Source organism: Corvus cornix, chromosome 13 (genome assembly GCF_000738735.6).
Source record: "Corvus cornix cornix isolate S_Up_H32 chromosome 13, ASM73873v5, whole genome shotgun sequence".
In the NCBI taxonomy this organism is placed as follows: Eukaryota; Metazoa; Chordata; class Aves; order Passeriformes; family Corvidae; genus Corvus; species Corvus cornix.
This window is the reverse complement of record NC_046343.1, coordinates 426,819-548,714: the sequence shown is the minus strand read 5'-3', so window position 1 is coordinate 548,714 and position 121,896 is coordinate 426,819. Positions and strand designations below refer to the sequence as shown.

The window sequence follows — 121,896 nt, the reverse complement described above, 5'->3', positions numbered from 1 at the left end:
GCCAGTACCTTTACCTTTGCCTGAGAAGCTACACCAGCACCCTGACACCTGTAGCAGTGACTACTGCATGGTATTGCCCCGATGGCCTGTTGCTATAGCCCTCTCCAGCCCCAACACCACCCAAACCCCTCTGTCATCTCAGCCCAGTTCCCTGCGGGTGCAGCTGTGCACTACCCCTGCCAAGCAGCAGCAGTCTGAGGAAGAGAAGAGCCAGCCAACAACATGAGTTTTTTGAAGGAACAACTTTTTTTTTTAATAAAGTGTACAAAGTAGTAAAACTCCTTATACAAGGTGCCGTGACAGCCATTACAGAGATGATTTGAGCTCCCCCATAGGCCTCACGATGAAACGCCAGAGCATTCAGTGGAGATGAAGGAGATGAATGTGACAGACCCACCTGTCCCTACGAGCTCAGTGCACCTGCCCTCCCCATCCAACATCCTGCCTCCAGCCAGACCCTGCCCCCTCATCTGCCTGGCCGGGTCGCCCTGAGGGCTATTCCCACTGTCCCACACCACGGCATCCCACACACATTCAACACCAATAACACTGAACTGAGCAACCTGTCCGAGCGGCATGCATACAGAGAGGAAGAGCAAAACACAACCCAACCAAACCCACAACAGTAACAACAACAGAACTTTAAGGCTATGCAAAACCAAAATGAAGCAACATCTTTAAAGCTAGGTAGCAAGTAGCATTTGTGAAACATAAGGCTTGAGGCTTATTGATTCTTCAGAACAGGTTTATTTCTTTTCATTCTTAAACACCAATGTACCATTTTCTTCCTTTGCTTGAACAGGGATTTTGTTTCCTCCTCAGCCAGGACATTTAGCTCAGGGAGGTGATGTTGGAGCGACCTCCTGGGGGTGCGACGATGCGCTTGCTTGCTGAGCGCATGCCTTCATCAACCTGGGTACCTGGGATAGGACAAGAAAGTATGAAGGGAATGGAGAAAAGCAAAGTTAAGAGCATCTTCTTCACAGGACTGAGCAGTCAGGAAGCCTGGAGCCTTGCCAAGGCCCTCCAGAAACTATCTACTGCAACCTGCTCCCTCTCCAACTCCAGTAGTAACCCCAAGAGCAGCAGTGGCTTGAACATCTCTGCAGATGCATTGTGAACAGACCCATGCAGCAAGAACAGCATCAGATGGTGTGCTGGCCTCTATAGTCTGCCTTGCTTTTACTGCAAGGTGCAGCTCCAGCCATGTTCTTTAAGGGACACACAGGATCTTGCCCTGCCATGATCCACTCTTGTGCTTACCTTACCCCAGGACACCTCCAACTGCCCCCTGCCCCAGGCCAGGGACAGGGATGCACGGCCAGTGGCTCTGTCCCCTCCCAGTCCAGCCACATGTGTTCACCTGACAGGCTGAATCCAGACTGATGGAGATTCCTGACAGGCGGTGTCTGACGCGTGGGGGACTCCCTGGTTGATCCCGCAGGGGTGCCCCCCTTGGGGGTGGTGGTCAGGTCAAACACGGGTCCGTCATACAAGCCCCGGGGCACAGCATGCATCTCTGCCATCTGCCACCAGAGAGAAGAGGACAGTGACACTTCTCTAGCCCAGGGAGCATCATGCTCCAGCCATCCCCCGGCTCCTCAGTCCCCCTGCAGAAGGAACTCACACTGCCATGCACCCTAAGTCCTGCAGCACTGAGGCCTGGCACAGCCCCACTGCCCATCCTTCATCCCTGCCCTGCAAGGGGTTGCGGAGCCAGTGCAACAGGCTATCACCCAGATGGGGTTTTTGCTGCACAAATGGGGGAGGAGAAGGCGATTTTGGCCAACCTTTTAACTCAGCATTTCCCTCCAGACTCCTGCTGCAGCAGGAAAGGATGAGGAGAGACATTACCACTGCTAACCTTGAGGAGCATCTGCCTCCAACATGGCCCACCACTAACACGAAGGGCTCCCTATCCAAGCCTCAGCTATTTTGTACATTCAAAAACATCATCAGTTTGCAGCACTGCTTACAGGGTCCGCCCAGAACAGCAAAGGAAACCCAACCAGTTATCAAGGGCAATTTGGGCTAACAGTATCCAAACTCTGTCTCCTGGCATCCCCATCTCCTCACCTTCCTCCTGGCTTTGATGCGCTTGTAGACATAGTCAGGGAAAGGGCTGCTGGGCAGGAATCGTCCAGTCCCCTGGGTCACATGCAGGTTGCCATCCTCCAGCATGATCTTCCCCTGGCATATGACAACCAGCGGGGCCCCACGGAGCTCCATCCCCTCAAAGATGTTGTATTCAGCCACCTGCAGCAACCCCAGGATGATGGTCAGGAGGGACAGGAGCACTGCCTGCCCATTCAGGGTGGGTCAGTCCCCACACCTCGCTGCTGGAGTCACCAATGCAGGCAGAAGACACCTCTAACAGCCTTGCCTGTTCAGAGGCCTCCTGTAGCTCACTAGCCCATCACAGTAAAAACCCACCAGAGCTCCCAACATGAACCAGGACCTGCTGGTATGAAGCTCAGTGTGAGGAAGTACTCCAAGAACAGACGAAGGCAGGACCTAGGCTTGAGGTAAGGCATGAACAAAGCACTGTGGCAAGGCCAGGAAAAATATTTGTGCCTGGAAGAGGAACCAAGGTAAGGAGAAATGTGTGTCTTAACACCTGCACAGGGTCAGGAGAAGAACACCCAAGCAGGGTGAAAAAAGCCCCATGTCCTGAGCCTAGGGCTCACAGACATTCTACCCACAGTCACAACTGGCACCACCTGGAGCCTGGGCTCAGTCAATCCTCCTCAGAGTCAAGCAGGACAGTACCAAGCTCCCAGCAGCCAGGCCACCTTTCTACAAAGCTACTTGCATGCCACTCTTCAGCATTCACACAGATGAGTAGAGGACTTACAGATTGATGGGTTTTTGCTGTGATGATCTTTACTGCATCAGGATCCCATATAACCAGATCGCTGTCCGAGCCCACTGCTATTCTCCCTTTTCGTGGATACAGGTTGAAGATTTTGGCAGCATTAGTGCTCGTCACAGCCACAAACTGGTTTTCATCCATCTTTCCTGTGGCCTGCTCACACACAAAGAGAACTAAGTCCTTCTATGGGAAAAGGGTGAGTAAGAGCCCTGGGAAGCACCATCCTCACTCCCACACAAGGTGCTGGCTGGCTGGGCCCAAGCTTCTGAGGCTGATCTTACTAACTGGTGCCAGACAGACCAAGACTGGGGGCACAGCTTCTGGATGTTCATCCCAAGCCTGCAACAGCCACCCCTCCTGCTCCAGCTTGATTTGACTCTCAAAGCCAGAGAGGGAACAAGCTGGGTGCCCAGCTCTGTGGGACAGTAGCATGGGTGTGTGAGATGGCAACCACCTCTGCTCACTCTGCCCGTTCCCTGGTGGGGCTCTCACCACTGCCTTGTCCCAGATGACAGACATTCGTTCCTCGATGCCGTTGGTTCCTTCTGGGATCGCTGTGAAGTTGTCTTTTCCAATGGCTTTCTGCGCGGTGCTGAAGGTACAGTGAGCACTTCCCGACACCTGCAGATCACCACTGAAGAGTGGTGGAACAAACCCATTGTCAGTCATTTTGCAGTCAGACAGCAACAGAGACATGAGGGATATGGATTTCCTCTGGCTACGGGCAGCCCCCGGCTCAGTGTTTTTTACTCTGTACCCTCATTTCCACAGCCCCTCAGCCTGAAGACTTTCACCTGACCCAGCCCCTGGGGCAGCTGTATCACGTGGGGGCAAGAGACCTCTGCCACACTGTGCTACCTGCCTGAGCATGGACAGCATCCTGTACAAAAGAGAAATCAACAGCTCAGCTCCTAGGGAACAGAGTGGTCTTTGTGTCAATCCAGAAGATGTCCTTTCATACCAGACTCCATCATTTGCACAAGTATGAAGAAAAAAACATGCCAGTGCAAGTCACAAAACCCATTTCTGGCAGTTTGTCAGGTCTGCTTGAGAGAGCCCTTCTGCCACACACGGAGGAAGGGGCATCTCTGCTCCAGGACCATTCCCCACTCCCACAGGCTGGCCCTTGTGTTGTGCACTGCCAGCTCCTGCATGCTGAGGGCTAGCCCAGTCCTCCCCTGCCCCACGAAAGCCTGCTGCAGTGGGATGGAGGGAGTTGGGACTGCCCAGAAGCAGCTCTCTGCAGGAAGCCCAGAAGTGCTTCACTGAGGCCTCTTCACCCTCTGCCCGAAGTGCTACCTGGACAGATGAGATGCCCTGACCCATCCCGCTCCTAGGAAACAGGAAGAGCCAGCGAGCTGCCCACAGACAAGGCAGGGAGAGGAACTGTCCATGGCTCCCTGGAAGTCACCCAGGTGCTGCTGGGTCCTCAGGGAACATTGGACAGGCAGCAGCTGGAAAGTCCTTGCTGCCAGGCAAAAGGAAGAAGACCAAAGCAAGCCAGTTCCCAGCACTGCCTACATGAGGCAAGGGGCCTCAAGCACCTGGGCAGTGCAGACACAGTGACTCTCCTCAAGGCTGCAAATCTGCCCTAATCCACTGATCATCTCCACCTTCCTCTGATAATTTCTGCCGTATGTCTGACGGACTGTACAGACAGAAGTCCAGAATGATCACACAACATGCTTTCTGCTGGAGAAAAGCCATCCAGCCCAGTTGGAACCTCACAGTGTCCCTCCCGCTGCAGCCTCACAGAAAACAGTACGGCAAAGGTGTCAAGACAGTCACCTATGAGCTGCAGGGACCAAGAATTGCTTGTGTCTTCTTCGAGGTCTGGCATAAATTGGAAGGTAAGGATTAGAAAACCAGTTCAGGAGCTGGGCTCACTTTTCCTTGCTAGTCGTTAAGACCTGCATCTCTATCGTACATCCAGTACGAGCTGAGGTATCTCTTGTTCATTGACCACAGCAAAATGCAGGGTGAGCTGCATATTCAGACCCTCAAATGCACTGGCACCTCTCTTACACCCAGACACAGCATCTCCACTCTGGCACAACCCGGGTTTATCCTAAGGTGCCCCGCCGAAGAGACACCTCTTAGTGACTGCTCATCCCTTGCTCATCTTGGCAGAGATGTTTCCAGCATTACCTCAAAGGACATTTCCACTTACAACCCCCTCAGTGTCAGCCATCTGCTGGCTAACAGACCAGACAGTGTGCACACAATCGGATGTACAAACACAGGCTGAGTGGTGTGCGATGGACACACAGCACAAAGACAGGGCCAGGAACGCGCAGTATCTTCAGCTGCGTGCTGGCTTTGCCAGTGAGAGGATGGAGTGTAACTGTGAAAGGTCATGGCAAACTGCTGAAGTGCTTTTCTTGTTTGTCTTTGTTTTCAACAAATCCCTTCTCTACCCCCTTGCCTTCAGGATGAAAAACCAACCTGCCATCCCAGCCAGATGTGCAGGAGCTGCTCCTAAAGGTCTCTTGCACTCTGCAGGCTCTGCTATTGCTCACCTCTATAGGTGTGTGAATGTATCTGCTTTGTATTTGACTGGGGTCCCCACCAGCCTGTGAAACATGTAATGCCCTCCGCATTGGTGCAGCATCTTGCATCATCTTGCAGCATCCCAACTCAGGCAGCCATTCCCCATTTCTCCAGCTCAGTGAATGGTTCAGTTGACAAGTCTGTTTCAGCTTGTCCTCATTTCTTTGCCTTCTTCAGGGCATTTAAAATGGTTCGTGACTACTGGTATTTTTCTCATTAGTGATGTTAAGCTTACGGTGTCCTCCCTCAATTCTCGAGGATAAACCAACACGGCTTGGAGTCAGAGCCATTTCACTGGTCAGTTCATTACATCCCTACGGTGAAGTGGTTCAGGTTGGACTAACCTCTTTCTTCCCTAGCCAGAGTCCACTTTCCCCTAGCAGTATCCCCAGCAGAGCTGTCACTCACCTGGCCAGGAGGGAGTTGATGTAATCAGGAGTGGTTGGGTCTGGGCTCAGTGGTGGAGAGACCACAAATGCCGCAGCCTTGGCCCAGTTCTTGCTCCAGTAGTGTGTTCCATCAGTCCCCAGACTAGCTGTGATGGGCTCACCAAACACCACAATGCCTGGAGAAGGGCACAGAAAGAACAGTGTTTCGGTGGAGCCCAGTGGCATTCTCTGCTCCACAGCACTACCAAAAGCCTGCCATGTACCGAGAATACCCAGACCCATGCCATCACCACAGGGTCCTCCTGCTCAAGGGCACAGATTCTAGTGCACCAGAATCCCCCTTCATACCTCCTGGGGCAGGGGCAGCGAGCCCACTGAACAGAGCTGTGGACATGCCCACACTTGTGGGGCAGCCCTGTGCTCCACCACCACTGACAAATGGAGCTCCCAGCCACCTGAAAAGGCACCCAGGCACCTCCAAGGGGCCAGCACGTCAAAGGAAGGCCAGAGCTATACGCAGCAGCTCAACCCATTACCACGTGCAATGAACAAAGCGTCCTCATCAAGCCCTTCACAGCTGCAGACAAACTGTGGTGTTTAAAGCATTGCTCCTACCTGTGCCCCACATATTGATGTTACCTCACTGACAACAGGAGGTGATTCTATGTGGCCTGCTGCAGTGTCACCCTGCCCTTCACAAGTCAGGCAAACTCCTAAGCTAACTACTCCCCAGCAGAAGGGGAAGCAATGCACAGCACTCAAAGCAGAGTGCTGATCTTGGCAAAACAACCACGAGGACACAGGGACCACATAATCCAGGATCCTGGTGGCAGCAGCAGGGCTGAGTGCAGCACCAGCTGCCACTCACCTTTTTTTCTGGCTTGTGAGATGAGGTCAGCAGCACTTTTGCTCATCACTTTAGTCACGTAGAGAGGACAGTTGGTCTGGCTGGCAATAGTGATGGCCCGGAAGACAGCTTCTGCTTCCAGCTGGAACAGAGGATGGCACAAAGCTGCAGAAGAGCACTGGCTGGGCAGGGAGGAGCCCCTGTTACTCTCAGCACACCACTGATTACTGCGGACACCCTGTGCCCTCACTTTTACCCTTGACTCCCCCAGGGCAGTTTAATCAGGGAGACCTGAGGGGGGGGGAGCTTCCATCTCCTCAGAGCCTGGCCCAAATGGCAGGCTACAGTAACACAATGCCTGGCACAGGAGCACTGCCTGAACCCTGCTCCATGCCCAGCACAGGAGCACTGCCTGAACCCTGCTCAGGGACAAGCAGAGCCGCATCTGCTGTTTTTTCCACTGCCTGGTTCCAGCTCTCCCGACAGCCCAAGGAGCCCAGGGACTGCTGCCCAGCCTGAGAGCACAGCTTACAGGCTGATGCCAGGCAGCAGGAGGGTCCACCCTTTTGTAGCACTCCCTGCTCCACGCTGTCCCACGGCTGCAGCAGGGTTAACCAGATGTCCCCTGCCACCCCCATGGCAGGGTGCAGAGGGCTGAACACTGGCAGGCTGCTTGTCATTGAGGCCTGGCCGTCCTGCAGTACAGCTGCTGCTTGCCCCAGCCTGCCCCATCTCACTGTCCTGCTGTTAGTGGAGGGTAGATTTCCACCACGAGGGATATCTTTGGACTATTACATCAGCCTGTGCTCCGCCCAAGCTCAACCCCAGAGATCTCCAAGTGTTTGCTCTACAATTTGGCTTCAAGTGCTGGCTTGAGAAAGTTCAAAACAGAAGCCTTAAAAAGACACAATGATCCTGCCCCCAGGGGAATGCCTGGGACCATGCCAGTCGAAATGTCCCAGGGCAGAGAAGCAGAGCACTGCATCCAGACACACATGCACTCCTACGCCTCTCATACTTCTGCAGATCTATTTGCTGTACAGTGAAAAGAGGTTTTTCTCTTCTTAAAGACTCTTTAAATAGAAATTTAAATGAGAAGCCATTTTTTATCACCACACTTATGGGCTGTAGTAGTTGATGGGGTTTAACATGTGGACAGGAGCAAACAGCCATCACTGAATACCCCTCACAGCAGGTTACAATCTGGAGCAGCATCATCCTGCCCTACCAAGTCACCATCATCGCTGGAGAGAAAAACATGTCTTTAACCCCCATTGAGGTCCCTCCAGGACAGAGAAGACTCACAGAGCCACAGACCACTCTCCTAATGCTTTGCCATCTGCCTGCAGGCTTTATAGGGTAGCTGGGTCATTTGTGGTAGAGTGTGTTCTGGAAGAAGGACACTGTTTATTTTCAAAGGCAATGAGATCTGGATTTGGCTGAACAGATATCTAGAGCCTTGCACTGTTCTCAGTTGCCTTATACTTTAATGGCATTTCAAGATCAAACACTGAACAATGTTTATTGGCTCTGGATGAGATGTGCACTGCTTATGGTAACAGGACAGTTCTCAAATCTGGGCACAACCACAGCATCCTGTAATTGCACCTTAGCTTGCCAACTAGTGGCAACAGGTTAGAGTCATAAAAGTAAATGGCAGCTTACACACAGAGGGACTCTGAGCCACTTATTTGACACTGAGACTCTTCCCTGTATAGGAAAATGCTTTACACTCTTGTATTTCAGAGAGAGTAAGTACTGTTATTACACTAGGCCATATATGTTGTTACTAGCCCTAATACAGCCAACTTCTTACACTTTTAATTTAAGCCAACTGATTTTATTTCAGCAGGCCCTGAAGTACAAATCTGTCCCTGTGCTCCCCTGCTCAGGGGAAAGCTTTGCTATTGTACCAAATTCCTATTGTTTTCTTCTTTCACATGCTGTGGGAAGTCAAAGTACCTCTCAGCAGGGAGTTACATGAAGGAAACCTATCTAAAATTAGATTCAACTCATATTAATGGACCAAACAGAAAAATCCCTGCAAGCTAAAATTAGAAGTAATCTCATTAGGGTTCTGACAATGACTTGTAACCAGGGAATTCCCCCTCTCTTTCCCTCCCACTCCTTCTGCCAATGGCTTTGTCCATCTGACTCTGAAACACTTTAGAGACTAAGCAGATATAAAGCAGGAAGAGGTTGGAATCTGTCGGCACTTAAATGTGAATTCTCAGAGAAACTAAAACTCGTCATTAGATTCTTCTTAGGCTTCTCACACCCATGGAGTCACCTACACAAGACAAATGCCCCCACAATCCAGACTCAAAGGCTGCTAGAGCCATACAAACACTTTGGTTGATTGATTCCTCTCTGTGAGACTCAGAACAAGGGCTTCTATCTCTGCTGGGCAACTCAAGCAAGACTGAGAAATGTTGTCACAAACATGCACCTTGCTCTTTCCTGGGCTGATGATGAAAAAGACAGCAGTGCCTGTATGAATGGATACCCCTGGATGTACACACATTCTCCTGTGCCCTGATGCTTGCCTGCCCCCACTAAACACACTGAGCCCTACTGTGACTGGAAAACGCTTCAGTGAAGCAAGGCTGAACTGTCCTCTGCATCTTACCTCCTCAGGTCTGCTCAGCACATGGCCTTCGGGGCCTGTTATTCCCATCTCCAACATCCTGGCTTGTTCCTAGGACATCAAAAGAACAGAGGGATATTACAGGACTGAAGCTATCAACCAAAAAAAGCAGATCCCTTCTGTGTCAAGCTCTTCCCTCAGGACCATCACCACCCTATGTCCTGTGGGACCATCAGGCACAGTGAGAGGCTGCTGTATGCTCAAGGGGTTTGAAAGAGGGAACATGGGGAAATGGGAGGTCAGGCACTGACTTAAACCTCTTCAATAAAACAAGCACAATGTGCAGACAAAAAGGGCTACAAAACTCCTCATCCTCTCCAATTCCTAGGACTGTGAAGTGCTATCAAATAGTAATTTTGGGGCATTTTATGATAAGGCAGGTACTAAAATAGAGATAAGCTCTGGCCAATACAATTCCTCTGACCACTCTCAGTTTTCATGTGAAGGAGCCATCCAACTGTGCACTGCAGCTCTAAAAAGTCCAAACAAAACTGATTCTTGTAGTCTGAAAAGATGCTCAAAGAATGACCTCTTGGTTCATGCTCCTTCAACTCCCAAGAACAAGAGAAATAGTTGCAGAGCTTAACTGAGCGGTGTCTTCTGTGCCTTAAAGAAAATCAAACATTTGGACCTTCTGTCATCCAGCACCAATTACAACACAGCGGGCCAAGACACACTACTCACTTGATCACTAAACCACATCCCTCAGAACACTTTCCTTGCAAATCCAGCTTCATTAGCCACCTGTTTGCTTACAGGGACAAAATCTCTCTTGTCAAGGCAGTTCTCAATGAACTTTACCTCTCCTGGCTTGTTATGTGCAAGGCAAAGGTCTCTGCCTCTCCACACTGAGGACAGCTGCAGCTGGAACAAACATACCATACTTGATGGATACTCACTTCCATTTAGGTAATTGCTAATTCACTATTGCAGATTTGCTTGTGCACAACATATTCACAACAAAAAATCTTGCTAAATTGGATATTGCTGCTGAACAGCGAAGGTATCACCTGGCACAAGATGTCCAACTTTAGAGTCATTTTGCTAATGCCCCACACCAAATCTGCCTGAAAAAGATTTTCAGTTCTTGCCTGCCAGAAGTAGTTAGTTACCTGTGCAATTATATCCCCATTTTCTGCATGAACTTGAGCTATGGCACCCAGCTCTGCCAGGCAGCTGAATATCTCGTACAGCTAAAAGAGAGACAAGAAGAAATGATTACTGAGCAGGCTGCCCATGGCCCTGACACCGCTCATGGCAGTTCCACCCATGCCCCTGGCAGCAGCAGGACGCAGTGTAGCCATGCCAGGCAGAGCTCTGGCTGTGCTGGGACCAGCTCTCTGAAGGATGCAGTCACCAGCAGATGCTCCTGGTGATCTCCACACTAGACCTGTGCCTCTGCCTGCAATGCAGGAGCCCAGCCAGCCCACAGCACAGCCTGGGGCAGCCCTGCACAAGCAGCCAGGGTGGAGGAGAGGAGCAGCAAGGCCTGGCCAGGGACAGCAGCCACCAGCCTTATGAGCTGCCCCATGCCCACCATGGCTGTCACCCCCCACTGCTCCTTGAATCAACACAACCATGGCAGTGTAGGAGGTCTCACCTCGGTGTTGGACATCTGGTACAAATCCTTGTAGGCCATGTACACCATGAAGGAGTTAATGCCTGGGGCAGGGCAGAGAGGAGACAGAGGTGAGCTTTGTAGGTTAGGCTGCCTGCTCTGGCCACCCTCCCCACCAAATGCCCTGCAGGGCACAGCTCCTGCTGGCAGCTGTGCGAGACCCCATGGGAACCCAACAGCGCAGCCACCTCATGCCTTCCCTGGCCAGGGGACAGGGCTGGCCAAGGCCAGGCAGGGAGCAGCAGGCAACAAACCTTTCTCCTGGACCATGGTGTGCAGCTCCTGCCTGACGTGGTCGCTCCAGCGTGGGATGTCCACATGCAATGCATAGTCACAGCAGGCCTTGCCATCAGCCCACTCCCGCCACCGCTCCAGCGCCTCGGCCAGGCTGGACTCCGGCTCTGGCACCACGTGATCCACTGCAGGGCCACAGCAGAGGAAGGGCTGAGCAAGGACTCCCCAACCAGGCCATGCCACTGTGGCCTGGCAGCTCCACCACCCCAGGCTGGTCTCCTCAACAGCTTCAGGGCAGCTCCCAAGAGGATCCTGTCCCCTTCACAACATGCCTTGGCTCCTCAAGTGCATTTATTGGCAGGGAAGTACACAGAGCCTTTACTTAATGGCCTCTGGCACAGGACCAGAGGTTTTTACACGCTTCTGCTGAGAAACTGGCTGGAAGCTAAAGAGCCTTGTCTTTCCCCATCGCCACTCCCACCCCATTAGCACAGAGCCTCTTCCTACACTGCAACACTAATGCACCTTTTATTGCCCACCATGGAATCTCCACACCTTACCACAGACCATTTCACAAAACATATATTTTTGGCACAGAGGAAGGAAAAACAGTGGGGGGAGGACAAGGAACCCAGCCCTTTACTGGAAGGATCAACACTTGCTCCTGCATCCCAAGAAACCCTGCAGTGCACCCAGCTGTAACCACTGCACAGGACAACACCTGGACCTCAAACCAGTGCACAGTCATAGCATTCTCCAGGGAAGGACCTCAGAATTCCCTTTCCTTTTTCATCAGCACTGTTTATTTTCAAGCAGTGTGGGATGCCAGCATACTGCTCTGTTCCTCTGCTCAGAGCCATCTGAGCAACATGCTGTCCTACTTTTATTTAAAAGAGAAGTTATGCCATTGTTCCTTTTTGAGGGTCCCAGGGGCAACAGTGGCTGCAGACAAGCACTGCAGAACACAGGATCTGCAAGGGCACATATCCTGTCCTATCACATCATCATTACTAAGGATACAAAGTTCATCCCAATCCTTACTCGCTAGACTGCATTGACAGAGATCACAGAAAATATGAACACACTTTCATGGACTTTGAAGACAAAGAAGATTGAGAAAAGCACAGAAAAAAGAAAGAACTGGGTGATCTTGCAGGAGTGCTGGGTGGTGTCATGCACAGGCCATGCCTGCTGCACTTACTGATCATGGTGGTTCCACCAGCCAGAGCTGCTTTTGTTCCTTGGAAGAAATCATCCACAGCAGTCATTCCCCTGTATGGCATCTGCAGGCGAGTGTGGACATCAATTCCTCCAGGGATCACCATCTTCCCATTGGCTTCTATGGTTTTGACCCCTCCAGGAACAATCAGGTTGTCTCCAATCTGCCTGATAAGATCATACCAAGATACTCACACAAAGGAAAACCAGCCACAACATAACCTCTGAATAGCTCAGCCAGGGATTGCCAGGGCAGCTCCCTGCCAGCAGGAACACCCTACTCTGTCTTGCTCCCAGACCCAGGCTTGCCAGAGCCAGCAAGCTCTCTGGCAAGAGACTTGCACTATGCAGCAACGTGCAGGATTGTCTGGCTTGCTTATACCTATGCTGTGCTTAGTCTAGGCGTGGCTGCCATCTGTCCAGTTGTCTCTGCAGTGCATGGTGAGAACCTGCCTAGGACAGTTCATACCCTACAGGCTCACAAAACAGGCTCCAGCATGCATTTCCAGCGTAGCAGTCCTAACTACCCACCCAGGGTGCATGCTCACAAAACCTGACACCAGCCCTGCTTCCAAGCGAGCTACACCCCTAATCTCTCCTGTCCCTCTGCCCACCTTAAGTAAGGCTCAAGTCTGAGCTTACTTACAGAGAAAGATGATTTCCACTGTAATGCCACAGCTGGTAGGCCAGCTCAGGGCTCATCAGGGACTTGCAATGCTGCTCACAGCACAAAGTCCCAAGAGTGAAGGGACTCCTGGGAGCTGGGAAATAGCTCAGCAAGTGCCCAGCCTGACTGGCTGCAGCCTGCTGGGCTCATGGCACAGCCTGCAAGCTCTGGGCTCACCGTCTTCCCAAGAAGTCCACAGTTCTCCCCTCTCACCTTGTCTCTTCTGTGGCCCTGAAGGACAGCTTTGCTATCAGCAGGGCCACACTGTAGTGAAGGCAGCTAAAAATCAAATACTTAAAAGTGTCCTCTGAAAACAGGAAACCTAGAGAGTTCCAGTATAAATCCACCAGTAACCTAATACACAACTATAGTGCTCTGGAGCCTGTCCTGTTCGAGCACAACTTGATGCACCCAGCCCTCCTGCAGGCCAAGTCACCTGAACCTCAGCATTGCCTTTCTAAGCCCCTGTCCCCTCAACCCTTTATGTGTCCATATGTACAACTCAGCCTTCAAATCTCTTATTTCAGAAATCCTACTTTCATCAAGCCTTTCTCAGTTTTCCTTGATAAATTAATATTAAAGATAAGTTGGTTTTAGTGGAAAACTTCTGATTTCCTTGTCACACTGGGGAGGTAAAAATGAGAAGCAAATTCAATTTTTGCATTTCATTCAAGCTGAGTCACTTTGCAGGGTTTTTTTTTCCCTAGTATAACAAAAATTCTGTGGACAGAACTGCTCACTTTACTGTCCTCACAGCAATAAACCAGCAGCTCTTCCCACTGCTTTTATGGAGATGAATCCATCACTAAAGGTTTTTAATTACTCATTGTATTCTTACAAGAACTCACTTGTAAAAGCATTTAGCTCCCAAGGCAGTGAAATTCTGTGGCCTCCAGGCTGTAGATGAGGCTCAGTCATTTGCCCAAGCATACTCACAAAGCCTGTGCCATAGCAACACCTGAAGCTGGCTCTGATCCCTGCCTGTGTACAAGTCCTTGTCAATCACAAATGGTCTTGTCCACCAGATAAAAATACAGTCACACTTCTTGAAGTATTTATCTGCGGCTGGATTTTTAACATATACCACCCTGGGAAGGCTGGATATTTAACTCTTACCATAGAGCAAGCAATGCCTTTTCAAGTCTCTCTGCTATGAACTATCACGGTTCTTTCACTTCACCCAGTGTGGCGCAGGCCCCAACACAATACCTTTGCCAAATTTGAATGGCAGCCTTTAAACAATGGAGCTATTCCTGCAGCTCTGAGACATACACGAAGAAGCTGGGGGAACCCAGAGGTTTTCCTGCAATTCCTGGAAATCTCAAGGATGCAGATGACTTGTAGCACAGCACTGTCCTTGTTAGTGCTAACAAAAAGGATCTTGTCTGGGGTCATTCATGCTAATACAGTTAACACAGGAAAAAACAGAAGTCAAAGATAAACCTGTTCTTGGTGTAATTAGACACAACTTTGCTTTACAATGGACACAGTACCACAATCCCACAAGCTGACAGCAATTCAGTCACTGGAGTTCCTCTGAAAACACATCAGCCAATCACGTCTGTGCTCACACACACTGCAGAAAGCTGAGCCTCTGATCAGAGAAGGTTATCAAGCTTTACTGCCTGACAAGTTGGGTACAAACCACATCCACAAAAAGCCGATAACCACCTAACCTGAAGCTGGTTTAAGAGGAGATGGAGAAAACAGAAATCCCATACTTACTTTATGAGGCCATCCTCCATGTAAATGTCAGCATAGAATGACTGGTCATCATTGACTATTCGCCCTCCTTTAATAAGGAGACGATCACTCTGAAAAGGGAAGAGCACAGCAGTTGTCAGTAGCAGGTAACACACATGCTTCATTCACTTCTGACTGTGAGGGTGGTTAGACACTGGAAGAGGTTGCCCAGGGAGGTTATGGATGCCCCAAGCCTGGCAGTATTCAAAGCCAGGTTGGTTAAGTCCTTGAGCAACCTGGTATAGTGGGAGGTGTCCCACTAGAGGGGGTTGGGACTACATGATCTTTAACATCCATTCCAACCCCTTAACATATTACAATTTTATGATTCTCAGCACTCTGTACAGGCACTCTCCCACTGCTCACCTCAACCACCAGTGCTGCAGAAAGGTCACTGGACCTGTGCTAACACTCCAAACAACAGTACAAGATCAAGGATTGAAAATGTCATATTACAAAAGCTGTTTCCAAATGGGAGAGGGGGCTGCCAGAAACACCACCAAGGCAGACTGAGCACAAGGGAGAGTCACTGGGGAACACAGCAAATATGCTTCCATAAAATATAGAGAGAAGTCAAAAGCTTCCTATGCCAGGACATTATGCACAAAACTCTGCAGGCAGCATGAGCCACACATCAGTATTTAGAGCAAGTTCGTACTAAGGGCATGTCCTTAAACCTTATCTAGATACCATGTAAAGTAAGTTGCATTAAAGAAGACAAGTTACTCTCTCCTCTGTTACCACCTCGCAAAGACCACCAACAGGACAGGCAACTGGCTGGTAATCTGTCCCTCTCCTGCTGTGCTTGGGGTAACATTTCTGAGGCATTTTACAGGTCTGTACAAAACCCAGGAGGCACTGGACTGCACTCCAGTCTCATGATTTACCACCTCCTCTGTTCTCCTTTCCATTGACCGAAGTGGCCAGCAGCCCTCTCTGAAGGAGCACAGCCAGACAGCAGAGGAACACCCCAAGCAGGACTGTGCTTATGCTCTTCCTGCATTTACACTTTGGGACCATGCAACTCAGCATACACAGATGGGAGAGGATGGACACTGTGGACACTGTCCTGTGGGGAACAGACCCTATCCAGAGGAGCTGCGATGGCTCAGCTCCTGCTCTTCTACCTACCTCCACCTGCACAAGTCCACACAAGCAGCTGCAGGCAATACGGGGGAAAACCACCTGATCTCACATATGCCTGTCACAGATTCAGGTGACACAGGCTGACTGCTGTGCCAGAGAACATGTTGTCTACCTGACTGCTTAAAACACATCCAGTAACTCTTCAGCTCTTGATCGCGCCGTACATTCCTCTCTTTTACCCCTGGTGCCCACAGCCCAAGTTTTGGCATGTAAATACACTCCCCTTCCACAGCCTGAGCCTGACCGACCAGAGACTTCAGCAGGGCTCACATGCCAGCCTCATCCTGTGACGCTCTTGCATGGTTAAATTGCTCTGCAGGGAAACGGGTTTGCTCTCCATCTGCCGCCCTTGGGGCAATTTCTGAAGTATTGCCACCGAGGTGGGAACTTGTAGCTTCCCTTCTGTCAACAGAAGGATGCAAAGAATACTCCTGTGTCCCGGCAGCAGCCAAAGCCCAGAGCCCCGCGTGCATTTTTACAGCAATCTCATCCACACGCAGCAGAGACAAAGGAACTGGGTGGGGAAAGGAAGGGAATGCCGGCGCGCTCAGCCCTGCTGCAGCTCAGCCCGTCGCGGGGGCACAGCCACCGGCTCCCGACACTGCCCAGGCAAGGGCCACCCCACGGCTCTACAAATGGCCAGCAACCCCAGCCCTGGCAAGGGGGATTTACCTTCCCCGCCCAGCACAGCCCATAAGGAGCCTCGCCTTCCACCAAGAAAAGAGCTCAGCTGAGTTGTTCCCGGTTCTCCTGCCACTCACCATCCTCTCCAACAAGCAGACCCAGGGTTCTTCTCCAACAAGCAGCCCCCCTTCTTCCCTGACCCAAGGTAACACATCGGGCAGAGGTCTGCCCAAACTGTGCTGTCTAAGGGGGCTCTGTAAGCAAGGGCATGTTGCTGGTCACAGCCCACCATGCACAGCTCCTTCAAACATCCTGCACTGACGCACCTCCATGAGCACACAGAGATACTGGTCTTAACCAGCGACCTGGGGGACCACAGCCACCTCTCATGAGCAGCCAAGGCACAAGGACAGCTGGTGTGCGCTGGCCAAGCAGTCCCAGGTTCTTGGGCCAGAGCACGGCAGTGCTACACCTCTCCCCATGGGGCACATGCTGGGCAATGCTCAGCTTTGAGGCTGAGGACCCTGAGCACAAACAAGGTAAGAAAAAAAGTCTCCCTGCCCAGATCCACTAACAGCCCTCCATTTCATTTTTGTCTTGCCCTCCTGAATTCCTGGAGCTGGTTCTCACTAGAGTGTGGGAGCACCAGCAAATACTGATTCTGGCCTGCCCTTCCCTGTGCATCAGACAAGAGGAAGCCAAGGGAGTCAGGCACAGGCAGCACAGGGGCAGGAGACAGTCGCATTGACAATTACTGAATAAACTGTTAATATGAGCTCAGGAAATATGCCTGCTCCACACTCACAAGTGGTTATTCTGCGGCAGATGTGAAGGGCTGCTCAGTGCTAACTCTCTTAGTACACAAAATTGAGAGATCCACAGTGGCTGAAGCACAAACAAGGCATCCACTCAGGAGATCAGGCACTTCTAGAACCCATCGTGCCCACCCCACAGTGAAGGAACTGCACCAGCCCCCACCCACTGACTGCAAGGAAAAAATGCAACAAAGTTGAATAAGGAAAATCCAAGTGACACGCCTACAGGCTCTGGCATCCTTCCGGAGTGCACCCAGGTGTCAAGAGGCAGGAGAAGAAGAAAGGAAGAGAATGAAACAGTTATGAGGAAACAAGTCTAATTTAATAGCCAGGCTTCTGCAACGCACGCTCCCAGAGCAGCCCCAGACCACAATAAATGCACTGTTCCCCTATCAGGGCTCACTGTGCCTCTGCACACCCACCTCAGCTCCTGCCAGACAGGGTCAGGCTGTGTCATCAGCCACTGTCAGCAGAGGGAAAAGCCCTCCTGCATCGGGAGCCACGAGGGCATGGCCAGGGAGGGAGCAGCCAGTGCCTGAGCCCCGGCCACTGCCCAGCACAGCCTCTGAGCAAAGGGCACCGAAGCAGCAGTGAGTGTGAGATGCTGTGCAGACCGTGGCTGCACGTGGCTCTGCCTGACCGCTGGCACTGACCTGTCATTGGCCTGACCTCCACTGCTGACAGTGCCTCCAAAGTACTCAGGCAGCCAGTGACAGCTCATCTGTCACCGGTGTGGTGCTTTCTGTGAGGATCCATTTCTGCAGCCACAAGGGATGCCTATGAGGACAAGACAGGAGCTTCCCTCCAGCTCAGCTCTGCCAAAACCTTCTGGATTCACCACCAGCCCTCAATACCTCTCCATGCTGGTAAGCCTTTATGCAGAACTCTCCCTGTCCCTCTGCCTGTTTGCATTTGGGATCAAGCCTTCAAACCCACTACCCATTCCCTCATGCCCACACTCTGCTCCTGATGCCCTTAAGCATTATCTGGTCATTTTGAGACCCCAAACTATGAGGTAGTCTCTTAACATTTTTCAGAGTGATGCTGCAGAAAGAAAGGCAGGCAGCACTTCCAGAAGGCTGCTGAACCCAGCCAAGAACAGTGTTCACCTCGTTAACAAAGCACAAGGGCATAATTAGGGGAGCACAGAAGCAGGTGTATGGTTTTACTGCTTTTTCCCTTGTAAAAGAAGAGACACTAATTGCAGTGGTGTTTCATCAGAAGCTCATGTTTCCTCCTTACTAATGTACCACACAACAGCATGGAAGAACCCCTGGCTAGAGTCACAGGGAGAGATAGTTAGCTGCCAGCTACATTCCCCGCGGTCTGTGGCTAAGAACTGACATAACAACAGCTACCAGTTTACCAAAATCTGTCTAGTCAGCAACTGAGGCTTTCCTCCCCACTTGTACCTGATACAACATACTGGCCATCCCCATACAGACCTCCTTGTTTTTAGAGGTGGCAGAGACACCACAGAGATGGTGTATGTGGGCTCCTGCAGGGGGATTGGGGAGGCCATGGCTCACAACAAGAAAAAAATATGGGATCTCCAGTCTACCTGGCCTAGGAAAGGATTTTATGACAAAAGGACAAAGACTGAGTAATTTTGACTCAGCCAACAGTTCTGTTAACAGGTATTTTGTGAAATCAGGACAAGATTTTAGTCTTCCACCTCTCTTTCTGCAGAAAACCATACTGTGGACAGCAAGAGGGGAAATACTTCGATTACTTTTCCAAACAGCTAAAAAAAGGAACCAATAAAAAGTCTCTCAACAGACACACAAGATCTGAAATTACTATTCCCCTGAGCTGGGCACCCCAGCATCAGCACACATGTGGAAAGTAATACCACATTTAGTGGTCTCTGATGCATGGTGCACAACACGAGGCAGTGAAGAGCAACACATCCATACCAAGCTGATGGAGCCATCACTGAGAAAGCCAAAGCTTTGGCTAACCTCCCCTCCCGGTGTTTTCTCCTCTGCGCAACTGACAGACACGCCTGTACTTCCCAGTCTTCCATCAGTGACTACAGTCATGCTGCCACACACAGCTTTTGACCAGGCTTTTTACAACTCATGTTGGGAATAATTTGCACAGAAATTTATCTCACACTAACATATGCACCAGTCACTCGTGATGCTGGCCTCTCCACTAAAATGGCTGTCCTAGAAAACATAAGAAACTGCTGCAGACACAATAGGCAAGCTGTGGTTTTTCAGATGTTACTGGCAGAAACCAACTACAAATACTGACTGCAGCACTGCTGAGTACAAGAGGAACCAGGAGGGAGTGTTTCTGCATCTCCAGAAACACATTAGGCAGTTGAAACAATAGCTGTTGGAAGTACAGATACCCAGTTTTCTAATATAGCCTTCATGAAAGCCCAACCTGCCCATTGCTGGGGTGAAAGAAGCAAGGAAGGCACTGCTCCTCTTGTTTGTGAGCTCTGTCCCTGCTTCAGTGCTATCAGCCCTGAGATCTAAAGGTGAGTTACCTGCCTGGGGAAGTGGCTTCTATTATTGTCTGTATGCTCTCATGCTCCAGTACTCCCCCACCTCAAATACAATGCTTTAGATGCTTTAAAGGTAATGGGACAACACACTCTCAGACCTCTCTCTACTAACAAACATAGCTTAGGTGACAATCTACCATCCCCATCAGCTGCTACCTGTACTGACATGCAAGAAGATTCTGGGGCAGAAATCTAGAAAGGAGGAATAAACAATGTCAACAGTGTCCAGGGAGGGGGGCACAATCGGTGAAAAAGGAGACACTGGAGCTGAGCTTTTATTTCTGCCACTCCATACTAAAACAGAGGAGACCACCCGTCACCTGACTTCACTTCATTGCTGCCTCTGAGTCCCCTGATCATTTGACCAGAATTCCATGGCCATGTCTTCCAGTCCAGCCGGAATATGATAATGCTGCAGAATAGGGCCAGTGAGTCATGGAGGGTCATCCTCAAGCTGTAGAAGTCAGAGGAGAGAGCTACCTGTAACATCAGTGACACAGACACCATATGCCTGCAGCATTTTCAGCTTCAGCAGAAAAGGAAAGGATTTAATAGGGATAAATCGAGCAGCTTGGGAGATTTTGTTACCATTGAGGTGAGAGAGCTCCCATTGGATACCAGAGGAGCAGGCACAAGCCCTGCATATTGATAAAGCATATCATAAAGAAAAAGCCCCAGAGAATGGGAGAAATCCCACCTGCAGCAGCAGTTGGGGTGTCTTCATGGCAGTCTAAGGACACAGGAAAGGCAAGATGTGTAAAGCCATAATATTGCTTGTGAAAGCAACTGAATCTAGGCTCACAAAGGAATTTCTCTTTATAGTGGTCGAGATCTTACTGCTTCTTTGGGAGCATTTGTTCACATTTGTACATGCAAAAGAATAATGGAAGTCAAGTGCTTTGCTTTTCCTTTTTCTTCAGAGGACCAGAGCTGTCCTCAATAGAAAAATCAGGAGCTACGAAGCCAGTGGAAAACCAACAAGATGAAAGACCAGATTGCCTTCCCAGGAACAAACCTTCTGCGGCCTCCGCAGGGCGAGCCCTGGAGCAGAGGGCTGCCACGGCAGAGATCAGAGCAGGAAAGCCTCAGAGGGAGCGGAACGGCAGGACACCGGTGGGACCGGGGCTCCCGCAGCTTCAGGGCCAACCCACTAGCCGCCCCCTCTCCCGGGCGGGCCGGGGCAGACGGGTCCCTGAGCGCTGCAGCGGCACCGCCGCACCTGATGCGGCGAGATCGAGGAGCTGCTCGGCGGGGACACCGAGAGGGGGGAACGCCCTGCGGGAAGCCGGGGCAGCCGCCCGCCCCCTCCGGCCCCGCCCGGGGAGAACTCCCCACCGGCATCGGGTACCGCCGGGCACCGGCCACCGTTGACTCTCCAGCCCGGGCTACGCCCGCGGGGCCGCGGGCTCTGCCCAGCTCAGCTCACCGGCGGAGCCGGGGCACCTGCGCAGGCGGCGGCTCTTTGTCTGCGCGCCGCCGCCGCCCCGCTCCGACCCGCAACGCCGGACGCCGGCACCGAGCTTCCCCCCGCCCCACGGGGCGCCCTGTCCCGGCCGCCCGCCGCACCCACCGTGATGCGCGGGATGTTCTTCTTGCCCTGGTACGACATGACGCCGCCCGGTTCGGCCCGACCCGCCGCCGCCCGTTCTGCCTCCGCGCCGCTCCTCACAAAGGCGAGACGGAGCCCGCGCCCGCCGCACCGGGACGGCCCTGCCCGCCCCGCCCACCGCGCCGCCCGCCGCCGCCAGGGGGCGCCCGGGCCCCGAGCAGGGCGCGCCCCGCCCCGCCCCGCCCCGCCCGGCAGGTGCCGGCACCGACCCCGGGCACCGACGCTGCCCGGTCTGCGTCTGCATGCAGCCTGCGGGGACAGCCCATGGGAGCAGCCACAACCAGGGCTCTGTGCTGGCCAAGACTTTCCATGTAACACTGGCAAGCACAATGAACGAGGTCTGTAACAGACCAGGCTGTCTCGGGCTGCTGGCACGCACCTGTATCACCTCAAACTTTCTTTCACATGCACAAGAATTGGAAACATTAAAAAATAATAAAATACACCACACAACTGGCTTCGGGAATCCTACATGCCATGCAAACACTACGAGTGCTGGCAAGGACTCTTCCAAGGACTTCTTCCCTTTCCTCTCCTGTGACTTTGGTAGGAAGGTTTAAATGGTGGAATTGTTTACAAGTACCCAGTGTGTGCTGAAACAGATGATGCTGAGCCTGGCCCACAGCTGGCCAGGACCACACCAGCAAGAACTGTACCACAATGGGATGAACTCGTCTACCCATTCCTGCTTGCCACAATCCACTGTGCTTCCAGCAGGTCCTAAGAAACATGGCCAGCCTGAACCTTGCTTTCTCTTCCAGGCCTCTTTACAGAGCTGTGACTCCACTCACGTGCAGAGCTTTGAACGCCATCAGCAAGATGTTCCTACAGACCCTACTGCCAGGCAGCTCCACTAGGAAAATCCTCCAGCCACACTTGGCACAGACATTGCTGTAAATCCAATTTCTACTTCCTGTCAGAAAAACAAGACATCTGACCTGGGTGACCAACACCCAAACCCTCTCTCCAGTTTGCTTTCTGAACTAGAACCTAACAATAGCATCAGGGGCCTGACAAGCACCCTGCTCACCAGTGCATGCACACGCAGAGCCATCTCACAGCACAACCCCTGACACTACAGCCAACTGTGACTGCTACAAAGCCCTGGGAGAAGTGGGTGACAGCAGTGTGGACTGTCAGTACCACGTGCTCTGCAGGAACCCAACCTAAAGCTTTTATTACCCACTGAGTCTCTTATTCTGTGTGCTTCTGCTGAAGTTCTTGGATAGTTTTACTGGATTCTAAACCCAAAAACCTTTCACCAGTTTGAAGTCAAAGTCAGCAGATGCTCAACAACTTACTTACTACTACCAGGACTGTGAGAATATTGACTAATTGCAAGGGCTGCTTGGCCTTTCTGTTTGCCTGTCCCAGCCCCTATGCCACTGCTGGTGAGCTGCTGTACCCCTGCAGTCAGCAAGAGACAGTTGGAAACCTTCCCCTCCATGGCAGATCCATGGGCAGGGGATGTCTGCAAGCACCAGGCAGCGAATGGGGGAGCAGTGCTGTGCCAGAGCCTCTGCAACTAAGAAGCCTGTGGGGAGAAGATCAGGTACCAGATCGCACTGCTCTTGTCACACGACTGCAATGCTTCAAGAACAGGTCCTGGTCTCTACTGAAATTACACTGGCAGGGGCTGGGAGGTGAGAAAGAGCCTCAACTTCTATCACCTAACCTCTCAAAACTTCACTCATGCATTTTCTGGAAAGTTTATGAGTATCCCCATGCCTGGTGGTGCCACATTAACTTTGTCTAGATTCAGTAACAGAAAGAGCAGCAGTTAATTAGTTAATAATAGATAAATGACTATGCAGATGCTGCTGACTTCAACACTTGGACAGTTTCAAGAGCCAAGCTTGCATCAGCCCCCTGGATGCTGGCCAGCCACAGTGACTTCAGACCCCTCGTTTGAAGAGATGTGCTTTCCTCACGGTTGCTATGTGACACTCATGCAAATACAATCAAACACCCTGCCCTGGGCCCAAACATTCAAAACAGAAAAAAACTTTTTCCATAGGATCTCTTCCAGGTGCAGTGTGTGAGTACTCATATGCTTCAAAATACCCTCTATGAGAAGCATGGTCAATTTGAAAGTTACTTAAAATGGCAATCCTCAGAGCTCAAAACCTCCTCATGGCAGCAGATATTTGTGGACAGCCACAAGTGACAGAAGCAGGGTGAGGAGCACCAGTGATGTGAACACAGAATAGAAGGCCCATGCTGCTGCAAGGACTTTGGCACCAAAACAGATCCATCTCTGACTGTGGCCCACCAGCACTCAGCGGCCTGGCTCAAACCCCCTCTGTGGCGACCAGGAGGCTCCTGGACCCAGCTCTAATGCAAAGGACAAAAGCAGATCCCACCAGCCCTATGTGTCTGTGGCCAATGACTCTTATACAGGCACAACCAATGTTCAGTGAATATCACCAGTCATGAAACAATCTGGGCTCAAACATAATGTTCAGCAGATTTGCCAGGCCAACCTGTCCCCATGCATATAATCTCCTCCTCCCCATATATACTCTTTGCATGGAACCATCCTTCTGCTCTCCTAGCAGAGGAGTTTTCAGGGGTTAAGTTACCTCAGAGGCAGTGAATCCAAGGGACAGAAACACCATCCCTGCACCAAAGTGGGAAGTCCCATGCACCCAGAACAGTTCCTGCATCCCGCAGGCACAAAGAGAAGGTGTCCTGGCAAGGGAGAGGCTGTTTCTTCTCTTTGCCAGAAATAAATGATGTTGAAACCAAACATGTCAAATGGAATACACTAATATGTGTACACAAGTGACTGCTGCTTCAAGGCCAATTAATTCAATTTTAGCCTGATCCTGCAGAGCAATGAAGTGCCCTTGAGCTGGGAGGCTCCACAAGTGTTTTTCCTCTCCTGGGGCTGGGCTGGCTCAGTGACCCATATGAGGCCAGGACTGGGAGGGAGCTGCAAGCCGTGGGGGCTGGCCCAGCACACTATGGGACTGGTCACTGCTGGGGCCCCTGTCCCTCTGTTCAGCACCGCTGCCAGCAGCAGCAGTGACCAGCTGACAGGTTTCACCCCTGACAGCTCTGCTGGAGAAATCACCTCTTTCCAGTTCCTCCCTCAAAAGGCACAATGAAAATGTTCATGCTGCAGGCCGTGGCATCCCTCCCTCTTCCTGCTGCACCTGGGCTGGAAGAGCCTGCTCACCCAGAAGGCCATCCCTGGCAATACGCCAATGCCAAGTCTGCAGGGACATGGCTCCCGCTTCACTCGTGGCTCCTTTTGTGGCATGAGCTTTGGCTGCACAAGAGCTTCTGTATTTCTACTGGAACAACTCAGTTCCATCCCAGCAGAGATGGGTCAGCCTGAGTCCCTAAAACACAGGCATCCATCTAGTTCCCTTTAACATGCAGAGCAAGAACTAGGAAGGTCTGAACCCCCTGCTTAGTATGACTTCCCCCCCCACCCCACCCCCCACCCCGAGCTGTACAGAAACATCTGATACTGGATTCAAATCTATGTGCTGTAAAATGGAGCTCAGCTGTTTCCAGGAGGGCAATGGAAAAGATGCTGCTGGATCGAACCCACAGCCGAGAGCCAGCCCAGCTGAACAAGCCAAGGTCCAGCTGTAATTTCCAGCTTCTCAACCCTGTCTCCAGGAAGTCTGCTGACATGTTTGGGTTTTGTTTCTTTCTCCCACTTACTCCAGCCACCTGCAACAACTGCTCCCCAGCAGAAAAATCAACCTTCTCTGCTTTCCACCTCTTAGCAGAGGTGACGATGTCCATGTAGGGAAATCTTTTGCCTGAAATAAATCAACAGAGCACATGTAGCTCCGGATGGTCTCCGCCATGGTTTTCCTCATGATTAGGGCTGTCAGTGACCAGGTTTGTTCTCACCTGGACCATCTCTGAAGAGCAGACCACACATAGGAAATTACTTTTCTGGGTCTCATCACAAAACCTCCCTGGTTTTGTTGCCACTTGCAATGGCACCAACACTTTACAGTCTTTCCCTAGGTCTGTTTGCTTGTACTTTTGAGCTGAATCTCTTTTTGTCCCTCCTGGCTCATGTCTCTGAGCCTTCCACACCACATCAGGATAGTCCCTTCCCAACTGATATTCACAACATCACTGTCACCTGCACACATGCTGTACCTCTTCTTTCAGGTCACTAAAGATACGGGAGAAGAGTCACTTCCAGCACAGATGCAGACAGCTCCCCGCTAAACAAGTCATGCGCCCTCCCTTTAAGCCCCACGCAATTTTCCTGTGGAACCATATCTGCCAAACCAATTCCAAGCTCCCACTCCGGCGCAGGCATCCCAGCTAACAGGGTGCACACAGGGCCAAGATCATTTCAGGGTCCCCTCCCTTCAAACACAAGTGCTCTGCTTCTTCTGGCTGCCTCAACCTATGTGTCTGGTGTGGAGGGTGCCGCCAGTTGGCCACTGCCCAGCCACTGTGGGACTTCAGCTGCTTGGACAGGATGGCAAGAAAAACCTTCCTGCAAAAGGAAAGCAGCATGAGCACCACAAAGCACCCCCTGCCCTCCCTGAGCAGGGCAGCACAACTCTGAGTGACCACCTCAGGACTGCACTGAATCCTCCTGAAAGAGCCATGTCTCAGCATCTGGCAAGGCACCACCCATCGGGAAACAAAAGCCTCCAAAAGCTGGTCCACCTTGTGGCTGCACATATCGGAGACAAACACTTCTCCAGTCTGGGCAGGCAGAGCCGGGCAGTCCTGGCCTGCTGGAGGTACTAACATCTTAGATAAAAAGAAAAGGAAAAGATTATTTTAGACAGAACCAACTATTTTGCTGCAGCCAAACCACAATGTTTAATTTCAATTTAAACCTACTGAAGTTTGCATTTGACACTTTAAACTATGTTAATAAAAAATGTTTAGAGGAGTTTCCAACAACAAAGCCTCTTCCAAATGAGAAAGCAGTGAGCCTTGTCTTGCAAATCTCAAATATCACACAAATTTGTGAGAACAAGAACCACGTCCACATGGCCCATGCAGTTAGTTTGGCTCCCAAAATATGTTTGTGGATTGACTACTACCTGCCAAGAGGTGACACCTCTTCAAAACCCATGTCAGGACCACAGATGCCACTTCATCCCTCTGCCTCCTCCTACTGTGGTGTGACAGGGACAGAGGCTCCTCGTACCCTGCTGGGCCTCACCAGCCATGTCAGAAGAGAGATGCTGCTGCATCACTGCTGCCATGTCCTGCTGCAGGTGTTTTCCTTGTGGCACTCCCCACCAGAGCACTGAGTGAGCCCACAGCTCGCCTGTGGACCACAGGAGAAGCTAACCACAGCTACGCTGGAAGCTGCTCCTGGAAACAGCTCTTTCCTGATGAAGAACCAGGTGAGGCCTTTCTGTGTTTTCTGACAACCTCAGAAAACATATACAGTATAAAAAAAAGCATCACCTCTCCTACCTGCTACAATGGGCTATCACTAGAGAATCTTGCATGTGGTACTTCATGGCATGCTTGGTTAGGCCCACTGCTCCCCTAAAATGTACCATGGCCACTTTCTACTATTAATTGTTCAATGTGGAGAAAAAATATCACTGGGTTTTCATTTTAAACAAGTCTCCTGGGGCATTATTTTACAAAGGTAAAGAGCATTATAAACCCTATCATGGATGTAGAAAAGAACTCCTTGCCCTGCTTATGAGCCCCTTTTAAACCACCAGACCAGAATCCCTCTCAACATCGGGGTCATGGCACTAAAGAAAGATACCAACAGAAACCCTCCTCTGGCAGGTCGTGCCAGCAATCTGTCCTGAGCCCCTGCCATGTTTCTGGGGATATCTGCTTCAAGCAGGCTGAGAACAGGCTGCGTCAATTCGGGGCTGGCTCTCTCTTTTACACCTGGCTGCAAAACCCAGTTTCTTTCCTGCTTAATAATTCCATAAAGACCAACATGTCCTGGGAAGAGCATAAGGTTTTCAAGATCATATCAGCCCAAAATAACACTCACAGCATCATAGCAAAGCTCTGGCACTGCAAGATTGGCCTCCCACCTCAGTGCCCCAGATGAAGTGGCCAGGTACCCCAGAGGCCAGTCCTGCCAGCCAGCTCCCTGTTCCCACTGGACTGCCCACATACTGGGGCCAGCCATTTCCAAAGCCTTGACCACGCTGAGCTGAGAACGAGGACAGAAGGAAACCAACGACTACTGCCACAAGGCAGTGTGAAAAATCAAACTACTTCCATGCTAGGGTAAGTTTTGTGATAAAACACAAGCTCTTTGCAGCAAGCAGGAACTCTTCAACTGAATCCCTAATTTCTCTGGAAATCTAGGCCTACTGCATAACTCCCATGGAATCCAATATCTGTCTTCTTACACAGGGGGGTGGGATAACAAACTCAGCAGTTTTGTGTAAGTGCTGGCAATAACCTCTGTCCTAGCATGAGCAGCCAAAGAACTGACTCTTATTGCTGTGCTTCAGGCATCAGATTTCTTAAAAAACACAAACACATACATGTGGGAGTTTTTTCAATAAAGACCTGAATATTTAGCATTCAACTCCATGAACTGTAACGCAAGTTTAACTGTTGTGTTTGTTTTGTGGGAACTAGTTCAGTGGTTGGATTTGTTCCTATTGTTTGTAAAAGTAACAGAAATAATGTAACTCAAAATTATTCTTTCATAAAAAGAACAAGTAAAACCAAAACACAGATGCTCAATGGGGTGATACTGAGGTGATGAATTAATGCTATCAAAGTGCTTTAGGATCCCATCCTCAAATTCAGGATTTTAAACTGTGCTAAAGGCAGTGCACAACTGCAACTTCAGATTGCGCCAAGTTGCCTTGTGAGGCACAGACTGCCGTTGGCTTGGTGTTCCTGCTATAAATTACTGGCATTGGAAACCAAAAAGCTGAATGCTGAAGTCAGAGCACATTTTACAAGTGTCAGGAAAACGAAGAGAGAATCAAGTTAGTCCAAGCTTTGTTCTCCATTTGAGGCAGCCCTGTCTGTATTTCCAGGGTGTATGACAAGTTGATATCTAATCTATATTGATTGGTATCACACAATCAGACATGTGTGACACTGGCTGACTGCAGGAAAAAGCCAAGGACTGGCTCCTGCTGGTCTTCTGGAGGGGGCAAACTCTTCGCCTGCTTTCACTGCCCGCTAGTTTCCCTTACGTTCCTTTTCCCCTTCCTCCCCAGCCAACAGAGCTGCTCCAGCCTGCAGTAAAGCCACAGTCCCATGTTTGTTTCCAAGCCAGTTGCCTTGGAAATGACAACTTAGCTGCAGAACCACGCAGAAGGACAGACAGACAAAACATCTGGGGGATAGCACCACGTGCTCCTGCCTGTATGACTGGACAGGAAGATGAAAATCCAGGGTCTCTGCATGGCTGAGCAGTGAGAGGGACATGGACAAGGCCTCTACAGGCTTCTGGTTGACCTTCCCAGGCACCAGGCACAAAGTGTAAGGCTCCTTCTCTGCTTCTCAAAGCCCTGCTGCCTCTGCAGATGCCCAGTACTGCAGCTCTCTAGTACCTATTCACACATCACCAGCCCTCCGTGAACATCCGGGCCACAGGATGTCTGTGGGGTGGAGGGTGTCTGTGATCTACAGAGAAACTCTCTTTTTACTTCATGGTAGTAAAGTGAACATAGTAATCCACTCTGGCTAAACAAATAGCATGACAACTCTCAAAGAAAACTGCAGGACACTTCACAAGGGCAGAGTCCACACTGGCTATTACTGATAAAACCTGCACTGAGTTAAATCACTCTTGTTAAAAATGGTCTCTATGAATAGGCCAGATCAGCACTGAATCTGGCCCTCCAGCGTTGTTCCTCCAAATCTTAAGTGTTGTGCAACAACAACTCTTGCTGCAGCAGAACTTAGTAGCAGGGAAAGGGACCTCCTGCTTTGAGCAAAGAGCACCTGAAAGGCACATCTCTTGTTCCCCAGGCAGCCCACCAGCCCACAGAAGGCAGCCCCCCATAGCCGCAGCCTCCACAGTAGTCCTCCTAGCCCCTACCCTAACGACTGTCACTCTCGGTCCCTAAATCCACCGCAAAGCTCAAAGTTCCACTGACAGAGCAAAGGCACAGCTCCCAACTGCTCTGAGCTATATCCCCACTATGACTTCAATGCACCTCAATATACAGCCCAGTTTTGTCCTTCCAATAGACTCTGTGATAAAACAAAGTGAGGTTGGACCATGTGCCTGGGTCTGTATTATGCTGTCCAGCTGCATGACACCACGTGTTATCACCATGCATTTATTCACTACAGTTGTCTCCCTGTAGAAATGTTGGTGCTTTAATTGTAATTAACGTCATTATAGGAAAAAAAAACCCCCACAAAACAACAACAACAAAAAAACCCACAAACAAACAAGGTGTATTGGTCTGTTGTACTTCCAAAAAACTGTTCACTGCAAAAATTAGAAGACAGATCTCTGTCTGTTGCCCTGGGCACAGGCAAGTCTCGTACTTTCAGCTTCTCTAACAAACAAGTTGCTTGGGCAAGAGTAGATGACTTGAGCTCTCTCTGTGTTTCTTAATCTGTGAAATTATTCAAAGTTCAATTTGCCTTGACAAAAGTGCCTTTGTGTGTCCCAAGTCTGCAGAGTCCAACACAGGCAAATTCCCCATGGCTGTGCAGGCAGTGGGGCTCAGTGTGCACAATTCATTTCCCATTGGACTGTCCTATTTTCGGACACCCCAAAGCTTGAAAGTCACAATACCAAGTCATACAATTCCTTCTAGCCATGCACACAGAAAAACACATGTATGAAGTTGCCCACCCTCTTAGGCAAGATGTGCAGATAAAAGGGATTTGGTTCCTGATGCTTATCAGCTGAAGGCCTTGGAGGAAGAAATCTAGAGGTAGAAATCATCAGGAAGAGAGGAGCAGCTGAAGGAAATCCTCAGCTACAAAACACCAGAGATAAGGGTCTACATAAGACCTTAAAAGGGAAGAAGACTTTTTTGAATTTTTGGCACAGCTAATAAAGAAAAGCCCACAGCAAAACGTGCAGACAGGCTGTCAGGAGCTTCAGCTTCTTTTCCAACAAGCAGCAGCATTAAATTGTTAACGCAGTGGTCAGTTCTGCAGCTGCTACTTAAACCATGTGGACAAGGTTGGTACTGACAGGATAATGTTAATTTTGTTCCGGACTCTGTAAAACTGCTGTAAAGGAGCAAAGCTCAAGAACATGAACCGAGAAGCATGCCAGTAAGAAACCAAAAAGCAGAGGCTGAAGAAATTAAAGTGCAATGAAGACAGCTCAAAATAAGCATTGCCTAGCTAGACATTCCTACAGAAGACACTTAGGACAGCCTGATGCTTTTCCCCAAAACCAAGACAGGCCAAGTCATCGCAGTTCACTGCTGTGCTTCCACTAGGCTCAAGCTGGTGAGGTTAGGCCTCCAGATCACAGATGTCTGCTGTTTATCAGCGTTTGCACTCCAGGCCCAAGTGGAAGTTTCTGCAGAACCCCAAGACAACCACTCCATCTCTTTGTGCTGACATGCAGGTGATTTTTCATTCCATGTTCAAAAGGGGGGGGGGGGCGGAAGGACGGCGAGGGGGTGTTGCCCCTGTTCACGGTTAAAAAAGAGTGACCTTAAGACAGCTGTTAAAAAGTTCAGCCCCTAACAAACTTATTGACCAACAGCAGCAAATGGCCTTACTTGCCTGATACAAAAATGAACCACGGGACCACTGAAATCCCAACCATGACATTCACCCAACACTATTAACTTAATCATCTTCTTGCCCAACTGCTAGTGCAAGTAGGACCAGAACCAGCACAGCAAGCCATCTCACCCTCCAGCAGAAGGACTACGCTGTGGAGCTGGATGGATTAGTTTATCACTTTCACTTCGGTGTAAGTTGAGAAACTTTGTGCCTGGTGATACCTTCAACACTGCCACTTCCAGTGCCGTCCCCCCACTGCTGGTGTGGTACTTCTGGTTTGTATCCGTGAGAGATAAGGATCTGCCTGGTTTGGAGCAACAGCTCCAAAACCCCCAGGTTTTTTTGGTTTGTTTTCCATGTTGGGTAGCGCGGGAGCAGGTATTCTTTCATACAAGTACAAAAGAGCCACTGCAGCAAACCAAGCCAGCGGCTCTGACTCTCCCGGTGCCGCGGTCAGACCGCCGACATCCCGCTCGGCGGACGGAGCTCCGCGCACTGGGAACGACCGCGACGCTGCCTTGCCGCGGGGGCGGCGGGGGACGCTGCGGGAAGCCGGGGCGGAGAAGCCACCGCGGCACCACCAGCGGCTCCTCCAGGGCCAGCCCCGGGGGCGAGCAGCGGCGGAACCCACCCGCGGCTCCGCACCGCCCTCCGAGACCCCGCCCCGGGGCCCGCGCCCGCTGCCCCGGTCCCGGCCCAGCCCCGCCACGCCGCTGGCCCCTACCCCGTCGTCCGCGGGGGCTGGGTCCTGGAGCCGCTCTTCGCCGGAGGCAGCGCGGAGGTCGCCAGCGGTCGGGCCGGAGCCGGGGGCCGCGCCGGGCGGAGGGTCGGGGTCGGGGCCGGGGCGGGTGGGCGGCGGGGCGCGGCGCTGCCCAACGCGCAGTGCCCCAAAGTCGAGGGTCTTGCTTTCAAAGGCGCCCTCGACGCTGCAGAAGAGCCCCCCGCGCTTCTGACGAGGCACCGCCGCCGAGCCGGGCCGCGCCAGGTACACCGGCAGCTCCTCATCGTCGCGCCGCCCGTCCGCCGCCATCCCCGCCGCGCCGCCAGGACGGGATGGACGGGGCGGGACGGGGCGGGACTGGGCCGCGGGCTCGGGGCGGGGCGGGGCGGACCCGACGTGAGGCTGAGGGGCGGTGGGGCAAGAGTGGATGCCGCTCGGCCGGAGCCGGGGTCACCTCCGGCGTTCTCCGGTTGTCCGGCTCGCTGCGGGGAGCTGCCACCGGCCGCGTTCGCGGCACGCTCCAGCCGTGAGGATGGAGCGGACACACGGGAGTGCCTCGCTGCTGACCATGTGGGGCGCTCGGTAGATGGGCTGTGCCCGGACGCATCGGCAGCAGCCCCGACAGCAGCCGCAATAGCCGCGTGTCAGTTTTCCCCCACCGGTGCGTGGGCGCTGCCCACAAACCAGCGTTTGCTCACAAGCCCTGGGCCGTACCTCATTCTGCTTGGGCCGTGGTCCCTGCAGAGGCACTGCGGTTAGGTGGACGCTAGAGCCAGACACAAGCAATATCCACTGCACGAAGTCTTCACTGCTCCCAAACGCGAGCACGGGTGTTCCTGTCACAAAAAACACCAGACCGGCCGCACAAAAAAGCTTCGTGTGTTGGCTAGTCTAAGCTGTTTCTTTGAGAGCTCTGTTGCAACTTCATTTCAAAAGTACTGGAGGCCCAAAGGACAAAGGGACAGCCAAGACTGGGTCTTACAAATGCTAATGGCTGTTTAACAGTACTAGCCTGTGAAATATATCGTGAGCACCAAAACTGGAGCTTTGACTAAAATTGTTTTGCCAAGTGCTCATTTCTTTATCTAGAACAAGTGTACATGGTACCTGTGTTCAACATCCTGTCAAGTCATTTCTCAAACTACATTTTTATGTTACGAGATGTTGTCAGTCATGCTTTTTCCAACCTTTTCTGTAAAAACAAAGCAGTGCCATTATCTCTCCGAGAACTGGTGGTTCTTAAGGAAAACCCGCATGGAGCCTGACCCATCGTGGAGAAAAATGACCCTGTGATTAAGCCTGGAGAGGCAGTCTCGGGGCATTGGCTGACTAAGGCTTGAGGCTATGTGGGAGGAAATGGTTTGGGACCAATTCCCTCCTTTTGCACGCTGGGAAACAGCCTGCTTTTGTAACAGGACTTGTACCAGTGTCATTAACTGGGTCCGTTTTTTCTCCATCTAAGTGAAATAATCTACAGTAACTTGAATTTTTGACTAATTATTCAGGTCTAAAGAGTTGGGAGAAGAGAGGATGCACTAAATATAAACAGACTGTGTCTGCAAACTTGGAAGAGTTACTTTAAAAGCTTTGTGTTACACAGCACAGTGAAATACTCATCAGTGTCCGTCCTTTCTTTCTCTAAAGCAGCACCAGAGAGGGTTGCATTTGGTTGTTCTTGGGTTCTTACGTGAACTCTAATATGCAGCTGCCCCAGCATTGTGGCTTCATGATGCTCAGCACCATGAGTGTCATGCCTGCACCAGAGCCCCGCCTCCACCTGACCAGGATGTGACAGGAGAAGAGCCCAGTGCTGTCATGTTTCAGGTGCAGGGGCAGCAGCAGTGGCTGGCAGCTAGGGAAGGAAGTATCCCTTCAAAATAGCCAGAACAGGTTTGTTCTAGAGTTTTTTCCTACTCCTATTCTCCTGGCAAATGCTCCTCCTCTGTAACTGGATGCTTAGCATCAAGACCACCAGTACTGGCCAAGCAAATGCACACAAAGTGGCTGCCCACCAGGTCTTTACCTTCCTAAGGGACTGCCTTAGCATAAAGGAATTTATCCTCCTCCTACTGCAAGTGGGATTCACTGAGTAGAAGATGAAACCCCCTCTCAGACAGCTTCTGCCCCTCTCGTGAGTGGGATGTGCTGATCTCAGAGCTGGTGGCTGGTGAGCTGAGTCCCTGCCTCCTCAGGGCCAAGCAATAGCACATGAGGAGTGAGCCTTTCCTGGGAAGAACAGTGTGCCCCTGCACTGCAGGCTGCCTTGTGCCTGTGTGCACTAACCACAGTTAAGTTAGAGTGAACTCGTTGTTTTGGTTGGGACGTCTCTGTATGGCTGTGCAACTTTATGGGGAATTAAAATTCTCTGGAACGGGGCCTGGCCTTTGTCTGATTCTGCAAATGTGCAAAAGTTTCAGCACTGTACTTTAATAGCAATATTTATTTAAATCCTGATTCCAGTGTTTATCTTTCCTAGTGCCTTGCTGCGTAGATGGTTGCACTGAAATTATCTGCATCAGTAAAGGAGTACGAGGCTCTTCTGGGAAGTGAAGGCTTTAAAATCTGACTTTCAATGAAAATCATTCACTTTATAAAAGACAATACTTGATTTTTACTTTTTAAATTGCCATTCACTTTTAAGGTCTTTTTTGTTAGGTGTTGTAAGGCTACTAGTTCAAGAATACCATGAAAATGGAAGTTTGTGTTCAGTGTGTGTTCACTGCATAGTTGCTTTCAAGCCCATCAGAATGCATTATTTTTATTTCTGTATATGTATATCTTGGATCAAATGTGAAGCTTTTAATTATACAATGACAAAATGTCTGCCCCTGTAGTTAAGTAAATGTCTGTCAGGCAAACAGTCATGAGTGGTGCAATTTCAAACCCTGCTGGCAAACCAGCTCTCTTCTCACTTCTCTGTACAAAGTAGATGGAAGATAGAGATCAGGGAGGAGATCCAGTGGTAAGGCTGTTTCTCCTGCCTGAGCCCAGGGAAGATGGAGATGGTAGGCATGTGAGCTCATGTGCCTTGTGCTGCCACAGGACCCATCAGAGCCAACCATCAGTCCTGCAAGGGTTTCCTTTGCTCAAGAGCTGGGTTCACATCCTGACCCCAGAACAGGAGTGCTGGTCCTCGTGGGTCAGGAATCTGAGCTGAGCCCGCCAGATGGGCATTGCTGGTTGGTATAATGAAGGAACAGAAATAGGCTGCTCTTCTGATCTAAAAAACAGCATTTATTTTATGGGAAGTTCTGTAGTGGCAAGCTCCTGATTCATGTCTTTCTAGTTGAGTAAGAACTGTTTAAGGCACACTGAGAAATGGAAATCAGTCATGTTATAAGGTGAGCCGCACTGGTTATGAATGGGGGAATCATGCAGCCTTCTGGGAAGTGGTCTTTAAGCAAATCCCTTTCTGCAAAAGGATTAGTTAATAAGATGGGACATAATCACCCTGTCTGGGGTGCAGGTTTCCTTGTTCTGTGCTCTCAAAACCCCAGTGCTGGTTTTCTTTGTCCTCATTGGTTGCTGCCAGAGCACCAGCTGGGGTCCCTGTCAGAGCCTCTGTGGGGAATCGCAGGCTCTAAATGCCGACAGCCCGAGCCACAGAGTATCTAGTGAGAGGCACAAGGTGTCGTGTAACTTTATCAAGCATTTTCTCCATGAGACTGTCAAACTTACTGTTATCTTTTAAATGCTTGAAGATGAATGTAAATTGCCAACTGAATCATTCAAATAGCAAAGGTATTGACAGAGAAGTCAAATTAGGTCATCTTGCCTGCAACTGCCAAGGCACAGTTGTCCTCTGATGGGTATTTTCTGATGGCTTTGCTAATTTATTTTCCATTTGTCAGGGCAGTGCGCAGTTTCTTAATTGGTAATACTCTGCATCTTCTGCTGGCAAACTTCTGTGCTGGTTCCCAGCTCCCAGATGCTTTGTGCAACATCATTCTTCCAGTAATAAAAATAGAAAATGGTTTAAAAGAATGAAGCGTGTCCCAGATCATGTCATCTTGTTCACGTAATGCTTCCTGTGTCACTGGAAGTTGCTCATTACACCAGGAAACATCTCAGGCTCCATAGCTGTGACTACAATGCTCATTAGACTCAAAGCATTTTGTATTATTTGAAGGAAGCAGACTGTTGACATTAGGTGGGATTTGACCCCTTCCTTCACCAATGCTGACAAGCTTGAGCTATGTCCTGAGTGAGGACATTTCCTTCCTTGATGTGAGATCCATACAGAATGGTTTTACACTGATTTTCTGTGGGTCTGGAGGCAGCAGATCTTTGATTGTGTGTGAAAAGGATATAACAACCACATAACATGGTGAGCAGGATAAATGCATATCAGCTTTCATAGCTCGTTTTCTTCTAAGGTCTGTGGGTTCAGCTGGAGAAGCAGCAGGGCAGTGGTAGTAACAGGTTAACACTGATTTCTTCTAATTCCTACAGGATTTGATAAAACTGCATCCCTTTATTACATGCATGATAAGTTGCAATGATGAAGTAAGTTCTAGTTGTCTTGTTTCATGCAAACTTAGAGCTGCCTGCTCATACTCTGCAGTCATGATTTACAAGCATGTTTCCTGTTTTGGAGGCTGCCAGATAAACAGGGGTGTTCTACTATCGTTCTTGCAGCAGTGTCAGGACAGCCCCCGGCACTGCCTTTCATGTGCCTCAGGGAAAGTCAGGCTAAGTACAAATGCAGAAGAAACAGTGAAAGAGCCAAGAAAATCTGATTGTCCCACTTACATTTAGAAGCAGAGGTCAGGGATGGCTGGGCTCTTTTGTTCTCCAAGAAATTGCATGTTTATGAAGGGCAGGTGACTGATGAGCCTGCTATCTCAATCAGCTGGGGAGGGCCAGTGGCTGATGCCTCCATCACCACACTCCAGTTTCTAAACTTTCAGACATACCATGTTAGAAGATGAGACAGACCTTTGTAATCCTCCAGGCTGCTCTGCATATCAGTCACTGGGGAACTGCTGTGTGCAGGATGTTGTCCTTGGTGAAATCCTTTACCAAAGCCAAAGCACTTCAGACTCAGAAAGGCAAAGCATTTGACTCTGTCAAAAGCTTGTTCGGTATTTCATGTCAAAGCCACAGGGAGAGTGGGTTAATAGTGTGGTAATTTCTACTGCAGAATGCTATTGTATTGTTGGAGGGAGTAACTTCAGGCAACACACACAGCCTGACTTCAGCATGCTGCCAGTCTGTCATACTAACAGAGACCACAAATCCGATAAGCAGCTGGAAGTTATAATCTTCTGTGCTCAGTTATTCCAAGAATATTTCTGAAATGCAGTAATGCTTTTTGCTCCCAGATTTGTTTAGTGCTGAGCAAAACCCTATGGAAAATTCCAGTATTTCAACACATGGGGTAATTTTTCCTCCTGAAATGAGCTGCTAGTCAAAATGTTAAGAAATAGTAACTGTGGAAAAAGAGTTCTGAAAGTTTTTTCTGTGGGGAATCTGGACTCTCCTTCTCCCTCACCAGGTCCTCCAAAGAAAGACTACTATCTTCTCGGCGTTGAAGGAACTCCCGTGGCACTGCCGGCCTTGCAGTTAGATGCAAACTGAATCACTCAGTTACAAAGTTGTTGGGGTCAAAAGACACCAGAGATAAAGCTCTCACAAGGCAGAAGAAGCAATGTTTTCAAGAAGGTCAGAAGCACAGGTTTGGCATCAGTATGAAACCCCAAGTATTCCAGCCTGGCTAGAGTCCACTGGGCCCACCTGATTTAACAAGGAGGAACGGGTGGTGACTCTGGAGGTTCTGCACATCAGGTGAGCTCCAGCCACCTTTCATTAAGATGGAGCAACCCAGAGATATAACTCCAGATTTCTAGGAACAACTAAGTAACCTTGTAGACATCTTCTGTTGTTTGCATGTCAATGGGTATCTTCAGGATCACAGTTTCAGGAATGGTGAGATTTTAGCCACTCTAACAGCTGTCTGGCTTGGTGTGGTATGGACCCTTAGGGCCTGGATGGAATGGATTTATGTAAGAAAATACACATTCTGTGTAGTTTGAAGCCCAGAATATTCTGCCAGATGTGTGTCACCAGATTCACTTCAAGAGCAGTCAGCCCACTTCCTCTGCGTTCATGTTCTGCCTCTCAAAATCAGTCTCTTTTCACCTGGTCCTGTTTGTTCCCTGCTTCTTGTATGGCATCATCTGGCATCTTCCCTAAGATGTGAAGCTTGGATTGGCTGGTCTTACTCTGTGTTTGGCCTCTGTTGTGATGGCAAATGCTGACTTGCTTCCAAGCAGATCTGCTGTTGCGACTCGCTCTCATTCCAGTTTATCTTAGGGATCACCAGCTACTCTCCTCTGTGCCTGCTTTTATTCCCAGAAACTAATTGGAGGACTAAGCTGAGATTTCCTTGTTTCCATGGTGTTGCACTTGACCTAATCAGCCATTGCAGACCTGAAGTGTCCTTGCCTTCAACCTCTCTACCTGTGGCTTCAGGAGAGCACACTGATGCAAAAACAGGTGGTGTATCTAGAGATAATTAGTGATTATGTGCCAGTGATTACAAGCCTATAATGAGTAATTAGATGTCAGCAGAGTAGAATTACAGTGGATTTAAAGGTACTATGTTTGCTTGTTTGTTTATGTGGTTCCTTGTGACTGTGAGGAAGCAAGCAGTCAAATATACTTTGTTCAGGCTGGTGAAGGAGACAGAGCTGCCATTTGTGCATTTTTTGTCATGGCCCTGCACGCCCTGGTATAATGCACGAAAGAAGCTCTCTAAGTACTGCAGGAACCAGGCTGTGACTGAAGATCCTGGTCCGCTTGCCTAGTGATGTTAGAAATTGTGTTCAGTCTGTACTCACTGTCCCACCAAATGCTCCTTTGAAATCACTGTCAAATTATCCTACCATTAAGGACTGGTGGGCTATCCCTTCCACACAGATGTTAAAATAGATAAAAATAGATAATGTCCATCTGTGTTGCTCGCTAAGTATGTCCTAGGGAAAAGCAAGCGCAGCTTACAGTCCCCCTTTTCCAGGGAATAGTAGAAAAAGGCTTCTGTACTACCAAAGTCCATCACCCAAACACAGCCTACCCTCCACTCCTTTGTAAGACCACTCTTTTGCAAGCAGTCTTGGAACTGGTTGTTCCCTCAACTCTTTTTCAGCTGCTGATGTGAAACCCAAGACTCTGTCTGAAGGCCAGAACCCAATCTCAGCTGCATCAAATACACCTGGAAGAGGTCACATGGAAAAGGGGGACTTAATCCCAAATATATCCTGCCACGTCATGGTCAGTGTCAGCCCATGACAGACCTAAAGGTTGAGAAGAGCAGGTTGTGCCAGTTTCAGACCACCCTTCATCGCTATTTCCCAGGGAAATCCTCACCTTACCTTATGGGATTACTGTGTTGCACAGACACTAAATTAAAATCAAGGTTTTGTCTGTATGCTTATACCCACCTTTGGTCAGGATGAAGAGGCTTTTCCTAACTTCAGTCTTGGTTCTTTCATCTCAGCTGCTTTTTACTTCTAAACCAGTGGGCTGTGAGTGCCACACCTTGGGCAGACAGTGGTGGAAAGAGCTGAGATGACTCATCAGACTGCAGGCTGTCTAATAGGGAATTGTGCACCACAAAATTCCATTGTGCTGAGTGTCACTGCTTTATGAATTTTACTAAGTATGAAAAAATAAAGACCAAAGAGTGAGACAGTGAACAGATAGCGAGCCAGATCCCTTCTTGATGGAGAGGCTGGAACCCAAGGTCAAATTGCAGCATTTTGATGTTGGCCCTTTCCAGAGCATGGGTGAGTTATCAGCATTAATTGCTGTGAACTTTCAAAACACAGTAAGGTGTTTTGGATTGGGAAATTGTGAAAGGCAGTTTGTTAGTAATTTCCCTATGAAAGCATATGAATGTTGTATCTGTTATTTGAATGCCTGAGACTGAAATCAGTCTGTACCCCAGATGTGCTAATGCCTTAACTGCAATGCAGTTTTTATGCATCCATAAAACATACATAATTTTAAGAATTTCAGACCCACAACTGCCAAATGAACCACTCACATTCTGTGAAACTAAAATCCTTTTCCTTTTCCCTGTACTTCTATTGCTATGGAGTAAGATTTCTCTTGGTAGAACATGGCTAAGAACATGGCAGGTTACTTTTGCATTGTGGCCCTTCTGATTCACTGTTAGTGATTTACCTTTCCATTATTTTTGATGTATACGTTGATACAGAATTGAGAGCCTGTGTGTGTCACCCACACATTTGTGCAGGTTAGGTGCAGGTTGAACAGTGTTAGGTACCATATCCATGGTTTGTTCTTACAGATTTAGACTAAGTGGCCATCCATCATCAGAATATTCAAATCCTTCATTCAGTGACTAGGCTAGCTGATAAAAATCCAAGTAACAGATACCATGGTAACCTCTGGAAGTTTCTGTGCTGAGAATGTAAAAACAGAGACTTGTCTTTCCTGCCAAGCTGGAATGCTTGAATTCTTTTCAGAGCCTGTATCAGTTAAGCAATTGTAATTGTACTGGCTGGCTTACCTGGGCCTTAAAGAAGGATCTTGGTGGAACTGGTCACTTTAAAAGTTCTCTGTTTCATATACAAAGAAGTCCAAACTTCTGTAGGTCGTTGTCTTTTTACTATAATACTTGGTAGATTTTGCTGTTCTTACCTATTCTTAATTCTCAGAAGTGACAGGGAAAGTTTAGCACCAATGCTTTCTATCTGTATCCAAACCCAAGAGTCTGGTTTGAGAGTTGGTTCTGGATGAAGAGGTTTACACAGAGGGCTTTCCCAGCATCACCTCTGGAACTCCTAATGCTGCAGGGGGACCGAACTCCAGCTCACATAGCAGCCCACTGCTCTCCTCTGGCTTGTCTTATAGACATGTAACATGTGTGCATTAGTCCTGTTAAGGAGTGTGTACCTTTTCTGTAATTTTTCTGTACTTTACTTTGTTTGAAACTTGAATAGTAATCGTTTCTAAAGCATTCACATTTCTCCTTTGAGTATTACAAAGCACTTTCCACAACAATAAGGAAAGGACCAGCGAGGTTCAGATTTTCCCAGCAGAGTTCTAACAATAAGGGCAGCTATGGAACAACCCAAAGTGGAGTGCTGAGGACAGTGCAGGCATCAGTGAATGGTGTGAGACCGAGGAAGCATTGCTGGGAGCATGGCAAGGAAAGCCCTAAAACATGCTGACTGAGAGAATTGCTGTGGTTCTAAGATGCTGTGGTTCTGTGTTGGTTTCAGCTGGGGTAGAGTTAATTTTCTTCACAGGGCTATGTTTTGGATTTGTGCTGAACACAGGGTTCATACTATAGAGACGTTTTTGTTATTGCTGAACAGGGCTTACACAGAGCTAAAGCCTTTTCTGTTTTTTATATGGCCACAATGGCAAGGAAGTTAGGAGTGCATGGGGGGTTGGGAGGAGACACAGGCAGGACAGGTGACCTGAACTGACCAAAGGGATATTCCATACAAGAGGATGTCATGCTCGGTATCTAACATGGGGGGAAGAAGGAGGAAGGGGGGACATTTGGAATGATGGTCTTTGTCTTCCGAAGTAACCGTTACGTGTGGTGGGGCGCCGCTCTCCTGGAGGTGGCTGAACACCTGCCGGCCCTTGGGAAACAGTTAATTAATTCCTTGTTTTGTTTTGCTTGTGTATGCAGTTTTTGCTTTACCTATTAAAGTGTCTTTATCTCAACCCATGAGTTCTCTGTCTTTTACCCTTCTGATTCTCTTCCCAATCCTGCTGGTGGAGGAGTGAGCAAGCAGCTGCATGGTACTTTGGGTTAAACGATGACAGGTTCTCATCCTGAAAAACTGTTTCACACATTCTACACTGATGACTAATGATATTTTTGTAGTTTAGTATATTTCTCTGGATTTAAATTAGAGAGAGTATCACAGCTTGCAAACTCAGGACCTAAAATATAACTGCATCCAGTGCTACTTGTCAGAATGATCTTGAATCCAAGAATTTCCTTGGCTTCCATTCATAAAAATCTATTTTAGATGACTAATGAAAACAGACTGATTTTCTTGTGTGCTGAGCACTTCCAAATCATTTTCCCACCTTCTTTTTCAGTGTAGTCTCTCCATTAATCCTAAAAAACATCCAGTTGTATTTTCTGCATGCCTGGTCAGGAATTCACATCCCTAACTTGGAAACTGTTGTTGAAATATGTTGTCTTCTGCCAGCTCTCAGACCTCCTTTATCTGTCTCCAGGAAGTGAAGGTCGTTATGTTTCCCCTGGACCATGCAAAGCAGAATAATAATCTTGTTTTGTAAAGTATATTTTGTGTCACGTTAACATGACTTAACTTCTGGGATGCTTGAAAACAAAGAATGTACAAACAAAAGACTTCCAGTTCCATTCAAATCTCTGAATGCACATAACTATGGCTATTGTAAAGAAATCAGAATTAATGAGTCACTGATCCTTACTGCAGAAGGATCTTACTGAAGATGATCCTTACTGAATTTTTATAACCATTTGTTATTAAAGGAAATGGTCTGCTCAAGACCTAAGCATTTAAAGCACTTGAGAGTCAGCAGCTGATACCCCAGCACGAGAGAGTTTGTTTCGCTCGCTTGGGGACTCAGAACTTAACTGAGTGGGTTTGTTTCTCTGATTGTGCCTTATGTGGCTCAAATATGGGTGTTTTTCCTCTGTCTGAGGCAGCTGGGGAATTTGGGCAATTTACAGCATTAGGTGAACTTCTGCATTTTACAAGGTAGGTTGGTATAGTATAAGGCCAGAAGTAAACCAAAGAGTTATCATTAATTTAGGTATGACAGGAAGTAAGATTGGTGACAGGGTCTCAGTTAGGGCTCTGGACTCAAAGCCCTGCTGGTTCTAGGCAGGTGCTCCAGATTCATCGGTGCCAAAGCTGTTCTCTCTCCCAGTCATTATCATGTAGCTAGATCTGGAAACAACAAATGACACAGGGACGGGCTGGCAGTGTGGATTAGGATTCTTAGGGTTAGGGATCTGGAATAAAAGAGTTGCTGACCTTAATTTATAGATGACCCTTGTTTGGCCCATGACAATGGGGTCACCTGCTTGGTTGCTGATTGCTTTTAGTTCTTGTGTCCCAGGGCTCAAAGGTGTCAGTTAAGTGTAGAGCTAGTTTTGTGGGCTCTGTACATCTAGGTATATGGTTTGTTATGTAACTGACTGGGACAAAATTAGGTACAAAGAGTGGGAATAGTGTTTTCATCTGCTCCAAGGACCAGAACTCGGTTCAATGGGACTGTACTGGGATTAGTATTATGGTCAATGTCGAGGTTTGCATTTGGAGGTGCTGAAGATTCGTTACTCCCTCTTTATGTTGAGAAATGTGACTGACTGACAGCCAATCCATCCCCAAGGGAGTGCCTGGTGTGGAGGAGCCTGTTTAGTGCAGCTGGGGTCCTGCCTTTGAGTGCACATCAAGCCCACCAGACATGTCCAAGTTTCAAGATCTGCAGTGAACCAGAACTCTATGCAGCATTTGAAGATACAAATGAGCAAGAAGATGGTACTGTGACATTTTCCAATCTCTGTGCTTTCCCTAGTTATCCCTAAAATGACATTCAGTTCTTGAGCACTGACCTGCAAGATCCCTCCATTGGTGGAAGTGCCTCTCATAAATGGTAAATGTTAGTTAATAATTAAGGAGTCTGTAATCCATAGATTAGTGGCTCCATTCTCTAAAGTCTCCATCTGTTGTACATACTGAAATCATTGTATCTCTAATCTCAGTCCTGTTTCAAGCTTCTAAAATGGTTTTCACAGGATTTTCTTTGTTGTGCAAAGCAGCTTGTTCATGGCTGTCACTTGCTGTCCAGGCACTGGAGCAGATGTAGCACAATGGCCTCTTGTCAGTGTCGCACAAACTATGGGATGCACCTCTGCCCAAGCAGGAACAGGGCTTTGAAATGTATATTTTGGTCATGTTCAGATTTAGTGCCCCTCAACACAAAGCAGATCGCACATTGCCAGTTATTAGGGCTTTTACTATGTTTAGACAATATCCCAAACAATATTGTTACCATCCAAAGGGGCTACAGAGACAACCCAGAGACCTTCTAATGCATAGCCAGGCTTCTCTTCACTCTAGCCATGAGCACTCACCATGCCTACTCTGGGAGAGGCACAGTCTGCGACAGGGCTCAGTCCCTCGCTTGCCAAAGTATTTATATGATGAAATACCAGACAAAATGGAGATGCCTCAAGGGTGGCCCACACAGCTGCAACCTGATGCCTCATATGACCACCATACACCCTGCCTGGGGACAGGCTGATGTGCTGTCATGTACCAGGGACAGACTCACACCAGGCCTGCCCAGGGCTTGTCCCAGGACAGTATGCAACTCCCTTGGATTGTCCCATCCTTTTATTGTGTTGTAGCTGAAGACACCTTGCAGCTGTCGCAGAGAAACACCCAGAGCAATCTGGACCCAAAATCTGGTGCAGAGTTCTTGTTATTGTCAGAAAAAGGATCCCTTGGATGGCCATGCTTCCATGTGTACACAGGAGATGGCAAAATCAGACATAGCAGATGTTATAACACCTAGGCTTACCGTTCTGAGCTGTATCTGTACAGGATGCTGGTTTTCTCGCACTGTATCTTCATTCCATCAGCAAAGTACTCCTGGTTTACTCCAGCAGGTGTTCAGGCTGGGAGTTCATGCAGGAGCTTTTCTACACCCCTACTGATCCAACTCCCATTAGCAGCAGTTTCCCTGAAATACATTTCTAATTTTATTAGAGATTTTTAGAAGAGTGAATGCCTCCTAGTCTGGTCACTGAGCAACTACTGTGTTGCACATCATTTGGCGTGAGGGATGTTTGTAAATGAGCTGCACCCCACAGCCTTATCCGGGGAGGATCCACACAGTCCTTCTGATCTGGGCTCATCCCACAGGCCCTGTAGCACGCATCTATTTTATATTGCATATATATTATCTTTAATTCTAAATTAATGCTTTTTTATATTAAACGCCCCTTCAATTTTTTTTGCAGTCAAAGAAAACGACTTCTTGGCTCAAGTTCTTTTCTTCGCTCATTACTTAAAGATTATTGTAAGGGAGATGAACGTTTGAACTCTCTAATAGTAGAGAACTAAATCTAGATCCAAATTTTTGTGTTTCAGACCCATTTAATGTGTTTCAGTCTTCTAAGAGTACTTTAAAGATATGAACTGCAGTTCTTGGGAACTGGATCTTGGGAAAGATAATGTTTAGGATTTTTTTAGTAAAGAATACATTACTGTACTGGGCTATTCTGTAATAATCTGATACTCTTTAGCTTCGATTTCTTGAGTGTAAAAAGGATGAGATAGGTATAAATACCTGGCTACAAGTATTTGGCTACAAGTTTGCACTTCCAAATGTGTTTTCCATTTACTTTCTAAGACTCTTCTTGACAATTTTCTTCCCAAAGGGCTGTTTGGCAGCGTACACAGCTCCCTGTGCCCTCGGACTGGAGATGCCGAGCATTTTGTCTCTGTGACATCAACTGCCATGAAGCGCCGCTGTGCACTGTTGAACCACTCCTCAAAATGAAATGATTCTACGATTTAAAATTAATTTTAGGCAGAGAAATTGCAAAGGTTTGATGGGGAGGGAGACGATTCCAGAGTCTGAGCCTGTCAAGGGCCGAAGGTGAGGCGCAGACCCCCTCAGTGAAACAGAAGCGGGAGCCAGCCGCGGCCCCATAGCCGGTCACCGCCGTTCCGGCTCTGGGGTTATGGTCACTTCCAGGGGTCACTGGTCACTTTTCTGCGCTTCTACCGAGACTTTTCCAAGCCGCGGTTTCCGCTCCCGGCCCGGTGCTACCCCCTGGCGGCAGGCGCGGAGAGCGGCCCCGCCCCGGGCCCCGCCGCGGGCCCCGCCCCGGCCGCAGGCCCAGCTGAAGGTAGCGAGCGGCGGCTTTCTTACTTCAAACCGTGCTAAGAGCCTTCAAGAGCTTCTGACCGTGCGCCACGAACTCCAGAAAGGCAGCAGCTTGCTGTCGTGTTTTGGTTTCTGCACAGGCCTGGCAAACAGCAATAAATTCACCCTTGGCTCCTCCTGGGACTGCTACCTGCCCTCCCTTTTCCCTAGTGATCCCCCCAGGACCTCGCTCACCCTTTAATCGAGGTACCCCCCACCCCAATGTACCCCCCACCCCTTTCTGTGTCACAGCACAGCCCCCCACGCCAGCTGGGCCCCAGCATGTGCCTCTGTGGCTCATCTTTAATGTGATTCCTCTAAACAGACTCCAGACATGCTGAATATCTCCGTGAATGTAAAGTGGTATTTTTTTAAAAAAATGCTGCTGTTTTATTTTTTATACAAACTAAAACACCAGAGGTCATTGAATCCTATATTAAATACATAAATTAAAAAATAACCATTCATAAAACTTTACATACAATAAGGATTCTCTCCTACACGTTAATACATATAGTACAGATACATGTCCAGTGTTTATCAAAGGGTCATTCTGCCAAGTCATTTACAATTTTGTTCTGGAATAAACACCAAAAAAAATCTGGAACAAAAAGTGTATATAAAACCACAGAGGTGCTGATGTGAGAGAGGGCAGGGGAAGAGAAAACCCTTTGGATCACCAGCAGCTGTGTGTTTGTTCTCTGAGCCCTGCTCATGTCACAAGAGCCTGGCCTGGGTAGTCCTCATGGGATGCCACAGAACTGAAAGCTTTGGGGTTCAGAGGATGTTTCCCACTGAGATGATGGTAGGGGGCTGGAAGATGAACAACACCTAAAAAAAATTCTCCATTGTCCTCCAGGCACATCAGTAAGAGAGGATGGGAGCTGTGAGCCAGGCTGGTAACACTGCAAGAAACACCATTTCCTACTGCAACCCCAATTACCTAAATGCATCTCACATAACCAGGCCCTCATCTGAAGTGCTGAAATTCAAAAAATAGTCTTCAGAATCTCCCAACTTGGTCACTGGAAAAAAAACAGCAAGTCAAATTGTGGTCAAGCTGATTTGTACTACCTTCTGTGGCTCACCTCCTGCTTTGGAGGGAGGGATAGCCTGGAGTGCTGCTACTCCTGAACAGCCTAGAAGGGATGCATGGGAGGGATCCAGGGCTGTATATGCTGTCCTCAAAGACTGCAGTAAATTGGTTTTTACTTTTCTGGCTGGTTTGGGGGAGGGGAGGTTGGCTGCAGTGACTAATGTGAGGGAGGATTCTCAATCCTTTCCTTCAATCAATGTCAGGAACAGCAGAAAGCCCAGGATTAACAGTCTAAGGACAGAGAAGGGTCCAGAAAAAAGAATCAGAAAACTAGTTGTCCATGAGATATGAAACTAAACCTGGAGGAGTGTACCAGCTGTGGCAGCTAAACAATCTTGATTCAGTTCCCCATGCCTAGATTGAAGTATACTTTCGTAAGTTATAGCAACAATTTCTATATGCAACAGGGAATAGGTAAGTATATGCATATATATGTATATATATGTACATATAGATACGTGTATATATAAATATATATACATATATATACACAGACATCAAACTCATTTTGCTCTAGCTGATACCAGAAAATTTGTATTAACTCATATCAGCAAGTATGTTTTAGGTATGGCATGTGTTATGCTGCAAGGAGTAAAGCAGTGGTAGTTCAGCTCCCTGGAGGGAAGAACAATCCTTGAAAAAAGTTTGCAGACCCAGGTATGCTGTGGTCAGACTACCATCCCACATCCCACCCTGAGCCCTTGGGAATGCAATACCTGCATGCATATGTATACACACAGGAGTAAGGGAGGGCAGATCAGACAAAAAAGAGAAATTAAATAAGATAACATGGCTCAGGGAGTCTAAATGATGAAGCCTGCCACAAGACCAGTCAGGTATGTTGTGAAACTTTGTACTTCTATCTATGCCATAAACCTTCTGTATGATTGCCTGAAATAATTGTTTCTAGCTCTTTTTTTTAAACCAAACCAGTGGTGGAAGTTATTGCACCATCATTGAAACCAAGTGCTGCTCATTCTTCCGCAAGAACTCAGTGCTTTAACTGCCAGCCCTAACACTGGGGAAAGCAGCCTAAAGGTGTGAAATTACCTGATGCTGCAACAGAGGAGAAAAAAGTGAGGTGGGAAGAAGGAATAACCCGAGAGAAACCACCCTTTTCATAGCTAACAAGCTGTTGTTAAGCTTCTCAGTGATCTCCAGCTGTCACAGGAGTGGGACAACTCTTTCACGGCCTGACTCCAGAGCTTCAGGACTGAACTGCTAGCTCGTGGAAAGCACATGTACGTTTGGGTCAACCTTATCCACAGGGTCTTCTGCTATGAAAAAGCAATTTGAACAAAAAGCATGCAATGTGCCGGCAGTCATGTAACGTATCTGCCTACAAGCATATTTCTTAAAAAAATGAACCAGCAGACATACAGCTTGGTGCCAGAACTCAGTAAACCCCTTGGCTGAACTAGAGTGCTTCAAGAAGATGTGGTCATTCTATAATTTAAATTAATTTAAAGGAGCAGGAAAAAAAAAATCACTTGATAATAACTTCTAATCTTCGATGGAAGGCTTAACACTATCTCCTGGCACTCAAGAAATAAGGATGTTAGCAGTCTTTGTGGAGAAACTGAGCCCAAAACTGCAATGCAGTTGGGTAAATGGACACTACTGATTAAAAGCTATTCTGGCAAAAAAAAAAAAAAGGTATCTGTGAGGGGCAGACACCCTTGATACCACAGGAACTTCCTCCCTCCTATGGCTAAGGAACTGCTTTTGATGGGCTGAGCTGCTCTGGCAAGTGACCTCACTGCTTTGTGCCTCAGCTGCGTTGTCTGTAAAAGTAAACAGGCAACCAAAGGAGAAGCTCTTTGAAAAATACTTTAAAAACTTCTGATGTGCCTAAGATGTTGGTACATGTGATCCCTGCTTTGAAGGTGTAAGTAATGCACAAGCTGTATTCTGGCCCTTAATCTTCTAGTTTGTAGTACAGAACTCCATTTCTTCCAGTTAAAATTAAGGCTCCATTGCAGAAGACACAGCCTTGCCACAGGAACCCAAAGTCTGAACAGGCAGGACTCCGTTCCCAGGGAAATGAAACCAGAGGCACTGAGAAGTGCACTGACAGCCCATCAGTGAGAAAGGGAGGGTGGGTGCAGCTGGCTGCACTGCTTCCCTCGGCACAGGACCCTCCCAGTGATTGCTGCAGGCATTATGCTCCTCAGGGACGTTTCTGACAGAGTCCTGGGTGCATGGACCTATGACCTCACGGAGGCACCAGGGCTGAGTTCCAGGCTTTGTGATTAAAGAGGTAAGTAATGCTTTGAAAGTAAAACTACTTTTAGTTACTCTCAACTGTGGAAAAATCTAAACAGATTAGCAATATTTCTTATTTGTAATAAGGTTGTGTTCACAAAGTTTTTCCCCATTTTTGGTTTATGTATCATTGATCAGGAAGCCAACTAACAAAGTCAGTTGACAAGCTGAACCAAAACATTTTTTCCAAGCTGGGACAAAACAGTTGGAAGCTGATGCTCTGTGAACCATGTCACATGGATAAGGGGATTAGCTTTCCTCCCTGCCCTGTCCTCCAACATTTCTTTCTCAGAAGCTATTCTGTAGGTCCAATTCAGTGATCCTCAGTGGTTATTCTATAGTGAAACCAAGTACAGTCGTTATTATCTCAATGGCAGTCTTTAAAGAGTATGAAAAGTATCTGATAATAGACAGGCTGTTCTTCATGGAGGGATGGTGAAGAGAGATAAGGCTTCAACTCCACTGGAAACCCTCCTTATGCCAGACACCCTCTTCTGCCATTCTTTAGCCAAGGCAGGTGGTGCTGTGTTACGATCTCAAGCACAAAACATGGTGACCTGTCCTGCCCATCCTGCAATAACCCAGACTGGTTTTTTTCCTTTCTTCCTTCCACACTGCAGCTGTCAGTTGTTCCAGAGGTTAAAACCAAAGAGGGAGAGCAGGAGTCCCTGCAGCGAGAAAGCCACACAGTTCAAATCGAGCACTTTGTTGTCAGCATCTCTTGAGTTTCTCCTACTCTGATCTGTTCATTTTTGATCCATTTGTCAGATGACAGGGTGACATTTAAATGATTGCCCTGCACAGCAGGAATAGATTTTTCTGTTGTAACTTTGGTTCCATGCCCAAGATACACTGACTTGATCAGCTGAAAGTGGTTCCTTCCCTTTCAGTTCTTCCTAGGTGATGTAGGTTGTCAGTTTATTTTTCTTCCCCTTTTGTAATTTCAACATACAGGATTTCATTAGATGCAGCATATATCATAGGTTTAGACAGGAACTGTCAGGTAACAAATTTTGAGTGATGGCTTTAAAATACAAGGTGGTTGCAGCCTTGGCTACAGGTTGTTCATTTTTATACTTTTGAAAATAGGTGTAAACAATATTCTCTTCATCGAGGGGTGGAAGCATTTGCCTTTATAAGGACTTATCTGTGTGGTCGGGCACTCTAAAAGTTAAAAAAAAAAAAAAAAGAACATCTGTATCAGATAAGGTGTAAGTTCCTCTACCTACCTATCCCAGCTTTGCCAAGATACAATCTATCAATCAGGAAGATGAAAAGGTCAGTTCTTAGAGCTATCAGTGTGAAACTGGTTTTGTCTGTATGAAAAACATTTGTGAAAATTCTGTGTATTTTGCTAAGTGTGTCCATTTAAACCCCACAAAGTGCAACCCTGTGGTGCATAAAAGTCCCCATGGGCATCTTCACATGAGTAGTATGCATAAGTTTCAATGACTCTTGAACCAAAGCTGCCTGAAATTCATCCGTTAGAAGAGCCATGGCAGCAGACAATATCCTTGGGGTGTCAGAGCAAGCCTAGAATTTTGGCTAATGCAGCACTGAGGCAAACACAAACTGCTGCTGTTCTGAGAAAGCCTACCCTACCTATGGAAAAGAACTTTGGTTCTCAGGTTTGAGACCAGGGAAAAAAGGGCATATTTTGTCTTTGTTATCTCAGTATTCAAGCCTACATAGTAAAATTCATTGGGTGCAAAATCCACACAGACCACACTTCTTTATGTGATCACAAATAAGTGAATATGTATGTTCACAAGCACAGAGAAAATGCAGGTAGGAAAATCCCACATAAACAGAAATTAGAGAGCTTCTGGTCTGGATACTGTATACTGCTGCACATGGTTTCCTTTATTTGCACATTCTTGTCCTTTGTTATTGCAGTACAGCAGTGAGTCCTGTGTTCACTCTAGGTGAGAAAGAAACCAGAAAGTATCATCTGTGACCACACTGTGAATTTCTCTCTGCTGGTTAAAAGGTCAGTAAAGGATAAACAGCACCAAGGCATTAACAAAACCAAGGACTTCTCACCATCAAGTGACTCCCTAGGATGAGTTGGGCTTTTTGTTTGTTTTGTCAAGGATCTGTTTGAAGTCCCTTATGATAAGGTTAAGACAGTTCATTTGCATTCAGTGGAAGTAAAGCAATTTTACAAAGATTCCCCTGACAATATATAGCTCAATAGTTGTAAGAAGAAGAAATGCTGAAGGCACACTCTCCATGCTGTGCTCACCTTTGCTGGGTAGGCAGGTGGTTTTTAATACAAATGGGTAACACAAATCAATGTTAGTTATTCACTCCAATTCCACGTATTTCAGCCTCGCAAAATACGACTGCGCTAAAATCCCTCTCCATCTTGCCAAGACCATTCCCAAATTGCTTCTGTCTGGAGATTTCCCCTCAGGTACTGAGGGGAGAGTATCCCATAGAGGAAAATGCAGGGGTGAAGGCAGGGGATGAGGAGCTTACCATTACCTTGTTTTTGAGGAACTGCTACAAGACTTGATGCTTTGCACCTGTGGAGTGACTGGCCTTGGTAAAACACTCTACAGGTGTCATGCGTGCTGTGATGCTGGGCCTGCTGCAGCTGTCTTTACAGTTCAAGGGAGTTCACAGCAGTGCAGATCCTCTGGAAAAGCATTGAGTTTATATATCCCCCACACACACCTCACCCGTAAGATTTTTCCACTTTCATAGTCAATGTCCCAATCTCTAAATCACTGTATCTCCACCACTGTCATGGCTCCTTCCTCTGTCATAATCGGTCTTGTTGATCCCTACCTGATGTTCATAAAGCCAAATATGCAAAAGCAGGATGGGAAAGGCAAAAGAATCTTTCATCTCCTGGGTGGTCCTAGGAGTGCCACAACCCTCTAGCAGGCTTTCTGGGACTGTAAACCACATTTCAGCTCCTGCTAATGCTTCTCATCCTCTCTATGGGGAACTGGACCCCTGTGTGCTCTGGGGACAAGCCATTATGAAGCAACAGTGAATTCACTGAGTGAAACTCATCTTGGCATTGTAGTTAGAACAGCCTTCCTGGGCTCAACGAAGTGACACCAAAGGGATTTACACCTGCTAAACCTTAGATGTTATGTAAAACAAGAGGAAAACCCATTGAAGGAGATTGGGCCAGAATGGGCGGGTGGAGGGTGGGGGAAGAAAGGGCGTGGGGAGGGAAGTGAAGTCTTGACACAGTCCCTAAGGGATCCACGTAAATTCCCCTGCAATGACATCAGTCAATTGTGCAGCTGGGACAGTCGTGTCAGCCCTAAAGACAGCACACAAATGTTTATGTTGTTTTGACTATTAGTCCTGTTCAAGGAACACAACAGCGAGGTGTGCATCAGCTCAGTGGAGAGCGAGAGCTGAATGGAACCCAGCAGCCCACGGAGACAAGATGACTGCAAGTGAAAAATAGCAAATCTGCTAGAATTTTAGGAAAAATATGGAGTTTTGACCTTAAGCATCTCATTAGTTTTTCTAACCAGCCAATACCTGCCCTCAAATTAGGCCAAAAGGACATAAGTGTTATCAGCAAATGTTCCTGTTTTATTTTAGATAGTCATGACTCTTCTTCTTTTCTGTGTGTAGTTCTCCCTTTTCTACTTTGAGAAGAGGGAAGGAATGGCTGCTCTGCAACAAAGAATGCAGTCCACCTTTGAATACATTGCAGACCTCACTGTGAGGCTACTCAAATACATTTTTCCTTTGCATGCAGGCAATGAAATGTTACAAGGCACTGGAGATACTTTCATAGGCTCCGAGACAAAGGGTTCATGAACATTACTGGAATTCCGATGTCAGAATAATAGGGGATTTTTTTTTTCTGTTTTGGGAGATGCTTATTTCAAAAGATACTGCTACATATTTGCAATCCCTGCAAAGCCATTTCTTGTCTGTAAGGTCTGTAAGTCTGTTTGCCTTCCTCTCTCTTCTGTGCTGGCATATCAAACCATGCGGACAGTCTCAGGAAGCACACACTGGCATTTTTTCCCAGGACTAGGGATTTCCTGTTCTAAGTTCAATTACAGTGCAATTAAAATTTTTCATAGGAATCATCCTTTTATTTTCTAATGCAAAATATGTCCCAACCATAAACAGAAATTCTTTTTTTAGCATTTTTGTGAATATTTTCATCATTTGCATCTACTGCTGAGAGCTTTTTTAAACTTCAGGGAAAAACTATTTTCAAAATGCAAGACCATTTAAAAATCAGGAAGACAACATTTCCTTATGAGTTCTAATATTAATGAAAATTTTAATTTGTACTTCTTGGGACGCATGCTCTACTGCTAAGACTTTACTGCATGCTTCATCTTAGAAGAGACAGGATTAGGAAAAACTGTTCAGTAGCTGAATGTCATGAACACATTTTTTTATAAAAGTGAAGTAAACTGAGCAAGGGATGTCTTTTGAGGCACCCTCTGGTTTCTTGTTTTTCTTCTACCACAGCCAGTACCACTATTGGTAAAACTAGGACATATAAGCTTCTTACCAATTCTGTAGCTGTACTAGAAGAGGCAAATACTCACTAGAGAACCAACTCCATACCCACACTGGTGGAAAATGTGGGTGCAAACTGTATATACAGAAAACTCTGAACCTCTTATTGCCCAAGTTTTTCTCATATGCTGCACAAGGACATTATTTCAGTTGGGATAGGAACTGAAAAAGGACCACAGTACAGGCAAATGGAAAAAATTCATACAGACAGGTTCTTGCAAATGTCACTATCAGTTCCTGTGATTTTTCAAGCTGCACCTTAAAACCAAGAATTTTTTTTATTTGGAATCTCCCTCTAGATTGACTGCTTGTTCTGGACTCATGATTCTGTGGTACAGCAAAAGACACAGTCATATAAAGTTATTTGCTATACTGTGTACTGTGAAAATACTGGCTTCTTAAAATTATTCTGTCCATAATTCGGTTGTCTGAGAATAATTTCTGATTTTTTTTCTCCATTATGAATAAGCAAGAAACTGTAAAGTTAAACTTTCACCAGTCACAGCCACTTAAAACATCTCGCAGCCATACCATGCTGTACCATGGTTCTCAGAAATCCTGCAGTAGGAACACAATTAACTATGCAGTTGTAACTTAAGGTGTTTAATGATCACTGGATCAAGGCAGTATGTTTTAAATAGCAGCAACTTGATAATGATATTGACTGTTGTCAAGAGCTGTCATCACTGATCTGTCCACATTTCTCTTAATTCTTTTCTATGAGTTGTTCCCCATTCAAGCCAATCTCCATGTATATTGCTAGCCCATGGAAACATTCATTTTAAGGTCTGGCCGAACAAGGACACAGTAGATTCCAGTTGATGTGGATAATTCTGAGAGTTGTCTCTGCATCAGCACAAAACTGCAAATGAAGGCTTTGATCTAGCTGAAATGAAACGCAAAGTAGGGGCTTCTCCTTAAAGGGAAAAGAAAAACCTACCAAACTGCACCCATGCCACTTAATTGTAATCAATACCTTGAATTGTACCTGGAAACATTTGTAACAACTGAGCTGGTACAAATGGTGGAAGGGCATTGTGGATACAAATATTGCTGCTAGCAAGAATTTTTCTTGCTTCTTTCCAGTCCCGTGAGATACTTTTCTCTCTCACGGAAGATATTTGTAAGAGTTCTATAAACTATGAACACCTGCGACTTTGCAAAGCCTTGTTTATAGTACAGTAGAAAAATATTTTGACAATGGATGTTCTAGGATTTTGGCCAATCACCCGCAAGGGGTGGCTGATCCTTTGACCAATTAGACTACGAAGAAAAAAGTCTATAAAAGAGTTGTAAAACAATTAAATAAAGGAATCTTGCTGCACAATTCCTGCCTGCTGGATCTCTCTTCTCCTCCCTACCACTGCGGGACACCGTGATAGGGCATGGCAGAACACCTTTCACACAACTGTATCTCAGCTTGTCTCAAGTGCAGAGCAGAGGAATTATTCATTGACACAGCTGAAGCCAGAGCCAAGAGAGACAGTGAGAAATTTAATGGTATGGGTCTGTCCCCAAATCAGAAAATTCTGCTCTGTCATTACATGTTCTTGAGACTTTAACATTATGTTTTCTAGGCTATGTTCTACTTCTGTTATCCTGGATGAAAAGAAAAATTGTCCTAGCCCAGTATCCTTATTCTGGAAGTGGCTAGCCACAGAGGGAAAAATGGGACCATTATAGTTCTCTGATTTATTTCCTCATCTTCATATTACTTTTTGAACTCTGAACTTTCAGCTGCCAAGCATACTGTGACAGACTTCTTTACAACCTGTATCCTGAACTATCAATTTTTGTTTACTTAAAGCTTATCACATGATAATTGTTTATATTAGACAGTGAACTAATACAGACAGCAAGCTGTCTGTCCATCCATCCATTCTATGACAAATTTTTTAGACCTCTCCAATACCTCCTTTTAGCAGTGTCACTTCCTGAACCAGAAAAATCCTTCCATCTCTCTGTCTCTCCCTTCCTGTCTCTCAGCAGCTGATCATTCTTCCTTGCCCTTCTTTGTATTTTTCCTGCTGCTGGACACAGAGCTCTACCTCTTTTAACATCCTGATTTATTTCCTGAGTGTTAGTTCAGAGCCCATCATAGCGTGTTTACATTTGAGGTTATTTTAACGGTTTTCCATCTGCATCCTTTTGCAAACATCAACATTGAATTTCCCCTGCAATTCTCTTGGGTATTTGATACTGTGAAATTCCTTGTTAGCTTTTATTTTTACAATTATGAATAGCACAGTATCACCAGCAACTCAGTAGTATGACAACCCCCTACTGTGAACTATTACAAATTGACAACAACCTGCTGAATTCGCTGACTCCAAACATCCACAAGAACACACAAGGATGTGATCCTCCGCTCTGTGCAAGAAGTGCTAGCTTTGAGGAAATAAATAAAACAGTCTTACCTTTCCAAGAGGCACATTGACATCAAGGCCAAAGAATAAAGGCAAGAGAGAAGAACAAGAATAGAAATAGAAACTGCAGAAGAAAAATAAGATTGTGTAAAAATTAAAGGTAACGGCATTGTAAGCATCAGAATTATTTTTGCACTCTGTAGAACAGTTAGAATAATTATTCATGCAGAAAACACTGTTATTTCCCTAGTTACTTCTGTAAGTACCACACCACCTCCCAGGCTTAGAAAACAGATCCCAATAATTTTGTTGATGGATTACAATTGGCACCATATTGAAAGCCTGAGGTGTAACTGTCACATCGTGATACCCCCATGGGTTGACAAGTCATAAAGCCGGATATCAAAAATAGCATGTGTAGTATTTTTAAGTGTGTTAAAAAACAGTATCCGCAACCCATGCTAGAAATAGCCTGGATATATTAAAAAAAAAAAAAAATATATATATATATATATATATACAAACATATATGCGCATATATGTTTATAGGTATGCACACACACACACATACCAAGCACTCACCATTACATGTTTGACAGTGTAATGTAGTATTTTAAGATTAAAGTCTGTATGCACTGACACAAACTGAAAAGAAAGGACAGTGGACCAGCACCAACAGGTGCAGCTGACTGAGCGGAATAGAAAGGTCATCTAGTTCAAGAGAACTGGAGCACTCCTTTCAAAACAAAGTTCATCAGTGTGCTTCAGAAACATAACAGAACCAACCTTTTCCTCCAGATCCTTAATTTGTCTCTTTTGGATGTCAGTTTTATCTTCTAAATCTCGGATCCTCTGGAAATCAGAAAAGAAACATCTACACTAAATTCTCAGTAAATCTGTTCCACTGAACAAGTAACTTAATGTTCCAAGTGCCAAAAGCCTAGAAATAAACAAATACATTTCTGTGGTAGGGATAATCTTGTGTCATACTGTGACTCCATCCACTCATCCTGCCACATCACAGCTTTAGCACATGTGCAACTGCTCAAAATATGATCCTGCATATATGGATATATATGCATATATGCAAAACTGGATCCTTAAATGCTGGAAATTAGTATCAATGATTGATCTGTTTCACATTATCTATTTATTAATCCTGTTGATCTATTTATTAATAGATGAAAAGTGTAAGATCATGGTTATAATCTTTAGAATTCTATCATGATTCATTAAGAATTCTCACAGTTTGATGTGTTGAAAGAAGATTGAAGTGTTATCATTAGATCCAAAATTATAAATGTATACAATACTATGAATGTATTGATTCTGTGGTGAGTGAAATATATGTAACTTATAGACAAGGTGTGTATTTTTAGCAGAGCTAGGTACTTTGAGAAAAACTATGTAGCATGACTTAAACTTTTGCCTGCATGGGAGGAGAGATCCCCCAGAACAGAACTCCTAAGTACAAATAACGAGGCCTTGAATCTCAGTACGTTTTTTTAATTAAGTCAGGTCATAAGAGAGCTGTCCAGCAAATAGCAGAAATCCAAAGAGGCAAACCAGGAGACACCTGAAGGCCCCAGCACCTGGAGAATAGATGGCACCTGTGACTGTCTTCCTCCCTGTCTGGGGATGAGATGACTAGCTTATGGCAGCTTTCAAATTCTATGGAACCACAAAATCACAGAATGAGTCAGGTTGGAAGGGACCACAGCAGTTCACCTGGTCCCACCTCCCTGCTCAAGCAGTGTCATCCTAGAGCATGTGGCACAGGATTGCATCCAGATGGGCTTGGAATATCTCCAGTGAGGGAGACTCCACATCCTCTCTGGGTAATCTGTTCAGTGCTTGGTCACTTGCACAATGAAGAAATTCTTTCTCATGTTCAGGTGGAACCTCGGTACAACAGTTTCTGCCCACAGCCTCCTGTCCTACTGCTTGGCTACCTCCTCTTTCCTTTGCCTTTCAGCCACTTCCAACCCTGCCTGCAACTGAGGCTGGCTCAGAACTGTTCTGAGAAGCCAGAACTGCTGTGGCAGTGTCCCTCAGGGCAGTGTCCCTCAGGGCAGTTGTCATGTCTAAAATCATGAAGCTTTTTCTGTGGCAAAGGCTTGGCAAGAAAAAAATAAGGGTGGACCCAGTCTCAAGTGCCCAACTTAGGATCAGGAAAGACTGTGAGAACTGAGCCTTCCTGTGAACCAAAACCCCCTAAGCGCTGGGGATGTGCTCCTTCTCTTACTCCCATAAACATCCGAGTCAGATCTGTTTCATGGTGCAGCTCTCACATTATTCAACGTGCTGTGACAGTTTGCCTTTTGCTCTGGGACCTCACAGCTTGCAGAGCAGCAAACATCGGTCTTTCAAGGTGAAATGCAGTACCCTATCTCAGCAGTGAAAAGTACAAATGCCCAGTTGGGAGGGACAAGTAGTATCTGGAAAAACAGACAGCTTTCCTGTGCCATATGAGCCAGCAGCCCATTTCTCTTGTGCCCAGTCCAGTAACTAGGGATGACCATTTTTATTACAAAGCTAGATCCATGCAGACATCATTCTGGATGAAAACATTAGGCTAGAATTTTAAAACTCAAAATATGCCAAATCAATCTTGCACGAGTTAATATCACGTGTGCTTGCATGCACAGAAAAGACACAAAGTATGAGACAATTCAAAAAGCTGGATGCCAGGCTCCCTCATGGCCTGGAGCTTGCCTAAATTTGACCTCAGACTGTGTTCTTACACAGAAAGGCTGAGTAGATACCACATGTCTGCGATTCCTTCTTCTTACCTGATGAGCCTGCTGGAGCAGCTCCATCCTCTCCTGAAGAATCTGGCAATCATATTCTCTGCTTTTCCTCAGCATCTGACGTCTCAGCTTTTCTACTGCTGTCCTCAGCTCTTCCTGCTGTTTTTCAGTCAGTAGTTCCCCAAACTTTATCACTGTTTCTTGCTGCAAAGCATTGTACAAGGTGGCTTCAAGCTCCTGGATCCTCTGGTTGATGCAATACCAAAAGTCAATTAGAGATGAAACATGGTTTAAACCACATTGGGAACTGGGGGGTTGGTGGCAGATTCAGGCCCCTGCATGAGAGGCAGTCCCTGTGCTCAAGTGTGCAAAAATGTGAAAAACTGAACTCAGAAAATGGTTCCATGTTCTGAAAAGAAGATACGAACTTTTATTTTTTAAAATATTTTAATATTAATTTTCACTGAAATCCTTCACTTTTACTCTTTTTTATGGAGTTAGTTTATAGAGATAGAGTTGGATAGAATTTTCATATCTGAAGTGTAAATTATTTCACCAATTTTAAAATTTCAACCTATTGCACTAAAAAACTCCAGTTGGACAAGCTGCCATTAATGAGCAATATCTGCCTTAAACTGACAAGAGTTTTCAGACTTCAGGGGACGTGCCTTTTTATGACATGAAAAGTCAAGGTATTGTGTTGAAGCGGTGCAGATTGCATGCTAGTACATCAGAAGAATAAGGAAAAAACAAATTTTAAAAACCCCAGTATTAATAAAAAAGCAAAAATCTCTCTTCCTGGTTCAACAAGAGTCTGTGTGCTATTGCAGAGTTGGCCAGTATGTGCTGCAGAATTTCCTTTGTACATACCATGTATGCTTGGTCAAGAGCTTGCTTCCTGTAGTCTAATTCTTCCTCCAAATAACCTTTTATTTTGCAAAATTGCTCCTACAATGAAGGATCATTTAGACAGAAAAACAAATTATTTACTCCAAATACTTTAGGAAGTTTTATCAAATCATTTACAGATATCTAATTCAGTAGGACAAGGAGACTGGTTTTTGACTGGTGCTTGGCAGAAATATCTCACTCAGCTAGAAAAGAAGGAAGGGCAAATAGCTGTAGATTGCTCTTGTATGTGAATACATTTGATCTACATGAAACTAAATCCATCCTGTCTGTTGGCTTCAGTGGTATCGCTTGGCATTTCAGCAGTGAAATTTAGGGTGTTCTGTGTTATTTTTCTAAAGATACCTCCTCTGGCATCAGGAATTACTCTTTTTGTGCTTTCTCTTATTTTGGAAGAGGTGTAAAAGTGCACTAAACTAAACAGGAACTAACCAGACATTCACATTCACATTACAGGGGGGCAGCTGCTGTGCTTTAACTTATCAGTCCACCTTAAGCTGAATAGACTTAAGTACAGACATACCACAGGAACAGAACAAAAGCCACTACAGCTGTCTAATTCTTGTAGTTACGCTTGTTCATCTTGTAGGCTACTGCCATTAACTAGAGTAAGAACAGGGTAAGGTACTAACTTTACTTAGTATGTAATGAAAGCCAACAGTGTTATAATTGAGTAATTTTTCACATGCTGGTCCTGAATAAAATGCAATACAACAGCTAATGTTTAGACTGTGAATCTGATGAGGTAAATAATGTGTGCATCTTTGAAAATTATTGAGAAACATTTGAACCCTCTGTACTTATTAATAAACAGTCATCCTCATAGAAAGAGAGAAGAAGTTTTTAAACTTTTACTACTTCTGTTATTCTGCTGTTGCATGTGAACTGGACCAGGAACAATTTTATGGATTCACCAATAATCAGAGAAAGGCTGCATAGTTCATTTGCCAATAGATTCCTAGCTATTTTTTGGCACATCAGGTAAGTGTGACACAACCAGCATTCCTAAGATGTGTAATAAGGAAAGTTTTCTTACCATATCACTTTCCAGTTCCATCATCTTCTGATGCAGAGCAGCTTCAGCTCCCTCAATCTGCTGGATCCACTGGAGAGAAGACAATGAGAGCTGTAACCTGCTGTGTTTTCTAGCACACAAGCAGTGGCAAGTGGGATATCTACAGCATCTTGTTAGTCTGTTTATAGCAGCCTGCTGCTACTGCTGGGTTCATCTTGAGACTGTTTGTGACAGAGGCAGCCATGATGTCTGCAGGTAGTACTTGGCAGGGAAGCAGCAAGAGGATTGCCACTGCTGGGTCACCAGAAGACGGAGAAGCACATGCCCTGGGATGGACAAGGAACCCATTTCCCATGGATAAAGGCCTACAATGGGACTATAGCACCTCAAAAATAGCCTAGCTGACTTTATGGCAGTTCTGTTGGCAGAGGAGGAATTGTTGAGCAGAGTCCTTGGAAGTTGTCATGTTGAAAAAACTGTGTGCTGCATTTGAGCCTTAGAGAGCAATTTTAACCAACCCCCACTTTTTTCCTAATATCTGAAACAAGGAACATAGACATATACTTTCAGTGAAATTTTGGCATGCAGATCCCTTTGGAAGCTTTAGAAATCTCAAGACTGTGAATTCCAAACTTTATCTAATCATGGCTTAAATTTCTGATGGTTTCCCATTCAGTTTTCAATTGCAAGTTTTGTTTCATATTATTTTTGTATTTGTAGTTTTTTCTACTGCACAGCTTGGGCTAGCTCAGTTTGATATTTTTGCTGCTTTAGCAAGGTGTTTGGGACTGTGCTGGCACAGTTTATTTTATTTGGGGAATCACTTCCAACACTAGGAAATTTAACAATATTGATGACAACAACAGGGAAGAAAATGTGTAGATGAGGCTTTAGGTAACACGTGAGAAAAGCAAGCACACAATTTACCTTTTCTGCCAAGGACAATACCGTGGAAGCCTGAATTATGGCCACTTGTTCTTCATTCCTTAAATTCTGTGAAGAGAAAGAGAGGAAAGAGAAAAATTGGCAGCAGTTTCCTGCATGAATAAAGACAATCCATCCTACAGACCAGGTCCACAGTTTTCAGAGGATCCCTGTAGTACTGAGTATTCGGTTTCCATTGAAACATTCAGAGTCTGTTAACACATTAAGAAGACCACTGCTTTTGCCTTTCTACATTATATGGATTAACTGTATCATTCGTTCCATTACATCTTAAGACAAATGTAAACTAAAATTAGACCCATTTGTTTGTCTTCATGCTAGTTCTACAAAGCTGAATTTCCATCAAAGTTTTTGTAAAAATAGGGCTGATTTACATCAGCACATGAATAGACAATTATGATCCTTGGTTTTTATTTCTTATAAACTTTTTAAAGACATATCTAATGTTGGCCAGAGATACAGGATCTCTTCTACGTGGGCAGCTATGCCCTCTTAGAAAGCCACAGGGAATTTGATAATTCTTGCCTATTTATGAAACTGTTTGAAGGAATCCTAGTCCTGATGAAGAATGGTTTACTCAGACTGCCAAACTCATTCATGTGTTTTCCTGAGTGAATGGGGTGCAGTTGGGCCCAGTTCCAAATATCAGTGGTCTTTGGACGTTCTTTCCAGTCTGCTAAACCATACGTAAAAGATGCATAATTTAACAAGTATCTTAGAAAATAGTCATAATTCTACATATCACTTACTGCACTGTACAAAATGCAGCTTGTAAAGAGAAAATATCTCCCCTTTCAACTTACCCCATTATCACCTAGGATGTCTAACTGCTTTATGAGGTCTGGGATGCTGACATCCTGCAAAGAGAGAATAAGGTAAAGACATGGCGTGCACCTTTTATCATGGCTGCAATATCCATCTAGTCTATGAACCACAGGGAAGTCAGCCATTTTGTTTTATCCTATGGAAATGCACCATACATTGATTTCAGTTGCCTTTGAACCAGATTTTATCATTATGGTAAGAATTTTGAGTTTAATTGAACTGTGTCTGTCACCACACTCTTACATTAGACTGAGTTGAAATGCCTAAAGTTTAGTGGAGTTATTAGTAATGGGTTATATGGGCAGTACCCACCACTCCTGTAGGGAAAAGCACTGCTTTACAAAACTGACCTACCTTAACCCCTTCCTTCATGCAGTAGATCTGTAAAGCACTCACACCATCTGAGAATGGGTGAATCTGGAGATTAAATGGTGGAGACCGTCTCTCTCTTTCCTGCAAATAAATTCAAAAGATGCTAGAGAATGTATTAGGATGAAGCAGACACACACAGAAAATGCCATAGCTACTGTTTATATCATGCTTGGCTTGCATGCTTCATTTTACAAGCCAAGGAATGAAACATCTAGACCTAGTCTGAAAAAGTGAGCCAAGTGGGACAGAATCCTAAACCCAAGGTAACTGTTTAACAGGCAATTATTTGATAAATTACGTCAATTTGCAAATTGGCTGTGGACAGGCTGTCACCTAGCTAAGATTCAAGTGATTTGCTTTATGAAGTGCTGAACAACTACACATTTTTGTAAATACTCCCTTTAGAAACAGGTGTTTGACTTTAGACCATTGGGAGACTCAGATTACACATTTTCGTCATCCTGGTATGTTGTACATTCTAACATCTGTGGAAAACAAGGTATTCAAAAAAACTGATCAACTTAGCTATTTATACACCTTTATTGCTTAAAGTTTACAAATATTTGTCCAGTTTTAAAGGACCAGAGACAAAAATAAAAATTTGAAGATGCTATGCTATTTCTCATTCCTTTCAGGTATTCAGGCAAGCACGGAAGTGAAGATAAAACTTCACTTCCACACACATTTTTGGTTTATGAACATGTAATTCACTTGATCAGTTCAGCTCCCTGCCATATGGAAACACAGCTGTCAAGTAAAACTGTGGGACAGTTCAATAAATAAGGGGCAAGTCTGACACAGCATTAATTTATGAGACCCAGGAAAGGCTCTGTGTGGCAAGTGTATTTGGCCTTGGACAGCAACTGAAAAGAACAACTGAAAAATAAACCAGCTTATACTGGGGAAGAGAGCAGGTGAAGTTGTGGCTGGCTGGTGCTCCAAAGAAGTGTCTGTAACTAGAGGCAGTCTGGGAAGAGGGAGCTTGAAGTCCCACAGAGGCTTCTGGAGCTCCTACATCAATGTCCAATGTCACCTGAAAGACTGTTTGTACCCACTGCAGGTCATGGAAAAGCTGCTCAACAGGGAATGTGTCCAGTGCCCGCAAAAGGAAGAGCACTTGCACATGGGCAGACAGGCATCTCCAAGTATTAGAAAAATCATGCCCACAGGTGTGGTAACTAAGAGCTAACTCATGTTAATCAGCTAAGCTTACCTGTGGACACTAGGCACCTGGCTCAGGGTGAAGTGAACCAGCTGGGTATGGAGCTTACTATTTCCAGGATATTAGAGCTGACATATTTCAGCTCACAATGAAAAATGCTGGTCCTGATTTTTTACTCTGTTTTATTGCTACAAAATTGTGTAAACCCTTGATTAAAGTTGGTGTCCAGTGCAAGTGCACTCATTTCATTTCTACCAGATCTACTGTCAGAAGTGCATCCATCACCTCCAGCTCAAGGTTGCGGAACTCCAGCAGCTCGTTCTGGTCTCGCGCATCCTGCAGCTCCTGTTGCAGACGGTTGTTTTCTGCTTCCATTTTCTCTATCTAACAGAAATATGTTAAATCATGATCTGTGTGACTGTTACAAGAACCATGAAGTATTAGGTGAGTAGTAGTTGAGGTAGCATAGGCTGTGCAAAATCTAAACCCTAAAGATGTCTCACAGGATCCAGATAACCCTTCAGAGTGAACATGCAAACCTTTTGACCATACCTTGTCTAAAAGCTCTTGGTTCCTCTTAATGAAAAGCTGCTTGTCTTCCACCCAGTGTGAGTCCTGTTGGACGAAGCAGTAGTATTACAGAATAACCAAATTCCATGAGGCCTGGCACATTTATTGAAAATTGGAGCCACAATATTCAGGCTTTGAAATCCTACAGGAACAAGCTGTCTTTTATAGAACAAAAACATTTTAAGTTTACAAAGCTGTAGCAAGGCTTCTGAACTTGCTGGATCTGCTTGTTTACTGACTGGCAACATTACATCTCATGGAAGTTTATACTGAAATTGTGCTAGGTATTTTGTAAGCAGAGCAGGTAAGATACAAAACAGGAAAAAAAACCCACACAAGAATTACTTACCTGCCCTTTCTGAGCCAAAGTTTTCTCCAGATCTTCTATTTTGGCTTTATACCTCTGGACTTCAGCTTGAAGTTGCTCCTGAGCCTGTTGAAGTCAGGCACCGCATTAAAGAGTAACAAAATCAGCAATGTGACTGGTATTAAAAGGAAACCAAAACCAGCACAGCCTGGGTTCATGCTGTCAGTTCCACTGAGTGAGAAACCATTAGAAAGGTTCTGACTCAGTGATATTTTGTGCCACCCCTTAGACTGGCACAAAGATGACACAAGGGAACAGAGCTGTGGATCAGCCCCAACTCCCCACCCAAGCCTATTCCACCATGGATTGCATCAGAGCAGCAAAATACAAGCTCAGGTATTGGGGGGTGCTCTGCTCAAAGACCTTGATAAGGGGCAATCCCTAAATTACAAAAAAAAAGTGCTTAGTTGATCAGAGTGGCAAAAGGTAGTGGGAAGAGGCAATTTTAACTGCCAGGAGGGTCTTCAAGAGCTGACTAAACAAAGTACTAAACAAACTGATACAATCTTACAGCTGACTGCTGCGAGCAGGAATTTGGGCTGAAGGACTGAGGTGCTTTCCAGCCTGAATGATTCTGTAATTTTATTAGAGGGACATTTTTAGCCTTGGAAGGTTTACTGTAGCCTGCATCACATTAAAATTTGAATATAATTTGCATTTCTCTGTTAGAAACATTCAGATATTCCTAAAGTTGGTGTAATATGTGCCTTTGTGAAAACCCACAGGCCTTCATTTGCCTTTAAAACCCAACCCTATCATTAGGCAAATGATAAGAAAACCCTTGTGATTCTGTGTCAGGCTGCAGAGTTGTCTGCTTTGGCATGCCTGCCTAACTGCAGAGTTTTCAGGTTCAGGTGGAGGACAGCTTCTTGTAAACGGGGTGATTGTGCTCATTCTTTATTGTCACTCTCTTTAAAAATGTACTCAGCAAACGAGTGAACAAACATTTCTCAGTGTTCTGGATGCTGTATGTAGCTCCATTTCATTGTATGTCCCTTTGAGGGGTTTCTTGTCCTGACAGCAATGAAATACTGTTACTCTCAAAACAAATACTGACCCTGGCTTCTCTTTCAGCATCTATGACCCCTCCCGTCTGTTCCTGCAGCAGTGCATACGCTCTCTGCAGGGCCTGGTACTCCTTTGTCAGCTGCCGAAACCGAAGCTCTGACTCTTCTGCTGCTAAGCCCTGAAGAATAAGAAGGAACATGTCTAAGCCACGGAGAGCAAAGCACTGTCAAAGCAAAGAATGCAAATGTGATTTGTTAAGCACAGTAGTTGGTTTACAGGTCTTGATTCAAATAGCTTTTTGGATCACAGTGACCTTGGTGTCATCTGAAATTAAAAAAAGGGGAAATTATACAGCACTTATATCACAGAATCAGCTGAGTTGGAAGGGATCTACAAGGATCATTGAGTCCAACTCCTGGCCCTGCAAGCACCATCCCCGAGAGTCACTGAGAGTGTTGTCCAAACACTTCTTGAACATTCTCAGGCTTGGTGCTGTAACCACTTCCCTGGGGAGACCATTCCAGTGCCCAACCACTCTTTGGGTGAAGAACTTGTTTCTACTATCCAACCTAAATGTCACCTGACACAACTTCAGGCCATTCCCTCAGGCCCTGTCACTCGTCACCACAGATAAGAGATCAGTGTCTGTCCCTCCTCCTCCCCTCATGAGGAAGTTGTAGACTGCAATGAGGCCTCCCCTCAGTCTCTTCTCCAGGCTGAATAAATCAAGTGACCTCAGCTGCTCCTCACACAGCTTCCCCTCAGAGCCCTTCACCATCTTTGTTGCCCTCCTTTGAACACTCTCTAACAATTTAATATTTTTCTTGTATTGTGGCACCCAAAACTGCACACAATATTCAAGGTGAGGCCACCGCAGTGCAGAGCAGAGCAGGACAATCCCCTCCCTTGACTGGCTGGCAATGCTGGGCCTGATGCCCCCCAGGACATGGGTGGCCCCCCCCCCGCTGCCAGGGCACTGCTGACTCATATTCAACTTTCTGTCAACCACCGGGTCCCTTTCCAGGTGCTGCTTTCCAGCATCTCATTCCCCAGTCAGTCTGTAGATCCAGGCTACCCCATTCCCAGGTGCAGAATCTGGCACTTTTGCCTTGTTGAACTTCATCTGGTTGGTGACGGCCCAGCCCTCTGATTTGTCGAGGTCTCTCTGCAGGGCCTCCCTGCCTCTGAGGGAGTCAACAGCTCCTCCCTGTTTTGTATCATCTGAGAACTCGCTCAGTATCCCTTCCAGTCCTGTGTCCAAGTAATTTATGATGAAACTGAAGAGCACAGGGCCTAAGACAAAGCCCTGCAAAACCCCACTAGTGACAGGTAACCAGCACGATGTCATCCCATTCACTATAACTCTTTGATATGTCTTCAAGCTAAAAGAAATGCAATAGGCTTGTTTTCTTGAAAGGGGAGAGGAAAAAAAATCACCTCAAATTGCAGGGTAGTCATAGCTATAGACTCTATGGACCAGATTGTGGAAGAAACTCTCAGCATTTCAGTATATGAGTAACCAAAATTAAGGTCAAACTTAAGTATTTATCATTCAGTATGCACTATAAAAACCTAAGTGTTCTTGAGAGTCTGACCACTTGTTTTGAAAGTCATCATCTCGTGAAAACCTGTAACTTGCCTGTGGAAAGAGTCAGATCTTACCTCATCCAGATCATCATCTGGAGTTGCTGGTGTCCTGTCTGTTCTATATGAGGCCACAGAGGATGTTTCAGAGTCCATAGAATCATCATCATACCCAAAAACTGTATCCATGACATGTCTCTACAGAAGGAAAAACATGATTTCTGAACCTTCATGTAAACTTGTAGCATGCATTTTGGAGAGGGGAAGAGGGGGGAGTTGCTAGTTACTTAAAAGACAAGGTGTGAAAAATGAACAGTGGGCTACACCTGCAATCACCATCTTCAAACAAATTCAGTGGAAACCCATTGAAGATCAGGTCTTGTGCTGGTGGAGATTTAAGTTTTCTGAATAATTTTTCTGAGGGTCTGTCTCAGCCTAACTGGAAAACAATGTGAGCAGCAACATGCCAGAGGAAAAGTCTCTGCCCTTGCAGGAAGGCAGGAGAATTGTTTGTTAACCACAATGCTCTTCAGAAGATATCTATCAACATGCAGATTAGTGTGCAAAAGTAACACCATAAGGAGCTGAAAACTTGTGTAGAATAGGAAGCCCTCCTTCTCTCACAGACACTGCTGATACTTTTAATGTCTAGGTGCTTCTCTCACTGATATTGCCACTGGACCATGTGAGTGAAAGCTATGCTACTACAAAACTAACATGAAGGAACTTTTATTGCATCTTTCCAGGACTACAGTAACTGGCACATGTTATAAACAACTGCTCATGCTCCACAGTTTGGTTGTATGCCTGACACCTCGCTACCACCAATCTCTGTAGCCAAATTAAATCAAATTAAAACTGTGAGACGTGCTCTGTGAAGATACAGATGCTTGACCCTGCAGGCTTGGTTTCAGGGTACAGATTTGAACATTTAAATACTTGGCTTATGGATAATTCTGAAGACAAATGGATCAACGAGCAATTAAGATGCACTTTTATTTGTAACATTTTTCACTTTGCTGACCGGTTAAAATCTTCTAAACCTGGAGTTTGAATCACACAAAAAACATGTACCAAAGATGTCAATTAGCTTTTGCATATATTGTAATTTTTGCTCATTGTGTTGTCAAGTGAAGACAATTGCCATATTCTCCAGTGTTATAACCTCTGATGAAAATACTATTCAGTCCTTGTTGTGTCTGCTGTATACTGCTTCGCAACCCACACAGAAACAATGCGATAACACAGCTAGGATTCATTGGTCTGAAATTCCCAGTGTGTAGACAGTGCTGTGTTACTTTCACAGAACACAGCTGATGCACTATGGGATGTCCTTGGAGAACTGAGAGCAACCAAGCAACCAGTATTTCCACTTTTTGGAGGTGGGACATGAATGTCGCAAAGTCATGCTCCACATCTAGCTGATAAAGGAGCTGTGTGAACCACTCCTGACTACTCAGCTCTAAAATTGTTGTAAATTATACCAGTTTTGGACTTAACCCAATTCAGGGTGATACAAAGGTTAGTCAAAGGTATGTGGAACTGAGCAGGAGAGAATGACACAGTATCTCAGGCAGAAATTTCCACTTGAAGAATAGAGATGCACAAGGATTTGGCTTTAGCCCATATGTGCTGTAAAAAACAGATTGCAGAAAAAAGATGGGAAGGTCTCTGGAAACGTAAATATCTCTCAGCATAACAAACCCTGAGACCAATACTTACAGAAACCAAATGGAAGGACAATTATTACTATTGGTGGGGGAGAGGACGACAGATGGGATGGGAAGCCCCATTCTGCTGAAAATAAAATAGCTGCATACCCTTAACTGAATTTCAAAGTGGATTTAAAAAGCTCTCCCAAAGTAACTAAGGAACTTATAAACCTGATCACTAAAGCAGATTGTTATAATCCACAAAGCTCTCTTTAATCAGATTGCTAAAGTGTGTTTTCCTACAGAGCCTACTTGAACTTTGTAAATGAGAAACAATTTTTCATCTTACCTTAATTGGTTTTGAGCTCCTTTTATGCTTTCTCCGACGAATGAGTTTCTCCCTGTCCTGGAAAATAAGATTTAAAAGTTATTCTCGCTTCTCTTCTTTGCAGCTGTTAGATGGCCAAATATACAGAGGAAACAAATAACAGAACTTCCAGTGACTCTCTCCATATGTTTAAACAAGAATCTAATTCCAGGTAGAAGGGAGGATTCATATCCAAATCTGTATGTGTGTCAGCTGAAAACCACCTAAAAAAAGCCCTTGTGCATTTGCCTTGAGCAGCTGCCAAACAACAGGAGCTGACGGATTGCCCTTTAAAATCACTGGGAGGCCTGATGCGTGGGTTTGGGCACTGCACAAGGTGCTGTCTGCCTTCCCTGATGAGGAGATGCTGCCTCTGTCTCAAAGTCATTAAATGATGGGAGTGTTGATCTCACCACTCCTAGCAAGGATGTCTCAGAAGAGCCTGTTTCGGAATCTTTCTCTTTCTCCTCAGTATCATAATGGAAAGTCAGCTGACAAAGGAATTGTCAGCGTTAAATGACAGAAGATCTGGAAACCCACTGTCTAGCTGTACATGCTTTGCCAGCACATGATAAGACACTGTGGGCCAGCCTCTTGTTAAGGAAACCTTTAAAGCATGACTTAGTTATAATGGTAAAACACTTGGCACAGCCCTGTCTTGTGAACATGTAGGTACCTTCCCAAGCTCCACAGTTCTTAGTTTGCATTCCTTTCTGGAGTTCAATTCACAGTGCTATGCTTTGAGTTGTAGGGCTGATCCTCCACTACAAATTCAGTAAACTGCACACATGCACACCTACAGCTAAACATCTGCTGTTTAAAAAAGAAGATAAGGTATTAATGCTCAGACCTCTAGTTATAAGAAGAAATACTATCAGTAGTAAACTGTACATAGCAATCATTCCTAATTTCCCAGTGCTCTGAACATACCCTTGTTAACTCATCAATTATGTTCTGCTGTTCTATGACCTGAAGCTTTAAAAATTCCGTTTCTTGTTCCTCATTAGCCTGATCCAGGTCATTGAGAGATCTTAATTTCTTTAGAGGAGGATGTGATGTTATTTTTTCTCTCTGTGGTAAGAAGAAAAGATAAAAGAGATAAAATAAGATTCAGCAACTAGAAGACCACCTTTCAGCTAAAAACTAAACATTACCTTTCATTTAAGCTATATAGACCTTTAAATATGTTTCAGCTACACTGTTTTTTAATTAATGCCCATCAGCGCTTCTTAACAATAAAGTAGCACAGCAAGGCTGAGTTCTTTAATCAGAACAACAAAGCTTTATCTATTTAGTTACCATGTGGCAACACAGCCTCTGCAGCCCTTAAAGGTCACACACCATAGCTCTTCCTTGGCCATGCATCAAGATGCCCCCACATGTGGCAAATAGAGTTGAACCTGTCCAGTGGGTAGGCAAATAGTATCTGCTCTCATGACCCCATGTCCTTACTGATACTCAACGTAGGACCATACACAGTGAGGCAATGGTCATGCTTTACTCATGTGAAAGACATGCATCCAGTTGGACAAGGAGGAAAGGCAAAAACTGTGGTAACAGACATTTTAACTACAGGTCAATATCCTGCCTGCTCCTGAGCATATGTGGGAAAAGAGATGGCTGAAACCTGTGAGAATTACTCTAGCCACCCACAGCTTGTTAACTTTCATGGTTTTGGCATCCATAATGTGAAGAGCAGATGTCAGGGAGCTAACTTAGCACATATATGCTGTCCACAGATACGCACCAGTGGTGCTGCCCACTGATGTCTAATGCATGCAGATTCCCAAGTCCTTCCTCTTTGCTGTGGGAGACCCCAAGGGACAGTGATCTGCACTACCACAGCTGTGGAAGAATAATTCTGACCCATGACACCTGCAGTAAGTTTATCTGTCTTCTAGGCATGGGTTAATTGCAAAGTCTTAAAGTGGATTAACTGTGTAACACTAAAGTCTTTTGTCTGTGAGACAAGAAAGTGAATCTGATCATCTCCGCCCAATCACCAGGAAAGCTGCTTCCCACTGCAGGGCACTTAGCCTGCTCAGGACAGTGGCTACTACAAGTCAGGGCAAGGTCCATGAACACCCTTAGCAGGGAAAGTTGTCTCAGTCTGCCAGCTTACATCTGGCGACCCAGAACATCCACCTCCTTTTTCACTAATGCCAAAGCAACATCAGTGCATGTGTAGGAATATAGGGCCTGGAAGCAGACTGATAAGGCAATCCCATCTGAAGGATATGGAGACATAACTGCTTTGACCCCACTTCATATAGCCCTGACATGGGAAATGTATAGCCCTAACCAAATTTAAATACCACCATTCTCCCTTTCCCATATCCATCCACCATGCGTATGTTTTATGGAAAGATTCTATGTGCCTAGTGCCATATCAGAAGTTTACTTTGTCATCATCAGCTCTAAAAAGAATGTGTGCATGATGCAAGAACATCATGCTGGCTGAAAACATCACTCTTAACAGCATCCTTTTTGAGTTCCAGACAAAAAATAGCACAGCAGGACATGCCTCAATGATACAACTATTTTTTCCTCTTTTTTTTGAAACAATTGAAACTCAATATTCTAACTTTGAGAATGGAATTAAAGACTGTGATTAAGCATTCATGTAAATATATTGCCCATGTATGCATAATACACAATATTATGGTATGTAAAACTATAATACAGACCTAACCATGGCTGTATCTTAGCAATAGTATTACATGTAATATACAACACATATTCTCTATTTATATACATCATGCACTATGCAGATGTGGCCACCAACACATAGATCATCCAGTAATCCTCATTTTGCTCTTCAGTACCAACCATCTCTATATTTTCTTTAGTGACTGCTTTGAGTTTATCTTCCATGCGCTGCAAAGACTGCATAAGTTCATCATTTCTCTTTGTGAGGCACTTGTTCTTTTCCAGAAGAGGTTTACATTGTTTCTCAGCTTCTCGGACACGCTTCAACTGGATTGATAACAGCAATTAATAATTGTCATGAGAGACACATGAATATGCTTGTAATTTGCAATCTTGACATATATTTTGCAATTATGACATAAAGAACATTCAAGCCAGCTAAACTGATATGAAAGGAGTGCGTTAAGATTTCTAGCTCAGGAATAAAATAAACCATCAAGAGTTGAACTTATCCTCATCTTTAAGCAGAGAAGTAGGAATATAAACAGGTTAAATAGCCAGGGTCCTGATTCAACACACAGGTATCACCACAGTGTAGAAAATCAGATAAAGGGATCAATTCACTGGTGTCAGTTCTTCCTAGATTCAGTACTTAACTATTTTCAACCTGGTCAAATACTGGACTACAGACCTTACAGACATTATTTCATTTACAAGGTAAGTCTCACCATACACTGTTGTGTGCTCAAAAGGAGGGAACAGAAGCGTTCACACAGGACCCTATAAGCCTTGCTGCCTTGACTTCTGCTGTGATTTTGTACTCATGTACCTTCAATGAAATTATTGTTTAATTCTAGGATAAAAAGTTCTCCTCAGCCTCCTGAGTGATGGGCCTGATGGATGGACAAGGCATATTCATCACCAGCTTTATCCTTGGATCCTCCCCCTCTTTGTCTTTCCCCATGGCTCTCAACCTCCTTTGTCTGCCAGTGCAAAAGCTCACATACCAGTTCATTTCGTTCATCAACAAGCAATGTGTTCCGGTCTTCCAGCTTCCGTATCGTGGCATTCAGCTCTGCTATCCTCTTCTGGTTTCTGCGCAAGTCCTGTACATGAGCAACAATGTCACGCAGTTACTGGTTTTACTGGTTCTCTTCAAAATACATGCTTGGGAAAAGAATCCTTAAAAATCACACACCAGTCAACTTAAACTGTCATCACCAACAAATTATCTTTAGGGACTTTTACAGTACTGAGTATGTTGGCAAATATATATATACATATATATATATATATATATATATACACACACATAATTTTTTTTTTTTTTTTAGGAAGAAGTATCTGGTTTGGGGGATACTTTAATTGAAAATTTAAGCCGCTTAAAAAAATTAAGAGAAAACAACCAAACAGATGATAATTTTTTATGAAGGAGATGAAAAAGCTAAAAGATTCTAATTTTTATTGCCTTTTCCTATTGATTGCTTCTATTTGTTGAGCCACTGCATCAGGTGAAGAAGTCAGGACAACCCTTTCAGTATCCATTACAATTACTTTCTTATTCCTCATTTGTATACATGTAAGTATGCTTTTATATATACACTGGTTGTGTAAACATCTTCAGTTTAGTCACACAATGGGTGACATGCATGCTTTGTGAATGATACCCAAGAGCTGTCTGTGGGAAGACAGACAAAGAGGAGGATCTCCTAAGAGTCTCACAGATTCTCTACCCCCAGCCTTCTCCTTGCCCCTCTGTGCTCATACTCCTAATTCTTTCTGGTTTTGAGAATGCATGTTATCCAGGTAGTTATGTTCATTGGTGATTCTTTCAAAGGGGCACTGATTATTTAAGCTGTGTTGTATTTGTGAATAGAACAACTGATGAAAACCAACAGTACAAAGCTTTGTCCAACTAGCATACCCTCTGAAGACTCTATGGACATTAACTTGTCTGTAGTGAGTAAGTGGGAATGTTTTCCCAGGGCCTGAGAAGGTATGTCAGCAAGAAACACACATCCATGCTTCTGTTTTGCAGGGACCAGTAAAACCTGCATACAGGGCTGCTGCAGTGCTCCGAACCATCTCCGGCTCTTCCAGGGATCTCTCTCTTGGGACTGCTCATGTTACACTCTGCCTCCTTCACCAAAAAGAGCTGTTCATCCAGAGCTTCCTTCTGCAGCTGCAGCTTCTGCACATAGCCTGTCTGTGTCTCCAGTTCTTTCTCCAGTGAAAATATGATCCTGTCTTTAGCCTTGATCTCGTCCATCTGAATGAAAGAAACACCAGAACAATATTACTGCGTGAAGGCAACAGCATTTCTTCAACTTATATTGTATGATTTACTTAAGAACAGTGATCACCCCTCAAATCTGCTCTACCATACTGCACCCGGCCTGTAAAACAACACAGTCTGAGCCATACCCATAATTTGGCACAGGAGCACATTCATTGAGCATTCTAGCAACACAAGAATACACCTCCAGGATGCAGACTGTGAATTGGGGGACTTGTATCATTCTTGACAGTTTAAATTATCATTTCTTTTACTTAATTGTGAGTTCTTGAATTCCAATTTTCAAGCTAAACTTTCCACCATTACAGGCAGGTCCAGCTCTCCACATGACAGTGTGCTCTGGTTCTGCCCAGGACAAGGTTAATTTTTGCAGTAGCCAGGAGGGGCATGGACCCAGAGGTTTTTCTATAGCATCTAATGTCATTTTCTGGGAATGGGGGAAGGGCTCCCTTCTGGATGAGGGTAGCATGGCTGCGGTCAGGTCACGGGCTGCGTGGTGAGCATTTTGCATGTAAGTCACTCTCCTCTCTCTTGTATATTTTTGTTATTAATATTGCAGCTGCTACTGTTTGTTTTCTTATTTCATTGCTGTGTCCAGTAAATTGGTCTTACGTCAATTCATGATCTCATCTTTACCTTTTGTGCCTCCAGTTCTCCTCTCCAGCCCACTGCATGGGATGGGGAGTGAGCAAGCATCAGCATGGTTTTGAAAGGCTAAGTGGGAGCAGAAATTGGGGAGTACCGTTCCTAAACCACGACACAGGGAAACAATGCAACCTGCACCTTTGCTGGTGTGGGCCTCTTTTTGTTCATTTTCCACAGTAATTACTGAAGGCTACACCAAGGCCAACCCAAAAGATATCTCCTCTCCTGCCATGGTTTATTATGTTTAGGATACCATAAGAGAATCTGGAGAAACCAAAAAACTGCAAACGCAGATGCAAATGCTTTATCTTAACCATCTGCACCTTGCATGTATTAGCAGATCAGGCAGCCAAATCCTTATGGATTAGGCCAATCACTCTCCTAATTTAAGATGTTAACTGCCATCACAGTGCTATAGCTGACTCACTGTGATCTACTTATTCCTGACAAATGACAGTGAGAAATTTGTAATACTTTTTCAAAGTGAGTTGCACTGCAGAGTTCTGTTACGCAGAAACAGCTAAGAGACACAAAAGGCAAACTCAGTGCAGCCTAAGAGAACACATGAACTGTTTTGATTACTGACCAGGCGTCGAATATCCCTTTCACTCTCCCATTTGATCTTGGAAATGGCTTCCTGGTGGGACTGATGCTCACTCCGAAGATCGCCCGCCTTGATCTTATCGGCCTGGATCATATTGTTAAGGGCCTCATCTACCTGCTTTTTGGCAGACTTCAGTTCAGTAATTTCCTGCAGAAGCTTAAGGCGCTCAGAGTCAAACTGTTTTCTGGCTTCTTCACGAGCCTCAATAGTCAGCGCTGTCCGTACTTTATCACTGCTCCCATCCCGCAGTGCACACAGTGCTGACTTGAGGCGCTGGATTTCACTGTCTCGGACTTTCACCATTCTCGTCATCTCCTGCTCGTGCTGTTTGATGAGGTTCTCCCTAACAGCCTGCAGCTCCTTCATTTTCTCCTCATGGAGTTTGGCTTTTAGCTCTGTGATCTGCACGGTCTGCTTGCGTTGCTCCACTTCGCGGATACGCTTTGTTTCTTGAGTCTTCTCTCTTTCGAGTTTAGCAACCTACATTGAGATAAAATGAAAGTCATCTGATACCAACGTAACATTATCAAAACAAGCCCGCCCAGACACATCCATGTCACATTGAGAAAGACCCTGATGAAACCCCAGACAATCCTCCACACTCCTAAAACAAAATATAGGCCAGCTTCTGAGGCATTCACATAGATTACACTGCCTTTACTCAAACAAAAAACCCTGTCTTCTCCAGGTGTCCTGCCTCTCATGATGCTACATGTACTTTTAATATTTCCTTAGGAAATAAGATTTCACTATATGTGTACATTTGTCTAAAAGCTTTTTAACCTAGCAGTCAAATTCACCAGAAAATTGGAGGGCTCAGAAATAGCAACATTCCTACAACTTTACATACTGCTCCATTTGAGGGCCAGAGGTTTCTCCAACTTGTAGCTCAGTAAAATGGAGTATTTTCCACAGAAGCCACAGGACATCCACAGTAAATGTTATGAGTTGGGAAAGAATCAGACCACTGTTTTAGGAACGAGTTGTGTGATACCACTTTTTCCACGCGTTTGTCTTCTTCAGCAGACACTTTTACTTAAAACCAAATGCTCACTCACCTTAGATTTCTCCTGATGCAGCTCAATTTGAATGTCTGTTAGTTTAGTCCTGAGTTCCTCATTGGCAGCCTGCAGGGCAACAATCAGTGCCTCAGGCTTTTCGCCCTTGCTCCGTCCTTTTTTTGACATGGTTTCTTATCAGTGAGAGTCCACGTGTTTATTTCAAATATGGACTGCCATCTTTTTCTGTTCCTTTCAGTGCCAGTTAGTTCAGCAACTACTGCGTGACATTCCTTGAGGTCCTGGACTCAGCTGCTTTGGAAGCCCTGTGGGAAATAAGAAATACTATTATTTGTCAGTGGACAGTGCAGCTGGACAGCTCACATGCTTAAGAACACAACAGAGAGCTCCCATCTCCAAACACTGCAATCTTTGTCTGAAAACCTGCAAGGGAGATGGAGATCCCAGAACAACCATGCTTCTGAACACCAGCCTGGCACACTTGTGGGAATTCCATGTTTGCCCTTTTTCTGTTCTCAGAAAGGGGCAGGGTGCATTGAAGATAGGAGTTCATTTACCATAAAGATTAGTGCTGTTGGGAGTACAGGACTAGAAGGGACGGGTTATTTAATCCAATCCTTGCAGTCTGAGGTAACCACAAAGCAGACATTATAGTCTCAAGGATCTACCAACAATATCATTCTCATCCCCTTCCCAACCCCTGATCCCCTGCAAGATCCAGTGCCAAACTCAAAGACTCTCCACAACACTCCTACCATCTGTCACGGGAGGAAAGGGCAAGTGAAGTCCTCATAAGCATTCCAGGTCTCTGTAGAAGCAGAAAACTAGTAACATGCAAGGGCCTGTTCAGACCAGAAATTGTCCCCATGGAGTGAGAAATGAGCGCCTACGCCTTTTGGAGGATTAAGATCCTAATTTACAAATGAAGCAAGAAATTACAATATCACACCATAATCTAGCAATTGGGGGTTTAACATCTGGTTATTAACAGTATAAAATAAAATTCTGGACATTAGACGAACATCATCATTATCCCTGTATTCATTTAAATTTGATAGCATTATTATTCCCATTTGTGGCCACTAGCTGAGAGAATGTTTGGAGATCTGGTATATCAACTTGGAGATGGGCAAAGCACTGAAACATTAAGACTGCAAAGAAAGGGACAGAGCATAGTGTAGTGGTAGTGGTAAAACTTTCCAGCAACAACGATCAGTGCTCCAATGCTAGATTCCACGCAAGCTTTCCTGCATTATCGTCAGGTTGCACATTAATTTTTATATTTTATTTGCTTTAGGTACAAAACATAAATAGAATCATAATCTCCTCTGTTAAAATAGAAGTAAAGAGACCGCCAAACAGGAAAGCCTGTTTAACGCAAGAAAAACTTGCATGCATCAGTAGAAGGAAGGACAAGAATAGAACTTAATTTCCCTGTGTTTCAAGAGGGAATTTTGAGGCTGTTCCACTAGATCCAACCAGTCACCTGAAGGCATTTCCCGTGGCACTTTACTCACCCCTGTTCTTCTCTAGAGTGCTACAATGACAGCATCAGGACATTTTGACAGCAGCTTAATACTAAGGCTGATAGAGAAGGATCACTTGCAAGCTGTAGGCCACTTTCCCTGTCATGTTCCAGCTGTGGAGTGCTGTTTTGTACAACTGAGAGCATCCACAAACCTGGTTTAGCCAGAAAATCATATGGGATTTGCCACCAGTATCACAAAACAAAGCAGGCAAAGTACAGTAACAAATCTCCTGTTACGTATGGTGATACAGTCAGTATGGAAAGTGGGATGACCTAGGGATTCTGTCCCGCATTTCAGAACAAAAGGTCCTGTTTCAGCAATAGTATTTCCATTCAAAGTCAGAGGAGCAATCTCACACACTAAAAAGTTTTCAAAATTAAGGCTGTCCCAGTTAGTTATTACATACCATAGAGGTAAGAGCAAAAATTTTAGATGTAGTCTCTGCCCCAATGATCTTACAACTTATTCAAATATCCAATTCAATTACTGTGAACCAAGTACTTTCCAAAACACAGAAAAACCTTTCCCTTTTCTAACACCAGATGCTGCTGTCCATTTTGACTGCACAGCATGCTTCTGTACCACAGCCATCACAGTACCTTATCTTAATGCATCTCCCAGCAGGCCTCATTACAGAAGAATATGCATATAGCTGTACATTTATAGCAAGTAGAAAAACTGCTAATTATGCAACAGCTGCCCAATATGAGAACCACCAAATGCAAGAGGCATCTGAAATAGCGAAACTCATAGAGACACTTGTGTGAAATAACTTCACAGGAGAACCACTGCAAAACTGAACCACTGCAAAACAGCCCCATAATAAAAAGTTTCAAAGGAATAGATATCCAATTGCCTACCCAAGTACAGCTAAAAAAAAAAATCATACTTGAAATATCAAAAAATGCCTGTAGTCGAAAACCACTTTACCGGTTTGTACAGCGCTAAAGTAAAAGGGAACTTTGCCATTGACTGGAACAGGAGCAGAAACAGGAGACCAATATGTCTCCCATGGTAACTAAATCCATAAAATGTACTTAAAGATGAGCCTAGGGACTTAGAAAAAAGAAGGAAACAGAATTCTATTAACTCTTAGAATCTTAATCAGCCATACTGCCTTTCATCTTGATGAATGAATAAATTAATGCACTCCCGTTTCTTCCTGCTCTTTGAACAAGGCCACATATGCACCAGAATGCTGCAGTGATGGGTGGGTAAGGATGGGCTGAGAATTCATAGCTCTGATCTGACTGAGAACACTTCAACAGTGTTAAGCAGTATCCAGACTATTCATAATAACACATCTTAATTTTCTTTCCCAAGAGAGATCCAGAGAAGCACCATTTAGCCCAATTCAATTTTAAATATGAAATCATGTTTAAAGTAAAATGTAACTGAACAGTTCTCTTTGTTGCATAGGTGCTATCTGCTCTTGGTGTTTGTTGAAGATGGGCACAAGTACTCCCCAGTTCTCATCTCTGCTGAGTAACCTCTCTGGTTTGGATGCTTGGGCTCTTTTCAGTGTCAATCCAGCTCTCTTTACCATAGCCTTGAATGCTAAAAGACATATATTGTAATCATAGGTGTGTGGCATACTAGACTGGGATTCAAATGAAAATTACTTGGAATACAGTAGACAAGACTGTGCAGGGCAAGCTGGAGAGAAAAATAGAAAATATTCACTGACAGGTGTTTCATGATGAATATAACTGCACTACAGTTCAAAGTGGTGATTTATCAGATCCAGGCACAGGACTCTAGAACACCTTGGGTTATTGTGAAAATCAAGAGCAGACTCAGCAGTCTTTCTTTTTCCAAACAGGAAGAAGGTATCTGAGCTAAGAGATTTTGTAGTACCTGTCGATTCAAAGCAAAGGAAGGGAAACAAATGCTGCCCACACTAAGTGAAGTGTAGCTTGGCTGAATAGTTGGTGTAGGCTGCTACACTGTGGCTGAACTTTGTATTTGAGAAATGCATGTTTGTGGGATGAAAGTCTACCACGGGAAAAAAAATGACAACCAATCATAATTATAATGTACATTTTAAAAGTACTTTTTTAAAATAAAAGCATGTATTTACCTATAAAATATATAGTGAAGTATTCTGGATAACTGTACTACCCCACGTTTCTGTTTTACTAGGCACACCAAGCTACTTCAGACACATTGTACTGATCTTGGAGTTAAACATAATATGCACAACACTTCACTTTATCAAGAAACAGCAGATCAAATGTGGCAGAACAGAATTAATTCTGCTCAGGCCTTGTTTTCTGATCTCATTCCATATGACAATATTTCAAATACTTAAAACATTTTCTGCCTTTCCCATGCAGGAGGTAAATTATGCCAACTATTTTACCATTTCTGTAACAAAATGAAGTGATCGGAGACATTGTGATGTGTCAGCCGTATTGCCAACTATCATACTTGCTCTGAGTTAGGAAAAAATAAACTGTATGCATGATTGTGAGGAAGTGTTATTCACAGATTTTGAGCCCTCTACAGGGATGTGCCCCATGTAATTTTATCATATGCCACAATGCTAAGATGCAAGTGCAGTAATAAACTAGGAAAGGCATATGGTTTCAAACAGACATAGGGCAGGATTAGATTGGACATAAGGAAGACATTCTTACTTGTAAGGGTGGTGAGGGCCCAGCAGAAGTTGCCTGGAGAAGCTGTGACTGCCCCATCCTCAAGGCCAGGCTGGACAGGACTGGGAGAAACCTGGTCTAGTGGAAGGTGTCCCTGCCCATGGCAGCGGAGTGGAACGAGATGGGCTTTAAACTCAAACCTTCTATGATTCTATGACCTGAATACTGTGGCCTTTTCCTGGCTAGATATTAAACGATTCCATGAAGTTTTCACGTTTCCTAGAACACTCTTTGGTAGTGCTACAGCTTTCACTAGTAGAATCACCAAGTTTGTAGACTTCTCATTTGGGCAATCACTTGACACTTCCCATATATACATATATATATACACACACACATATATATACACACATACACACATACATATATGTGTATGTATAGGGGATTAAATGCTGTTTTCTTTAATGCCACACAGGTTATTTCTGACAAATTTTAAGTGACAGAAAACAATGTTTTACTAGGACTGGATCAGATGTTTCAGTTCCTAATACCTTGACTATTCCCTGCCATCCGTACCTCCTTTTTTCCAGGTCCTTTAAAACGTTATTTTAATAATGAGCACATTAAAAAAATACTATTTTCTTTTCCACCTCTCTCACTTGCAAAGGAGGTCACAGAAGATTTTTTTTTTCAAATGTCATCTCCACCTCTAGCCTATGCATATCCCTAGCAAGTTATTCTGACATAGCAAAGTTCGAAGTTCTTTTCAGTTACCAAAATCCTCACTAAAAAAATACATCACTATACTTCATGGAGAAAACTTTCATTATTAGCCACCTAGCAGACTTACTGGACATCTCATATGTACTGTTTGTAGTGGTGTGAAATAAATGGATAGCCTCCATTTGCCAGTATCCTCTTGTAAAAGGATACTCAAAGGAAAACAAATTGCCTTTTGGCAGGCTATGTCATCCAGGAGGTCTAAGCACATACAGTATTTTTAAAAGCCTACCTGTACAGAAATAAAAAGTAAATAGCTTCAGCAGCCACTTATTGTGCTTCCTTGGCATCTCTCAATGGTGACTTAAATGACCTAATGGCAAATACCCTTCTCCTACATGTGTCCATGGCAGGTAGAAATATATTCCTGACTAACAAGAAAGAGGTCAAATCTAGGTAGATTTCAATACAGTCTCCAAATCTAGAGCTGGTTTTAAAAAAGTCGTAATTTGTGTAGTGTGAAAAATCTTGGAAGTTAAGAATTTCCCTGTCTAACAGAAAATAAATTGAAACCTTGATACTTTTCTTTCAGAAATATTTAAAGTATCTTATTAAAACACCCAGCTATGGTGAAATCAATGTATCATTGCTAAGAATATTATTTTGATTTATATACTGTCACACTTAAAAATGAAACAGCTGTGTCAAAACCAGGCAACTCCTTCAAACCATACACTGTTGAAAACGGTAGCAAAAGTGTTGCTTCAGTTCACACCACCTGTGAATTTTGCCAAGATTTATTTACTAAAACTGACATCAACTGGTTGTCTGGCAGAACAGCTTTTACAGCATAAAGATCATAATCAATAGCAGCCACTCTTCCCCAACTTCCATTCTCAAGCTGACTTACACAATTGCAAGTCAAGCTTGCTGCTCTCATGATAAAGCAAGCAGCCTGAAGCTGCAAACCCTTGTCAGATTGGATTCTGTTGGGAGTATTGCCAGACATACATTTATAACCACATCATCACTGCATGCTAACTCTGGAAAAGACTCTGCCTCTGTAAGTTATTGTCTGTCCAGTCCCTTGCCAGGTTTGGATTTTGTGACCTGACTGAACCTCAGCTGGGGTTCCAAACCTCACTGACCTTTCTCTAAGTGCTAATGTTCCCCTTTTAGCAACAGAGTGAGGTGCTCAAAGTAAATCTGCTCACTGTTCATACTAGTACACTTGATTCTGTGAGACTTATCAGAAAGGACAAAGCATCAATGGTCTCAGGTCTTCCAGAGCAGGAGAGGTAGTTTCAGACAACACAAAACTGAGCAAACTGTGCAGTTCAGCCAAAGTGACAATCACTTCTTACCAGTGTGTAGAAGTTAACAGCTCAGTGAATTAATATATATAACCTGTTCTATCAACAATGAGGAACAGGGCACATGACAAGTTTGCTTACTTACTCCCAGTATTTGATAGTCCTCTTCCACAGAAGTCCCTACTACAAGGAAGAACATACTTTTAGAAGGATGTTAGTACAAGCACCAGCTCATCTGTATGTCAGTTTCAAGGATCAACTGATCACCTCTAACAGAGCATCTCTCACTGTCTCCTCCAAAATCTGCAGTCCCAGCAGGAAGTTTCTGGGAATAACATAGCACCTAAAGTATTAGGGAGGGACTATCAGAAATTTTTGAATTGTCTCATCTGTGTGATCATTTACGTTCTAAAGAGGAACCTGCCACATGGGCAAATAATTTTACTGCCAATGAACAAGGTGTATATAGCTAAAATTGCAATTAAAAGAAAGGGGCTTTTATTCTTCTTGCCCATTATAAGTATTTGAGGGTGCAATAACAGAAGCAGCCTCCATATGCCTCCATATGAGCTCACACCAAGGGTCATACTTAATTTCAGTTATAATTTTCTGCTTTCTGAGGGCAAGAGCAGATAGAAACCCTAACTCATACGTGTGTTCCTCCCAACACCTTGCTCTCAGACACTTGGCTCTGCTCAAGGAGTGGCTCCACTGTGAAGTGGATTTAGCTATGTGAACAAGCAAAAACTCTGATCTAAACCTGCTCTTCTCTGGGTCCAGAGCCAGCATTTCAGCTCTTGCCAAGATAACAATTAACACGCTAATTTGGAACCCCACTGACCCAATTCTCCATCAGAAAAGGCTAGGTAACCCTAACATGAGGGTGGGTTCCAAATCACAACTGCTAATCCAAGCACCTTGGGTCTAGATCACAATCCTGACTCTAGAACCAGAACTTCAGAACATGACAAGCACGATGCAAGTATCACGTGAAGCTTTTTCATCCTTGGCAAATCCTCATGACCTTTCTGTGCTTCACCATCTCTGCCAACAATCTGCAACAATTCTGAGAGAGGCATTTTCTACTCCCACAAAATGGTGACAATCCCTTGGAACTAGAGGAGCAGTTCCGGTGCTTATGTGCTGGAAATTTCATCCCAGTTGCCAGACTGGATTCATGCTTGTTCATTGATCCAGTCTTAAGCAATACTTTAACGAAATAATATTTCCACATAAGCTAATTCTCATCACTGCACCAGCTCTGCTAGCTACAAGGGGAACGCTGGCCATACACACCTCCCTACGTCTCCAAAACCTGTCTCATTTGTCTAGTGGGATTTGAATGAATCCTAAATTAAGTCTTTGCTTTGGCTTTTATGTACCAGGTTTCATCTATGTTTTGCCTTTTTTCAGAATAAAATTCAAGCCCTAATTATTGCATACCATCCTGTATATGTTATGCCATTTAACAAAATACATAATTAATGAAAACATTATTTTACCATTGCATGATAATTCAGCATGCCAACATCAACCCAAAAACTCAGCTCAGACTCGATAAACAGCTCTTCAGGACAAATCCTAAACACCCTCTGATTTTGACTGCACAAAAATCACTGTACTGTAGTTAGATTTCTAAGCAATACCATAATAATTTTCAGGAATATTAGAATACCTTCCAAACTGAGCTCGCAATAGCCCTTGGATATGGGGCTCTACATAAGGAATACAGGATGAATCTGGTGCTGCTAGGCTGCTCATGCTAAAATTACCATTGGCCCTGGCTCTAAAACATGAACCAAAAAAACCCTATGCAAGTAGCTGGCGACTCCATGGAAACAGTAAAAAGGGGACAGAAGCATTATTGTTACCCGCAGCAAAGCTAAGCAGATTTGTTAAAACAATATTCTAGTATTCTATGGCTAAAATACCATCTGTCTCTTTCTCATACAGTTATTTTCTTGAAGTTGGCATAACACAATGCACACTGAGAACACTATCAGTGAAAAAGAAAATCCTGTCCTACCCCAGAAGGAAATGGACATTTTCCAGAATCGGTACTTTTCAGCATAAGATGCAAATGGATACTGAATGGAGACTCTACTTAAGAATGGCAGGATTGTCAGAACAAGGACAAGCTTCATCAACCTGCCCAGCTCACTGCAAGATGGGGGCCTAACAAAACATTTCAGTGGTTTTGTACTTTGTGCATTATTTCATGCAAGTAGATCACACTCAACCACCAGACAACACACACCACCTGGAAGAGAAACACTGCAATTCATGGAGTTTATAGTATCAGGCTCTCCTTTATTTGATTTTAACAACCCAACAAAACCCTCTTTTATTTAACTGAAATGCATATAAACAAGAAAACAACAGTGAGAGAAAGTTCATGCCCCAGATCCTTCTCCTGAAAATCCTTCCTTTTCCTTCTAAGGCCGTATGAATGATCACCTCTTGTCTTACAGATACCAGAGGAAGCTATCTTACATTCACTACTAAAAATTGTCAGATATTTAAGTAATTTCTCTACTTAAAGCAGTAAGGTTAACTTTGGAAGTTTTTGCCATTTTTAGCTCAGCTCTTGATACAGCCAATAAACGCAGACATTGGTTTCAGAACAGATCAGAAAAGAATCAGCACTCTGGCCTCCCACACTAACTTTTAACAACACAGGTCTCTATAATGAACTGTTTTCTTTTTTGAATACCTTGCTTCCAACCAGATTACTACCTTTTCGCAGTTTCTTATTAGCCTGCAGTTCAAGATAGTTTCAAAAAATGTATTTTTCTTCTCCCACTCTACTGCCATTAATGCCTTAAAGAACCTCATGTACACATTGCTAATTTCCCATATCCTGTATCCCTCTTGCCTTTTCCTTCCATTTTCTGTGAAAAGAATATGAATGTTCCCATTACCGGGGAAGTTCAGCAAAAACTAAGCAAACAGTTTGTCTCTTCACATTAGCTTTCCATCAGAAATGAAAACACATATTTTACATTAGTCATTTCTATACATCTTTTAGAGTCAAAATATCTCTAAAAATAAAAACATTACCAGCAATGTTTTTTTCTCATCTGTGAATTGTTGTGGATCTTACCCTTCTATCATATGGGGGAAGATAGGTTCCTTTGTCATCCCTAGAGTTTGTGAACTCTTTAAGAATGGTCTGAAACAACAGAAATTTTTTCCACCAGTGGCATTGCTCAGCTAAGAAACAAGTACCCATCATGCCTTGCCCATGTTTTCCAACAAAACAAACCAAATGAAAATGTACCATGTAACACCACACATGCTGACTTAAGTAGCTCTGCTCACAATGGGAAGAACAGAACTTGACAAACAACTAGAATAAAGTGAAACTCATGTTACATGTAGAATTTATCCTTACCATTTACTATTTAAAATGTAACCCTGAAAACTTACAGGATGATATTTAGCTGAACTGTGCTGCTTTAAAATGGAAGCACCAGCTTCCATTTGTATGATAATGACCAGGGCAGCAGTATTCTCCTCCCATATAAGGAGGTGATGAGCTGGATTCTCAGCTGGAAAAGGTGTAAGCGTGAAACACCACCCATTAAATCCAGCTGAGATGCTGGTTCATACATGATGTGACAAAGCACAAAAAAAAATTAAAGAGATTTCACTTACAAGACATTCAGGATACTGTCTTGAACATGCAGATTTTCATTAAGGCTGAAACCAGAAAAATATTTTAAGGTAATTTCAGAGAGATTTGAATAAGCATTAAGCTACTGCATATAATTTCAAATAAATTTCCAAGGATAATGCTGAAATCCTCATTGAGTTCACCTAACGCAGGATACCATGCAGGTCACGGACACCCACTGCATGTTCAAAGAAAACAGCAACATGTAGGTCATGTTGTAATCCACAAAAAACAGTGACATAATGCAGAAGGGATCTGCAAGCACACAGCCTTGCTGGAGACACCGCTGGGGCAGTGATCCAACCACAGTGAAGGCACAGATGTTTGTCAGCTATCCACTGTCCCTCTGAAACACGTACTGGACACACGCTAAACTTACAGGTTTGTTCTTGAAAGTGCTTCCAAATTAATTATGCAGTCTTCCCTTAGTTATAAGCTACCAAATAGTAACCAGCACAACTGTTCTTTCAGATGCAAATAATCCAATCTTTTTCCAGTGCAACAGTCCCCACGTACTCTTTGTTCACCTAAGACTGATTGTAACAGATCACAATTTCCTGTCAGAGAGGGGACACAGAACAGGGATATTATTAAGGGCTGTATTAAATAAAGCAGATTCTCAAAAAATGACTGCATTTCATTTTGTTCCTCATCAATGCACAGAGATGGAACAGAGCAACTTACAGAACCTTAAATATTAAGTACAAATAAATACAGTGAAAAAAATCCCCAAGGACTTACCTACAAAACACAGAACTTAAAACAAAAATCACATTCATGTTCATGAAAATCTAAGTGTATATTATGTATTAACGCAATTTTAAGCCTTTTTAAAATTTTTGTACACCAAGCCTACCCCAAATACATGCCAAACAGTACAGTATTGATTCTAATTACTTTCTATCACTTGTAACATTAAGAGTTCCTAGGATTTTGCTTACATTATAGAAATGAAAAATTGAAAGTATTTCTACACCCATTAAAAAAAATCAGCTTAGTGACTATTAGCAAACTAGTGCACATACAGGGGGGGAAAAAAAAAATCGAGAAGCCCCAACTTCAACATTTCTCCCAATTTTATTTGCTCACTCATTACTGGTTACCCTAAACTACCTGAGACCTCAATGCAATTTTCAACAACAGTTTCTTCTTCTTTTCAGTTTTAATTTCCATGTTATTTAGGCCTTTTGTTTACAGTCCATGCAATGTAAGGTTTAACAAGTCTTTCCCTTAAACACTTTAAGGAATAATATAATACACAATTTCAAAACATTCAACTAATAGCTTGAGAAATGGAGTACAGGGGTGAAGATATTACCTCCTGGACGGAGATGGAAGGAATGCATAAAATGAAAAAATGAGACAACATGCATTTTAGCATCAGATGTTTAATTAATTCAAATAGTTCATTATTTTTTATAAAATAATCTGAGATGCTGTTATACTTTGCATTATCATTTTTAACATAAAAGAAGATCTGGCATACCATACCAGCTCTTCTAGCCTAACCATTTTCTCAGGTACATCAGTCTGCTTTATTATTCATTAGAGTACATTTCATCCAAAGTTAGAAATGGAATAGTAGTCTATCCAGTCTTCACTTGCATTCTTATTTGTTGGTATTTGTTAAACTGTTAACTAATAAGGTTTCATTGTGCAGCTGTGCACTAAAATGAGTGCTGCACTTGTGTGCCTCTTTCTTGTGTAATGCTGCTGTGTGGACGGTCACATATATCAGTTCACTTTGCTTCTCTTCAGACCACTGCTGATGCAGACTGTTCAACTGTTCAGGGAAATGTGATGTCCAAATATGATCTTCCAGAGAAAGTGCAGATCCTAAAGTTTCCAGGATGCGTGACGGTTTCTCAGCAACCCACCAGTGATCCAAATGCACAGCAAGCAAAGCGTACAGCATCATCAGTTCTAGTGAGAAGAACTGAAAGCCTGTGTTCCTGAAAATACATGCATGTATTATTTTTCAAGTTCCTCATTGGATGTTTTGGAGTCCAAACTGCAGACTCTGATCCACACTGTTCTGCCACCTCCAAAGAAGCTGTGTTTATGCTCATTTGACCTGACAGCATTCAGTGTGGCCACACCATAAAGCTTTCTCATGTTTTTTTCCAGCATGCTGTTGAATTTTCTATTTAGAGCTCTACCTCCTGGAGCAAAGATTTCTAGTCCTCTTATTTTAAAGAAGAAATTCAAATAGACCTTAAAGATACAGAAACTACAAGTACTAACAAAATTACATTTTTCTACCCTCGTGGATTCTGGATTTTGAGAGCTGATGACAGAGAACTGCTCAGATGCTTTGCACAGACCTAAAAAGAGAAGACAGCAGAGAATCCATCCCTGAAGATGGGAAGATAAATTTGTTATAATCTGATCAAGACCTGACCTTGAAAGGATATAGATTTATAGAGGAACTTTGAAGATGTTACCTGCTTGGAATTTAAGTAAGCTATTGATTTAGAAACACATAATACAAACACGTAATTATAAATTCAAGTAAATAACATTAACATAAATATTTTAAAAATTGGTTTTTAAAACAAAAACATTCGGTTTGCAGTCTTGTAGTACAAATATTGCATTGCCATGCACTAAGATTAAAGAGAAATCTGATAGAACCTAGAAGATACAACATCACTGGAAAGTGACTCAAAATTTGGGCATCTGGTAAGGACTATTTTGCTGCCTCATGACTTCACAAAGCAAAATATTTACCACTATTAAAAATTACCATGACTGAGTAGTGAAAGCATCTTCGGCCTCACACAGTTTGGTTAAAAAAGAAGAGGGGAAAACCCTGGAAGTTATCATTAACAAACAACTTGGATTTTAACTGCTCAAGCTACATCTGAGTTATACCAGCCTTACAACAGTAGAATCCATCACCACACCTTTGTTACAGTTTGAGGACGAGTTTCGTAACTTTCTAAACCACAATATCAACTATTAAATGAATGGAGATCAACATTGAAAATTATTCTGGGCATCATTCCACGGTTACATTTCACAGCATTTTCCCGGCTTGAATACCCTGAGGTCATTTATCCTTTGTAATGACAGAGAACTTATGCAGCATCTTTCCAGCTACATTGAAGTCTTGATAGTAAAAGTCTACCAGAACCCAGCATACATTTACAAATTAAAATAGCCAATCACCTCCTTAAAACACAACCATACATAGCCATACATACATAAGCTCCACCTTATGTTCAATTCTTAATGTGCAGGATACCGAAGTTCTTATTCAGAAGATTATTTAGCCGGGAATGGCTTCTGAAAGCAGAGGGATTATCAGAAGCCACTGAAAGGTGACAGGTGCAAGGTTCTCGTAAGGGAGGCTGAGTCAATGCATTAGCAATATCACAGAGCCTGAAATTATGCTTGGAGAGGACACTGGAAATACCTGGCTCAAAATTATCTACAAGACGAGAGCCACATTTCTCTACCTTAGGCACTACCAGAACAGTCAGAGAGCAGGAAGTCAGAAAGGTTGCAGTATCTGTCACTGACAGCCTACTCCTTTCTGCTAGGAGTTCTGCTGACAAGCAGGGAATTCCAGCAGACCACCAAGTTGCCACAGTTCTGGGAAACTGACAAAAGCAAAGGGGTAATCCATCAGTAGCCCCTGGCAGCCACCTCCACTGGGTGACTCCTATGGATACCCCAGCAAAAACTTTCTAGCCTTTCCTCCCTGAGGCTTCTCCTTGGGATTTTGCTTCCTGTGGAAGCAAAGGTGGAACTGGCTCCAATCACACAACTTGATTAGAATCACAGAATATCTCAAGTTGGAAGGGACCCATAAGAACCACTGAGTCCAACTCCCTGCTTCTCACAGGACCATTTAATACTAAACCACATGACTAAGAGCATCATTCAGATGATATCATTCTGATCATTCTGATAAGCTTAGTGCCCTGAGCACTCCCCTGGAAAGTCTGTTCCAGTACCCAACCACCCTCTCAGTGAAGCAGCTTTTCCTACTGTCCTGTCTGAACCTCCCCTGATGAAGCTTCATTCCATTTCCTTGTGTTGTACTGCTGGTCAGCAGAGAGAGATCAGCACCTCCCCCTCTACTAACCCCCTTGAGGAAACTGTAGACTGTGATGGGGTCACCCCTCAGTCCTCTCTTCTCCACGATGAACAAAGCAAATGTCATCAGCTGCTCCACCTAAGCCTCATCTTCAAGGCCTTTCACCATCTTGGTCACCCTGCTCTGGACACACTCTCATAGTTTGAGGTCCTTCTTGTACCAAGGTGCCCATGGTATCTTTTGATTGACACAGAATTACTGATAAGAGTATTTGTGTCTTATGCTCTCTTCAACAATGACTGTCTCACCACTCCCAGTTTTCACCAAAATCGTACCCGCTCCTAGAAAACCTTTTAAAATCACCAGGTGTTTACCTCACTGAAGTACCTATCTGAGCCAGGTTGAGTGCCAGCACAGGCAGCATTTACAGCACAACAGGCCTGGGTTTGAAATTCCTATGCAGAGCAGTAGGCCAGATCAATAGAAACAAAACCTGAGTCAGAGCAGGAGCAATAACCTCACGTTATTTCCTGAAAAGGAACAAAACATTCTCCTGATGGGCTTTCCTGATGCTTAGACCAAGCATGATACCTGCACCACGGCAGAATCTGACCCAGCAAATCAGAGACGTTGAGAAGGGGAGTCCAACATGTCACCTTACCGTGATGCACAGGACAGCATCAGAATGCAAATGTTTTTAAACATTTTTAAATGTTTTTTAATTTTAATGTTTTTTTTAAAATGCATCTCATATTTTTTTTCCTTACAAGAGATCAAATTAAATTTTTTAAATATATAAGTTACTATGTTCCCAACATGTAAGGTATGAGCAGCATCTTTTAAATATTTGCATTCACAGCAAAAAACAGAAACAGGCTGCAAATGGGTATTCAGTGCCGTAAGGTAGCTCAAATGTAGCACCTAGATCTGCCATAAGTGGCCAAAATGAAGCTGAGGGATGGCAATCCGGTAATTTAACCGTAAATTGCACACCGGTCCAAGAGGCAGGTTTCCTCTATCAGTGGCTGTGAAAAAAGCATGCACTGCACGTACAAAGAGATACATTCTGCGGGGTCTGTGTTTGCAAGACAGAATGTCTTCTCACATATAGACACGCCAGCCCTGAAAACCCAGGACACGTACAGGTGCAATTTTGAACAGTCTGCTGGGCAAAAAGCCTAGTGTACCGCCGTGGGAGCAGGGGAGCGGGCACAGATGCACCGCAAGTGGGAACGAGCGCAGGGAGCGCCTGCAGGGCCGCGCTGGCCTCGCTCCGCCCGGGCTCCGCCGCTGCGCCGCGGCCCAGCCCGGGCTCCGCCGATCGCCCCCAGCCCCGGAGCATCCCTTCCCTTCCCTGTCCCAGCCGCCGCACCCAGCGCGCCGCGCCCGCATCGGGCGGACAATGACCGGCGGACACACAATGGTGTAGGGCCGGCGGGAGGCTAAGGTGGCTGCGGGCTGCGCCTGCCACACCTCTCCCGCCATCTCCTCTCCATCACCAGCGCCGGCTCCCGCTCGCGCTCCCCTCCCCTCCCGTTCATCACCTCCATCGCTTCCTCTCCCCCGCCGCGCCGCCACCCCAACCCCCCCGCAGCCAGCCGGTCATTGTTCTACCGCCGCGGGCACCGGGCGACCCTCCCGGCCGCCGCCGCCGCTCACCGTGCCGCCAGGGAAAGATGCCGAGCGGCGAGGGATGAGCACGGCGCATCCATCTTCCTGCCGCCGTGGCGGCTCCAGCGCCCGCACCGGCCCCACTGCCTCCTGCGCGCCGACGCTGAGGGCGGGCGCCCACTCCGCCGCCGCCCCGCGGCCGAGGCTGCGCTGCCGGTCCGGGGCTGCGGCAGCCCCGCCCGCCCCGCCGCAGCTGCGCGCCCGGCAGCACTGGCAACGCCGCGGGGAGCGCGGGCCGAGCCGGCCGAGGAGTGCCCGCGGCGCCCCGGACCCCGCGGCTCCGGCAGGGCTCCCTGCCCGCGAGGGCTGACCAAGCCGGCCTCTGGGGGCGAAGGGCCGCAGCCCTCGGACCACAGCCAGGGTGACGCGAGGCGTCCGGAGCCCCCGAGGCCCCAGGCTGGAGCTTACCCCAGGCCTTGCAACTCTCGAGGGACACACCTCATCACTAGTTTCCCTCTGGACAGCAAGTCAATGGCCACAACATTTTGGAGTGTGACCTTCCTCACCCTGGGGTCCACCTATCCAATCCCTGTATTTCCAGCTTAGAGACAAGGACACTTGTGTGGAAGCACAAGTATCAAATGCTTTGCACAAGCCTAGGTAAATTATATGAGTCACTCTTCCCTTCTCCACCAGTGCTTTAACCCCTGGGCAGAGGGCCACCAAGTTCATCAAGCACAGTTTGCCCCTAGTGACAACAATTTTACAAATGGTCTCATTGATATCCTCAGCTTTGCATGGAATAATTAGGAGAGTTCTTGAAAAATACATCAAGATCCAGTTTTACTGTTTAACACTATCTGCAGTAGAAATGGTTGTTGAATGGTTAATATGGAACATAAGACAGTTATTCCTAGAGATGCCCAGAACTAAGAACATGGGTTCCCTCTGCTCCATGCACACAATGCAAATGCACTGTGCAGAGGGCCCAGGGCTGTGACCCGCAGGTCTCTTGATGTGCCCACCTGTACAATTGGTCTTGTTAAACACAGGAAGCTATGGCTAAATGGGAAAGGGTTTTTAAAAAGTTTTGTCCTTGACTGAAGTCATGCCACAGACATAGGGATAAGTCTGTAAATGTATAGGGGTGAACAAGGACACTGATTCTGAAACAAAGGCATAATTCTCTTTTCACCTCAACAAAATGATCCATTATAGTTCATTTGACTCCATTTGCTACAGTACACATGAAAGCTGCACCATAAAGAAGTCCAAGGACAGTAACTTCACTTATGTTTTTAATTGTGCTATCCCAACTGCTTTTCTACTGAAAGCCGAAACTATCCATCACTTCTACAACAAGAACTCAGACAGCTGTCACCTGTAGCTACTTGGGACTCCTCTGACATTTGCCAATCCTTCAACATACCCATGGGATCTATATCTAAGCACCTATTCTACTGCTTTAGTGAAACATCTCCTGTGTAGTTCAAGACAAGCAAAAGTCATGTAGACGTAGGTAACAGTCTCTGATCAGGACAGCAGTGATACTACTAAGAGGTCATCCAAAGAAGTGCAGTAAAGACCAGAGGTAACTTGGCAGAATCAAACTTAAAATGTATTTTAATTCAAGCAGACAAGCTCTTCCCAATGCCTCAGTTGGGAGTAGTCCTGTGTAGTGGGACATGTCTGCCCTCTGACTGGAATGACTTGGTGAGAAGTAGAGCAGGTTCTCACATCTCAGCACAGGCACTTTCACATTAGGTGCCCCATTGCCTGTTGGGGCCCATCTGTCTTCAGCTGCGGACTCTGCTAACTCCTACCCTTCGTGTGAGGGCAACAACAAAAGGAGCAATTTCCCTAGAAAGAAGTAAGTGGTTGCATGTCCCATCTGCAATGTCACATCCAATGCACAAGTTAGAAGTATCAGAATTGTTCATGGTGTTACAGAAGACAGATTGAGAGGGGAAACACGACGTGTGGGAGTGTTGTTAGCGGACAAGGATGCAGGAAGGAAAAAGGGAGCAGCAACATCTGTGGATGATGTTTCTCCTTGGTTGCGAAGCTGTAAGATCTGCCGCAGAAGGGCCTTTCCTTCTTCTCTGGTCTGAAATTAATTTGTAGAAAACAGAACAATACACCTATGAATGGATGGTTTCCGGGTTAAATTCAGTATGTAAGCAGTATTAACTTAAAGTACTTCATCATTCTGTAAGGCTACAAGCTATAAAAGCCATTCTCAACTCTTTTTTTCTTCTGCTCCTTAAAAATGTTAAGGTAAGTCACTCTTTTAGTTTTAGTCTTTCCTCCTTTTACTCCCAATTGGTGTGTTTCTTGGATATTTCAGAGAATGGAACCATCAACCACTGAAGCTGTCTAAATAGTCCAGCAAAAAGTAGATTGGGAAAACTTCAGTAAGTTGAATTCAGGTTGTAGAGAGCTCCAGACAGCTTCATCACAGGTAGGCCAAACATCCTGCACTCATGGCTAGTGTCTACCAGTAGGCTGAAATTAAGTATCTCAGACTACCCACTTACATAACATCACATAGTATGGAGTTGCACAGAAAACTCCAGTACTATTATATTCTCTGCACTGTCTACACACAGAAGATGAGAAAAAAGAAGTTTTAGAAGTACCATCACTACACAGTGTGTGGGAGTTTGTGACCATTCAACTGCCTCCTCACCACCAAGATTTTTAACAGCCTTAAGACTGCCATGTGAAGCTTCAAATTCTTTTACTTAGTGAATACCAACGAGATATGGTTCAATTTAACTATCTACACCACATTCCATCACTTTTATCAACCATACTCAGCATGAGTGATCAGGTATACACAACAACCACCATTCAGGATGTGACCTGTATGGCAGACAGCCCTCATTCTTTCATAAAGGATTCCTTCTACTCTGAGCGGAGCCAAGATCAAGGTCATGGATCCCTTAAGAAAGAAGCACCAAAGACTGCACAACTACTCACATCATTGAAGGCACAGCATTTCTGAGCACATGCTGAGGCTTCATCCCAAAGCTTACACTTGAAGTAGTACTGGGCCAGGTAACGGAATGCAGTGCTGACTTCCAGGTGCTCCACTACCTCCTGCAGTGAGTGGAGTAAAAAACACCATCTGTTAAGTGCCTTCCAAAGTAGTTCTACACCATGTTTACTTTTCCTTTTATTCCCAAGATACCATCTTACCCCACAGGAATAGATATCCTGAATGTATTTGATGTAGCACTGAGCTGCCTGTTCAGATTCATTTAGCTGTTCATGCAACCTAGAAAAGGAGAAAAAGTGGGTCACTGGAACAAGACTGCACTGTTGAAGACCTTCTTGGCCTATGAGAAACTACCTGCTCAACCTGACCTGGACTAAAGCCAGGTCCTTTCCTTCAGAATTTGCAGGACATGCAACATGTACTGCCCCTTGTGGAAAGAGATGATCCAGCTTGCATCCATGCTGACAAGACAGGGAGGCAGTCAGATAGTGACTCGACAGCTAGAAGCAGTGACAACCAAAGCAGGGACCTTTGTTTATTCTGTTGCATTTTAAACCTTTTAACAGACCTTTGTCATTCTACTTACTTGCTATTTCCTCCATTGCTCCTTCTTCCCCTGCTACAGCCCGAATTTATACAGCAGTTTTACTTTACACTTGCCCTTTTTTCCCCCCTTTGCTTTTCCCACTTTATATTACTTAACCCCCACCAAAAAAATTAGTGCTGATGTCACAGTATTCACGTTAGACCTTTTCCAATGTCACAGCTATATACTAGAGAGGAAAAATAAAATCAAACAATTTTGTACATCATCTACGGTCATGGGTTGTTTTTAAGTTGCATTACGACAAATACATTTGCTAGCACTGCCTGCTCAAATCACCTCAGGATTCAGAAGTCCTTTGCAACCCACATTATGCTATCATTCTCTCTAGTTATCCTGATGGAAACAAAGATAAAGCTGGACACCAACATTTGCAGTCACTACAGCCCTAAAGATACCATTTCTTACACAGCTCCAAAAGCTATACTACCTAGCAGCAATTCCACTTGTTTACATTCCATATTTTATCCTTAGATATCAAAGTGCGACTTGCATTTAACACAACCCTGACAGTTCAGTGAGGGTACATACTCACTTGGCGAGTTTCACAAGTGCCATTTTCTCCACATCTCCCACAGCATAAGCTCTCCAATAGCACTGTCAAGGAAGGAAAGTCAGTCAAGCATGCCACAGAAGTCACTCCAGCTCGTGACTCCAGCATGCAAGTCAGAAACAACAAACTACAGAGCTTGTCAGCAAAAGGGGCAGGTATCTGTAGACAACTTCTTATTTATCAGCTCCTCCAGTTATATTGCACCAATGCTTCCCCAGTTGTAACTGCCAAAGAGTTTAGACAGCACTAGCTACATAATTTTGCTGCAACTTCACCCAGTGTTCTGGGAGACACCTTAAGTCTTACACATCAATTCTCACCTTTTTAGCCTCCACCAACTGATTGAGTTTCTCATAGCATTCTCCTAGAGCAACCAGCATACGAGAATCATTTGGTCTGTAAAAGAGCAATTCTTAAGATAGTTTAATGGACTGCAGCTGATCTCAGGGTGAGGGGAAGGGCAGAGGCGGGGGTGGTCAAGGGAAAAAAATAATCTACACCTGGCAGTCTGTCATCCTTTTGCATAAAACATCACTCATACTCCTGACCAGTCATCCTCAACATTTAACTGACAAAGCCTTTGTTAACAGTTAACTAACACAACTAATAGGATTTGGAACAGTGAGACTGCACACATCTCAAAGCGTCGATGTTTTTTTCCTTACTCAACTTAGTTCTTGTATGTAAACTCCTTAGCCAGTAACAACCATGTCAGAACAAAGACCAATAAACATGGCTCCATTCTCAACTCTACCTGAGCTGGTGGGCCCGCCGGTAGTAGTAGAGACAGTAAAATGGCATTTTGAGGATTTCATAGGTTTGCCCCAAGCCATACCATGCTCTGTAGTCCCTTTTGTTCACCTCTATTGCATGCCTGTCAAAGAAAAGGAGATGAACTAGACAGGAAGTCAGGATCAAAACCAAGACCAAGTCCAGCAAAACACTAAAAAAAAATAGAAGATAACTATTTCAGAAACAAACACCATTTTGTGCAGTACATGAGAGGTACCTATAAGCCTGGATAGCTGCAGATGTGTTCTTCATTTCCATGTACTCATGTCCCATAAGTGTCCAGGCTCCTAGATAACGAGGATTCAATTTCAAGGCCCTCTGGAAATAGAGCGCTGCTTTTTCATGCTGGGAACGCAAGCTATAATAATTTCCTAAAACAAAAGTCATAATATTTAAATAAATTTTAAAAATCCACAACCAACCAACAAAAACCCCAACACCAATAGAGAAGTAGAAAAAAAACATGTAAAGCATATTATCTACTACCTCCTAACAAATTATAAAGAGTCCTAATAAACAACTGATTCAAACCTCAAAATACCTAATTGCACTCTCTTCACCGGTGTTCTGGTTAATCCTTTTCCAGCTATATCAATCAATTTATGATTCCATCCCCTTGGAAGGTCATGATCTAACAAATTAATTTCCTGCTCCTGACACACAATTATTTCCATTGGAGTTTGAAGACTATAAAGGGATTTTCAGGTGCACGGGTCTCCTTTCTGCCCTGGTAGAAGTACAGCAGCTCTTTCAGAGAGAAAGGAGGGAAAGGGGTACTCTGTTATTTAGCCTGCTTTTCGGGCCGCCTGAATCCACATTCACCAAGTGGTGATTTTGAGTGCCTTGCTGGCTGATCACTTCCACAAGTGTTTCCAAGATTCCCTCACACAGCCTACAGACAGCAAAATAAGATGTAAAAATAACATGTAAAAGAACCAGCTCTCACCAATTACACAGCAGGTCTCAACACGGTACTTGTCTATTTCACAGAGATTATGAGCCAGGTAGCTCAACTCAGGCTTCATGCTCTAGTGGAACAAAAGATTAAAGTGATGAGAGAGAGAGAGCACATTATGTTCTGAAAGAAAACCTAAGCAATTAGCAATGCATACAGTGCATCTCTTCCATGGAGTTGAGAAGCAGAAAGCCTGTATTCAGAGAGGTTAGACAGGACCAGCTGCTTTGCCAGTGTTTAACATACCTCCAACAAACACCATCACTATGAACAGGCCACAGGAAGAGTGCTTACCCTTACATAGAGCAAGTTGGAGAAAGTGTCCATGTTTTCTATCCTGTAGGGATCTTGTTTCCTCAGCTCATTAAAGATGGACAAGGCTTTGTCAATATCTGAAGACAGAACAGCAGATGGGACACCAACAACTATAAACGCCAAGTTTGCATTAAGAGGGTCATTCCTACTACTTAACGTCACTGACCTCTTATATTGTGGTAAGCAACTGCAATCTGAGAGATGATGTAAGTGCTTTTGGAAAATCCTGCATCAATGAGACTCTGATACTTCTGCAGAGCTTCCTCTATCAGCTGCAGCTCTGTATAAATGTGTGCAAGAAAGAACTCTTTCATCCATGTATCTGGCAAGGACAGGAACTTCAACTAGCAAGAATCAAAGGAGAGGAGGAAGAGATGACAATCAGAAGTATTCTACAAGCTACATGTGGCAAAGAATCCATTATCTTCCCTCCCATGACTTAGCAGATGGTCTTGAGGTAGGAGGCCTTCCTGCAGTCGCTTTCTTAAACCCATTTGGTCAATCAGGGAAGAAATTGTCTTCAAATCTGACATCCCCTGGCTCCTGCTTCAGCCATTAAATTCAGAAGTCCTTTGAAAGACTGCACTTTCTTCCTACGCTTGAACATCAATATCATATCACTAATTTCAATTAACTGAGAAGACTCAATATAATAAAAAATGCACTTCCCTTTTTCAACAAATTGGTAATGGTCTCTTCTGTGTCACCTGTACTGTTTTAAATACTTCATCAGCCAGAATTTACTTTAGAATTCCAGGAGTGGACTCAAATTCCATGCAGAAAGAAGAATAATCTATTTTGGTTTTATATCTGAAGTTTGTTTCTTTGATACAATTCACCTCCTATGTGGCTTTGTATATTATCATTTCCGTTTTGAAAGTAGTGATTCTATATATCCTTTCAAGCTATCAAAAGTGCTCAATAACTGAGGAACTAGAACCAGATTAAGAAAAAATAAAAAAGGGAAGTCTCTTAGGAGGATCTCCTTCATGTGACAAGGTGATAACCCTGGTGACAACTACTTCCAAAATACATGAATTAGAAACTTCTTAAACCACTTTGTGGATGAATGATAAGAAATTAGCCCTGCCTGTATAAAGATTCTCAAGCGACAGTATGGTCAGCAGTCAAAGAGGATTTAACAACAAAATTTACAGTTTTGGATTGTCTTGCCTGACAGTGTCTCACAGAATAAAGCAGTGAGCAACATCAATCTTGTGGCAACAGAAACACTGGTTACTGAATCAGGCTAAACTCTGAGATTTGCTACCACATCTTGGTATCTCTAAAGTTTTACCATCTCTTTATCTGTAATCAAGTTGCAAAGTTCCAGCCAGGCTCCCCAATGCAAAGGCAGGACATGAGCAGCTTCAACAAACACATCTATTGCTTCTTTCACCAGGTCCAGCTTCCGCAGCACAACACCGTATCTGTCAAAAAAAGTATCAGGTCGACAAGAATCATGAAATTCTGTATATCCACACAAATATATAAAGAATACATGCAGACACTTACAGATAAAGGCCAAATCCATCCAGTTCCTGTGCCTTGTGTTTCTTGCTGAGCTCAACTCTCAATTCTCGTAAAGCTTCATTTTTCACTTGTCCTTTTTCCAGAGGTCCTACATGAAGAGAAAGTCACACAGCTAGCTTTCAATAAGGAGTCTCACCACAGCAATGCAAAGTCTAGGGTATATTCAGAATTATCCCTGACATGGCATGAAGGCTTCCCAGCCTGTGTTTATTTTCCCCATTTTAAAGAAAATTGCTCAGTCTGATCACCCAGTTTAAAAGAAGACCTAATAGGTGAAAAACTGTAACCTGTAATTAAGCCAATGAATCAAAAGAGAATGAAAGAAATCATGTTACACTATTATCCAAAAAATTAAGGAGAAAGCCATAAACCCAAGATGAGTTACATGAAGAGTCAACAGCGGAAGCTTCATTATATTGTCATGTGTTTCTTGACACCAGAGACTTACCCAAACTATCAACTGTCTCATCATCCTTCTTCTTTTCCCCTGACTGTGGAAAAGAGAGGAAATCCAAGATTACATTACAATAGTATATTTCCTATGTTTGCTGCAGCACTTGCAGCAGCATGAAAATTGAGTTTTCACAGACATCACAGTTCTGAAAAGAACAGCCCTATCTTTCCTTACCCCAACACAGAATTTGAACTTCAAGGTGGTCATTAGGAACAGAATAAGCAAAAAAATAAGATATGCCAGGGAGGAGTAGAAGGCAGAAGAGTTCAGTGCTAGGAGGCAACTTTTTTCTACCTTACCAGATATCTGGAGTACATGTATAAGAAGTAAGCTTTCTGGCTCTTGCAGCCCCGTAAAAAGTAGGCAGCCCGGTCATATTCCTTGAGATCGAAGTAAGACTTGGCCAACGTGTAGGCATCCAGATCACGAGCATCCTCCTGCAGGGACACACAAGAGTTTTAAGACCTGAGCTCTGACACACTTCAGGAAAATCATGGTTACAAACATATCAATGAAACTGCTCCAAAAGCTAAAAATGTAGTTTATTCATCTTCAAACATGATTTGAGTACTATCTGAGAAGTTCCTCCACTCCCTCATAGGGTCCGATTCTGCAGTTCTCAAATAACGAGTACGGACTATTTAGGAACATTTAAAATAAATGGTGAGATTCCAGAAACAAATTGTGGCAAGCTGCCAGAAGGCAAGACTTGGCTGTTCTATGAGTATGAAGGACCATAAACAAGAAACCTGCTCAGGAATTCCATGTAAAAGAATATTAATCTGCTAACATACAAGAGAACATTTCCTTGGTAATTATACCTTGAAATGCATTTATGACACGTTACACTTCTATAATACACCAGCACTGGCACATACCTATGAGCTCTACTATATTCCTACAGAGGTGGGGATGGAGACACAGCTTGTTTCTCTTGTGTCCTAAGGAGCACAAGTTCAATGGCATAATACACAATTAGTATTAAAATAAATTTTGACCTTTGTAAAGAAGAATAAAAATAAAGTAGCATGTGTGTGATTTCAAATTTGGCTTACAGAGCGCCTCATTTAGGACACAGCAACAGATAATGCTGTCATCCAGGAAAGCACATTCAGCTCTGTCACCCCATTGAACACACTATGGAAAGGAAGTTCCCAGCATTATGGCAGGAATGGCACTCAGCACAGATTCCCACCTGTGGGATTTGGGAGACTGCAATCGCATATTTTCCTCCATAGTTAAGATTAAACAGCCCACCCCCAAGAGCTGCAGCACCTTCTCCTAGAGCTCACAGCCACTTTCCCCCAAGCACAGCCTGGGCCCATACCTCGGTGAGCACGGGGGGAGGCGGCAGCTCGCTCAACGGCAGTGGCTCCAGGGCGAATGCAAGTTCAGCAGCCCTGAGGGAAAGAGAGCATTAGAATCATTGAATCATCAAGGTTGGAGGAGACCTGTAAGATCAAGTCCAACCGTCAGCCCAGTACTACCACTGTAATCCCTAAGACACATCACCTAGCGCCAGATGCAGACACCTCTTAAGCACCTCCATGGATTGTGACTCCACTACCTCCCTGGGAAACCTATTCCAGTGCCTGGCCACCTGAACAGTGGAAAAAAAAAGTTCTAATATCTTACTGAATCTCCCCAGTCTCAACTTAAGGCCATTTCCTCTGGTCCCCTCCCTGCAGGCACGGCAGAAGAGACCAACCCCCACCTCACTGCAACCTCCTTTCAAGGAGTTGTAGAAAACGATGAGGTACACGCAAGCCTCCTGTTCCCGAGACTAAACAAACCTAGCTCCGTCCCGTCCTCCCTCCCGGCACAGAACATGTTTGCCCGGGGTCGGCCGAGCTGGGGCCCCGCCCGCTGTGCCCGGCCCCGCTCACCACTTCCCGCTGTGCTGCAGCCCGCGTTCGCGGCTCCGCTCTGCCACGCTCAGCAGCTGCTTCTTGATCTCCCGCAGATCCGAGAAGTCGCCGCCGCCCGCCGCCGCCGCCACCATTGCCGCCGCCGCCATCGCGCCAGCCCGGCCAATCACAGCCCCACGCACTGCGTGCCCGCCCGCCGGTCCGGCCAATCATAGCCCCTCGCGTCGGCCCGACCAATCACAGCCCCACGCACTGCGGGCCCGCCCGCCGGTCCGGCCAATCATAGCCCCTCGCGTCGGCCCGACCAATCACAGCCCCACGCACTGCGTGCCCGCCGCCGGTCCGGCCAATCATAGCCCCTCGCGTCGGCCCGACCAATCATAGCGCCACGCACTGCGCTCTCCCGCCCCTATACGGACTCCTCTCCTTGCCCGGGCGCGAGGGCTTCCGTGACTAATCGCAGGCGCGCGCTAGAGCTTTGCCGTCTGATTGGCCAGTTGTGGCGGGCACGCGCTCTCCCGGTGCGGGGGGCTCAGTGCCTTGCGCCCGGGGCGCGGAGGCAGCGCCAGTGGCGTTGAGGTATCAGGACGTTCCGAGACCAAAACCACCAGGCTTTCTTATGTCTTCTTTAGTTCTTAGCTGATAGGGGAAATACTCATTATGTGCCACCCTGCCCTCAGGTTCTAGTTTTCAAGATCAGATGATTGTTTCTTAAGGAGGTATTTCAGTTTGCCTCTGTATTGCTAACACCTCCTCACTTAGTATAATTAAAAAATTTTTACTATAATTTAAAAACATTGAGTAGAATCAATCGGTGTCTGATTCTAACAGTACAGAAATTGAAGTACTTGTTTAGGGATGACCGTGCTCCACAACTTTTTAAGCTTTTCCAGAAAATTAACAACATATCTGTGTGCTCATCCTAGGCTCAGAATGTCAAATTTAATTATGACTTTTAAAACAGAAGTGAAGAAAAAATAGTGTGAAAATTCATTTTGTATGTCATTTGCAAGTTACACTTTTTGATTTTTTCTTTTTCTGATGGTAAGGGCAATAAATGTTCTGTAGCATGAAAGTGTCCTTCATAATCACTTTTATTGCAGAAGCGACTTGAACCAGAGGACCCAGTGTTTGAATTGGCAGCAAGTTCACCGGTGATGAAAGGAGTGTCACTGCTGAGCATGGTGTCATCGTACTTGATTTGTTATTATCGTAAGAAAAGATTTTTTGGTTTTTTTGATGAGTTGTGAATGTCGCTAATTCTTACGCTGACTCCAGTATAGAGTCTAAGGCTACCACCGGCTTTCACTTTACTGATGATTACTATGAAAATTTCAAGATTGTGACTGTGTTGATCTGGAACCATTTCATCTGGAGCCACTTGCTGAAATTAAGGTTGTTCTACAAAGGTTTACAGAGGTAGGAAAAGCCCACTTTGTTGTTAAAGTGGGAAATGATGAGTTATTTATAGTCTTCCATGGTCTTTCAAATAGACAAATCAAATTAGTCCATTATTAGAAGTATAATTTTAGCATTACATGGGTTTTTTCCCCTCTCTTAATTTTAGCCAAATGTGTTGCAAGTTCAGTTGTAGCTTTGACAGAAAATGCGTCTATTACTCTGCCAGCCCATATATCCAAAATGTAAAAAAAACTTCTTTGTTATTGTTGTTACTACACAGATGGGTCTAGTCAACACAATGCCTGACTCATACCTCATTCTCTCTCTCTTTGCCCCCTTCCAAAACACGTATGAAAAGAGCCTCAGAATTTTTTTTCTGATGATAAATTTGTTGTTGTACTTACCATCCCTTTTATGTTCTCCATATGTAGGGATCAGCTGTTAGTGTTCTATGCTCCTAAACTTTGTATTTGATATTTGTTTGATAATTACATTGGTCCATTAATTGGACTCTATGTTCTTAGCACTCTTGTCCAACCTAAATGATTCTGTGATTCTCTGTGTGTTTTAATTTAAGGATGTTCGGTTTTTACATGAGTACAAAGAGTGATTAATTTAAAGAAATCTGTATGTATGTGTGAGGTCTATGAAGTAATTTTATTGAGGTCTGTTTATCCTCAGTTTTGAGCCCACTGGGTATCGTGCTATTTTCCTGCTGGAAACTGTAACAATGTGTTTGAAGTGAGATTTCAATATGAAATACGGAACCGGCTGCAAAAATGCACAAAGTGATACTTGTCTTCTTCCTGAAATCTAGGCAAAATACCCTTTATGTCATGTTCCTGGTGCGTCAGCCCTGGGCAGCTTTGATCCAGCTGTTCATATGACTGCTCCTCTCGAAGAGCAGCGTTTCTGGCAGCTGTGACATACTGAGCTGTTCAGTGAGAAAACGTATTTCATTGTTGGTACTTACCCAGACGGATTTGAGTCAGGAGCAGTTCATCAGCTGCCGGAATCAGTATTTGTGGTTCCAGCTGCTTAGCAGGAGATGGCGCTTTGGGCTTTCGAAGGAGCAAGAAGAGGGTGAAAGGAAAGTTCGTGTTGGGTGAGTTCAGTAATTCAGTTGCTCAAGACTTGCTTAATAATGAGAACTCGTAATTCTTCCTGTCATTCCATTCTGTAATAGCTAGGTCTGAAGTGACACCAGAGGCTGGCTGTTAGAGCCCTGAGACTAATTAAATCCTCTGTGTGTGAAAACAGATAGTATCTTGGGGAAATACAGATTAACTGAGCAGTACTAACTGGATGCTCTAGGAAGAGAGGAACTTGTGCCCCGTGTTATTGGACAGCTGCCTGGATGAGGTTCTCTAGTCCCTCACAGAAACATGTTGACAAAACCAAGGAAGGTCGCTGATGGAAGGGTGGGAATTGTGTCCATCATACCAATGGGTTGTATAGGTGCTTTAAAAGGAATTTTTTCTTTCAAAGTTAAAATCTTCAAATGTACAGCTGATGCTCAATGAAATCCTGTGTAACTGGCCTTTACCAAGTGAAGTGTCTTGCCAATGCAGTGAGTTTCATGTGTTGACTGTTAGAGAAAATTTTGCATTATCTGAATTGAACTTATTTATTATGATGCTGTAAAACTGTGCTTTTTACCTTTTTTAAAGATTAGCTATGATTACAGTTTCTTGTATAATTTTACACTGAGAAGTTTGATGTGGTAGGAAGTTCTTTTCTACTACTGGTTGTATTCTCCTTTTAGCATAGTTAATGCAACTCCCACTTTTGCTTTTTGTAGTCTGCTGGGACTTCATTAATGTTAAAACTTGGAAAGCATGTGACCGTAAAGTAGGAGGGAAACCTTTTATACTTGATTTACATTGAGACCAAAGACTAAATTCGCACCACCTGGGGATCGTTTCAAACAGTGGGAGATTGCTTGTTCCAAATGAAAAAGGTCACCCAGAGATTTGTGTCATCTCTGTGACAATGGTTACTGAGTTCAGTAGTGTGGGGTTACTTTTATTTGTTTAATGAGACTCTTGTCAAACTTCTAATCCCATGCAGACAAGTTTTGCTTTCCAATATCCTTTCTATTTCTTCTTTCTAACAGTTAGTGAGTTATTTCTAATAGAAATTAGAGTTTTATTTCTGCCTAGACTGTATGAGTATGCTGTTAGTATGCACCCTTTAAGCGACCTGGCATAGGCTAGAAATTATCAATAGTTATCAATAGACAGTGGAAACTTTAGGCTGTGTCCAGTTCCTCTGGTAGGTACTGCCAATCCTTGAACTCCTGGTGAAGTGCTCAGAGAGAGTACAGTACTGGAGAAAAGTGGCAGAGCCATTCTTGGAATGTGAAAGGGAAGATTGGCAATGAGATGAAGACTGATAGGGAATTGGGAGGATATATGAAAAGGCTGGTAGAGCAGCACTAACAGATAGGAGTGGGATCTCTTGGATCCCAGTAGATGGTCCCTGTAATGGAGGGAGCAGCAGAGAGAGTGTGCTAGTGCTGTAGGGGAGAGGGTGGGCCAGTGCTGCCAATACACTTGTCCTGGTTGGATATTTCTAGAGCATTTATGATTTCAGTAACTTTGCACTTCTCCTTGCCACACCAATCTTTCCTTCAGATTTTTATGATTGTTATGAATGTTAAAGTGCAGAAGGGGAGTGAGAGGTGCAGAAGGGGAGTGAGAGGTACAGAAGGTACAGAAATATTTAAATAACTCAAAGTTTGCAGACAGTAAATTTCAGATAGAGAATTTCGCCGTGCCGCTAGAACCCCACAGGCCTTCGCATTTAGCTACAACAATCCCTGAGATTTTCTGCTCCGAAGGAAGCACTTAATTTTCTTCTGTGGAATGCAATATAGCATAATGAAAAAAGTGTATTAAAATAATGTAGCAGAGTAGTGAGGGTTATTTCTGTCAGTGCTGCTATGAAAAGGTGGTGCTGGAACAACAATGTCAGAACAGGTAGTGGCAGGTATAAGTATAAAGTAAATTGTCTTTTCTGGAAGCAAGGAAACAGAAAGCCATATTGTGACATAAAAGTTACTGTGAGAAAGATAGAATTATTCATTTACAGTATGTACAAAATTGAGATGGGGAACATTTTGAAGCTGAATAATGTGTTGAGGTGCAGTTGGGAAATCTTGACTTTCAGCAGCAATAACTTCATTGACATCTGAAATAACTTCTCCTGTGATTCAACATGCAGCTGTTCTGTCTATATCTCCTGCTTTTCTGCTTCAAACCTGAATTCCAAGAAATCTGCCTATGACTCAATTAATACAGAATTATGACATCAGAGTAGGCTATTGTGTAGTCAGTAATGTCGTTTTTCCCCTCTCTCTTGTCCAGATCTCAATTGTTTTCTTGGGAGGTTAATTGAGATGAAGTGACATAAAATGCCTCTGAGGGCCATGGACTAATGCAGCAAAAGTGTTTACTGTGCCTGAATCACTTCTCCATATCTGAAAAATTCATTGACTCATGCCATATATTTTCTAGTTTTGAGAGATTTTATTTAATTGCAGCTTTTGATGAGCTTGAAAGTAGTAGCAATTAGGCATGCACATCTAGCCCATATGGTCTGAGAAAAGCAGCATGCACCATTTGCTTAGCATATTGCCCACTAAGACCTCTGGATATCACAGTGAGGTTGTAAAGCATTATGCAGGTGCTTAGGATGCTGTTATTCAAGAACCTTCATGTTGTTGCTAAACTACAGTTCCCGATTTAAATGGAGCACGGGCTTGCTCCCTTTTTAGGAGACCAAGAAATTTGTTTTAACCAGTGGTCAAAATTATGCTTAGGCTGAATGTTAGGAACTAGATTTGTTTGATTGGGTCACATTTAGTGTACTGCTGTGCATCCTAGAAGTCATGGAGGAGAGGGGAGCCTGGAGACAATACAAGGAGTAGTGATCATTTTGCCATGTGTGCAGCTGGAATCTGCAGTGGATGAGCAGTCTGGGCAGTGCTAAGGCCCTGCAGCCTGTGGTTCCACAGGCACTGCTGTCTGACACAAGTGTGTGGTGTGTGCTGAGAAGGTTAGTCTTACACCTATCATCCTCCCTTCAGTGCTAGTGACTGTGTACCTAGGCAGTAATGAAAAACTAATCTGGTTTCAAATCCATTGTTGTTTTTTCTTGGGGCCACTGAAGTCAAGAGTGAGGCAAGTGAATTTGGGAAGGCAGAACTTCCCCTTCTGTTATTGGTGAAAGCTTATGCTGGAATAAATAGAAGTTACTGGTTTGCAATGTTTTTTTTTTTTTCCTACCCTCCCTCCAAGACGGAAGTAAATGGTGCTGTTGGTAAAAAAAAAAAAGTAAAAAAGCCACTGGTAGCTTCTTTATGTGTGAGCTTTGTTACTGAGCAAGTCAGAACAGATTTCTAATGTCAGGAAACTTAGAAGTTCTTTCTGGAAATCCTTATTTATGTTTGGTCTGTCCAGGCACTTTCCCCCCCTTTTTCATTATACTTACTCTCCATTTGAGAAAACAGGAGGATGTTTTATGGTGACCAGCAGTCCATTACTATGTTTTAAGGCTGTAGCAATTTATACAATATTGACCTTGCAAAATAACTAACTAAATGTCTGCTACCCACAGCTCCTCCTGATTGTAAGAGGGGACTTAGTTGAGGTTGCTCAGTGTATCACACAATCGGAATGCTTGGTAGCATTTCCATTTTGCAAAAGTGTTACTGAGAGGATATATTTAATAGGAAGGATGTCATCATCAACTTGATCTTTTCAAATAAAACACAATGTTTCTTTGATGTTCTTTTGAACCTTAGTGTTTAATGTTTTCTGCATACTGCATCAGTGAAAAAGCAATTATTTAAATACCTGCTATAAAACCAGTGAATCTCCAGAAAAGAATGTTCTGACTGTTTGCTGTATAACAGTTCCTGAGAGGCAAATGAAGGCATAGTGCAAAGTAGAGCTGTATGTACTGGAGAACAAAAATGAAACAGAGGTGGATAGTTGTCAAAAGGGTGTGGCTAACATCTTCACGAATATGCTGAAGGTGTTGGTACTCTGGATACACTTGTAGAATTTACCTTGAAAAATAGCTTGTCTTGGCAGCTATGGACAGCTTATGAGAGTTGATGAGCATCATCATCACTGCTCAAGAGCAGAAATCCTAACTAATGTCTGAGCAAGATAATAAAGAGAGTCACCAAGTTTTGGTTTGGATACGATTTTGATTTTGCTTTTTTCTTTGGTGGGTTGCTTTTGCTTTTGTTTGTTTGAGGGTTTTTTTAATAGCCGGAGTAAGTAAAAGTTCAGCAGATAAGTAAATGAAGGATAGTTGAAGAGTTTATAAAGCAGAACTCTTGGGTTGTGTGTTGTCCTTTACTCCTACAGGAGAAAACTAGAATGTGACAGGAAGAAACGTGCATAAAACATGATACTTTAGAAGGCTTTTTGGACTACTGCAAAAATCTTCTTCATTTGTGAACTATTTCTGGTTCATCAGCTTTGTGGCCCCTTTGTGGGACTCTCTGCAGTATGTCTGTGTCTCTCCTGTACTGGGGAGACCAAAACTAGACACAGCACTCCAGGTGTGGCTTCATCAGTGCTGAGCAGAGGGGCAGGATCACCTCCCTCGACCTGCTGACAATGCTCTTCTTAATGCATCCCACTCGGTCTGCAGGAATGGTCACGCTCCTGGTCTCTCTGCAGCCTGGTGCCTCCAGGATCAAGGTCCTTTCCTGCAGAGCAGCTTCCTAGCTGGGTGGTCCCCAGCATATATTGGTGCATGTATTAAGAAAGTAATTTTCTTTCTGCTTCATAGGTCTGTTGTTAGAATGAAGTTTAAAATGGTTTTTAGCAGGTTATTTTCTACTGTTGTGGTGATAAAATGAATTTTAATAAACTTTCCAGTATAATTGTGATGACTGCTGAAATTTCAACAATTCTTTAGGAACGTAATGATTTGTAAGCCTTGCTCAAGTGAAGAATTTCTGAGGACATTGTGAGTATCCAAGTAAATGGCAGTGCTAGATTACAAGGCTTTTTAACCTGTGCTAATTAGATTAAAATTTCTAGCTTGTTAACTGAGGTGTACTGATTTGGATGGAAGACAAAGTAGTGCGCGTGTAGACTTCTACCACGTAGATGAGTTGCTGCAAAAGTGTTTTCTGTTGTCACTGGATCTGATTCAAATGCAAAATTTATTTCCTTGGTGTATCAGTGTATCATATTAGACATCCTGAGGAAAATTACGTTAAGTATTACTAAAGTATGTTCTGCACATAATTGACTTTATTTTCTTTATTGGAGAGTGATGCTGTTCTGAAACAGAATTTAGTATATCTAAATTGTCTGGTTCTAGCTGCATTATGATGGAATAGAAAGTCCAAAAAACCCAATAGTCACTTTGGTGACAGTTTATTTCCCATGAATTTTCCATAGGTCAACAGCAATTGAGGTAATAAGGACTTCCAGCTTAACTCTGACACTGATATGTTCAGTGCTACCTCTAGCCATTGAAGTATTTCTTTTCTGTAATTCATGCTTTTAAACTGTTTCTGGGAGAGTTCTGTGAATTTTGTGTAGATGCCCAGGTTGTTAAAGTATTTTAAACATGTGTATGGGTTATGTCTTTTTTCTTCCCTTTTAAGAGCAGGAAATATAAAATCCCCACAAAGCCCACTAGATTGCATCTCAATAATGGAGATGCAATATAAGGGAATTTATAGGGGTGTTTTTGATAAAAGTAGATTACTTTTTTATCACAATGAAAAATTAGGATGAATCCCAGTAACCATAAGTGCATATCAAAATATAACATTACAGGAATTCCTGGTAACTGCCTTGGTTCAAGAAAGAAAAATACCACTTTATATAGGTTTTCTTGCAGTGGCACATGATTTACTGCTTATCCTCATTCTGTGTTGACATGATCTGGAATAACTTTTATGGCACTTGAGGCCATCTCTTCCAAGGTTGCATAGTATCATTTGGTCACTGAAATCATTAAGTTAATAGTGATTTACACTACTACAGCATCCTCTGTGAAAGATACCCCTTCATCTGCTGAAGGAAGGCAGCTGAACATACATTCTCCTCTTGTCTGTTATCACTAAAAGCAAAGCAGGTAAGCTTAAATCACCATGGTGTTTCAGTGGGCTAGAAATGTATAGCCATTTGAAGGATACTCATGTTTTAAAGTTGCTCAATATTTGTCTGAAGTCATCTCCCCACACTGCTGTTGCACTGTTAAGGGAGATGAGTAAGAAGATTCTGTATTCAAAGGCGAAGAGGAGGCTTTTCATGCTCACTGAATCAATGCTTTATGCCTAACTGAAAACTGAACCTAAATCAAGTGCCTGTGTTGCTGCTTAGTAAATTGAATTTCTTCTAGTAGTTTCACTTCAAGAAATGTTGGTGTCCTGTCCTCCTTCAACCTCTTGGCTACTCCAAAGAAGCAAGCTACAAGAGGTATGTTGGTACCCAGCTCATATGATTAATTCAGTTCTACACACATATCAAATCAGTAACTAGCAAAGAAGGGTCCAAGGAGGACTGAGTCTGAGAGTCTGGAGTTTTCAGTGAGTGACAGGTACAATAAGCAGGGATGACTGGACTGAATCCAGCCAGTTTATAAATGGAGAAGTCAGCACTGGTAGCATGTCACAAGAGTGTAAGCATAAGATTTATTCAAGGAATATTTAATTAAACTGGAAGGTAATGGAAGATACAGTGTATAGCTCTTCCATTACAGAAAGTACTAGATTGCTTAGATGATTTATTACTGGGGAGAAGTAATGGCTTCATGTTTTTTCCAAGACACAGAGTGAAAGTGATATGACATTTTAAAACTACACAGATTGCATTGATATAAATGTAAGAATTTTTGTTAGGCGGAGTTGGTTTTTTTGATCGTACATGCAAAAGCAATACATTCTGATAGCATGTGTGAAAAGTTTCAGGTAATGCTGTTTAAAAAGTACTTTTGACAAGCAGTACAAAAGTCAGAAATGGAACCATAGGCTGTAATTCAGTTCCTTGTGCCCATGTATTTTGTGAATTGATAGTTATTGGTAGGCATGGCACTTCCGTGATATAATTTATTGTCTATTAGTATGTTCTCTGTTAAAATGCTTCTACGATTCCCTAGAAAGACTTGTCATTCTTTTTTCTTCTTTTCTTTTTTTCACCCTGTGATTTTGGGTATTTTGAAATGGAGAAAATTTGGGTGGATGTACTGCTTGTCAGCTGGAGTTTGACAGTGCTGCATGTTTACATTGTTGGGCAATTATGTATTTTGTATTCTCTACAAGTTGCGTAAGGGGAAGCTGATCTTTGCAATGCATTTTTCAGGGGCATAGTTTTAAAAACCAGTAGCAGAGTAACTGGGGGTTAATTGAGCAATACCTTCAGCAACAAGGTGCCTTGCAGTGAGTGAATGTCAGTTTTCTTCCTAGACTAGGCTATAATTTTTTTCCAAGTGAAATCTTCTTCTGACAATCACATTGTGCAGTGAGCACTGCTGATCCTTTACTTTTGGAATATTTTGCTTATTTATAGATTCTGTTCTTAAGGCTGTCTTCAAAAAGTTCAGTGGAAAACAGCTCTGTCTACTTTGTATGACCTAGTAATTAATATATTCTCTCCAGACCTTGAATGGTGCTTCATGTTTTCTGTTTCCCAGTATGCAGCCTTCCATGTGAAACCTTTCTGATGGTTTGGCCACAAAGTCACTCTTTTCATTTACTGAGTTGACCCCACAAATAAAAGTAAGGCTGGTGAAAGATACTATGTGAAAGAGCATGTGTTTTGAGATGACAGTCTTTTAGAAATAAGTATTGTATTGGATGGGACAAAAGGGCAGATTTTGGTAAAGTTTGGATAGACTTCAGTATCAAAAAATTTTGTGTGCAGTGTATTAAACCAACTGAAAATGTGTAGTAGTATTTGTAATCCAGCATTATAATTTGTGCTGTCATATAAATACTTTTGCACAAGCAGTTACCAGTTTCAAGAAGGCTTTTGGTTAAAGACACTGAAATATAGAGACAGACTTTGTGTCTTAAGCTTGAAACAATGGAGACTTGGTGTGAGAAAAGGGGAGAGAAAAGCTGTCAATTACCACCCTCCTTTTTATGCATAAGTGAAATGTGAGAATTTAAACTATGTAATAAGGTCCTACAATAAACTCCTGGGAATGGGAGTGTTATAGGAGAGGTAGAGATGCATGTATTTTAAGAATTTAGGTCTTGAAACATGCTTTAAACAATAAAAAGTTAACCAAAGCATTAATATTAAGAGAGCTCTTAGGAAGAGGGCATTTGAGGGGGGAAGATATAAAGACTTTTCTTTAGTCAGGCTGTTTGAGGTTTTCTTTATACTGTACCATGCAGTATTTGTGGAAAAGACATCGTATTCAAGTCATCTATCATGTTCACTTGCATTTATGCCTAAATCCTTTGCAGGATGGTCTGCTGTTACGAATCTGTTTCTTTTGTGACACTTGAGCTTCTCAAGGTATACAAAATGGAGCAAAGAAACTTTTATCCAGACAGGAGGAGAATTTCACTCTAGGGTACAGATTATTACTTTGTTCTAGAGCATCAGAAGATATTTTTGGTTACTTCTTTTGACAAAATGTTAGTATATAGGTGGGCTGCCCCAGTGAAATCTCTTATAATCAGACCTGCAGTATCCAAATCAGTGAGACAAGGCGCTGTCCTTTAAGTTGTCGTCCTATTGAGCTGTGTCATGGCCAGAATGGAGATAGGACATCAGAACTCTGCTCATGTCATTGTCTCTCCCAGAACTTTTACAACTGGGTTGTAGAAGCCATACGGTCAAAATTGTTTTACCCTCTATAATAAAAGGGGTACCTCTCAGAATTCCCTTCTTTTTGAAGGAATCTCTGCTTCCAAAATAGTCAAAAGTTAACCAGGGCATTGAGCACTTCTGCACCAAAGGCATGTGCTGTTTCTCATGTGTAGTTAGAATTCCTGAGTTCACTTTTATTTCTGATTTTTGTATTCTGTAATATCTCTGATAACATGCTTCTCTGTCTGCTATAATGTTCCATGCTGTTCTGCTTACCCATCTAGACAAGAATAATGAAAATTCCATGTCACTGCTGTTGTCTGTCTTACAGATACCAGTTTCTCTTAGCTCATGGATGTTGTAACTGTTCTTGTCAGATCATAGTGCCAATCAGTACTAGCTGCAGTACTGTCTCTTCCTAGTCAGTTATGGGATTTAAATTTTTGTCAGAAAATATTTAGACTAAATATTCTGTGGCATCTTAGATATAGTTAATATTAGCTTCTATTCTGCTTGAAATGTCAAAGCCCTCGGTTGCACACATCTGTGTAATGTGAACATGATTCTTGTTTCTTTCAGAACTGTCCTTCTGTAGATCTACTTGTTTCTGATCTTGTTAGATAAAACATTTCAGAGGAAAGATTTGACTTTGTTTTGCAACATCCACTCTACTGCACAGAAAATTTGTGGTGTAGCTGCTGTATGCTGCCTTTAAAACAAAGATAAAATTCAACACAGTAAAAATAACTTCCTGGTTAGGGGACCAAGACAGTGTTGCAGTTCTACGTAGAGAACATACAGAATGGGAAGTGGTTTCAATTTTTGTCATGAGAAGTGTATGCCGCAACACGTAATGTTGCCATGTCAAATCTCATACCTGTTACAGGAGTTCTCAGTTGAGTATTTTACATTTGCTGATTTCAATTTAGATTTGTATTCTCTGCAGAATAAATACAGTAAACTGTCTGTTGGTATGACTGATGGGCTCTTGAGTAATGAAGCTGGGGACTGAAATAGCAAAAAGGGTGGATCTGCTGTTGCCAGTATGGGTGGGGGCTGCTGAGTTTTACAGGATGAAGCAGCTGTATGTAAAAATGCTTTTCAGCCACTCTTAAGGTAACTGTGAAAATAATACTATTAATACATGTTGGAAAACCAGTGAGGCTTTAATAGAAGTAAATGTGGCTTCTCCAGTCTGTGGGCTGCTGGTCCCATTTGGGAAGGCATCTACATTAATCTGACATCTTGTTTAGCACTGATAACACTAGAGAGTCCAGTTAAAATATTTCAAGAAGACGTCCCTATACAAGACTACACTGATTGTCCACTAATGTGTATTGAATTTTAGCTAAATACAGCCCCGGGTGCTGTGCTGGAAAGCAGGGAAGCTTGCTACTCAAGCTCTTAATTTCTTTTATATTGATTTGACTACTAATGATATAACCTTCTACTCTAATTAACTGACATCTGCATTAGGCTGAAAAAGAGCCCCCTGCTTGAAGCTGTCCACTTGTTTGTGTTATGAAATGTGTCCTTCTGTTATGTTATATTTTGCCCAGATTAGCTCAGTCTGTGCAAAATAGACCATCTAAAGGATTGACTTTCCTTTTAAATACTTTGTAAAGCAGGTTTATCTTTTTGTCTCCATTTCTGCCTGTTTTTCCAGGAGTTATGTTTCTGGGAAGCCTATCCAGAGCTGGTTCACTGACTGGGTGCTTTTCTAAACCTTCCTTCCCCATGGACTATTAGCTCCTTTGACTGATTTGAGGCTGCCAAGAAAGGTGTAAATTGAGATGAAGATGGGCTATGAAGACCTGAGGATAATGGGTCATTTTGTATGATTTAGGCTATGAAACAGCTATGAGATGTAAGGGACTTAAGCTAAAAAACATTGCTAGATTGGACTAGGCAATCTGCTTATGAAACCATGTTGCCAAAATTACAAATCATCAGTTCTCAGTTTGGGAAATTTTGATGTCAACATATGAAAAAAATAAAATACATGGGTTTTTTACATCACTTAATAAGTTAAAGACACTTGGGGACACTTAGTTTGCAGAAGTTCATCATGAACAGCTGTTTGGGTTCATTAAGTGTACTGTTGCCACATATGTGTTTGCCCATTTTCTTTAGGAGAGGGTTGGGAATCTCAGGAAGTTATGTGAAGTCAGGATTCTCTGACATTTTTACCTTTGTAGAAGCTTCAAACCCAGTGACAGGTGCTGCAGGAAGCTGCTTTCCCTTGCTGTGTGTTTAAAATGATGTTGGGCTTCTTCATTGAATACTGTTTGAGCTGCTCATTTTCTGGTGTTATTTGAGGGGTTAGAGCTGTGTTTCTTATTCCTAAGAAATAGGGGTGTGTATGATTGCATTTCCAGTGCTCATTTGGTTTCTCTTTTGCCTAACTTTACAGTTAATAATTCTGTGCACTTCTGAAGCTAGCAGTTATAAGGAGAAATAAAAGCAGGTGCTGAGTGGGAAAGATCTGACAGAACTCAGGTAGCAGCTGCCAGCTTCTTCAGTCAGCATGTGCTTATGTCACTTAATGGACAGCACATACGTAATCCGGAATGGATTTGCAGCATTTTCCATTTCTTGCCTGATGGGCATATTGTTAGGAATGCAGCCTTACTGGGGGTGGGGCTGTGTGTATATACATACACACCCCTCTCTCTGTATACTGCTACTTCTAAGAGTCCTGAGTGCCATTAATAAATGGAGGGTGAACCCTCATAACAGAGGACACAGAGAAGAAAGAGTTTTTGAATGCCTTCTTTGCATCAATCTTCACTGATAAGACCAGCCCTCAGGGATCTCTGACCCAAAAGACCAGGGTAAATGAATGTTGGGAGGAAGACCTTCCCTTGGTCAAGGAGGATTGGGTCAGAGAACACCTAAGCAAACTCAACATTCCCAAGTCTATGGGCCCTGACGGGATGCAGCCATAAGTCCTGAGAGATTTGGTGGACATCATATCCAGGCCTCTCATGATCGTCTTTGAGAGGTCACGAAGATCAGGATGGGTGTCTGAGGCCTGGAAGAAAGCAAATGTCACTCCAGTTTTCAAAATGGGCAAGAAGGAGAACCTAGGGCACTACCAGCCAGTCAGGCCCACCTCAATTCCTGGAAAGGTGATGAAGTGGAAGCTGTTTCTACCCATATGTAAGACATTCTGGAGGCCATCTCTACCCATATGTAAGACAAGAACATGATCAGGAGTAGTCAGTATGGGTTCACTAAAGGTAAGTCATGTTTGACCAACCTGATTACCTTCTATGATGAGACAACTACTTGGATGGATGAGGGGAGAGCAGTGGATATTGTCTACCTTGACTTCAGCAAGGCTTTCAAAACTGTCTCTCTCAACATCCTCACAGGCAAAGTCAGGAAGTGTGGACTGGATGAGTGGGCAGTGGGATGGAGTGGCAGATCCTAGAGGATCATTATCAGTGGCACAGGGTCTAGCTGGAAGTCTGTCACTAGTGGTGTTCCCCAAGGTAGTGTACTGGGCCAAGTGTTGTTTAACTGCTTCATCAGCGACTCAGATGAGGGGGTAGTTGCCTCCTCAGCAAATTCACTGATGATACAAAACTGGGAGGAGTGGCCAATTCCTCAAGACAGTAGTGGAGCCCTTCAGAGGGACCCTGATTCTTGCAGAGATGGGCAGAAAAAAAATCCTTCTGAAATTCAACAAGGGCAAATGCAGGGTCCTGCACCTGGGGAGGAATAAATCCGAGCGCTGATATAGGCTGGGGTTGACCTGCTGGAGAGTAGCACTGCAGGGAAGGACCTGGTGGACAATAAGCTGTTGCTGAACCAGCAGTGTGTCCTGGTGTCCAAGAAGGCCGATAGAATCCTGGAATGCGTTAGAAAGCGCATTGCCAGCAGGTCGAAGGAGGTGATCCTGCCCTTTTACTCAGCCCTGGTGTGGCCATATCTGGAATGCTGCGTCCAGTAGTGGGCTCCTCAGTACAGGAGATACATGAAGCTCCTGGAGTGGGTCCAGCCAAAGGCTGTAAAGATGATGGAGGGACTGGAGCATCTCTCTTATGAGGAAAGGCTGAGGGAGCTGGGTCTGCTCATCCTAGAGAAGAGGTGACTGAGAGGCGATCTCCTTAATGTGTATAAAAGGTGGGTGACAAGACGACGGAGCCAGGCTCTTCTCAGTGATGCAAACCTACAGAACAAGAGGCAACGGGCAGAAGTTGATGCACAGGAAGTTCCACCTGAACATTACTGTGCAGTGACTGCTCATTGGAACAGAGACCAGAGAAGGCACAGTGTCTCCCTCACTGGAGATACTGCAGACCCATCTGGACACAATCCTATGCTATGTCCTCTAGGATGATCCTGCTTGAGCAGGGAGGTTGGACCAGATGATCCACTGTGGTCCCTTCTACCCTGACTGATTTTCTGTTTCTGTTAGTCCTGAAGCCAACCTGCAGTGGTTATCACTGAGCAGTGCCAAGGAAAAGAGTCTCGTGGAGAATTTCTGTGGTGTCCTGTTAGACAGAAAGCCCAGTCTCTGCTGGGGATGAGAACAGCTGGCTAGAGGTGACACTGATGGCCTAAAAGGAGCACATCACAGAGTAATTGATGCAAATCCATGGTTCAGTTTGTGTTTTCTCCAAAAATCATTACTCTGTAATTCACATGCAGAGGAATGGAACTGTTCATTCCCCTCTCAAGCACCTGGGAACACAAGAACAGAAGAGAGGTGTTTTATTGGAACCGAGTTTTGATCTGTTCCTTAGGACAGCTTTGCTGCTTTTGCTGGGGAAGTTGGCTGACATGCCAGAAAGTCTTGACACATCAAAGGTGTTTCAGTTGATGGTTCTGCTGAAGTGGAGTTTGTCCTTAAGGAAGACTGCAGATTTGCCATACCCTGGTGCAGAAGGTTGTGGAACCTTTGACGTGATATGTGCCTTAGTTACCTGAGTAGTGCCATGATAGCAGGATGTGATAAGATTGAGCTTTAGTTTGAAAAGTTATGTTTGTATTTTTTTGCAACATGTAAAATTATACAAACTTTTAACCCAAAAGCAGAAGTGAATTGTTATCAGGAAGTGTGCAGAACATTTTTACTTGTATCTGTGTGGCATTGCTGATTGAAAATATAATCAGAACTAAACCACTAGAGACATCTGAAGAAGAAAAATTAAAACAGGGCATTAGACTCAGTCTTGGAACCTTAACATAGGCAACTGGAATCTGAATTGAAAAATTAATGCTTGAAAATATGAATTAAAATACAGACTTGGGTGGATACCTGAGCAATACTATGCTATCGTGAGTAACAGCAGGACTCCTGGTGACATCTGCTAACTGAGATCAATCAAAAACAAATGAAAAATAGTCTAGTAAATTGATCAACTCATCATCTTTTCCATTTAATTACCATTTTATTGGGCCTGATTTACCAGATGGAAGATGTAACTCAGTGGTGCTTGAGAAGAGAGGCCAGCCTTGATCTCTTAGTGTTAGCATTTCAACCTTGTAGAGGGACTATTATGTCCTACATAGTATGTATAAAACAGCTCAGATATTACTCCAAATATTTTAGTAAATTGCTTCATGACAAGTCATAATCTTTCTCTCAGGGCTGAAAATGTATATAAAACTGGCATTTTCACTGTGATTTATAGTTCTTTATTAGTTCCATTTACACTGTGATTTGTATTTGCATATTAAGAATGAAGTGTTCAGTGCACAACAGAGATTCTGTTGTGATATCACTGCAGCTCCCAGTTGGGAGCAGAACAGCAATTGGTTGTGTAGTGTATTTGTGGAACTGGATTCCTTGTGCATTAAAATTTTTGCACAAGAATGGATTGAAATTGAGAAAAAAAGATGGGAAATCTCTTAGCTGATTTCTGCTAGAGCTATCATAACAGGTGCACATACTCTGATTTGGAATGATGGGTGTGAAATGCAAAGAACTTGAGGCTGGAAGAATTAGCTGCTAATCTCACATGTCTACAGAAAGACTGAGTAATTCCTGTTTTGTAGCCCTGAAAACATAATGGAGCCCTGGGGATCATTGACAAAACAGGCTTCTTAGAGCCACTAGCACTTAGCAAAATTGACTTCAGTTAATCAAAAGATTCTTTTGGTGGGGGGGGGGGAAATGGAAGAAGCTGATGGTTTGGAAAGCTGCAGAACAAGTAATTGTGTGCAGATGGTTAAAGAAATTTCAGTTTCTTGCAGTGAGGCTCAGTGACCTATAATATCAGTATCTAATGGGCAAACTTATATCAAAGATAAAGTAATTTAAGTACTAGACTGGTGGTGAAAAAAAGGTGAAAGGGAGGAGTGTACAGTGACACTTTGCTCACCCTGTGTGGACATAGAGCCATTGACCACAAGTCTCTGGTTGCATCCATCCAGCCAATTCCTTATCCACCAATTTGTCCACCCTTCAAACCTCTATCTCTTCAATTTGGAGATAAGGATGTCATGTGATTTACTGATTAACTTTGATTCAGCCATATTATCAGTAGAGCATTTCTCAGTCTTTTTACGGTTATCTCTGTATATAAATAATCTTCTTCTGTGTTCTCAGGCTCACTAGCAATTCTTGTTGCAAAGTACTTCTAAAGGGTCCAGTCCATACCTCTTAGCTCTTCAAGCATCTCATGGTGTGAACTCTGTGATTCTAGCCATACAGTACAGCAAATGCAAAGATGATTCTCTCTGCATCAGGATAAGTGATTTGAGTGTTGCTTAATAAATTTTGTCATCTGGTGGGGGGAGGAACAGCTGAATCACATGCCTTACAGGAAAACAGGTGGGACCAATGGGAAGAAAGATGAGCCAAAAATCACACTATTATTTTGTGCTAGCTTAATGTCTGCTTGTTCTGCCCAAAGGTAAAGACATAGTTATCAGCGCCATTTATCAGGTACACCATTTTAGTATAAACTTGTTTAAAAAAGGGTAGAGCCCCTTTGTCATCTTAATTAGACAGTAACACATTGATTCCAAGTAGGCCTTCATTTTCTAATTATTTAGTACATAATGTCATTAAACATCTTTGAGTGGACATGATTGCTCTAAAAGCTTTAGTTCCAGAGCCCTAATATTAGGCTTTTGGCATTCATCCCTGTGTGTGAAAAGCAGTCCGTTTGTTTACCAGGAATTTAGATTCCCATTACTGGGGGAATTAGCAGTGAGCTATTAGTCTGATTCAAGCACTTAACAATTGCTGATCATCTCCTGCTAGCTTGGGGATAATGGAGGTGATCAGCTGTAAATGAAAAGTATGTGGGGCTATTTTCATGAAGGCACTTGGAGAAAGCGCAGCATCCTCTGACCTCTGCTAACCCTGGGGTTTGCAAGAAACCCAAACACCAAGTCACTTCCTGGAGGAGAGCTAATCACCGATCAGAAGAGCTTCCATTATAGACTAACCAAGCTCAGCCTCAACTGACCTTGCCTCAAATGAAAAAATGTTCAGCCACAAAATCCCTGGGGAAGAAGTGATTAGCCTCTGATTGTATTTACCAGGATCTGTTTCAATGGAGGAAGCAGCTGTGGAATAGCTGTGGGTTGTGATTGCATAGCAGTGCTGAACGATCCTGTGGAGCTCAGCAGTGCTGGCTGGCTTCCTCTTTCTCCACTGTTGTCCCCAAAAGCTTTGCATGGTTCATGGACACCTCAAAGATTACTTTGACAATTCTCCCTTCTATTCTTGTGTAAAGTTGCCTACCATTTTGGCAAATAGAGTGACATGATTTTTAGGATGTATTGAAAAAGATACTTTCATTCTTTACAGATGCTGAACCTGTAGCACTTTCCTATCAACTGAAAGTTACCTTTTATTGTCAGCAGATTTTGAGAGGTGTGCCAGGGATCTGTAGTCAGGAATCACTGTTTAAAACAAACAGTGCTTTAGCTTTTCCTCATCTGCAATAACATATTGTTCCCCCTTCTAAAAAGAAAACTGCAGCCACTTGATTCTTACTAAAACATAGGCATTTCTTGGAGGCAGTGGGAATGATTTGAATGAGGCAAGGACATGAATTCTGGACTTGCGAATTCAAGGTTTATCTCTGGCATCATCTAGCTTATGACCTCTGGCAAGAAATGTGTATTGCTTCTCCCACTTGTCGCAAGAAACCACTTATCTAACAGTTGGCTGAGCTCACTGCTGGAGGACTATATGAATGTCCTTCGTAAATGCTACATTAGATCATGTTAAGGGATCTAAGGCTCTATCAGAGTTCTAGAAGCCACATCTGAAGCACCTGACAGTAAGTGATGTCTGTAAAAGTTGTCAAGGTTGCTTTGTAAGAGATTCTAACCCTGTTCTTTACATTTCTTTCCCGTAATGCCT

General features: G+C 44.3%; 3 protein-coding genes across 8 annotated transcripts; all 3 read right to left on the bottom strand.

Annotated features, from left to right (window-relative positions):
- Positions 1-226: 226 nt before the first annotated feature.
- On the bottom strand, positions 227-32,224 carry DPYSL3 (dihydropyrimidinase like 3). 2 transcript variants are annotated; one of them, XM_039559741.1, is made up of 14 exons: positions 31,885-32,224; positions 14,768-14,856; positions 12,359-12,543; positions 11,178-11,342; positions 10,906-10,967; positions 10,418-10,498; positions 9,288-9,356; positions 6,680-6,800; positions 5,831-5,987; positions 3,365-3,506; positions 2,855-3,025; positions 2,077-2,256; positions 1,364-1,526; positions 227-920 (listed from the first exon to the last, which is right to left on the bottom strand). In XM_039559741.1, the coding sequence occupies exons 1-14, from the start codon at positions 32,188-32,190 to the stop codon at positions 832-834; spliced, it is 1,980 nt and encodes a 659-aa protein (XP_039415675.1). In that variant the 5' UTR covers positions 32,191-32,224; the 3' UTR covers positions 227-831. The 2 variants fall into 2 exon arrangements, with proteins under 2 accessions (XP_039415675.1, XP_039415676.1); XM_039559742.1 differs by lacking the exon at positions 31,885-32,224 and adding an exon at positions 21,459-21,599.
- Positions 32,225-46,153: 13,929 nt separating this feature from the next.
- Positions 46,154-92,468, bottom strand: JAKMIP2 (janus kinase and microtubule interacting protein 2). 5 transcript variants are annotated; one of them, XR_005603041.1, is made up of 23 exons: positions 92,331-92,468; positions 76,831-77,096; positions 75,755-76,252; positions 74,287-74,496; positions 73,235-73,333; positions 72,408-72,554; positions 70,509-70,649; positions 69,561-69,617; positions 67,638-67,757; positions 66,025-66,153; positions 64,950-65,033; positions 64,583-64,645; positions 64,316-64,414; positions 62,851-62,949; positions 62,475-62,528; positions 61,654-61,719; positions 60,748-60,816; positions 59,673-59,750; positions 58,845-59,048; positions 56,839-56,904; positions 56,104-56,176; positions 51,656-51,809; positions 46,154-50,332 (listed from the first exon to the last, which is right to left on the bottom strand). XR_005603041.1 is itself a non-coding variant. In XM_039559491.1 (22 exons), the coding sequence occupies exons 2-21, from the start codon at positions 76,957-76,959 to the stop codon at positions 56,126-56,128; spliced, it is 2,463 nt and encodes an 820-aa protein (XP_039415425.1). In that variant the 5' UTR covers positions 76,960-77,096; positions 92,331-92,468; the 3' UTR covers positions 46,154-51,809; positions 56,104-56,125. The 5 variants fall into 5 exon arrangements, 4 of the variants coding, with proteins under 4 accessions (XP_039415425.1, XP_039415427.1, XP_039415428.1 ...); XM_039559491.1 differs by having other exon boundaries at positions 46,154-51,809; XM_039559493.1 differs by lacking the exon at positions 51,656-51,809.
- A 1,094-nt stretch (positions 92,469-93,562) lies between these two features.
- Positions 93,563-102,523, bottom strand: CDC23 (cell division cycle 23). The gene is made up of 16 exons (XM_010399574.2): positions 102,376-102,523; positions 101,817-101,889; positions 100,789-100,926; positions 100,484-100,526; positions 100,018-100,123; positions 99,800-99,932; positions 98,669-98,846; positions 98,482-98,579; positions 98,179-98,260; positions 97,450-97,603; positions 97,195-97,314; positions 96,761-96,836; positions 96,423-96,484; positions 95,484-95,562; positions 95,265-95,384; positions 93,563-94,389 (listed from the first exon to the last, which is right to left on the bottom strand). The coding sequence occupies exons 1-16, from the start codon at positions 102,504-102,506 to the stop codon at positions 94,219-94,221; spliced, it is 1,764 nt and encodes a 587-aa protein (XP_010397876.1). The 5' UTR covers positions 102,507-102,523; the 3' UTR covers positions 93,563-94,218.
- Positions 102,524-121,896: the final 19,373 nt, after the last annotated feature.

What these genes read in the sequence shown, in the direction of transcription:
- DPYSL3 (XM_039559741.1), bottom strand. Translation starts at nt 32,190, where the DNA reads ATGGCGGCGGACGGGCGGCGCGACGATGAGGAGCTGCCGGTGTACCTG. An exon ending in ATGGAGGATGGCCTCATAAA is followed by an intron (nt 12,544 to 14,767) that starts GTAAGTATGGGA and finishes TGATCTTATCAG; the next exon opens with GCAGATTGGAGACAACCTGA. An exon ending in TGGTGGAACCACCATGATCA is followed by an intron (nt 11,343 to 12,358) that starts GTAAGTGCAGCA and finishes GTGGCCCTGCAG; the next exon opens with TGGATCACGTGGTGCCAGAG.
- JAKMIP2 (XM_039559491.1), bottom strand. Translation starts at nt 76,959, where the DNA reads ATGTCAAAAAAAGGACGGAGCAAGGGCGAAAAGCCTGAGGCACTGATT. An exon ending in TGCATCAGGAGAAATCTAAG is followed by an intron (nt 76,253 to 76,830) that starts GTGAGTGAGCAT and finishes ATCTCAATGTAG; the next exon opens with GTTGCTAAACTCGAAAGAGA. An exon ending in CAGATGATGATCTGGATGAG is followed by an intron (nt 66,154 to 67,637) that starts GTAAGATCTGAC and finishes CTTATTCTTCAG; the next exon opens with GGCTTAGCAGCAGAAGAGTC.
- CDC23 (XM_010399574.2), bottom strand. Translation starts at nt 102,506, where the DNA reads ATGGCGGCGGCGGCAATGGTGGCGGCGGCGGCGGGCGGCGGCGACTTC. An exon ending in CTCCCCCCGTGCTCACCGAG is followed by an intron (nt 100,927 to 101,816) that starts GTATGGGCCCAG and finishes GTGTCCCTGCAG; the next exon opens with GAGGATGCTCGTGATCTGGA. An exon ending in GCAGCTATCCAGGCTTATAG is followed by an intron (nt 97,315 to 97,449) that starts GTACCTCTCATG and finishes TTTCTTTGACAG; the next exon opens with GCATGCAATAGAGGTGAACA.